Source organism: Melospiza georgiana, chromosome 17 (genome assembly GCF_028018845.1).
Source record: "Melospiza georgiana isolate bMelGeo1 chromosome 17, bMelGeo1.pri, whole genome shotgun sequence".
NCBI lineage: Eukaryota > Metazoa > Chordata > Aves > Passeriformes > Passerellidae > Melospiza > Melospiza georgiana.
In genome coordinates, this window is record NC_080446.1 from 883,828 (window position 1) to 1,024,579 (window position 140,752).

Here is a 140,752-nt window from a genome sequence, read left to right on the forward strand (position 1 = left end):
ACTAATCCAGAAGAAAACTCCTTTTTTTTGTGGGGTGTGGTTTTTGGTGGTGGTGTTTTTTGGGGGATTTTGGTATTTTTTAAAGTAGCATTGTTCCCACCTCCATTCCCCAGTGCAGCTGCATAAACCCGGGGGCTGGCAGAGCTGCAGGGCTGGGATACCACAGAAACCAGCAGCAGGTGGCAGAGGAGGTGAGGCTCGGTCAGCCTTGCTGCCACACACTGCCTTGGGTACCCAGCCTCAAAGCAGCCAGCAAATCACAAATAAAGCTCACTTTGCTCCAAGCCAAGGCTGCTGGCAGCCAGGGATTGGGGGCAGACTGCAAACCCTGCAGGAATCCCAGGTAAAGCCGCAGCAGCTGCTTGCCCTGCCTGCCATGCTGCGCTCACAGTGCCACCAAGGACACCCCGTCTCAGTAAAACCCTGTGCTGTGACAGTAACCACAGAGCTAATGCTCCCCTGCATTTGTGAAACCAGCAGTCACAACTTTGAATGAAATGCAGACAGTGAACATTCGTATCTTCAGTGTGAGGGGGAGAATATTTCTGCTTGCCAGACTAGAGATGTGCAGAGGGGAGCACTCACCGTTCTGCAGCCCTGGAAGCGGAGGTGAAATTGATTCCAGACTCAGGGATGCTGCATCTGCTGCAAGGAAAAGGATCATTTAAGGAAAGGGCTGCTGAAAACAATCTCTCACTAATCTAAAACACTGCATAAAGCACAAAACAGTGGCTGAAAGCCCGGGGATAAATTACCTTACAATCAAACACACACTCATCTCTCCTGACACCAGAGAGTCCATCACACCTGAGTCCCTCATGACAGAACCAGCTGCATTTGGAAATCTTTATTTAGAAAACTAAACAATCTAGCAAGATTTCAACACAGACCCCCTAAAGCATAATGCTGTGAAACCAAAGCCAGCTCTGCAAGTGTAATTGTACTCCATTATCACATTAGCCATAAAAAAGTCTTCCCAATCGTTACTACTTGACTTTAAAATCCTGTGTACGAGTGAAATCCAAGCTGTGCTCACCACGAGCAGTAAGGACTGGAGTGCCACCCAACGGTGAGACAGTCATTAACAGCTCTGATTAAAGATTTCTGCCTCTACCTGCTCCTACCACAGCAGGGAACGAACCACCCTGCAAACCCATGGGGGCTCTGAAAGATCCGAACAGCAGGAGCTGCCCAGGCACACACACAAGTTATTTTCTTTTAACAGAGGCAGTAGCAGAGTTTTTGGTGTCCTAGTCCTGTTTACAGCGTTTAAGTTCCATTTCATCCCAGCCCATGCAGAACTTGTTTCCCCAAAGCCAAAGCCTGAGAGCTGGCAGAGCAGCGAGCCCTGGGCAGTCACACACCCTGCCACTCCACAGTGATTCTGTGCATTTGTGTATTCACAACTTTCTCCATAAGTTACTTGGAGCTGCAGAGGATGAAGAGAGGCTATGAAATGTAGGATTGTGCTGGGACAAGCACCTGCCTTTTCCATGAAGTAGAAATAACACAATCCTACCCTTTCCCCTGGATTCTCACTGACATTTCAAGGGCCAGACTCTAGTGGACAATTTGAAAACCAAAACCTCTGAATCAGACTATTCTGGGATGAAAAAACAGTGTGCCTTAAGTTGCACAGGTTGGAATTATTTTGGGAAGGGACTGCCTTCTTCTGTGCAAAGTGCAAGAAGGGTTGTGTCCTGAGACCACAGATCATTTTTATTTACCTAATCCTCCATTATTATATGGATCTAAGTCACCAGTAATACTTTTAATCTCTTCTGTGTTTTTTTTCCCTGCAATACTTAGCAGATTTTGCAACTTTTAGTATTTTGTAAGGTAGATCATAAATTTCATAAAGGCTGTTAGGAAATTTTTTCTGCTGTGCATTTGTGTGTGGAGGCACAATTTGAGGATTAAATATGTATTAAAGGGTGAACATGTTTGTAGGGCACAGATGTCTGATCCAAGTGGCTGTTTCCAGCCCATATTCTTGGCTGGAATATATTTCAGACCTTCAACTCTACTGGGACAGGTATCCAAAACCGTGGAGCCAGTTGTGCTCAATTCAGCACCGGGTTAAACCCCCCTTGGCTTCAGGTGAAGCTATAAATCCAGAGCTTAATTTACCCTTTTCCCATTGCAAGCCAGGACTGGAAATGTCATGAAAGCAGATGTAAGAATTCCAATCCACACATTCCTATTACCTTGCCTATTCTATCCCAACCATCAATAAATTGTATTGTAAGATGTTTAGGGGTTTTGTTTTTTGGGGGTTTTTTTTTGTTTTTTTGGTTTTTGTTTTTTTTTTTTTTTTTTGTTTTTTTTTTTTTTTTTTTTAAATTTGTACTACTTCCTACTAAGAAGGGAGTAGTTCAGAAGCCACCAAAGAAACCTTACAAAACAAGCCAAGGTATGCCAGGGCCAATTTTGCCTATAGAAGCATTTCAGGCTGAAATATTTGGCCACTGGCAAAGTACATATTCACAATGAGGAATGGAAAGGAGCAGTGTAAAAGCTGGCACGAGGAGGAGCCGTGCCGTTCCCGCCTGGCCCCGGCGCTGGGCAGGGCTGGATTCCAGCTCGCCGCGTTCCCGCAGCACAGCGATGGAGCAGTGACACCCAGCGGCTCCTGCCATCGCTGCGGGACTGCGGGATAAGGGATTGCGGGATCGGGGAATTGCGGGATGCGGGACTGCGGGATTGCGGGACTGCGGCATGCGGGATTGCGGGATCGGGGAATTGCGGGATGCGGGATTGCGGGATTGCGGCTCTGCCGGGACAGCAGCCCGGCTGCGGGCTGGGGAGGGGCCCGGACCGCGCACACCTGATGGAGCTGGGACCGCACAAAACTGAAGGACCTGGGGCAGCACACGCCTGAGGGATCCAGACTCGCGCACACCTGAGAAACCCCGGACCGCGCATACCTGAGGGGCCCGGGCCCGCGCACATCTGTGTAACCCCTCAGCCCTCACATACCTCTGTAACCCCCGTCCGCGCACACCTGATGGAGCCGGCCTCGCGCTCACCTGAGGGAGCCGGGCCCGCGCACATCTGTGTAACCCCTCAGCCCTCACATACCTCTGAAACCCCCGTCCGCGCTCACCTGATGGAGCCGGGCCCGCGCACACCTGATGGAGCCGGGCTCGAGCACACCTGATGGAGCCGGGCTCGTGAACACCTGAGAAAGCCGGGCTCGTGAACACCTGATGGAGCCGGGCTCGCGCTCACCTGAGGGAGCCGGGCCCGCGCACACCTGATGGAGCCGGGCCCGCGCACACCTGAGGGAGCCGGGCCCGCGCACACCTGTGTAACCCCCGTCCGCGCTCACCTGATGGAGCCGGGCTCGCGCACACCTGAGGGAGCCGGGCCCGCGCTCACCTGAGAAAGCCGGGCTCGCGCTCACCTGATGGAGCCGGGCCCGCGCACACCTGAGGGAGCCGGGCTCGCGCTCACCTGAGGGAGCCGGGCTCGCGCTCACCTGAGAAAGCCGGGCTCGCGCTCACCTGAGGGAGCCGGGCTCGCGCTCACCTGAGAAAGCCGGGCTCGCGCTCACCTGATGGAGCCGGGCCCGCGCACACCTGAGAAAGCCGGGCTCGCGCACACCTGTGTAACCCCCGTCTGCGCACACCTGATGGACCCCAGCCCGCACACACCTGTGTAACTCCCAACCCTCACGTACCTGAGGGTCCCCCGCCGCCCCAATCCTCATACACACCTGAGGGCCCCCCCCAGCTCTCACACACCTGAGGGGCCCCTCCAGCTCTCACACACCTGAGGTACCACGGGCCCGACGTGGCTCGCCGATCGACTCCCGGCCCGGCGTTGAGTCCCAGCCCGGTCTCTGATGTCGCATCTCTTTGTCCTCACTCTCATCTCTGCTCACCTGCCCCTGGCAGGTCTGTCCCAGCCACATCCCGCTGCCCAGCTGTCCCCGCTGCCAAGGCACGCTGTTCCGCTGCCCTCATTGCCGAGGGACGCTGCCCGGCTGTCCCCGCTGCCGTGTGGCACTGGCACTGGCACTGCCCCGCTGTCCCTGCTGCCCGCTCCTGTCCCGCTCCCCACACGGACACTGAGGCCACACGGGCCCCTCACAGCTGCTGCTGCTCCCACGCTGATCAGGCACAAAGGGTGCAGCTGACCAGGCTGACCAACCCTGAACATGCCAGCGTCCCCTCCAGAACTGGGTACCCGAACAGTGTGGGCACGAGGTGCCAAGGAGATAAAGCTTTCGTGCCAGAGCATATCCACAAAGCTGGGGAAGGGTCCGGAGTGTCCTGTGAGGGGGCTGAGGGAGCTGGAAAGGGTCTGGAGCCCCAGGAGGGGCTGAGGGAGCTGGGCAGGGCCTGAACCTGGACCAAAGGAGGCTCGGGGGGAATTTCTGGTTTTGCACAGCTCCTGCCAGGAGGGCACAGCCGGGGGGTCGGGCTGTGCTCCAGGGAACAGGGACAGGAGCAGAGGGAACGGCCTCAGACTGGGCCAGGGCAGCTCAGGGTGGGCACAGCAGGAATTTCCCCATGGAAAGGGGGCTCAGGCACTGGAACTGCCCAGGGAGGGTTGGAGTGCCCATCCTGGAGGTGTCCCAGGAATTCCTGGAGGTGGCACTCAGAGCTCTGGGCTGGGAACAAGGTGGGGATGGGCACAGCTTACATTTGATGGTCTTGGAGGGATTTTCCAACACAAACAGAATGATTTGGCATAAATTTGTATCTGCATATTGTCTCAGTTTTCTAGTCCTGGATATCGTTGCGTGTAAAAGGAAAGCCAGAATTCCATAGCACATCCATCAATTTGCTGTGTTTCGCCAAAATGAGAGTCACAACGTGTGCCACTCTGGAAATTGCTTCTTACTTCTTTTATATGGGCATACACAGATAAAAGCAAATATTTATTAAGTAGTCCATCTGCTCAAAAATTTCCAATTATTTAGTAAAATCATTTCTTGAACCAGATGGACCCATTTAAAATGTTACTTGCCAGACATATTGCCACTGTAATGGACAGAGATTTATGAAGAAATGTGATACACTAATTTTCTAGGTTACTCTGTGAAATTTCCAACCGAGTATCAATTTGTTTGTGATACATGACTTGGGATATCTATGTCTGTCTGGTTGGAATATCTGCATTTCAAATTCAGCCCTATGGATGAGGGCTCTCTGAGACGCGTAGGCTACAATTCCATTTGGAAATGAATGGCCTTATGGAAAAGCTGAGGTAGACCGGCAGGTTTGCCTCCTCGGACAGGGCTATAGCACCTGGGCAGCAGTGGCCATTCCGGAGCAGGAATGCAAGAGAACAGATGATCAAATACCGTGCGGAGCTTGTCCATTTCCTTACATCAAACGGAGAAACTGACAGGACTGATTTCATTCTGCAGACCGCGTTAGGAGCGGAAGCCCTCTCCATCTGTCTGCAGCAGGAGCAATGTGCTGCCGGAGGCTCCCGAGCCCGCGGAGCCGCATCCCAGCCGGGTGCCCGGCCAGACCCGGCCCGCGGTCCCCCCGCGGTCCCCCCGCGGTGCCCTCGGTGCCCGTGCCCGCAGGAGCGTGCCAGCCCCGCGGGCCGTCCTGCCGCGACAGCGCGTGACCCGAGCCGACCCGAGCCGACCCGAGCCGCTGCTGGCGGCCGGCGCAGCCCGGCCCGGGGACAGAATGGCCCCGCTCCGCCGCGTCCTCGCCATCGCCGCCGCCCCGCGGCCCCTCCGCCGGGCCGGGGCCGCCGTTCCCGGGGCCGGGCCGGGGCCGCGGGGGCCGAGGGGCGCCCCGGGCCCGCCCCGCTCGCAGCCGGCGGCGGCCTCGGGCCCGCGGGCTCGGGGAAGGCCCGGGCGGAGCGCGCTGCCCCCGGCGCGGCCCCCGCAGCCCCCCGGGCCGTGGGGCGGGCCCGGCCCCGCTCCCGCCGCCCCGGACGTCGCGTCGCCGGGGCGGGTGCGCAGTTCCGGCGGCAGCGGGAGGGCGGGGGCCGGGCAGAGCCGCCGCGGCCTCGGCAGCAGCTGCAGCCGGAGCGGCGCGGGGGGCCGGGCCCCCGCCATGGAGATCGAGAAGGAGTTCCAGCGGCTGGACCAGGCCGCCAGCTGGCCCGCCATCTACCAGGTGAGGGGCAGCGCCCGCCGGCTGTGCCCGGCCCGGCGGCAGCGCTCCCTCCCTCCCTGCCGTGCCGCCCTCCCTCCCTCCCGCTGCCCGCGATGCCGCCGCTGCTGCCCGGCCCCGGGGCCAGCCCTGCCCTGCCCTGCCCTGCCCTGCCCTGCCCGGGCACCGCCGCCCCGCTCGCTCCCCGCTCGTTCCCCGCTCCAGGGGCACCGGGAGCTGCCCCCGCTCCCCGGGCAGGGGCAGCCCCGCTCGGCAGTGCCCGCCCGGAGCACGGGCAGCCCCGCTCGGGCACATCTCGGCCCTGGAGCCCCGCGGGGCCATCGGGCCGCAGCGCTGCCCGAGCTGCCCCTCCCGGACCGGGGCAGCCCCTCCGCCAGATTTGTCTTTGGGTTCGAACAGAGGAGCAGCGAGGGGGGCATCAGATGCGTTTGGCTTTTCGGTCACCTTAATCATAGAACAGCGCCTGAAGCAGCGAATTAGCAATGCTTGTGCAGCTAGCTGGTACTGGGTATTTATTGTGTCATCTACTGCATTTAGATTTTTTTGCGATATTTAAAACAACCCTGTTGCAAACGTGAATGCTTGCAACAGTGTTTGCCTTCTGGATCCAGCTTCACGTACAAGCCACAGAAGTTAGTGCTTTTATCTTTAAAAGTTCTTCACACCTTTATCTAAAATGAAGTTTAAGAGAAGCTGAAATACATGAATGACTGGGCGGATGTGTTCAGTCAGATCAGGCAGCGTTGCTGTAACATCCATTTGAATGTTTAAGCTGGTATATTGCATAAATGAATGACTTGAAGTTCACGTTTGCAACACAGACGTTGAGCTTCGCTTCTTTCATTGTGAATTTCTCTGGCAATAGACCATTGAGAGAAAGAGGTGTGTAAAAGTGAAATAAATGGACTTCAGTTTCAGAATCGCAGCAGGCAAGTATAAACATCAGTAGCTTGCCGGGTGAAAATCTTCAGTTGTCTGGCATTTAGAGAATAAGCACGACATGTTGAGCCTGCTTTTGGGAAGGTCCATTTCCTACATTTCCCTTCCCTGCCGAGTGTCAGTGCTTGCTGACTGTATCAGTTGAAAGTCATGTGGATATATGACGTTATGTTTTTGCTGAACTGTTCTGGATGATTTGGTGTGTTGCGGGCTTAGTGCTCAGGAAATGATTTTGAGTAATAGAGCTTTGTAATTGAAGCGGTACATTTCTACAGGTACAATTTAATTACAGAAGTGAAATATCTAAGTAGAATGAGAGAATGGCCCATTTTCAATGACGGATCAGCATTCAGTAATATTTTTGTCCTGCTCTCTTTGAATGATATGACTCAGTGGCCTGCTCAAACTGTGGCACAGCATGAGCTTTGAGCACTAAAATTCAATTTAAAAAAGGACTAAAGTGATTCTTTGATTTGCATCCAACTATTGACAAGCACAGGGGGTGGGTTTTTCACTTGGTTTTTTTCCCCTGATTGATTAGTAAATATGTGCATCTATGTCATGAAATTCAGTTTCTCAACTGCATCCTGCTTTTAAATAAGCTGTTGGAAATGGCATCTTGGCAGGTCAGGTACATCTGGAAGGACAAGGTAAGCTGTGCTTTTGTTGTCTGAGCTGTGACATTAACAAAGCAGTTTTCCTACAAGGCTGATTTTTGCTTGAACGATGCAGTAGGCAGAGCAGTGCATGTGGTTGGTGCAGAAAAACATCTTCCCCCAGGGTAATTGTACCACAGTTCTGGTACCTCAGTGTCATGACTGTACCTGCTGAAATGCAGAGACGTTCCTCAGTGCTGCAGGTGAAGCATCCTGCAGCCAGCCCGTGTTCCTTGTCCCAGTCTGTTATCTCCAGATACAGCCCAGCATCTCCAGGAGGAACCAACAGCACACAGGGAGGAGTGACCACGGGAGACGTGTCTGGGTGCCCCATGACTTGCAAGGGTTAAAATTGTCCACGCTGCTTTTTTTTGGATGAGCGGAAGCTGTGCTCAGCTATGATAGTACAGTTGTGAAGGAATAGAATTTAGATTGCCTTCTTTTTTCAGCAGAAGTAATCACAGGATGGGGACACAAACATTTCAAAATGCAGACCTTGTTTAGGTGATTTTGTGATGATCATGTCTTGGGCACTGCACAATATGGAGCCATTCTCTGTACCGCTGGTCAGAACAGGATGAACAGTGATGGACTTCTTTGTGTTTTCTTACTCTGTTTTGTTTTTTTTTATGTTTATTTAGTTTTTAATACCTATTTCTATCCCTTACTTTCCTGTAGATTTACTTGTTACAAGAACTGTGAGCTGTGAGATCCTGTGGAGGTTGTTCAGGGACCCAAGTGAGAAAAATCGCTGAGGTTCTGGCTGTTGCTTGTATTTTAGAGAAACATAAGCATAAGAAAGGCACATTCAAATCAAAATCATCTTCCATGAAACAGTGAGTTAGAGGAATGTGAGCTTTACCATGTACTAACTGTGGTAAAGGTGTGCAACAGAAAACAAATGCTTAAGGGTAAGTGAATTATATGCACCCTACAGAAATATCATTAGAAGTATCTATTGGAATGAGAAGCATTCACTCTGGAGATGTCACAACAAAAACCCATACCCCAAAGCTAAGGAAAGCGCAGGTTAGGCTTTTAAAGCAGGGAAGAAAAGTAAATATTTGTCCAGAATATCAAAACAACTCTGGGTTGTCATTTGCTCACAGTGAGTGCAGTGTCAGATTTTCATAGTTATTTTACATGCAGAAGTCTTTCAGAACTTTAGGAGATATTTTAGTTTCTAACTTCTTACACAGGGTGATAGAACGAGATTTTATCTTAAAAACACATCCCTCAAGTACAGGTAGAGTTGCTTCTTGTGTTTATATAAACCAGATATGTTGACTTTAGCATGTTGGCCAATGATGTTAACTTTGATGTGCTTATCAGGAGCAGTAAAAATACCTCTGAATTATTTACTGATGTGCCATTCAACTGGGGGATCAGTTCACTATGGATGGAGGCAGAGCTGTCATTTGGGGACAGCTCATGCAGAGTTTTCCATGTGAAGGTAGCAGAATGAAACTAAAATGAGCATTATTTTCTAGTTTTTATAGTTAGTGGAATCTATAATAAGAACTGGATATAGTTGAGATTTTCCAGCATGTTTGGAAGTGAGTATCCTGAAAACAGAACTACCTATCTCTGGAAAGCTGAAGTGTAGTTGGAGTTGGGTTTTGGGCCTGTAAATAACTGTTCTCAGTTTCTTTATTAATTTTTGAGGGTCTTTTAACCAAATATTAACATGAACATTCATTTTTCAAACCTCTCTGAGCTAAACTAAAATACTGCAAATTATGAAAATTAATGAACTTCATTCAGATTGTGGGAGGAAGATAGAAAGATATCATGGATATTTTGGATATTCCTCTGTCAAGACAGAAAAGGCATGGGAAGTTTTTTAGGTATTCACTGTCTCTGGAAAAATATTTGTAGAATATTTTCTTATGTGGATGGGTTTTGATGATGAAAGTAAACTGTGAAATGGTTGACCCTGAAGAATTGTAACAGTGTGGCTGTGTTGTGTATTTAAAGTCGGTGGACAGGAAGCTCTACAAGGGCTGTTGGTTTATAAGCTGCAGCAAGAGTGCAGGCTGCAGTCTGAGAGCATTTGGGTTACTCCTGTGCTTGGGTGCTAAGCAGCAGATAGATTGTGGCACGAACATGACTTCTTATAAATGCATCTTTGTGCTTTATTCTGCCAGTTCTAGCTGCAGGTCTCTGCATGCAGCGCCTTGCCACTGCTTAATTTGTGCTCTGTTGATTCATTTGAGGCTGAGCATAATTGGCTCTGGTTGTGGAAAGCTGGTTTTAGACTGGGGCTGCAGGGAGTCTCTGTTCCTTCAATCAGCTGAAGATATCCCATGTTTTCCTGTGCTGTACAGAGTCTTCCTACACGTGGGCAGGGTTGGTGATGGAGAAACAAAGTGTCTGTGGCTCACAGAGTCAGGATCCTGCCTGGAAAGCAGAGCTGCTGTTCAGCTGCAGGGGCTGGCACCTCTGTGCCCCTGGGGCTGGCGCCTCTGTGCCCCTGGGGCTGGCGCCTCTGTGCCCCTGGGAATGGCGCCTCTGTGTCCCTGGGGATGGCACCTCTGTGCCCGTGGGGCTGGCACCTCTGTGCCCCTGGGGCTGGCGCCTCTGTGCCCCTGGGGCTGGCGCCTCTGTGCCCCTGGGAATGGCGCCTCTGTGTCCCTGGGGATGGCACCTCTGTGCCCGTGGGGCTGGCACCTCTGTGCCCGTGGGGCTGGCACCTCTGTGCCCCTGGGGCTGGCACCTCTGTGCCCCTGGGGCTGGCGCCTGTGTGCCCCTGGGGATGGCGCCTCTGTGCCCCTGGGGATGGCACCTCTGTGCCCCTGGGGCTGGCACCTCTGTGCCCCTGGGGCTGGCGCCTCTGTGCCCCTGGGGATGGCGCCTCTGTGCCCCTGGGGCTGGCACCTCTGTGTCCCTGGGGCTGGCACCTCTGTGCCCTGGGGGTGGCGCCTCTGTGCCCCTGGGGCTGGCACCTCTGTGCCCCTGGGGATGGCACCTCTGTGCCCCTGGGGCTGGCACCTCTGTGTCCCTGGGGCTGGCACCTCTGTGCCCTGGGGGTGGCGCCTCTGTGCCCCTGGGGCTGGCACCTCTGTGCCCCTGGGGATGGCGCCTCTGTGCCCCTGGGGCTGGCACCTCTGTGCCCCTGGGGCTGGCTCAGGGCACTCTGCTGCCTGGCCTGGCTGTTACTGCTGCCTCTTTCAGAGCAGCACCAGTTGTGTCTGCTGCTGGCAGATCTGAGGTTGGCTAAGTCCCCTTATATAAAGCCACCTGAGCCACTTACTCTTGCTTTTTCTACACAGTTTAAAATCTAAATACTTGAACTCAGAGCTTCTGTGATAGTCTTGCTTGTAACAGAGCATGGAGAAATGGAGCTTGTTATGGTTATCATTTGCTAAAAATTTAGAAATCGTACTCACCTGCTTCTGAGCATTTTTGGTGTTAGTGTGTTCTTCCACACGGTCCTGTTGCCTTTTCTGTGTGCTGGAAGCACAGATGAATGGAAGAAAACTGTTAAGGAGAAAGCAGTGTTGGTCACATGCCAAATGATGGTAAATTTCAAATAGAACTAGCCCTTGTAAGCAGAGAATAAAATATGGTAGTGGTAGACCAAATAGTTTTCAAACTAAAATAACTTTCTAAATGTACTGGGTAGGTTTGAAATAACAGTTCATCCTGTAGTTAACTCAACATTAAAATGAAATGTTTTCCTGTAATACTTGCTTTGCAAATGGACTTTGTCCAAAGGTTCTCTTTAGTTGAGTCTTCAAAAGATGTGGCTTCCACTGAAATATCACTGCTACTTTCTTGTAGACTTGAGAATTACCAGGTTTTAGATCAGCGTCCCTTGCATGACCCAGGTATCCGTTTGGGTTGTGATTTAGCCTCATTAAACACCTGGGGATACTCAGTGACTCCTGACCAGTGATTGCTTCTCTGCACGGTTCATAGTGAGCACAGACTTGGTCTGATCCCTTTGCTGGCGTGTTTGCAGTGCTTACCACTGAGGTTTTCTGGGGTTTTCTAGTCATTGGTCAGCTTGTTTGACGGTGATTTGCAGAAGAGGTGGTTTTTCCTCCCTGCTGCCAGGAGACATGCCCTTGCTGGTTTGACTGGGAGAGGCACTTTGATAGAGCATCCAAACGCCTTTGTGTGCTCACTTTGTAGATGGTGTACTACAAATGCCAGTTCATTTTCTACCGTGCTCTGTGAGTTCAGATGTGCTTTTTCTCTCACCCACGCAGAATATAGCAAAGATTCAACAGCTTGCCTGTCATATTATACCAAGAAAAACTGGTAAAAGCGATTCTTGGAAATGCATGTGATTCTGCTAATAGTGATAGCTGATCTACTTTCAAATTGGGTTGCATTTTCTGCGTTTGAGAAAGCAAGTTCATAGAACAGTAGAAAAAATTACATCCTGGTTGGGAAGGAAGATGAGCAGGCATAATATGAAACTTCTAGAAATCTTTTTCTATTTTTTCTTACTTTTAATTCTGTATACTTTCCATGTGAACAGTTATCTCTGCTCTTGGTTGTTGTGGATGCTTTAGGAAGTTGTAGTTCAGGGGTCAAAAGTCACCTTCAGCACTGAGGGGGTCAAGAGATCAGTGATGAAGATTTACCTGTTTCACTAATGATGAAGAGATCATTTAATCAGATTTACACTGTTCTATGCAGACTTTTTCTTCTCCTTAGAGGGTTAAAACAGTTTCTACATCAATAGAAATAGAAAATAAAGCAAGAATACAGCAGGTTTTGCATTCTGCCAGTTTAGGCAGTTACAGAAAAACTTCTGTGGAGCACAGGGGTGAGTGTGGAGCTGGGCAGACCTTGCTGCAGGCAGAGGAAACCCTCCCCTCTGGGCTGACAGCTCGCTGTAGTTCATGGACTAAAATAATTCTAGTTCAAAATGCTACTCCATAGTACTATTCTGAACCTCAAGCAGCTATTGTATTTGTGATCTGTCAGGTCCTTTTGCTCGTATCTGAAGTTCTCAGAATTTTATGCTGCTTCTGTCAAGTACTTGATTCTGTCAAGTACTTGATGCTGAGAGCCATCCTACAAAAGACACTCTGTTTCTCAGATTCTTTAGATTTATATGGAACAAGTGTTCTGCACATGAAGAGGAATGTTCTCATAACCTTCTTCCCCTGTGCACAGTTCAATGAGAATTGCTTGTTTATACCATCCCTGATCCCACAGTAACAGGTTACAGTAACATAAACAGCGTGACCTTTTAATGCGATGGCAGGAAGTAAAATGTGAAATCTATTTTAAAAATGCATCTTTGACTAAGGAAGAGTATACTTCCTTTTTCTGACAGGAAAAATAACCCATGTTCGTTCAGAAGATCTCAATTCCATTTTGCTGTGTGTGGCCTATTTTTTCCAGTCTTCTGTACAGTCATTGCAGCTGCTGGAAGTAGGACTAAACCTCTGCCATCCTCACGTGGAATTATATCTCCTTTGTTAACATTTGCACAACCATCAGTGGCTAAAGATGGGGCTACAGGAAAAACACAACTCTGACACAAGCAAGAGGTTTTAGTAAGAGGAACTTCTTTTGGAAAGAAGGAAAGGGTGGGTCATAGGAGCAAGAACTGGAAAAATACTACATAGCTTCTTCAACAGCTAAAATACATATTGACACATTAGACAGAATTTCCCCATATTTCTGGAAGTGGAAGAGATATGGGGAATTCTACCCAGTAATGGAATGGGGGTGCACAGCTACCCAGCTCTGGAAAATGGTTTTGTTTTCTTCCTTAAGAGTTTAATTAAATTGGAAATTAACAGTCACTTCTTTCTCAAACTTCTGCCAGTGGAGGATTTTCACAGTAAATCGCAGTTGCTACCTAGAACTTTGTGGTCTGCGGGGTGTCATGAGCAAGAATCGTGTTTCAGCCTGTACTTTTTTTCATTCCCAGTATTGAAACCTTCTCAGAACTGGCCTCAGGTGTTTCATGAGCAGAGCAGATGTGCCCTGGTGCTGTTTCATAGGGAGTGTGTGCAGGACAGTGTGTGCTGGGAAGCAAGAAACCCCTTCCTCTGATCCCTGCCCATCCCCTGAGCTGGGGTGGCATCAGCAGGGCACTAAAGTGGCAGGGCTGGGCTTGGTGTGAGCGCTGGGGCAGTGCTCTTTGGCACTGAGCAGCCTTACCTGCCTGCCTCATTAATGATTTCCCTTTGGAAATCACTCCCTTTGCCTTCTGCTCTCCAGCAGTCCCTGATAAGTGACACAGCTTGAGAGATAAACCAGGGAGCGTGTGGCACCCAGGGAGCAGCAGGGCACAGCAGCTGCTGGCTGGGCAGTGCTGGTGGGGACAGGGGAGCTCTGATCACCTGGAGGGGCAAAGCCCACGGTGCCCAGCCCTGCTCTGGAGCAGGGCTCAGGAGCAGGGCTGCTTTCAGGGGGCCTCGGCTTCTGCAGCTTCTCTGCCCTGTGTCCATCAGACTCGTCTGGTGCTCAGCAGAGGCAAGGGATTGGAGCAGGGGGTTGAAAATATGTGAAATCTTTAGAGCTGTGAGTTGCTGGATTTATTAGCCCACGTGAGAGCATTAGTAGAGAGTCTAATCTTACCAGTCTTTTTAGAGCCTGTCAGGAAGCAGACGGAGCAGAAAGGTTTCATGGAAACGACTGACTTACGTCTTATCTGTCATTGATTTTGTGTTTTAATTTGTGTAAAGCTGACCGTCAGGAGTCTCCACTGGGAGCCAAGCCCGTCAGACAAGGCTTTGCTTGGTCGCCCACACAGTGCAGTGTGCAGGATACTGCTCTGTGGCTGACTGGCTGACAGCAGGAAATTCCTTGTGTGCTGCTCTGCCTGCTGAGTTCTGTACCACATGGAATTTGGGGTGCTAAAACTGTTATGTGCTTCTCATCTTGTAAAAATAGCTAAATAAGTTAATATTGCTACCCAGTTAGGAACAAGCATTCAAACATTTATTGGATTAGTGCTCAGAAGCCTTTGGTGTAGATGGCTTTTGGACGTGGGGAGTGGAAAGAGTTGTGATAGACGTGAAGGGTTTATTTAAAGATATTTACTGCATTTTTCAGTATTATTTTTTTCTGTAAGTGTTCCAGATCTGTTCTACAGTTGCAAATGAGGATTTGAGGTAGACATCAAGTGATAAAGCGTGTTTAGTCACAGCTGATAACTGGCTTTGGCTGGCAGGAAGTGGAACACGATGAGCAAGAGTCTGGTGGAGCCTGGGGTGTGGTGGGTTCAGTGCAGCCCTGTCTGGGCTGGCCGGGAGTGCTGGAAGCAATGGCAGTCATGTGTTTCCAGAGAGGACACTGCCACTACCAGAGGCACACGTGGTGACGGTTGCTTGGCTGTGCTAAATCAGCTGGTTTAGTTCTCAGAATTAATTCTTTTTAACTAGCACGATGAGTAGATGTATGAAGTGGCAAAACTGTTTATCTCATCTGATGCTCACAAGTGACTCTCACTGCAGTCTGTGGCATTAGCATGGGGAGCATTCAGCAGTCCTTTGAAGGCCTGGCTTGTCAAGTTTTGCCGTCTTTTTCATGTGCTAGAGTGCAGAGTGTAAATCTGTCCTGCATTAGGATGTCTGTGAGCATTTATCTTGATTATGTGATGTCCCTGTGTAACACTGACATTTGTTTTTATAAACTCGCAGTTGCTTTCAGATGAGATGTCCTGTACAGCTGGGCATGAAAGCTCTCTGTGCCTGTAGTGACAGTTAAAACATCCTCTAATAACACAGGATTGGTCCTGTCAGTGTCTTGAAGCATTGCTTGGAGAAATAAAAATACTGAATACATTTTAGCTTGTAAGGTCTGGCTGGTTTGGGGTGGTGATTGACCCCAGAATGTGTTTGGGCCATGGACTGGGAGCTGAGCAGCTCAGAATGCTCTAAGGTTTAATATTAACCTAGCTTACTTAGATTGCTTTCCTAAACACAAATTAGACAGTCATGTGGAAAAGCAGGAGTACCCTAATTCTGCTTTATCTAACATCTGTTTTCAGCAGTACTGTTTGTTCTCAGCAGGTTTTTGTGTGCATTGCAGTAGCTTGGCAACCTGTAGGTTGCACCATTCAGTGAATTCAGTATGGTTTTAATCATCACTACGATTTTCCTTTCCAGATTTGAATATTCTAAGTACAGTGGAGTGGGCATCTGTAATTATAACTGCAGCCCCATGTTAAACAGATCCCAGCTGAAAGAAGCTGTTTATGCAAATTTGTAATCCAACAAGTTCCTTCAATTGCTGTCCTAAAGTCTTTCTTAAGAAAAGATACTGAAAACTTCTTTCTGGAAACGGTAGTTAAGCAGTGCAGCTGCTTAGGGTTCCCAAAGAGGGGTTTGGGCCGTGTGCTGAGAACCAAAGCTGCTGGAAGCGGGGCTGCCTCTGCTGTAGGAGCAGAGCTCCAGTCTGACCTTTCCCTGCATGCAGAGGCACGAACCTGCATTGTGCAATCCTGGTAATCCTACGTTCTCTTTAAACTCTTGGAATCTTGTTAGGTTGGAAATGATAAAAAGCTTTTAGTAACAGTGTAATGAGCATGCTTTGGCAGAATGAATCCGTAGTTCCGTTGCCTGTCTGTTTACTAATGGCCAGCATGGTGAAACATTTTTGTGCCATAGATTAGAACTTGCTGGAGTTTGGTCTTATACCCTTAATTGTAGAGAACAGATAGAATGCAGACCCACTTACATCATGGATCTGGTGCCTGTGTAACATATGCTTCATAATTTTGAATGCATGGGGTTCCTTGATACTAAATAAATTCAGTTTTCCCCCTCATACATCTGACTTAAAGTCTGCCTCTCAAGAGTAGAGCAATGCATGGTACAAACAGCTTCAAGGAAATGAAGTTTGCCACTGAAGAAGATGTAGATAATGATATTTTTTTTAATAGGTAAGGCAGAGTTCACAATTTCCTATATAAAAATTCCTCCACTCTCTTTCTGGTGTGTTTTAGTACTTCTACATACGACCTTATATCTTGGAGAATTTTTATGGAATTAGTAGAAAGTTGGAAATATGGCTCTTGCTTGTCCCACAGCATTCTAAATAGAAAAATAACACTGACATGCTCTGAACATGTGCCCCACTGTAGTAATGCTGTGACTGTTTCATTAGCCTGTTCATATACATTAGAAAATCCAGTTTAGCTTTTAGATTCACATTGCAGTACCCAGTGGGAATGAAATTATTACTCAGAGGAACACCCCTTAGCCACGAGGGAAGAGAAATCTGCCTCATATTCTGACTTTGCTTTCTGTTTCAAAATAATGCAGGATTTATTTGTGTTAGAAGCTTTCTTTCTCATCTGAAGCAGCTGGGAACTGGAGCTTGTCTTGCCTTTCAAGGCAGGCTCTTCTGAATGCTCCAGGTGGAGGCGAGTTGGCCTTTACCTTATCAAATGAGAATATTTGCCTTTATAAATGAAACACTTCAGAAAGAGCAGTGGGAAGTCTATCAAGTCTGGATACCATGTAGCATCTGGTGTGGTAACAGCATTGTGCTGTGAAGGCCAATTTAGTAGGTTTTGGAGAGGGAAAAAATCTTTGGGGCTCTTACAATATGCAAACTAATTAGAGGTTACAGTGAACACAGCTGTTTCTGGCCAAGCTGACGAAGCTAGGAATTCAAATTACTATTTTTAGCCATCTTACAAGGTCTCTAGTTTTCAATGATTCCCATGTTATTACTTCTAAAAATTATATTGTTGTGCGTTTATCACCCTGACAATAAGCATTTTTAGTGAAACCAATCCCTTACTTTTTAAATCAAACAAAGTGTTTGCAGTTCTGTGAGATATTGTGAAGATAGTGTCAAAATCACATTCTGAACTAGTTTCTCTTTTCTAATAAGCTTTGTTTGGAACTTTCTGCAAAGATTACTGGATAAGAAAAAGCATTCCTCAAAATCTGAATGTACTGAATAGACCTACTTCATGCATAAATTTGTTCCTTTAAAAAAAATCAGTCTAACATAGCATATGGCAAGCTGGTGTCTAAAACTGCTTCAACTGGCTGTTCTTTCTAAATGCATATATAACTCATTTAACTCCAGATAAGTATTAAAGAAAAACCATTGTAATTCCTGTTGTCTTCTGTGAACGCCAATAGCTTGCTTATTCTATCCTATAAATTACAATAGATAAAATCTGAGTTTAGTTTTAGTCAGTGTTAGGGGTAGAAAATGAGGCTTACAAATTTACTCTGTTTTCACAAAATCCTGTTTCCATGATGGAAAGAGACTCTCAAACCAAGAAAATAGAAATGAGGCAAACACCAGAAGTTCTGATTCCTAGGTAGGAATCCTTTTGTTTCTGGCTTTGTGTCATCATGGAAAATACAGAAATATGCCACTGAGAGTAAATCTAGAAGTGCTTTTGTATTTACAAGGAGTTTCTCGCCGGGAATACCAGAGGAATGCAGGATTCCCTGAATGGTGCTCCCTTCCAGGGCCAGTTCTTTTTTCCACAGTGCTCGTGATGGGGTAGGGGAGCTCATCTAAAGCTTTCTTCCCCTGCCTCCAGGAACCAGGGAAGCAAAAGCATTCCTGCAAAGAGCCTAAACAAATAGCCCAGAGAAATGCCCTCCCTGCTGAAAGGAGAGCTCCAGAGCTGGCCCAGCACAGCCAAGGCTGGGCTTCTGAAATGGAAGTGAGACACTAAGTTAGAAACTGGGAGTTGGGGCATCCCAGCTGGGAATGAACCCCCTGGGAGAGCACGAGCAGCATCCCTTGGAGCAGCCAAGAGTGCTGCCTGTCCTTGCTGGGGCTGCCTTGGGGCGCCACTCCTCAGGGAGGACACCAGGGCTGCTTGGGAGAGAGTGTGGAGATCAAAATCCCTGCTCTAGAATGAGGTCTCATTCTCACTGAAACCCTGTCGTGTTTCAGCAGTCCAAGAAGGCAGAGATGTTTATTTTGGAATGTAATGACAACAACAAACTTGACATTAGGGTTTTCAAAGGACAATGGCAGTGATGTGAAAAAATGTGTGGTATTTTGCTTTGTAAACTCTAGAAGTATGTTTTTGTAGCTCTGAGTCTCTGATGAGCAAAGGATTATGTGTGTGCACGTTCTCACAACCAGCCCATGTTTTCCCTCTGCAGCAAATGCTGATGGTGTGTTACCAGCATAACAAAAAGGAATTGATGATAAGTCTTGGAGTGTAACAAAGTCTCCTGCTTCCCCTATTACTCACTGCCTTGCCTGTGGTTTTGGGAGGTGTTGTAAGGTGCCAAGTCAAGCTGTTGAATTTGTAAAGAGCTTGATAAGTAAATATGGGAAGTGTGGAGCTCTTTGACAACTCAGATTTTTTGTTTTGAGGCACGTGTGGTTCTGTAAGGCCTCTCTGACACTGGTGAAGGTTTTCCTCTGACTCTGTGTAGACATCTCTGATTCCACCTAGTTTGTAATACTTATTTTGAGCACCCACCAGAATTTCTGAGCCCAGATTATTTCCTGTTTTCAAGTGGTAATGTAAACTTTGGTCTTCATTACTGGTAACCCCTTTAATGTAGTCAGTGGCGCCTTTCAGGAGAGGTGTGTGTTTTCTTGTTGGAGCCCCCTCACCTCTCTGTGACAGAAACACTGCTGCAGAACGGGCTGAGAAGTGTCAGAGGCATTGTCCTAAATGTTTGCTAAATCCAGGGTTAGAAATCCTTGTGATCTTATTCAGGGAATCACATGCCTTCCAGGGAATTGTCCCGGTGCTAAAGTATGGGTATAAAACCAAACTGAAAAAAAACCCAACATCACCACTAGGAGACCATTTAAAAACCTTCTCTTTTTCTGACTTGTTAGGATTGCCTTGAGAATTAGAACTGCAGAATGTCCCAAAGCTTGACAAGTAATTTATCTCTGCTGGATAAGCAAAAATGATGGATTTAGGAGAGATAATAACTGTAGTAGCTGGAAGTTTTAGACACACCACAGGTGCTGCTCAGGTCTTGTGTATTTGTAGGTGCTGTACCTGTCCCTGAGGGAGTCACATCCTTACTCCTGACTAAACTCCCTGGTGCTTCGTGGCTGCTCCCTAATTAGTTTCAATTAGGGACGAAAGGGAAAGCGGATGAGTTGGTGAGGCTGTGTTCCCAGGAAGGTGTGGCTGGTGTTTGGGAGTGCTTTGGGAACACTTGTGTTCTCCTCAGCTCTGTCCCAGCAGAGGCAGTGCGGGTTCAGCAGTGGGCTCTGTGTGGCAGCCCGGGCAGGGAGCAGGATCGTGTGGCAGCTGCAGTGTCTGGGGATCACCCTGTGCTGGGACCTGTTCTGGTATTTTAGCAAATTCTGCAAGTCACAGATGAGCAGATGTCACTACTGGACTTGTCTCGTTATCTGTTACTGTGACCAGTATTTTTAAGATACCAGTTGGTAAGCTAGACGTGTTAAAGTTGTGTAATCTCCAAAAGGATTAAAAATAATGCTGTGGTGGTTCTGTATCTATGTGAGTTTAAACTGCTGATGAGACAACTACACAAATGTTGCCATTTCTTTTTTGAAAAATAAAGTGAGCATTGGCAATCTTATTCTGTTTCTTTAAAATATTTGTCCTGAGTGAAATGACTGCGGTGTTTGTTGAGCAGCTAAAGTGCTGTGCTGTTTGTTTGGCTTTTAGTCAACACACTTTCCAGGAAAAGGTGAAAGGACACAAACACCACAGACCAGTTTCGTTTGTAGCTCGGTGCATGTGAAGTGCACGTCTTAATCTAAACTGAAGGCTTTTTTTAAAAACCTTCATTGAGGCTTAGTAAGAAGAGTGGAACATCTAGGGCTGGTTGCTTTCAAACTCACTTGTGATATTACTCATGGAGTGCACAGAGCTTGTTCTGAGTGTGTGCTTCTGCTCGTCACAGTGGGGCTGGCACAGGTCATTAGATGAGTGTGTTAATGATCTTCCCAACTGATTTAGGGGCCTTCAGCTGTGGCAGTAGATCCAGTCCTAAGCAATGTCCTGGAATCTCTTGAGGCAGAAGGTGATAATGTCCTTCTCTGCTGGGACAGTACCTGGTTCTGCAGAGGCCTTTCAGGTTCCTCCTCAGCTGCAGGTGACACCAGATAATTCTGCAAATCTGTGTTCTTTCAGTGGGCAGTGTGCAGCATGCCCAACTGAATAGAAGAGCAGGATATGTTCAGAGCCAGGAGTCTTGGAGCAGATGCATACACTGGGATCAAAAATGGGAGAAAAGGAGAAAGAATCTGTAAAAATCTGTTCCGCTTTTAACTGGTAAGACCTTGAATGTGTTACCTGGTGAGGAAGCAAGAATTGCATTTGATTATCTTATTTACTTATTAATCAAATTAGTTCATTTATCTTAAGATTACATGGTGGTAATGGATTACACAAGATTTGGGGAATGGTGATAATGGATGATGCAAGTTTTGGGGGAGATAGTACAGTCTTGTTTTCTTAACATTAGCTGAGGTTATCAGCACAGTATCTCTGAAAGAGAGTAGAGGGCTCTGAGTGAGTATGGGTAAAAATTCCATGGTAAATCATTCCATGGTTCCTATTTCATGAAGCCAGAAATCCCCTTGAGAAACTGTAAGCTATCTGCAGCGGGGGCATTTCTTATCCTTTTGTTTCCAATTTGAAACGTGCTATTTGCAGCTTGTCTAAGTTCTAGGAAATGCCTTGGTTATGCAGCACATGGAAAGGTGTGAGAAGTGTTTCTTATCCCTCCCTTAGTTCTAGCATTTGCTGGGTTCATGTCTTTTTTTTTCTCCTCTGAAGCCTCCAAAGCCTTGGGTTTTGTTTGTGTTTTTTTGGTGGTAGCTCTGTAAAAGCTATAATGCTCTTAGATGGCTTGGGAGATGTCAGAATGAAAATATTAGGTATCTAGGAAAGCAGGACTGTTTATAACCACAGTTGTCAGTCTGTGAAGCCTGGAATGCCCTATGGGCCAGCAATGATACATTTTTAAACTCACACAAAACCATACTGCAAACAAATTAAGGTCTGGATTTGCTAGGCAGACTAAATTCCTTTAGGAGTTATGTGGATATCTGGTCTGTGGGATGCACCAGTCTATTTGAGATGAGGTTAAACCAGAACTCTCTGTAGAAACCCCTGATGTTTGGGCAAATGAAGGTGTGGATCTCATTGCAGTGGTTACTTTTCTTACAGAAGAAGAGCAACTGAGTTAGAACCTCTTGACACTTTAATGAGAGTGTGGTTTATTTCCTGGCACTGACTTCGTTTGATGATACAGACAGCAAAGCTTTGCTTTTGCACAGCAGCTGTCAAGAAAAAGCCATTTCACATTCTCAAACGTCTCTATCCTTCCAGTAATGTCCAAGATGCACTTCTGGAGCAGATTGAGTATCTGGGAGGAAAAATAGAGATGGATGTGGAGAAGAAGAGGGGAACTTGAGTTGTTTTCTTACGCTGACACTCCATTCAGTTGTTTCCTGTTTTGGCAGTGAGTACATGGCTACAAAACAGCAGAAGTAGAATGTTCCTGCCAGCAGCTCTGAACTTCTTCTGTTATGGGTCATAAATTTCAAGGACAAACTATATTTTGAACTTACTGAAATTTGAGAAGTCTCATGTAATTCTTTAAACTGATACTAGAGTTTAGCTCTTTGATTTCCCTGTGTGTGTTGCAACGCTCATAAGAACCAGAACTGAAAAATCAGTTTTTACCCATTGGAGATGACACTGAGGCAATCTGAGAATCTGAGCAGCTGGGCTGTGCAGTGTTGCTGTGGTTTACTGACAGTGCCCTCCTTCTGGGAACATGCAAGATAAATGCCCTGGTAAAGTGTGGAAGTGGCACAAATCCGTGGCTTTGTCCCTTCTGGAAGCGCTGCCAGGCCCTGAGAGGCACTCAGGTGTCAGAGTGAGCACCCACAGTGTGCAGCTATCTCCCTGGGGAAGTGGCTGCAGTGAGGGACTGCAGGGTTTGCTCTCAGGAGCCTCTCCAGCGAGGCGTGTTGAGGCAGAGAGACAGTCTGGAATACCTGCTAGCTGTGATAAATACGGCCCTGGGAAAAATGAGCCCACTTTGCCACGTGTTGATATGATTTAATGTGGCAGCCGTGGCCAGTTTACATTCTGCTGGGGGTTATTTCCGTGCTGCCAGCAGCTGACTGGTGTCAAACCCTCTGATGGTCACGGCCGGCTCGTGGTGCCTGGGCACTGCTGAACTAGCAGGGGCCTTTCTAGGAAACCGTGTTGCAAGTGTGGGATTTCTTATTTATTTCTTTATTCTGACCTCCTGTAAAAGTGGTGTTGAACTTTAAACAAGCCTGTCCTTTCCTCTCTGTGCTGCTCAACCTCAGGAAGAAGCTTCACATAGCAGGCAATTGGTTTCTTTTTATTTTTGAGGGAGATTAGTAAGCAAATCAACACTACCATATCTTAGTTGAAAGCAAAATTAGGAGACTGGATAAAATGTTTTTAAAGGGTATTAAAATCCACATTTATTTGACTTATCTGGCTAAAGTTCTGCAGGTGCTTGTTAAGATTTATGTTGTGTGATGCAGCTGTCTGTTCATTTATCTGATCTTTAGATGACGTTCCTCTTATCTACGAGTTACATCCTCATTTCTTGTTCTTGCCCAAATACCCTGATGTAAAGCTTAATATAGGATAAGAAATCAAGTCTTCCTTGTCAAGGTGGACTACCTGAGCAGTTGTGTGCTTTATATCTTCATGAAGTTCTTTTGTTGGGGAGTGAGTTCAGGGCCTCAGGTTGCCCTCTCCCATCTGAATCTGAAGACCTTTTCCCATTTGTGTAAAGTAGGTGTTTGTTGTGAATCTCTTGGTACTTGCTGGTTTTCTTGTGCTCTTCTCTCCAGCTCTTTGCAACCTCATTGGATTGTAAGGGTATTTCCATTCTGAAACCAGCCTGAGTGACATCATGGGGAAAGAGCACCTTCCACTTTATTGTAACTTTTACTCTTCCACCTTTTCCAGCAGTATCATGTCATTGTTTTCTTCAGTGGCAGCTTCAAGAGGAAACCTGTATTTTAGCTAAGATTACTTTTTTATGTGAGTCTTTATATATAATTTTTGTGAAGTGCTGTCCTTAGTGTGAGTGCCTCAGTAGATGGATTAGGAGCAATTGTGTAGCCCCTGATAAGATCTTGGCATTTGCTGCTTCCCGTAGGAGCAGAACTGCTAAAATGACAGTAAATTGTTATCTCTGAGTGTGATCTGCTCCAGGCTTTATGGTGCAATTAGATAGTGTGATCAAATTGAGCCCTGCTGCAAGGCTTCCTGGGAGTGGGTCTGGTGAAGCTGAAGACATTGAGACTGCACCTTTAGTGTTGTTCTAAACACTGATACACAAATCTGCACAGTGTGCTTGAATGGCTGATGGCATGGCCACTCTTCCTGTGGTCTTACAGAATATTTACTTGGAGATTTTGAGGTGCATCTTCTCTTTCTGAATCTCCTGCTGGCATCTGAGCAGGATGGGGAAAGTGAAGCCCGATGTGCTGCTGTGCATAGAGCTCAGGAAGTTCCCGTTTGCAGAACAGGGCTTCAGCAGACTTCCCCTTTCCACCCCAAAGTATTGGGGAACAGGGCTTAAAACCAGGAGATGAGTGCCGTGAGGTGACTCATGCTCCAAAGCCAAAGCATTTGACTTGGGAAAACTGACTTCAGTTCTAGCCCTTCCTCTTTAAAGTTTTATATTGCACGACCTTTTAAATGAAATGTCAAGCTTCCTTTTCGACAGGCAGGATCTCTGCAGTGTGACTGGGTGTGATTCAAGAAGGTGTTTTGTAACTTCATGAATCCCTGCCTTCATCTGCTACCTTCAGTTCTCGTGACATCTTGTGGCCTCAAGTTCCTCAGAGCACAAGAATTCCCTGCTGTGAATGAGTCTGATTTCTCCAGCGTGGGGACCTTGTGGTACTGTTTGAGCATGTTCTGAGCCCACCCTACCAGCAGTTGGGTGGTGTCAGTAGTGATGTGGCTCCAGCAGTGTGTCACAAGGCCCCTGACGTGGCCACACAGCTCCTGTGGGCGCTGGGCTGTTTCTCTCCAGCCATGTTCTCTGTTGAAGGCAATTGCATTTCCACCGCAGTCAGCTTCATATCCTGGAAGTGACCTTGGATCATAAATTTTCCTTGGTCACTTTAGATGTTCTAGCAACTTCCACATCCAAAAAAAAACCCCAACCAAAACTCCAAACCACTTTCCCCCCGCTGCTGAGGAGACTGTGCCCTGTGTGATGTGCAGGCATGCCTGCTCTCCAGGATTTTCCATTTTCCCATGTTCCTCGCGCTCAGCAGTGGAGTGCTGGCTGCCTTTCCACACCAGGCAGAGCTTGCCTGTTGCCATGCTTCCATCCCTCTTTTGTTACCATCCCACCCCCAGCCCGTGGTTTTTCCTGTTTCTTGAAACATGCTCCAGAAATACACGGCTGGTTTTAAATAGTCTGTGACTTGTTTCTTTCCATTTTCTCTGTGCCTGTGGGAGTTCATCTCTAGAACTCCGTTATTCTCCAAGTACCTTTAGGCACTGTGGCATCTTGAAAAAGATCTGATATTTTCTGGTGAGGTAATAGCCAGCTCTCTATTCCCTGCACAATTAATTGCCACTTTCAGTTCCTGATGTTGGTATTGGAATCTGTGGAACTCCTGGGGACTGGCAGTAGTTTGTGTGTGCACATACATGTGGATGCTTCAGTGTAGAATCTTTGTATTAGAGTTCCTTTGTATAATTCCAATTTGTAAAGAAGCATTTGATTTATTTAGTTTTAAGAGAGGGGACAGGTTTTTTTCAAATCTGTTAATACTGTGAAATGAAACTGTGTATTAGTGCTGCTGCTAAAATAGCCCAGTATTTACAGGAAAACTCCTTAGGGATCTTGGCTTGGTTTGCATTTTGATGCTTTTATAATATGAATCCTGTGGGGGGAAGTTGTGTTGGTTTTGGGTGTTGGGGATTTTCAGCACACATTTGGGAAATGTGGTTAGTGATCTAGAAAACCATTTTTCCTAGTTCCCTGGTTTTTTTCTCTTGTTAATCCTGTACAGTCAGTATGGAAGAATAAATCCCTGTAAAGCACAAAGTCACTAACCTAGTGTCAGAGACAAATTTGTGAAAACACCCATTTTAGCTGCCTCATGTTTGAGATATTAGACTGTGGCAGTCCAGATCATGTTCTCCAGACTGCATTCTTCATAAGCAGAAATACTGGCAGCCATGTGTTCAGTTATAAAAAGCTGGCAGCTGATGTCAGCCCTTATTTCAGGTTTGGAATACTGTGCTAATTTTGGGCAGGTTTATGTAAATCAGAACTCTTCTTCTGACTTGTAGCATTCAGGGTAAATTGGTACATACCTGAATAATGCAGCACAAGAGATAAACAGGTAATGTGCTGCAGCAGATGGCCCACTTGAAAAAGTCTTGATTCTTTGTAATCAGAACTGTGCTTACACAGTATTTATTTACAATGTGAAATTCTGTTTCAGCAAATTGGGACTAATGTCCAAGGATAGCAGAATTCTTTTTATTTTAACTTCTGAGATGGTCTCGGATAGCTGAGCTATTATATGCACCTGAAGAAACCTGTCTGAGAGAGTCCTGGTGATCTGTTTGAGGCGCTGCATCTGTTTTAGCTGAGCACAGCTGACTTCTGCCCCTGCAGCTCTGTGACCTGGTGCTGATAACTCAGGATATTGGTGAAAGGGGTCTTAGACAAATCACTCTGTGTGTGTGTGATGCCAAGGGGGGCAGACAAGTTCTTTTCTATCACAGTGAATGTTTTCACTGTGCTGAGTCAGAAGCAGGGTTGATATTTCCACTGATGCTGCAAAGAAGGGCTTAAAGCAGTTTATGTGGGATTGCTTTGGGGCAGAGACCCTGCTCCTTCAGGAGCTGAAAGGCATCATGTCTGGTGAATGCTGTGCTGCTTTATTATGCAAACTAATAGTATTTTAATAAATAATGTTAGTGTTGCATTCTGAGAAATTTAAACTCGATTCCTAATTGGAGGCCCAAAGTGCTTTCTGTCCAGAATTCCCTCACATGAAGATGTGAAGTCAGATGGTATTGGCCTTAAAATGTCCAATGGTATGAAATTAGATGGATTCATACGTAACAGGGTTTGCTTGTTGTTTTTTTTTGTTGTTGCAGGACATCAGGCATGAAGCCAGTGATTTTCCATGTAAAGTGGCCAAACATCCCAGAAACAAAAATAGAAATAGGTACAGAGATGTCAGCCCCTGTAAGTACACTTTCTTTTCCATTGTTTGTAAGACTGTTGACTTCTAATGACTTTTCACAGCTGAATGTTCATTGTAAGGACAAGATTCTGTTAGGTGGATAAGCACCAGGACAACTCTTTGTTATTATATTTATTTATTGGTGAGACTGGTGTCACAGGATGCTTTTATATCCACAGGGTTATACAAGAGCAGCGCACAGCAGAGTCTGAATTTGTGGGCAGAAATCTGAAGAGGGGAACTTGCTTTACCATTGAGAATGGTGGCTGCAGTAGCATTTCTGAGGCTGCAGGGGTGGTTCCTGTGCAGCTCCCACCCAGCAGAGCTCCTGCCAGGCAGCACAGGTAGCAGCAGTGCCTCTCTGGGAGCTGGGTGGCACAGAACTCTGCCAGAGACAGGGCTGAGCTCCTTGGAGCAGAGCAGGAGCTCAGGTGATGGGCAGGTGCCCAGCTGCTGTGCCCGGGCAGGTGCCCATCTGCTGTGCCACGCCAGCTGCCCAGCTGTGCCAGGCCAGGTGCCCAGCTGTGCCAGGGCAGGTGCCCAGCTGCTGTGCCAGGGCAGATCCCCAGCTGTGCCAGGGCAGGTGCCCAGCTGTGTCCCAGGCCAGGTGCCCAGCTGCTGTGCCAGGGCAGATCCCCAGCTGTGCCAGGGCAGGTGCCCAGCTGTGTCCCAGGCCAGAGTGCTGCTCTGGGGCACAGAACTTCTGCCTTGGTGCTTAAAGCTCCTGAAGCCTTTGGGGCAGTTAACCAGAACAGTAATGCTTTACTGTAATTGCTTTACTAAGCAGTTCTAATGTTTGAGGTTGTGAGTAACAAATTCCTTCTTGCCTTTAGATAATACTGTTATCAGTCTGTTTGCTTTCTTGCAAAATGTGGGAACTCGTGTGTGTATTGAGTTTTTTTAGTTGGTGGTTTGGTTTCTTTAGTCCCAAGTTGAGCAAGTGACTAACAAAAGAGCAAATAATTTACATTTGCTGTATTTCTTGAATTTTGATCATTTTTTCTGTACATGAAAGAGTGGTCAGGTTGGGAACAGTAGCTAAATACCTATAAGAATAAAAGGTCTCTGTCCTGTTTGCCCAATATATGTTTGGACAAACCTTTAACAACCTTGAACAAGCTGTATTTGAATGTTTAAGCTGGGAAGATAAGCAGTTGTGTAATTAGATTTATTTAAAAGCAGCAAGTTGCTGCCTGAATGGACAGGTCAGTGTGCTCTGGTTTGCAGATTGCAGTGGGGATGCTTTCAGGTGCCTCACCTTGCAGTGTGCCCCTGGGAGTGAAGTGGGAGCTGCTCCCTGCTCCGAGGGCTGTTCCAGTGGGCACTGCCCAGCCCAGCTCAGTGTGTGACCCCCCTCTGATGAGGATGTGCCTGCACTGTTCCATGCTCATTAACCTGTGTTTTCTAATTGTGCTGCAGTTGATCACAGTCGAATTAAGCTAAACCAAGGTGACAATGACTATATCAATGCTAGTTTGATAAAAATGGAAGAGGCCCAAAGGAGCTACATCCTTACCCAGGTAATTGCTAGCAGTGCGTAATAAAAATATTATGGTGGCTGGAGTTGTTTTTCATGGATTTTCTGTTTGTTTTCTTTATTGTAAAGCTACTTAAGTGCATACAAACAAACATTTGTGTGTGTATAAAAGTGACTGCTTTTCCCTGAATCTGTCAATTGCCCACCTACCTGTATAACAAATTTAAAAGTACCCACATGCCCTGTTGTCTTATTCTGAGAGCCAGCAACTGTGCCAGGCTTCTTGTTTGTGCTAAATGTTCATTTCCCTGGAGACTGTCCTGATCTCTAATCTTGGCTCTTTTTTTACCCCTTCCTCCCATGCTTTAGATAAAGGTAGGCTGGGATTAATATTTTCAAGTGACAGCTCTTCCTTCCTGTTTCTAAAGAACAGAGATAAATCTTCTCAGGAAGAAATGGGCAGAGCAGTGTGCAGTGTGAAAATGTTCCTTTGAGCACAGCTCCCATGCCCTGCCTCAGGATGGGGGTGGATCACAGGGGTGAGCTCTGGGGGGAATAGTCAGAGGTGCTGTGGCTGATCCTGGTTACTGGTAACTGTCCTGATGCACATTTAATGGCTTTATTGAAATCCAGTCATTCTTTCTGAGGAGCTGCTGTTCTGTTTGAGCACAGTAGTGGATCAAACCCAAGCTTCAGAGCAATAGCTTCAGAGTAGAAAATAGCCAAGGAACATAGCAGAAGTAGGAAGTTATAAAGAAATCTACTTTGGGAATAGATAGTCTTTAAAAGGAGTCACTGTTTCATTCAGTCGCAAGGCAGATCTGTGAAGATTGTGGAAAACCATATAATTTGTTACTGATTTTGCATCTTTTCAGTCTTTTGGAAGTTTTAGTCAAGTAATTTTCAAGTATCATGCATAAGGATGAGGGATTGCAGAGTAGTTTGACACAGATGTTATTTTTGCTTTCAGTCAATGGGGTTTATTTCCCCATGACCTTTGTATATCTTTCCTAAGAAAATGCAGCACTTTTCACTCCCAGTTCTGTTCTCACAATGAGACTGTCTCTCTTCCTCTTATGTATGGGGGGAAAAGATTAACCATGTTTTCATGGGTAAATTCATAACATGGAACTTCAAGCTGTCTCACTGCATTTTTTTACAGTTTTAAATGAGAAGTTGCTTGTTACTTGTTTGAATCTATTGCCTTGTGCAGGGACTGTTACTGGGGAAGAATGCCCTGACATTTACAGAAAATAATGCTTATTTCTGGTGATTCTGTCTCTGCAGGGACCTTTGCCAAATACTTGTGGTCACTTTTGGGAGATGGTTTGGGAACAGAAAAGCCGTGGTGTTGTCATGTTGAACAGAGTGATGGAAAAGGGATCCGTAAGTACTCACCCAGTTCTAGCTATGTGTTCAGCACATTTACGGTTTTCTGTAATAAAAAACCCAAGTAAAACCAACCCAAGGAATGGGATGGGATGACTGCAAGTAGTTTTGTCTAAGAAATTTTACCTGGAATTGAATACGTGGTGAACTGATCCTGCTGCAGTAAGAAAATCGCTGGGTTTGTAATTGTGGGGCTTAATTTCTTGTGAATTTGGCTAAAATGAAACACAAACACACCGTGACTCCACACAAATGGAAGTCTCTGCTGCTCACCAGGGGCTCTGCAGTTGTTCTCGGTGTGCACAGACTGCACCTCTCAGGGCTCTGCAGTGTGCAGTGGCTTTGCAGTAGAGAAAGCTCTGGGGCTCCAGGTCTCCATCACACACTGTCCCCTCCATGTCACTGTTGTACACAATGAGGTATAATCCTGTGCAAAGACGTTTTGGAGGAGGGCGGTGAGGGTGTTGGGTATCCACCAGTGATAACTGGGTGGTACATGCTTTTGCATCATCAGGAAAACATTCCCAATAATCAGGAAAATTCTTGGGCAGTGAGCTGTGCTTTAATAAACTGCAGTCTGGAATTTTCAGTGTTTTGCTGGGTTTTGTACTACAAGTGAAATTTAATCTTCAAAAGAGATGCGGTAACCAAATTTTACAATAGTTTCTTCCTTTCCAACCATTCCTGCTCTGTCTCTGCACTGCTCTAGTTTTGAACAAAACAAATTACTGTGATCCCTTAGGGCAGTGCTTACACTCCTCAGCAAACAGCAGTGGGAGACTTAGAGTGGAGCACGACAAAATATTGTTTGCAGACACACTGTAGAGAAATTAGACACTAAGGCAATTGCTATAACTTTTATAAATCCAGACAGAAAGTGCAGAGAATTATAGCTGCATCCTATACCATGATAAACAAGAGGATGTATTTTCAAAATAAATTAGGATTAGTTTGAGCAAAAGCACTCTGAGTCTGCCTATGAAGAAAATGCTGCAGGGGTTTTCTGTTTATTGAAATGCTGTCTGAAATCACCTTAGTCTTGAGCCTGCTGTTGGTTTAGTGTCGTTCTACCACTTTTGGTTTGGCCACATTGTTTGCCCTTTAACAAAAGAGGCCTGAGCCACGTGCAGAGACTGGGAGAGGGGAGGGGAGGGTCAGGGGTGATCCTGATCCCAGGGCAGAGGATGCGCCAGTTCTCCCAGGCACAGGATCCCACATTTCAGTATCAGGAGCTTGGGTGCAGACTTTCCTTTTCGTGCTGCTGATGAGTATTTTAGTCCCAGGTTTTTCCTGCACACTTGAAAATGTGCTGCTTTCCCGTTTGGTTGGCTCATTAAAGTCCCTGGCATGCAGCAGTCTCTGCAGAGCTCTCTGGGAAACCTTAATAAGAAAATTGCAATTCAGTCAGGAGTGGGTAATGACATTTATATGTCTCCTACTTGTTTTAGGTAAAGTGTGCACAGTACTGGCCACGGAAGGAAGAGAAAGAAATGTTTTTTGAAGATACAAACTTGAAACTAACCTTGATATCTGAAGATATCAAATCCTACTACACAGTACGACAGCTGGAATTGGAAAACCTGACCGTGAGTACCAGCTCTCATCCAGTCCTTGTTCTCCTTGGGGTGAGATTCACATCCTCACCAACAAGGGCTGGAAATTGGTGGTCATGAATTGTCCCGGAGTGATGATCCTGCATGAGATGGTGTGGAAATGGAACTCTTGGGTATTTATGAGACGTTCCTGGGGACCCTCCAGGCAGTTTCATGTGTCAGCCATACCCAGAGTGACACAAGCTTTTGAACTGTACTGAAATAATTAAACCTGAAACAAGTAAATTCCCTTTGCTCCCAGTGGAGCCCTTCCCAACAACAGACCATTACCTGTAATGAGTTTCTTGGCCGTGCAGTTATAAGAGCACCCTCAGACTGGTGAGACTTTGGAATTCAGTCAGCTGTTCCCAGTCCTGACTGGTGTACCCAACCCCTGTTTCTGCAGAGCCAGGAAACTCGAGAGATTCTGCACTTTCACTACACCACCTGGCCCGACTTTGGGGTGCCGGAGTCGCCGGCGTCGTTCCTGAATTTCCTGTTCAAGGTGCGGGAGTCGGGCTCGCTGAGCCCCGGGCACGGCCCCGTCGTGGTGCACTGCAGCGCGGGCATCGGCAGGTCGGGCACCTTCTGCCTGGTGGACACCTGCCTGCTGCTGGTAAGGCACTCTGCAGGGCCTCTGCTCTCTCTGCTCTGCTCTCTCTGCTCTGCTCTCTCTGCTCTGCTCTCTCTGCTCTGCTCTCTGCTCTGCTCTCTCTGCTCTGCTCTCTCTGCTCTGCTCTCTCTGCTCTGCTCTGCTCTCTCTGCTCTCTCTGCTCTCTCTGCTCTGCTCTCTGCTCTGCTCTCTGCTCTGCTCTCTGCTCTGCTCTCTGCTCTGCTCTCTCTGCTCTCTCTGCTCTCTCTGCTCTGCTCTCTCTGCTCTGCTCTCTGCTCTGCTCTCTCTGCTCTCTCTGCTCTGCTCTCTCTGCTCTGCTCTCTCTGCTCTGCTCTCTCTGCTCTGCTCTCTGCTCTCTCTGCTCTCTCTGCTCTGCTCTCTCTGCTCTGCTCTGCTCTCTCTGCTCTGCTCTGCTCTGCTCTCTCTGCTCTCTCTGCTCTCTCTGCTCTCTCTGCTCTCTCTGCTCTGCTCTCTCTGCTCTGCTCTCTCTGCTCTGCTCTCTCTGCTCTCTCTGCTCTGTTCTGCTCTGCTCTGCTCTGCTCTCTCTGCTCTGCTCTCTCTGCTCTGCTCTGCTCTGCTCTCTCTGCTCTCTCTGCTCTGTTCTGCTCTGCTCTGCTCTGCTCTCTCTGCTCTGCTCTCTCTGCTCTGCTCTGCTCTGCTCTCTCTGCTCTCTCTGCTCTGCTCTCTCTGCTCTGCTCTGCTCTGCTCTCTCTGCTCTGCTCTGCTCTCTCTGCTCTGTTCTGCTCTGCTCTGCTCTGCTCTGCTCTCTCTGCTCTGCTCTCTCTGCTCTGCTCTCTCTGCTCTGCTCTCTCTGCTCTCTCTGCTCTGCTCTCTCTGCTCTCTCTGCTCTCTCTGCTCTCTCTGCTCTCTCTGCTCTCTCTGCTCTCTCTGCTCTCTCTGCTCTCTCTGCTCTGCTCTCTCTGCTCTCTCTGCTCTCTCTGCTCTGCTCTGCTCTGCTCTCTCTGCTCTGCTCTCTCTGCTCTCTCTGCTCTCTCTGCTCTGCTCTCTCTGCTCTGCTCTGCTCTCTCTGCTCTGCTTTGCTCTCTGCTCTCTCTGCTCTGCTCTCTCTGCTCTCTCTGCTCTGCTCGCTGCACAGGGCAGCCCAGGGGTGGCTGAAAAGGAGCTGGGGAGGATTCCTGTCATCTGCCATTGCTTTACTCCGCTATTCCATGAGTGCATTCCAAGGCAGGTCTGGTTCCTGAGTGCCCATTCTGAGTCTGGGGAAGGGAGGTCTCCAGTTTTCAGAGTGATTCACAAAGACAGGCTTTGCCTTCAGGGAAAGCAGCATATTTGAGGCCCGGTGTTTTCCCCTCAGTGTTTTTGGAGACCCAGTAATGAGCTGCTGATAGCAGTTGTGTGTGAGTTTGTTCATTCTGTAGTGTGGAGGGTGGTATGAAGGCCCTACCACAGAATGAGTCACTAGTGACCCTCCTCAGAGCAGAAAACGTTTCACATTTCTATCTGCAGATGGACAAACGGAAAGATCCTTCTTCCGTGGACGTCAAGCAGGTTCTCCTGGAGATGAGGAAGTACAGGATGGGGCTCATCCAGACTGCAGACCAGCTCCGCTTCTCCTACCTAGCTGTTATTGAAGGGGCAAAATTCATCATGGGAGATGCTTCAGTGCAAGTGAGTGCTCCTGGCAGCTCCAGAGAACTGCAGCAAGTGGGTGGGAGGAACAGGATGGGAAGAAGCCTCAAATTTGGTGCTTGCTTCAGCTTCAGTACATGGTTATATTATGGGGTTTTTAGGTACAGTGCTTTACAATCTGTCACGACCTAAAGTGCTGTATTTTATTTATTTCCAAAAGTACCTCTTATGTAGCAGGTGTCTCCTGTGCTTTCCTGCACAGTGACTGGGGTGGAGCTGCTGCATCAGCCTCCCCTGGAATTTCAGACAGTACAAGTTTTCTAACATGCCTGAAGTTTAAGTGCCATGATTAAATTCATCAGGGTTTTTTATGGTAAGCAGAGCTCTAGAAAAATAGATTTTATTTTGTGCTTGAGTTTTTTAGAAGCAGATTCGAATTTCTTGCTTTTGTGGCCAATATGTTTTGTGTAGTGGATGTAGCTTGGATTTGGAGTTTTTGCGTCTGGTTTTTCTTTCTTTTTCTGCAATGCAAATGAAGAACCATTGTAAGAATTAATTAAAAGGTAGAGTGTAAAGATTCTGCCATGGCAAAGTTTAAAGTTAGAGCAGCTTGGAAGAGAAAAGCTTACCAGGTTTGTCCTTCCCTGAAGGAGCAGTGGAAGGAGCTCTCCAACGAGGACCTGGAGCCACCCCCTGAGCACACCCCCCCACCTCCCAGGCCCCCGAAGAGAACCTCAGAGATGCACAACGGGAGGATGCACGAGCACCCCGAGCTCCTGGGCAAGCCCCAGGCAGTGGAGGAGGAGATCAGGAGCTCGCTCAGCAGCGTGGAGGAGGCAGCTCCAGACAGCAGGGCCCGCTCGGCTGCGGCCCCCAGCACAGACAGGTAAAGCACAAAGCACCCACTGCCCCTGACAGCTCTGCACACAGAGCCACAGGCAGCGAGTGGCAGAGGGGAGGAGATGCTCACTTCCACCCTGAGATGCACTTTGGGGGTTAGGGCTGAGCGAGCAGCCACATTCTGTCCCTTTCTGGCTTTCTGGGCTGGTGCTCAAGTTTAGAACTTTGGTGTTCCCCTGACCCGGCTGGGGGTGTGACCTGGGTTCCTGCACTGCCTGAATTGGTGCAGATTTGTGATGAGCAGTGAAAGCAGGTGGTGGTTAAAGCTTATTCTTTAAAGGGCACAGAGTCCTCCCAAGCTCTTCCTAACCCTCTGTGGAGCAGCCAGATGTGTCCTAACCGGAGACAGGCTGTGCTTTGGTGGCTGCTGCAGCTCCAGGAGCTTTCCAGCTCTGTGGTGTTCCCTGCCCTTGGAGCACCTGCACGGCTTCTCTCCTGCAGCACGGACTGTTCATTGCCAGCCAGCCCTGAGTGTCCCTCCCTCTGTCCTCAGCACTAGTCACGACACTGAAGCCCGGAGGAGAGCGGTGGGGGACAACCCGCGGCTCGCGCCCCGCAAGGAGGAGTCGGTGAAGGAGAGCTCGGAGGAGGAGGATGAGAGCGTGGTGGCCACTTGGAAGCCCTTCCTCGTGAATATCTGCATGTTCACGTTCCTGACGGCGGGAGCTTACCTGTGCTACAGGGTGTGTTTCCACTGAGGCGGCAGGAGCGCCGCTCGCGCCCGGCTCCGCGGGGCCCCGCCAGGCAGGGCAGCCTCGGCTCAGAGCAGGTAGATTTAGGGGAAAGGCCAGAACTTTGGCTAGGGCTTCATGAGAGAATCGATGCACTAGGGTTTTATCCAGCCCTGTGGTCCCAAGAACATAATATTGTAATCTCAGGGCCTTGAAATATTCAGGAGTAAGCAGAGAAAATGCCAAATAGTCTATTTTCCTTTTTTGTTTTCTTTTTTTTTTTTTAACTAAATAATAGAATTACAACACATTGTTGTTTTTAGACTTTTTAAAAAAGCCAGTTCATTTTCTTTTGTTTCAAAAAAACTAGGCACAAGTGAAACTTGCTTGTACTCTCCAAGTGTTGTAACCAAATACATGACTTACATTGACAAGTTCCCAAAAAAAAGAAAAAGAAACCCACATACCTGAAGAATGTAAACTTTTGGAAGGGGAGGTGTGTTTGTGGTTGGTTTTTGGCTTGTTTTTTGTCTTTTTTAAAATTTGCTTCATCTTTAAAGACTGAGTTGTGGGCAGTGCCTGTGGTATTGATATATTTAATCTTGCCATAACTGTTCTTAAAGAGCTGATTGTTTTATTTGTGTTGATAGAACCAGGCTTCTGCATTTGCTCAGGGTATCCCAACACGTCCAGCTCTTTGATTTTTTTTCTTTTTTTTTTTTCCTTTACTAAGTGTATCTCCTCATTGACTTTTGTTGCACTCTACTTGCACATATGCCTCTTTACATTGCACCATCCTTTCTAAAGCTGTTTTTACTTTTATATTCTGGGTTGGGAGAGGTCGAGGGGAGGGAGAGAAACAGGAAAGGGAAATTCAACCAAACCATGTCCACCAGCAGTGGGGCCATGCCCGTGGCCCGTGGAAGGACCAGTCCTTAAACCTCAGCATTTGGAATGTAAAATGCAGTTTCACTCTGCAGCTGCCCCTGGGGCCCAGCGTGGCTCTGGGCAGAGCCAGAGCAGTCCCTGCTGGGGCAGCCTCCCCTGGGCAGGAGCAGCCAGCAGAGCCGTGCTGGGCTCTGGGCAGCCCCTGGGCTGTGCTGGCAGTGCTGGTGTGTCCTGCTTTGCTGCCAGCAGGCTCCTGGCCCTGGCAGCCCCGTGGGCTCCCACAGCAGCCAGGCTCAGGGGCTGAGTGCTGCTGGGGAGGCTTGCTGTGTGGGGAGGCAGCATTGCTCCAGTGCTGTTCCTCGGGGCAATACCAAATTATTCATAGTTTCAACAGTAATAGCAAAGGTTTCTTTGCTTGTGTCATGGTGCAGAGGACAGGAGCAAAGTCACTCCTGGGAGCTGCAGTGATTGAACTGCCCCATGACAGCTGATGTGCAGCAGTGTTACTGATTTGTTTTATTTCTAAAGTCGTTCTAGCTCTATAGCACTTAACCACCCTGAGTGCAGCCCTCGCTGTGGAGGAGCCCAGGGGAGCCCCTCCACTCCCTATTTATTTTGGCCAAGCTGGCTGTAGGTGTAGCTCTTCCTTCAGTGGGTGAGTAGGTCAGGGGTGGGTGGGGTGGGAGTTACTCTAGTCTGTGTTTTGTTAAGCTTGCATCAAGGGCTTTTCAAGAGTACAATAATAAATCCTCAGGTAGTACTGGGACTCAATCCTTTACCTGTGAGACTGTTGGTCAGACCAGTACTTGAAAGGAGGAATGTTGTAATCAGTCAATATTTAGTTATATTATTGGAAACAGGAAAAATGAGTATAGAAAAATGGTAATATATAATGGCTCATCTGTGTATTTAAGATACATTCTGTGATTGCTTTGTCCCCACTGTTCTCTGCAGCGTGGGCAGGCCCCTGCCCTGAGGCACCATTTGTACCCCTTTGTACTCAAGTGCATGTGAAGTCTGCGGTGTCCCGATGAAACACCACCTGCTTGAAAGGTGACAGAACTTATATTCCTGCTTCCTGATGTGCCCAAATGATATTTGCATGACCTGATCCTTAGTGGCTGTGGTTCAGAGGGTGTTGCTGAGTGTCTGTTCAGCACTGGACCGTTGGTGTTTATCAGAGCCCGTGTACTCGCCTAATCCTTGGCATGACTTCCCGTGGGATCCCGTGTGCTCCGTGTGCCCGGTGGTAGCATGTTCCTTTCAGCTGAGTGAGTGTAGTACAGACATTCCAGAGAGCTCAGGCAGCCCTTCCACACCTCCCCTGGGCCTGGGGCACCTGGGCAAAGAAACAAACCCACCCCAGCTCTGGCCACCTTCCCAAGAGGGAATATTTTAAATGCTAGGTATGGCCAGGAAAGAAGGGATCCTTCCTTTGAATACAGAGTTATTCAATTGCAAATGATTCTACCCAAACAGTTCCTGCAGATGCCAGAGGAGCTTTGAGCATCCTGTTGGTGCCTGTTTCTTTCCTGTGTTCCAGGCCCAGCTCTGACCCTGGCTGGGACACAGTGAGTGTGCCCAGGGCCCAGGGAGGGGTGGGCAGGGCTGGCCATGCTGAGCTGTGCCCATTTTGTTTGCTGTCCTGTACTGTCTGTGGTAGTTGGGGGGTGTATATACCGTAGCACAGTGGGGTGTTGGGTAACCTGTTCTTGGAAATGGACAAACATCCATGTTAGACTTGTTAGAAAGTTAGTGAGCTGCTCTGCTATCTGCCTTAAGCAAATATTTACTCATCAGGTCTTTCTTTTTTACAGATTGCCATAGAATAAACTTTTATAAAAAAATATGTAAAAACTCAACAAAAAAGCTGAATGTTTTGGTATAATACAGTTTCAGGTATCTTGTCTTTTGTGTAAGCCGCTGCTGGGCCTCCCAGGTTAGAGTACAACTGTACAGTTTTTCAATCTCCCATACAAGTTTTCAGTTCTCATTTTAGTTGTAACAATAAAACTCTTTTTTTAAAGAACTCACTTGAATGTGTCCTTGCTTCAGGGCTGGATCCATGGGCTTCTGTCATGGGCACGTGCACATCAGGGGTTGGGGAGTAGGTTTGTAGAGTAAAGGGATTTAAATGTTGCTGTAAGAACTTTGTGGAGGCAGAGCTCCAGTAAAAGATTAGAGGATCCCCATCCCTCCCTGCCACCTCCATTCCCCTCTTCTGGTCTTTCACACTGAGCAGTTAAAGTTTAAGGGTAAGAAGTGCAGGAACTCAAGCACCCTGGTTGGTCTCTGCAGGAGCTGAAACGTTTGCAGCTGCAGCCTGCACATCCTGGTGTTTGAATTCCAGTACTTACCTTTGGTTTACATTTTTAGGGTTCACCAAAGTGGAGCAGGACAGGGCCCTGGCCCTTGGGGGTTTAGAGCCTCTTCCCTTCCCCAGGGCTGCAAACACAGCAGTAGGAAACACTCCCAGGAACTTGTCTCAAATGGTTTATTAGAACTTTAGAAAACAGTATGAAATCCAACAAATAAATACCAAATAGAAAAGTTTCATGTGTATATATATATATATATAAAAACATGTACACACAATCCCAACCCCCTTTCAAGTATTGCACCTGAAGCCAGGCTGCTCCCCATGGGCACCCTGCCAGCCAGGGCTGGGGGATGAGCAGGAGAGCTCTCGGTCTGTGACTGAGCCCAGAGTTTCACAAGAGCAAACCTGTCTGTCCCTCAGTGAGAGCTGCCCGTGCCAAATGCAGGGGGCACACACAGCTCCCACAGAGCCTGCCCGGCCCTGCTGGCCTGGCTGAGCTGCAGCAATTGCACACTGACTCAGGGCTGCCAGGTTCTCCTTCTGCAGCTGAATGGCCCCAGCAGTGGTGCTGGATTTGTGCTACTGACAGGGCAGCTGGTCTGGGACAGTGATCATTTCTCTCCTTGGAGAATGCCAAATCAATAAAGCACTTCCTGGGAAAATGGATCATATTGGACAGAGTTGGAGCAGGGGCAGCTAATTCCAGCAAGATGGAGATTTGAACTCCAGTGAAGATCTGGATCCACATTCTGAGAGATCCCAGTTTTCATTTGTCCAGCACTTGGTATTTCCTCATGTGCAGAGAGACTGAGAAAATGCATTCCAGGCTGCATCACAAACTGCACCCTCTGGAAATAAACCAGTGCTGGGGCAGGAGATGGCAGGGACAGGACAGAACAGAAGGAAACCAGACAGAACCAAAGCCTCAGTACCCGTGGGGCTGTGAGGACAGAGGGATCCAGCTCTCTAAAACACGGTGATTTCAATCTCGGCCTCCTGAGCAGTTTCTCTCAGCTCACAGCAGATCCTGTCCATCTTCTCAAAGGCTTGTCGGCCCCGTTCCCCTGGGGAGAGAAAACAGCTGAGGGACAGGCAGGGCACCTGAGGAACCTCTGGGGACACTCCTGTCATTCAGCCTTGCTTGGAAGGAAGGAAGGACTCAAGGGTGACAAACATCCCTCAGGGAATAGTTCTCCAAAACCTGCTGGAGCCACCATGGAAAATCAGGCCTCCTGCAATGGCTTCCATGAGTAACAGTTTGGGGTGTCACAGCTGGAAAACCTGTCTCACGTGGGCCTGAGTGTTCTGTGGGGCAGGGGTGGAGATGCCAGAACTGAGCCTGGCTCAAAGTGGGCTCTGGAAGAGCACAAGAGGGAAGTGGGTGTCTCTGCATGGCCTGGCCATGCTCTGGCAGCTTTCCAGCTGTTGGGCCCCCAGGAAAAGCACAAATGCTGGGTAGGAGGAGGTGGGGAGCACCAACATTTTATTGGGTCCCCTCCACTGCCAATCGCTTGTCACTTGGATTCCAGTGAAGGAACAGGTAATGAACCAGCATCACACTGTCAGTCCTTATCCATGACCTTTCCAAAAGGTTCAGTGGTTCCCAGAGCACCTAATCCTTCAGGATCTCCTCGGTCTGGTTCTATAAATTTCATCAGGGGCCCTTGGCTGTTATGTGTGATGTAAAGTTTATCTTCATGGTATGAAACAGCTGTTCATGAAATATTCCTGTTGTCCTGGATGTGTTTAAGCTGAACTTGAGGCCCCTCCTGGTCCTGCACTATTTCACATCCCTCTTTGAGACCATTTTAAAGCTGTACAAAAGCCTTACCAAAGGACAGCGTGGTTTCCCTGGCTGCATTCCTGACTTCCTCTGTTTCAGACTGGCACAGGTGGGCAACCTGCTCAATGCTCTCCACAGCCTGTTGGAAGAAAGCAGAATTTGCCTAAGCAGCTTTTCAGCAGGTTGGTGGACATTTCTACAAAGCAAACACAGACACAAACTCCCATCTCCTCTGACATCCAAATTCCACCAGGACCTTTCTCTTCCCCAGCATACTGGCTTGCAGTTACACTTCCTGATGAGATCTCACCTTTGTTACCTTCTCTCCTGTTTTAGGGCATCAGAAAGTGTCAAAGTTCCAGGGTACAGGTCATGGTTGTGGGACCATTAAATCAGTACCAGCCAACAAGGACCTTCACTGAAAGGGTTAAATCGACCCTGATTTGCTGTTGTGTGGGTACCTGTTTGCAGGCATTGGTTCCCTGTTTGTGTGCAAACCTATTACAGCAGCTTAGGGCTCTTGGAAAGGTTTAAATCTGTGCTGTTTCTTATAATAGCAATGCAAATATTCGTTTTGTTTTCTGACTTTAGTGAGCTGTTAAAAATATCCCCTGATTTAACTTCAGGTTTCTACAGTTAAGTGTTCAGAACTGACTGATACAGAAATGTTGCTGGTTTATGCCCGTGCTGGATGTCCCCAGTGGGACACTGCCCTTCAGCTCGGAGCATCCCAGGAGCTCCCACATCCCGTGCTGTGCCTGGCAGGTCGGGCACTGCCACCGCTCCCTGTCCTGGCAATGAAGGCGTTCACAGCCGGAGCCGTGGCAGGCAGAGCTGCTGGTTCCCGGCTGCAGTGAGCCCTCCCCGCTAAACCCAGCCCCGGGTTTGAGCCCGGCCTTGGGCAGGGCCCGAGCGCTCACCCTGAGGTTCTTGAGAGCCAGACACGCAGCCTGCTGCAGCCTGGAGTCACAGCCGGACAGAGCGTCGGTGTAAAACAGCACGGCCTGGGGCACAGCGCAGCAAATAAAACAGAGCCAATTTAATACCCACACAGCAAATAAAACACAGAGTCCATCTGATACCCAACCCAATGGCAGGAGAGGGGTTACCCGTGAAATGAACCAAGGCAGAGACACTGGAGCGCCGCTGCCTTGGGGGCTCGGTCCCGGCCAAAACACGGCCAGGAAAGGGGGGCGGGCCTGGGGAAGCTCCCACCGGCCCCAAAGTCTTCACTGTGTCCCCGTTCCCCGCTGTCCCCACCGTTCCTCACTGTCTCCCCCCGTTCCCCGGTGTCCCCACCGTTCCTCACTGTCTCCCCGTTCCCCGCTGGCCCCAAAGTCTTCGCTGTCTCCCCATTCCCCGCTGGCCCCCCAGTCCCCGGCGCCCCGCATTCCTCTCGGTGCCCCCGCATTCCCCGCACTCACCCGGGCCCGGAGGCTGCCGCTGCCGCCGGCCCGGGCCAGGCAGGCCGTGGCCGCTTTGCCCACCCGGTGGTTCTCGTCCAGCTGCAGCAGCCCCAGCAGGCGCAGCGTCCGCGGCAGCGGCTGCAGCCGGCTCAGCCTCTTCCCCTTCAGCCTCTTCAGCGTCTTCAGCCGGCCGGGGCACTGCAGCTCCTCGATCAGCATCACTGCCGGAGAGAGCCGAGAGAGCGGCACTCGCTGGGGAAACGCCTCCGCCAGGGACACACACAGACCCCGGGACACACACATAAACACTGGCTGGACCCGGGACACACACAGACCCCAGGACACAAAGCCCTCCACGAGTCCTCTGCATCAGCACATGCCTGAAGATGCAGCCAATACCAGGACTATTTTTAAATAATTCTTTCCTAGTACAGAGAAAGCTGTGGAGTACTTTCACGTGTTGGACAACACTCCAGCGAGGCACTGGCTACCTCAGGCTACGAAATGCAGGTCAGAAGCCTCTGCAATTTTATTGTTCTTTTCTGTGTCTGAGTCCAGCTACAGCAGTGACCCAAGCCACAGACCGCGCTCAGTCCTGGGTGCAGCTGGAGGCTGCTCCTGACTCTGTGCCTGCTATGGCTTTGGAATATCCCAGAACTATTTTCAGGGCACTCGAGATAAGCCCATCCTTCACAGGGGGTTCGTTTGCACATGCTCACATGCGGGAGTCAAGCACGCTTTTCCTGTCCTGATTAAACTACACGGTCATAAGGGCAGTAAGAACGGAAACAAGCTGTCAGTGCAGGGGCTGGGCAGTTTCCTGCTCCGGAGCTGCATCGGGAGCCTGCCCTGCAGGAGGAGCCAAGCGCTCCCTTTATTTACCTTCCTTGGCCAGCTTGGCCAGGTGCTTCTCCAGGCTGCCGATGCGGTGCCGCTCCAGGTACCGATAGAACTGGAACAGAGTCACCGGCTCCGCTTGCAGAGGGCAGGGGGGCAGCAGCCCATCGCAGGTGAGGATCTGCTCCAGCAGCCTCTGCAGCACTGCGGGGAGAAGGGAGCAGGACAGACACAAAACAGCAGGTGGGTTACCTGGCAGCTGCTGGAAGCAAGTGAGAGCTTTGGGGTTGGGGTTTTTAAATGCACAGGGACAATTTCCAGCACTGCACTGCACTGAAATGAAGGCCCACGGGGTACCTGTCTCCAGGTGGCTGGGGTACTTCTCCTTCACTTTGAGCATCATTGTGTATTTCAGAGCGTGACGGAACCTTTCTGCCGAGGTCACCAAGATGCTGCTGCCAGGCTCTGCAAGATCACTCCAGATTTTCAGATATTGCTTCTTCTTTTTAGCCTTCTGAATAACTGAAACCCAACATTTTAAAAAGTCAGCGAGCTCTAGCAGCTTTGGGATTTTACATGAGGAATTCGGCAGCAGATGGCCTATCTGGATTGGGGTAGCACTAACTTGTATTTGTATTAGAGATGATTTTGTTAAAAATTAGACATTTGCTGCCCAGATGTTCACAGCTGCAAGCACTGAGCTCCTGAACTGCCATCAGCAGCTCCTCTGTCTCCTATTGCTCCCTTTATCTCTGAGTCAGTTCCAGAAGAACATTCTAGAAGTTTGAGTGGCTGCCCTTCTGTCAGCCAAGGAGGTGCCACTGCCAAGGGATTTTGGGATGCTGCCTCTGTTCCTTGCCCAGGGCAGAGCTCTGCCCTTGGGGCTCTCAGGCTCTTCACAAGAGCACGTGCAGCTCTTCAGGAGCCCTGTGGCTCCTCACGTGGACCCTCATTTGGTGGCTCCTCACTCGGACCCTCCATCCCTCCCTTTCACCTCCAGGCACAGAGCTCCTGCCCGTCAGCCCCCCTCACTCTGCACCAGCCCTGCTCAGGAACAGCTCATTCTCACAGCTCCAGGATAAAATCTGGCACCAAATGCTTCCAACTAAAATTTGCATTCTTGCTGCTGCATTTACCAAGATGAGAACAAAAGTCTCCCAAGCCTCTCATTGTGCTTTAGCATTTTGTCATGTCCAACAGCCAATGGAAGAGTTTAGTAGTGGGAAGACCTGAGACAAAATTCTGTGCCCACCAAACTGTTCTGGCAAGTGGGCACAGAATTTGGGCTGTTTGCTTACCCAAAGGAAAAGCACAGATGTAAAAGGGGATTTTATTAAGGCTGCTCTGCTGCTGTTTGACCATCTACAACAGCCCTGTTTAAAACATACCAGTTCAGCTACTCTGAGACCAACTTTTCCAAATTTTTTCCTTCTGTGTAGAAGAAAGAATGAGCCAAAGAATGAGCCCTGGTTTAATGATGAGCTGGTTTAACGATGCCCATGTTTGCATGGAATTTAGAAGGAAAGCCCTGGGCCTGGGGAGGCTCCAGCAGAACCCCAGGAGTGCAGCTCTCCCATCTCTGCATGCCTGGGGAAGGGCAGGCACTCACTTTTCTCTGCAGACAGATCCACGACATCCCCCAGGACTCGTGTCTGCTCTGACACCTCTTCCAAAATGCTCTCCTGGACCACCTGGGCTACGTTTGGGGTCCTCAGTTTCTGAAAGGCAATAGACATAACTCGGGAGCTGAAACAAGGGCAGGAGGAAGCTCCAGATAAATGAGGATTTATTCCTCAGAATCCAGCTTTTAAGACAAGTGAGAAACCCCCTCTGCTCTCAGAAGGCCCCTTGCCCACCAGACACCCGCTCCCTGTTGCAGCAGTCTTCATTCATTAAACACGGCCCAAGCCAAGCCAAGCCTGTGTGTTTGCAGCCTGCTTTGGCACAGAGCTGCTGCTCAGAGCTTCAGCAAAACACAGAGGCTGAGAGGAGCAGCAGAGTTTTGCGTGGCCCTTTCTGTGTGAACACATGTGTACCCAGCATTAATGCACCCAATTTCCATTCTGAGTCTCTCTGTTATCAAACATCCAATTCTGCTGTAATCAGAACCAGCAGTGGCAGTGGGAGCCCAGGCTGCTCTGTACCTGCAGGAGAGCTTTGCACAGCCTCAGGTGTGTTAGCAGCAGCACGTCCAGGTTCTCATCCCCCGTGGTTACATCCTGGGCTTCTGGCCTGGTGTCACAGCCCAGGGGCTGCAGCACGTTGTCAGTGTATGTGCTGCTGAGAGCAGGGGGAGAGAGAGTTACAGATCTCATCACAACAGAACTGAAACGGACAGCCTCAACAGGAGCTGTGAAAGAAACCAGGTGGCACTGAACAGAAACCAGCACTTTCTTTAACTATTTCTATTTATTACTCTCTCCAAACCAGGGTCAGGCATTTCTGTGCTGGCTCTGACACCACAGCTGTTTCCCAGCCCTGTGAGGCTGCTGTGGGACCCTTTGGCTGTCCCACGAGGAGCAGCACGTACCTGACACTGCCTGTCCTCACACTCCCAAACAGGGAGAGCTCGTCTGCACTGCAGTCGTTGTTCAGGAAATCAAAACTCTCCAGCACTGTCTCCACCATCAAACTCTCCATGGAGGAATGTTTGTGAGGTGTCTTCAGCTGTTGATGAAACGGAAAAAGAAATACTGTTATTTGTAGTTGGCCAGCCATTTTGCAGTTGTTCTTTGCTGGTTTGGAAATGATTCCTAATAGTAAATCACTTTGCTTTTCTGATTTCATCCTTGACACATCAGGGAAGTCTGCTCTTGGTGCACCTCTCTGACCCCAAAATAATGTGCTAGTTAAAGCCAAAACATGTTTCAATATTTTAATCTCTGTGGATTCTTTATCTCCATGCCTGCCAAGGCTGGTGAGAGCTGATATTCTCTGCATCCTCAGTCACTTACAGAGTTTTCACTCGTTCCTTGTTTCTGAGCTCAAAGCAGCAGCCTTGGGGGCCGTTACATCCCAGCACGGCACCCAAGAGCTCCATATCAACACTGAATTTCATGGAGCCTCTACCTTTGTCCCCCTTGGAAAGGCTGCTCTGAGGGTGCTTGGTCTGGGTTTAAATGCTGTTTTTCCAGGGGTTTCACTGGAGCAAGAGGCCAGGGCAGTTGTGCTATCATCAGTTCTGACTCCAGCCTGGATCCCTCCCCAGCCCAGCTCCAAACACGCAGTTCAGCCCCTGCCAGCCGGGCAGGAGAGGAGAAGGGGCATGTACTGGGCAGGAGAAGGGGCACGGGCACGTACTGGCCTTTCTGAGCTGTTGCCGTCACCTTGGGCCACGCTGAGCTCGAAAAGCACCAAGTTCCAAGGCAGCCCAAACGCCAAGAGTCGGACACCAGCCCGGGCTCTGCCCAGCCCAGGGCTGTCACCGGGGCTGCCTTTGCTCGGCCGCTCCGCGCCCGCTGCTCTCCCCTGTGCTCCCCCGGTCCCTCCCGCTCCGCGCCCGCCGCTCTCCCCTGTGCTCCCCCGGTCCCTCCCGCTCCGTGCCCGCTGCTCTCCCCTTTGCTCCCCCGGTCCCCGCAGTGCCCCGGCTCTCCCCTGTGCTCCCCCGGTCCCCGCAGTGCCCCGGCTCTGCCCGGCCCCAGCGCCCGTACCTTGAGGCGGTCCCGCAGGGCGCACACCTGTCCCTGCAGCCTGGCCAGCGGCGCTCGGCCCTCCTCCTCCTCCTCCTCCTCCTGCCGCCGCAGCAGGGCCAGCAGCTCCTGCAGGCTCCTGTCCATGGCCCTCGCTCGGGGCTCGCTCGCCGCGCTCCAGCTCCTCTGGCTGAGGTTCTCCTGCTCTGCCAGGCGGCCCCGGCCCGGCCCGAAGCAATCTGCCCTGCCCTTGTGACGGGGGGGAAAACTGGAGGGGCTCCTGGGGAATCCATCCCCGCACGGAGTCTTCCTCAGGATGTCCAGAGTGCTGTGGTCCGGGAGGGGATGCTGCAGCTCTTCTGCTCCAGCCTCTCGGATGATCGCCGGCGGCAGCACCCTGTGGTCCAGGGCTGGCGTTGTGCTTCTGGATTCTGCCCCTTTCTGATCCTCAGAGCTGAACGAGTCCCCCTCGCTCGTCTCCGCGGGGTTGTGGGGCTTGTTCCTCCCAGGGACATCGAAATCGCAGGCAGCCAAGTAGCTCAGGATGCTGGGAGGCCGGGCTTCCTCCCCGCCATCCCCCGGGCTCTGCCTCTGCTGCAAAAGAGACTGCAAGGAGATGCCCAGGTGAGCCTGGAGATGCTGCAAAGCCCGAGGCCAAGCCTGGGAGAGGGGACTCTGCTCTCCTGGCTCCCAGCTGCATTCCCAGCACAGAGTACTGCAGCAGACAGCCCACCCCTGCCACCCCAGCTGCTGAGCAGAGTCCTGGTGAGGGCTTTCAAAACTGTTTTACAGGATCTAAACTAGAGCTCCAAAGAATAGGGGTCAAAAGAAAAAATTAACAAAGCCCCAAAATAAACTGCAAAGGTGGCAGAGTGCTGTTTTCACATTTGTGAGTGTGCCCCTGGACACCCTGATCCAGCCCAAAGCCCAAGCTGTGCTGTGCCCTTTGCCCTGTGTGCCCCTGGACAGCCTGATCCAGCCCAAAGTCCCAAGTCTGTGCTGAGCCCTTTGCCCTGTGTGCCCCTGGACAGCCCAAAGTCCAGGTCAGTGCTGAGCCCTTTGCCCTGTGTGCCCCTGGACAGTCTGATCCAGCCCAAAGCCCCAGGTCTGTGCTGAGCCCTTTGCCCTGTGTGCCCCTGCACAGTCTGATCCAGCCCAAAGCCCAAGTTGTCCTGAGCCCTTTGCTCTCCCCATGCACTCACCAGGTAATACCTCTCTCTGAAGCTGGGGGTGTTTGGGGGGGTCCAGTTGTACAAGGAGCTCTTCCTGCTGCCCACAGAAAACTTGGCAGTGCTTCCAGGGGACAGAAACAGGTTCTCTGTGTCGAAGGGGCTGCAGCAGAGACAAAGGCCCGAGTGTCAGTGAGAGCAAGCACAGAGGTGTTGGTAGGATTCGAACAGGGATGTTCAGTCAGCAACACACAGAATAAAATGAAACAGAAACTGCCTCTCTAGCCAGAACCTTTGATTGCTCCAGCAGAGAAAGACACAGGCAAAAGGGCTGTGGTTTGTACACGGATTTCTCAACACCCCTTGGACAGGAACCCGAGCCAGAGCCTTTGGAAGAGGAGCCCAAAGCAGGAGAGCTGTGCCCTCCTGACACCAGGGCTGGGCAGTGACAGCCACAGGGGAAGGAAACCCAGCACATGTAATAAAGGAGAGCTGCCAGCTCCCTCCTGAGAGCACACACCACCTGGAAAAACCAATAAAAGCCCTCGTTGTCCTGCAGCTATTAATAAGCAATTCCTTGGCTGGCAGAGACCTGTGCAGTGCTGCTGGGCAGGGTCTGTGCCTCACACAGGCAGGGATGAGCCACTGACAGCCCCAGAGCAATCTGCCTGTGCGCTGTAGGGTTTGTCTAGGGCTGCTCCAAAGGCTCCTAATTACCCACTGCACCTCAGCCATTGCTGTCTCAGCTCCTTCCCAAAGCAGTCCGAGGAAACTCACAGGAATGATCCCCTGGGACGCAGCTCAGCCAACCAGGAGACAGAAAACACATTTCAAGTTAAGTAAAGTTTGGTTTCTATACGTGTTACTTTTTGCTGCCTACCAAGATGCCTTGTGGCACCAAAAGAAAGTCTGCTTTCCCACTTGAGTACTGGCATTCTGAAAGCAGTGAACTGTTTGCAGCAAACCTGCAGCCTCAGTGACTGAGTACAACAACCAAAGAGCAGCATAAAATCAGCTGAATTCAGCTGTTCATTGCAGGACATGCAAGTGATAACGAGGGCTAATTGCTTGCAGGGAAATGAATTCCTGCTCTCTAGCAGAAGCTGAAAGCAGAGCCCCAGCCCTGTCTGGCTCCTCGAGCTGCACAGGGACAGAGCATCCTGCAGGCAGCACTGCTCCCTGAGCACAGGGAGTGCCTGGAGCTCCAAGGCACTGTCCCCAAGCTGGGCTCCTTCCAGGCACTGTCCCCAAGCTGGGCTCCATCCAGGCACTGTCCCCAAGCTCATCCAGGCACTGTCCCCCAGCTGGGCTCCATCACCCCACTCCCAGAGCTCAGGAACAGCATCTGCACTGACTCATGGGCAGAAATAAATCGGGTTTCTGACAGCAAGAGCCTTTTAGCCAAGGCCTGCTGTGTTTACTAATGAAAGCAAATTACTCCTACCCATGGCATTCTCAACAAAAGTCACAGGGATCCATTCCTCAGATTCTTCATTTTCAGCTTTTAATACAGTGATGCAGTAATGCAAAATGACACTTCTGGGAGAGGAACGAGAACAAACAAAATCTGCTCTGCCCCTTTGACATTTCCTAAAAGCCTCCAGCCAAATGCAGCCCCTCAGCTGGCTCCAGACCAGCAGCAGCCCCTGGTCCTGCAGGAGGGACTGAGAGCAGAGCAGAGGGATGGACAGCAGCAATGGGCTCTGCTCTGGAGCTTCTCTTATCTCTGGGCTCCCTGGGCACGATCCATCATCCCCTCCACATTTCCCCAGCAAACGAGCCCTCTCACAGGGACAGCTCCATGGCTCCATCCCCCTCTCGCAGGGACAGCTCCATGGCTCCATCTGTGCCAGCCTGTGACACACAGAGCCAGCAGGGATGCTCCAGGGCCATCAGAGCAGGCAGGGATGCAGGGGGCTCTCCCCAGACCCAGACTGCACCCTGAGGCAGCCCAGGGCTGGGGGCTGTCACACTGCAGACTCTGCCAGCAGACCATTGTCTTTAATTGTCACTGGCTCTTCCTCAGTTTGTTTAGTCACTTCCTGCAATCACCGACACAAAACCTCTGCATAGGTAGAGCTATGCAGGAATGTCGTTGTTTAACCTTAAATTTGGAGCGAGGACTTTGATGGGGTGGGGGTGGCTGTGGCTGGGCTGAGAGGGAGAGTGGCTCCACGTTTCCTGTCCACATTTCCCAGCCAACATCCACAAGCCTGCACAGGATTATCCAGTAACAGCTTTGCAGGACTGAAAAACTCTATAAAGAAAAAAAGTAAAAATCTAAAGTGACCCACAAGTCTGGTCACCTTTGCTGACCCCATTCTGTGCCCCAATCATTCCCTCCTGTGCAGCCCCTCCATGGACTCAATGCCCCCAGAGCAGAAGTGTGGACAGAATTCCCTGCCTGAACCCCACTGCTCAGCCTGAACCCAGGTTTGCATTCACACCCCAAAAAGGCCAATTCCAGTCAAGTGGACTGAACTTGCTGCTGATAATGAGATTTTTCTTTCCCCCATCAATCCTTGGGGAAATGCCCCGGGCATTCAGCAGGGAGGGGCTGTTGGGCCTCACCCACCCTTCCCAGCCCAACAAGAACCATCTCCAGGCTGCCCAGCTCAGCCCCAATGAGGGCAGAGATGCTCCAAGGGATCACTGCCTGAAGGTCCTGCAGGAGGAACTGGAACTGCCTCCCCACCTAAATCTGCATCTGTGAGAGCAGCGCTGGCAGTGGGAATCCATCCCAAAATCAAAGCCAGACCTTCCTCTTTACTCTCCCTTTATTTTTTGTCCCCTGCTCCAGGAGCCCCTGTGAGCCAGCCCTGCTCAGGGCAGAGCCCCAGGGTGCCCCTGGATCCCAGAGCAGGGCACTGCTGGGGCTCTGAAAGGAGAATACAGCTCTCTTTATCCTGCATGTGAGACACAGAGCTCAGACTGCTGTTTGGGTTGGCAAAGAACCCAAAGCCTTTTGCCAAACTGGCCAACAAAGGCGTTCTGCAAGGGCCCAGGCTCATTCACACTCCTCATGGCACCATCTATAAAGGAGCTGAAGGCACTTTTGTTTGAGCCCAGAAGACCAGAGGCCTATTTAAAGAAAATGTACATTTAGAAGCAGAAGAGAGAGCTACATTTGGATCCCTCACAAAGCAGGTCTAGACTGAAAAATTGCCTCTCAGGGAACTTTGGGCAAATCAGATGGATTTGTTTAGTTATTCTTAAATCAGAGGGAAAAGCAGCTGTTGTTATGAGTGCTCTATCTCTGAAACAGAAACACCCTGAGTTATCACACACAGCCTCTCTTCTGTAAACAGCCCCAGCAGCAGACTGCCAGAGGAGAGGCAGCTCTGCACTGGAGAGTGCCCTTGGTGGGACCCCAGCACATGCACAGATCAGACACAGCAGAGACAGAGCCGGGCCCTCAGGCTCTGAGAGGTGCCAGGGGATTAATCCCAAGGACAATTAATTGGCTCCCAGGGACAGTGGGTCACCAGCAGCCCTCCCAGCTCAGCTGCCCCAGCCCCGTGGGATGCTGTGGGAGGCTGTCCCACATCCCAGGGACTGCTCCTGCCAGCCCCAAGCTGCACCCTGAGCTGGGCACTGCGAACAGGGAGAGCCAGCAGCACTGCATGGGAGCTCTGCCCCAAATTCAATGTGCTGAGGAGATCCAGGCTGGGAGGAGCTGTGCCACAGCCCAGAACAGGAGGGGATTCTCCCATCCAGCCCTTTGTAAGGACAGCTTGTGGGCATGGTGAATTCTGGAGTTCTGGACAGGAAAGGGGGCACGTTCTGCAGTGTGAATGAGGGACTCTGCCCGTCAGTGCCACTGCTGGGGCCACAAGGAGAGAGCAGAAGGGATTCCTTCCAGACTACGAACCCCATATACTGCCAGATTTCGGGAGGGAAAAGCACCATAAACAGGGGCAGGCAAAGCCCTGCCAGGAGAGCTGAGGTGGCACAAAGGAAGAGCTGGGAGCCCATGGGAGCAGCTCCTGTGCCCTGCCCTGCCCAGGGCTGGCTGTGAGGGGCAGGGGCTCAGACAGAAAGGGGAGCACGGTGCTGAATGCAGCAGGGACACCCCTGGGGCCCTGCCCCGCTCCCCAGGGAGGGGCTGCACTCACTTCCAGAGCACCTCCAGGCGCAGCTTGATGGTGCCCAGCTCCGTGATGTCCACCACGATGGCCTGGGGCTTGGGGCTGAAGAAGCTGCTGCTGTCACACGTCACCACCCCCACCAGGATGGTGGCCAGGCCCCGCAGCTCTGTCACCTGCAGGGACACAAACACAGCCAGCTCCAGCTCAGCAGGCAGCCCTGAGCCACAGCACGGAGAGGAGAGCAGCCCAGGTACCCCTGCTGTGGGCACTGCAACCCACCTGGCACAGCCCTGTGCCAAAGCTGAGCGCCACTGTCCCCACAGCAACCCAACCTGGCACAGCCCTGTGCCACTGTCCCCACTGCAACCCAACCTGGCACAGCCCTGTGCCACTGTCCCCATTGCAAACCCACCTGGCACAGCCCTGTGCCACTGTCCCCACTGCAAACCCACCTGGCACAGCCCTCTGCCACTGTCCCCACTGCAACCCAACCTGGCACAGCCCTGTGCCACTGTCCCCACCAGGGACACCGACAGGAGCTGGGGACACACACAGGAGCTGTGCAGCTTTTACTGATTTCAAACCTGCTCTTTGAATCATGGAGCACTGAGTGGCAAGAGCAGGAGGTGAGGAGGACATTTGTCGGTGACTTCCATCAGCAAACAAAAATCCCTGAACACAACCACGTATCCCAGAGCACGGAAAAGCAGATGGACTGATACAGGTGCTAGTGCCAAAGGAAAGTCAGAATTAATGGCCCTTCAGCATGGATTAAGTGCCATTTTTTACATAGATAGAAAAAGAAAACTATGTAAGAATGTTGAGAAGCCCTTGGCAGCCTAGGAGGGAAGTAGCAGAAGACCTGTTAACCCACAGCTTCCAATCCAACCATTATACACCACACCTTGATTTCAAACTTCTCGTGCAGATTGGGGATAAAAATCTTCTCTTCCTCGTCCCATGTCTGGCTGTCATCAGTCTCAATTTTGCCTCTGAGCCTCCATTTCTGGCGCCCCAGTCTCACAAACACCTGGAAACCAGAGAGGAGATAGGATCAGCACATTCCAGAGCATGCCTTCAGCCCCCAGGAGCAGAGCCATCCCTGGCCCACTGCACAGAGCAGAAAATGGAGCCAGGAATGGGGCAGCAGATTTAACCCTGAAAAGCACCCAAGGCACTGGGGAAGAGCCCAGGGAGACGCTGGCTGCATTCACCTTGTGCCAAGCTCCAGGCAGCCCCTGGGGGCTGATCCCAGGGCAGCTCTGAGGCCAAGCCCTGGCGCTGGGGTTTGGTGGGCGATCCCTGGCATCGTTTAAAGGCTCCCACAGCACCCAGATCACACCGTTTAAAGGCTCCCACAGCACCCAGATCACACCGTTTAAAGGCTCCCACAGCACCCAGATCACACCCAGCCCCTCTGTGCCTGCCCAGGGCACAGTGAGTGGTGTGCCAACGCTCTGCTCTCCTCGCAGCAGAGCCTGGCCTCTCACAGCCTGCTCCTGCTCTCCCTCCACCCCTCCCAGTCCTGCCCCTGCCTCTCCCTGCAGGGAAAAGCACAAAAAGCACAAAAGCTGTGTACTGCACCTCGTACTGGTCTCCTGGGCAGAGTCGAGCAAAGCCCACCAGCCCTGGAAAGAGAAGGAGAATCCCAGAGTTTGCAGAGCTCTACCAAGCCCCCAGCAGCTCTGCAATAATCCAAGTGACCCTCTGGGGAACAGCCCCTCTTGTCCCCAGCCCTGTGCAGGAGCTGCACCACCAGCCCAGCACACTCTTAAAAGGGGAAAAAAAGCATTTAATTGAGCTGGAACAGAAAGCCTGTCAGCTTTGTATTCCAATGTAAGACACCATGGCAGAGGTGTTCGATGGCACTGGAGCAACACCAGAATCCTATCCAAGGTTTCTCAGCGAGTCAGACTGCTGCCCAGAAACCCCAAGCAATGAATCAGTGCAATCCCAAATCAGTGAAAGAGGGAAGGAGAAGGGACCCCACCTTTCATCTTCACATGGAACTCCCCCAGGTGCACCTCCAGAGCGCCCTCGATGAAGCACATGTCCTGCAAGAGAGGCTGCAGTCACCAGCTCTGCAGGGCAGCTGCTGCCCCACACGTGCTATTGCTTCTAAAGGACTTCATTTCTCTTTTTTTTTTTTCAAAGGACACACAAACATTTTCACCAGTAAAGGCAGATAAAAATTAAGTGAATGGATTGGTACAACAGAAAATCTTCCACAGAAGAGTGGAACTCAGCACTGTCAGCTACCCTCCATTACTGGTTTTGTAAAACTAGCACAGCTTATTCCTTCAGTTCTCATCCCACACTTCCATGGAAGCCATAAGAGACCCCAGCACCAAGTGGCTTTCACACAATGCCCAATGTATTTTCCACACAATGTATTTCATTCCCACCCACTGGGTTTTTAACCCCCACCATTATCAAAAGGCAGCAGCAGCCCCCAGCACGGGTCTGAGGAGGAGCAGGCAGGTCCTGGCTGTGGGTGGGAAGGATCTCCTACCTCTGTGCACTCCTGCACGTTCCTGTAGAGCTCCACCAGGCTCTCCCTGGAGGCTTTGGTGGCAGGGGACAGCGAGAAGGCCTGTTTCATGTTGGTGGCCCCGTCCCGCAGCCTGCACTGGATGCAGTAAGCTTCATAGAGCTCCTCTACCTTTGGGACAGGGGAGAGAAGGCACTGGAGTTACCCTGGCACGGCTTTGGGAAGGAACTTCAGCAGTGTTTATGGCAAAAAAACCCAACAACCAATGCCAACCCCTCTGTCAGAGCTCTGCCACAACCATCCCAACCATCAACCCCAACGACCAACCCAACCCCAACAACCAACCATCAACCATCAACCCCAGCAACCAACCCAACCATCAACCCAAACTCCTCTGTCAGAGCTCTGCCAAAATCAACCCAACCCCAACAACCAACGCCAACCCCTCTGTCAGAGCTCTGCCACAACCATCCCAACCCCAACAACCCCATCAACCAACCCAACCCCAACAACCAACCCCAACAACCAACCCCAACCCCTCTGTCAGAGCTCTGCCAACAACCAACCCAACCATCAACCACCCCACCCCATCAACCCCAACTCCTCTGTCAGAGCTCTGCCAAAACCAACCCAACCCAACCCCAACAACCAACCCAACCCCTCTGTCAGAGCTCTGCAGGATGCTGCAGCTCCTGCATTTTAGTTTGCTCCTCGATATCCTGTGCTCTTTCCAGAACACAACCAGCCCTGCTTTTTCCAGAGCAGAAGACAAGAAGCAGAGTAACCCTTTGCTGACAGGAATCCCAGAGCAGAGCCCAGGTCCCTGCAGTGCTGCCTGTGCCACAGGGGAGTCTCTGGCAGCCCTGGCAGGCAGCACCCACAGAAATGCCCCTGGGAAGGGGGAGAACATGCCAGGCTTCCCAGAGCAGCATTTGCTGAACAAACTGGCAGAAAATGCACACTGGTTTCACAGGAAAACTCAGGTTGGGCCGTGCCCAACATTCAGCCTGAATAGAGCCATTCAGGAAAATAAATAAATAAATATAAATCCCCTCCTGCTGCAAAGAGAGTGGCTACAGCCCTCAGCAAGCCCCCAGCACTCTCCCCTTCAGCTGAACTGCAATCAGAGCGTTTTCCACGTGGATAAATCCCTTACAAAGCAGGGGGAGCCCTACAGCACACTGCATAAACCCTCACCTTGCTGATGTGAAACTCCAATTTCCTGATGTATCTCTCCACAGAGCGGATTTGCTTTTCAGGAGGGCAGAGAGAGAAAGATGTAAGAAGTTATTTCCCAAATGAGACATTAGGTAACACAGCAAACAAAAATCAGAGAGAAAATCACCCATTTCTCCTCTACAGCATTCCATCTCATTCCCAACAGCCTTACCTTGTCCAGGTCGTAGTAGAAAGCCTGAAAGAGAAATGGCACAGGCTGAGGAGGAGAGCACTGGATTTGTGCCACTACTGAGACTCTCAAAGGTACTGCAAGAGTCACCAGGAGCATCCTAATTGACATTAAATTAATATTACAAGCACTGATCAGGGAGCAGAAACAAGCAGATACAGCCCAGTAAAGAAACACAACCTGAAGGGCACTGCTGGGCACTGAAACTGAGAAATTTCAAGGTAAATTCTCACAGCTGGGACTGCCTTGCTTGGGACATTTCTGATCGTGCTGCTTTGAGGATCCCACCACAGTGCTTTAACTGGACAGCCCTGGGACTCCCAGCTGGGCGAAAACACCTACTCTGTGCTCTTTGTTTCAGTATTTAACATTGAAAGCACCTTACCAATCTAGAGTTCCTTTTTGTGTCCTTGTGCCGCCCAGAGAGATAATCCAGCTCAGCCTGGTGTGCCTCCAGGTATTCACTGGGGAGAGAGGAAGCCACGTCAGACCCTGGGCATTCATTGGGGATTCTCTGGGGAGCTGCTGCAGCAGATGGAGGAGGAGAATACCAAATTCCAACACACAGATCACACATGTCCCTCTCAGCTTTCCCTGACTGCCCCTGCCTGATCCTTCCCTGTGGGGCAGCAGAAAAGTTCATCTGCTCATGGGTCCAGCAGCAGAAAGGTCCATCTGCTCATGGGTCCAGCAGCAGAAAGGTCCATCTGCTCACAGGTTATCAGCAGAAAGGTTCACCTGCTCATGGTCCATCAGCACAAAGGTTCATCTGCTCACAGGTTATCAGCAGAAAGGTTCACCTGCCTTTCTGTGCCTGAAGAGGATGAGGAGGAGCCCCCAGGCAGCCCCAGCTCAGAGGCAGAGCCTCTCCACACAGAGCCCTCCAAGCCCAGCTCACAAACCCTGCCCAGGTGAGGGGGCAGATGCTGCCCAGGGCTCCAGCAAACAGAGCTGAGGGCTGTGTTAAGGCAATTCCTTAATCCCTTTTCCAGGATGAGGTGCATTTTGCAAGGTGTGAAGCCCTGGGTGCCAGCTGGCCTCTCCAGAGCTGCTTGCATGCAAGGTTTGTGCCTTTGGACTCTCCACAGGGCCTGAAACCTTTTCAGCTGGGGCTCCTCCAACTCTGCTTTTAATGCAGAGCAGACTTGGGTAACTTTTTCCTCCAGTGCTTAAAAGGGACCACAATCACCTGGTAAACACTGCATTCTTAGACACAGTCTCTGAGCAGTCCAAATAACTTCATTTGAGACAGCTCCACTTCCTCACACTCGCTTTGATGCATTTCACTTTCTCCCTGTTCCAAATCCAGGTCCCCCAGGACATCCCACACCTCAGCACTCAGCTGAGCTCCCAACACCTGCCCAGAACAGCCCAGGGCAGGAGCCAAGGCTGGAGGCACAAAAGCACAAACTCACCTTTCAGAAAAGCTTCATCACTTTTAGCTTTAGCATGTTAGAATTAGCAGCTTGCTGGAATGGCAGCCAGATGGTTAACAGAATAAAGAGGTATTTTCTAGAGCTATAAAGAAGCAGGCACGTAAAATATGCTCTGCACTAAAGCTCCAGTCCCTCCAGCACCGAATGGACTCAGCCTGCATTTGCTTAAAGCTTGGCCCCTGCTCTGCTATTTGATCCAGTTGTTTTCTGTGGGTTCCTCCAGTCAATTAGTCACCAGTCCTGCTGGCAGCACTGAGCATGTGGCACTCGCTGCAGGACTGGGAACACATCCTGACCCACTTTATAGCCTCTCCTCCCCAGGCTCAGATAAATTCTCAGCTCTGCAAAAACATTTGGTTCCTTGTTCCTTTTAAATCTAAATCCTCTATAAGACATTGGTGGGTATTTTTAGGGGGAAGACTTCATAGCCTTTTATTGGACCCAAAACGTGACACATCTGACTTTATAAAGTGTTACTACATGCATTTGATGTTCTCTGCTTAAGAAAACAAACCATGGCCAAAATGAGCACAGTAGCAGAATGTGGAGGACAGCAGCACCACACTGCAGGGCTGCCAGGAGCTCCAGGGCTCACAAACCAGGGCAAGGTGTTTTATCTTCTGATAGCAGCTGCGGGCTGGATGTGAAGTTCCTGTGGTAACCGACCCAGAACATTCTGGGCAATCAAAAATCTGAAGTTTGCACGTGAACCTGCTTAGACCTTTGCCTTACGAGGCACCCAGACATCACAGAGTTATTTTGAACTTCAGAGTTTAATTCTATTAAGAGGCAGAAGAAAAAATAAAGAAAAGACCAAAAGACCCATCCTGACACCCTGCTAGAAGAGCTGACTCTGTAATCAGTTCAGCAATTAGCACCAGGAGAACAGAAGTGCTTGGTGAGCCAGCCTCCCTCCCCACTCTGCCTTTGCAGGGCACACCCTCACTTCCAGACTGGGTTTTAAATCAGCTTTTTGAGCTAAAGCAAGCTGCCCACGGTTCCCCTGCAGAAGCTTTGTGCCATCACTGCCCAGCTCTGGCTGTCCCGTGCCCACCCTCAGCTGCTCCCAGGGGATGGGCAGCGTCACCGTCCCCACAATAACCAGGGGCTGACCCAGCACAGAGCCCTGGGCTTGCCAGGGGATGGAGAGGGAGTGAAATCCATTTCCCAGGGCCCCAGGAGCGGGGCAGTGACCACAGGGGAGCCCCAGGGGACAGAGCACAGAGCCACGCACACTTCAGCAGGGAGGGCAAAGCACAATATTGAAAAAGTCCTTACTTAAGTCCTTTCTTCAAAGCTTCAAAAATTTTCTTCACCTGCAGTGGCTTTGGGTCCCAGACGAGTGCCCCCTTCTGCAGGGAGCTGTAGGCCTTGGGGGGCTTCAGGGACACCCTGGACCTCACGGAGCTCCTGCTCAGGGACTTGCTGTGGGGGAGAAGGAAATCAGGAGAGGGGCAGAGCCCAGAGACGCTGAGGCACACAGTGCAGGTGCAGCTCTACAATCCCAAACACGCTCAGAACCTGCCCGCTCCTGGGCACTGGGAGCCCCTGGCAGGAAGGAAACCCCCAGAGCTGGCTGTGTGTGCCCACCAGGGCAGGGCTGGGCACAGCCTGGCCCACCCAGGGCAGCCCTGCCGAGCAGTGCAGCCCCTGACCCCCTGTGCAGGCCAGGAAACAAACCTGGGGCTGCTCAAGGTCTGGGCACAGCTCCCCTAAGGAGCCTCCAGCAGCTGCTGCTCCCTGCCCTGCACTCACCATCCCTCCACACCACGGCCCAGAGCACACTCAGCTTCCAAAAGCCAGGCCCACACTGCACACAAGATATAATTATCAAGGGTTTTTTTCAGCATCTAACACCTAAGCTAATTACTTTTAATAGCAACTGCAAAATCAAAATTCAATATTGTTTCTACGAGAAGTCCCCCACTTTTTTATTACAGACTTTTTTGTGCCACTCTAAGGAGTTGGAACACCTTGAATCATCAGTAAGAAACACCTTTAAAGCAGAAAATGAGCTCTCTGCAAATAATTCTGTCTGGCTTCCCTCTCTCTAAATCCTCCCCTAAGTCTGGGCTATTTTTACATTGGTTTGTTAATAATCCCTGTAAGTAAAGCCTCTAAAATAACATTACCTGCAGAGGTTTCCCATCTCCCAGGGCAGGCCACACCAGCCAGTGGCTCTCTGAAAAGCTTTCTACCTTCTCTGCAATTTCCACCCCAAATTCCACTCACCTGGGGGAATGATGAACCCATCAGGCTCAGCAGTTACCCCCGGCTGGTTTCAGTTCAGGCAGATTATTGTGCTGCTGATTAAAGCCAGGCCCAGCACACCTGAGAGCTGTCTCCACCCCTATTAGAGAAACCCCTGAGTACCTGCTTTAATTATCCTTGTCCTAAATTTCCACTTAACTCCAGTTTTTAACAGCTGTTCTGCCAAAGATCTGATAAACCAGGGGTTGCCAAGCATTGCTGGATGCTTCATTTCTTCACACCACTGATTATCTTGGTTTTTTATAATGCCTTAATGGAAAGTATTAATTAACCAAACCATTTGGAGCTCAGGTTACCTACAACAAGGAACATAACTGCTAAATGAGAACCTTACATTAATATCACTTCTCTTTACTATGATAATGTGTCTTTAGGAATTCCATGCAAAGTGAGACTGTTTGAACAGGAATAACACTGGAAAGGGCAGTCTGACCAATAAGAGCAGCTGAGAGTCTCCTAGAATGCTCATTGCTTAAGATTCTTTCATGCTAAGAAGAAATAGCATCTAATTCCAAGCTCTAGAGTACTCCAATTAGCAAGATACCAAATAGAAGAGACAAGACAACTCTGTTTTGAAATTAAAAGCCCAAATTAAAATTAATTTTGAAATTAAAAACCCAAATACTCCTGGGTTTTGTTTCTTTGTGGGGTTTGCCTGCAGATTTTTGGAGTGCAGCCCCTAAGCTCTGGGGGTGGCTTCCCTGGTACAGCAGCTCAGTCCTGCACTCAGGGCTGGGATTTCCCTCTCCCCCTTCCCTCAGCATCCCCCAGTCCCTGCAGCCCAGCTGAGCACTGATGTTAATCCCATTTCCAAGCATTTCACACAAAAGTGGAGGAGCTGACATGGCCTGGAGGGCCAGTAGCTCAAGGCTGGATGTTCCCATGCTGCTTTCCCTTGTGAACCTGGTAATTTCAGGATCAGATTTCCCACTTTACAGATAACAGCAATAACATTTACTTCCTGTGGAGACCATGGTGGGGAAACACAAAATCGAGTCTGGCTGGGAGACCCAAGGGGAAGCTGCTGAAGGGAAGCAGAAGCACATTCAGGATGTGCAGAGGAATGTCCATGTGGGGCTGATTTGTGCTCACCCTCGGGCAGACCTTGCTCAGGGCCCTGCCAGCTCCTGCTTTTCTGTACAGTCTGACATTGTATAGTCTGACAGAGCTTTGCTATACAGTCTGACAGAGCTTTTCTATTTTCTGTACAGTCTGACATTGTACAGTCTGACAGAGCTTTGCTATACAGTCTGACAGAGCTTTCTCCAGCTCTTAGCTGTTGGTGTGATTTTAGATATCCAATCTTTGCTAGGGGTAACAGTAATTTTCACTTTCACCAACAAATTCATTTATTCAAATTGAAGACTCCCCAGATGCATCACAATCACACAGGGATTTCAATTTTTTGCTGATATTTTACCATGCTGTGTTTACCCAAAAGTTGAATTCAGTCATGTGGTTCTCTGAAAGGATATTTCATTACCTGAGTCAGGTATTTTACTGACACACAACAGGATGGTTTTTGAGCACAGTACACTTCCCACTACTTCTGTATGGTGCTGCTACATGACTTCCTTTGTTGTTACTCTAGCATGCACTGGCACTCAGAGATTGTATTAATTTTCCATTTCTAGGTCACATCTTCTAAAAGCACTCAGGATCTACAGGGATTTACAGGGATTGCTAAACTCACAAAGAGCACAGGATTTTTAGTGGAAAGGCTGCATTACTCCTGCCCGAGGAGTTATGGAAAGCAGAGTGGGACCATCGGTGCGGGATGGTGCAGCAGCTCCAGGTGTCCCCGTGTCCCTCAGCCCAGTGGGTGCAGTGCCACAGCAGGGCTCCGGCTCTGTCCCCGTGTCCCAGCTCTGTCCCCGTGTCCCAGCTCTGTCCCTGTGTCCCGGCTCTGTCCCCGTGTCCCTCAGCCCAGGGGTGCAGTGCCAGCAGCAGGGCTCTGTCCCGGCTCTGTCCCCGTGTCCCAGCTCTGTCCCCGTGTCCCAGCTCTGTCCCCGTGTCCCTCAGCCCAGGGGTGCAGTGCCACAGCAGGGCTCTGGCTCTGTCCCCGTGTCCCAGCTCTGTCCCCGTGTCCCTCAGCCCAGGGGTGCAGTGCCACAGCAGGGCTCTGGCTCTGTCCCCGTGTCCCAGCTCTGTCCCCGTGTCCCTCAGCCCAGGGGTGCAGTGCCACAGCAGGGCTCTGGCTCTGTCCCTGTGTCACTCACCCCAGTTTCCTGCTCTGCACGGTGCTGAAGCCGGTGAAGGAGCAGCTCCTGCTGATGCCACCCCCATCCCCAGGGGACACGAAGGTGAGCTTCACTGACATGGCTCCCACTCAGCGAGCCTGCTGCCTCCTGCAACAAAACACAAAAACACAAAAACGCATCAGGCCCAAGCCCCTTGCCTTGGCTCTCGTGCTGCTGCAAGCGCCGAGCTGCAGGGAAGTGGAAAGTCAAAACAACACACGGCAGAATAAATTGGAAAGAAAGGCTTGTCTGCAATTCACGTTTCCTGTGTTGCCATCCACGGTACAATTAATAAAGGATTGAATGGTCTAAAATGAAATCTCTCGTGCCCTCTTCAATTTCTGATTGATTTTACAAACTCACTGTGCAAAAGCCAGAATAGCCTCCATTCAGAGGCTCTCTGAATTTCTGACTCTTTAAAACCCCTGTAATTGTCCCGGTGCTGCAGGAGTGGGGCCAGCCCGTGCATTTCCAAACCAGGGTGGATGCCAGAACCACACTTAGGCTGCAGACCCAGCTGGGTCCCCAAAGCAGCTCCCTGCCTCTGTGCAGAGCCCCCTGCACTCAGGGCTGGGATTGGCTGCGTGGTGCTTCAGCCCAAGGCACAAGTCTGGTTCCAACAGTAAATTCCAGGTTCATGCTCCTCCTCTGGCAGGGCTTCCCTTGGATTGCTCTCTTGTTTTCCATCAGTCAAACTCCTCTGCTTTGTGGAGAATTGTGTTTTCTGCCATATGTCTCCAGAATCCAAGGCCCAATATAAGTAACAGACACATCCTTCAAAGCAGCTGTAGAAAATCACCCAGACAGTTCATATACAGAAAATTTCCCTTCCTTTCCCCCTCAGGCTGGTGTAATGTAAACACCCCGAGTGAGTAAATCTGGGTATAACAAAAAGCTGGAGGATGTGTTTGGAGGGAGAAGGACAAACTCCAAGGAGGACTCTGAATGCTGCACGCAGAGGTTTGTCCCATGTCACAGGATGTGCTCTGGAGGGATCAGGATCCATCACTCATCATCCAACACTGGATCCATCAGAGAGGGTTGTGGGGAGCAGCTCTTCCCTTGTGTGCCCTGATCCCTGTGCCATGGCCAGGATCCATCACTCACCATCCAACATTGAGTGCATCAGGGTTGTGGGGAGCAGCTCTGCCCTTGCGTGCCCTGATCCCTGTGCCATGGCCAGGATCCATCACTCATCATCCAACACTGGATCCGTCAGAGAGGGTTGTGGGGAGCAGCTCTGCCCTTGCGTGCCCTGATCCCTGTGCCATGGCTGCATCAGGCTCCATCACTCACCATCCAACACTGAGTTCTGGGGAGCAGCTCTGCCCTTGCGTGCCTCAGAGCCTCAGGAGGATCCACAGAAATCTGTCACACGGAATTCAGGTGCCTCTCCCCACCCTGAATCAAACCACACAGCTCTTCTGTTGCCTTGCTTTGAGAAGATCCTCCTTACACCCTCCATCAGAGCTCAGACTTGCATCAGATCCCAGCTGAAGTTTCACAACATTTTCCGTGCTTCCCTCTGGATCTGAGATGTTTGTAAGCCTGTGAACTGTCACCCCATCAAAAGGATCATTAGCCTGAAGAAAGCATGCAACTTACTGAAAAATGGAATTGCATAACAAGCTGCTAAAGGAAGAAATAAAGGGAATAGCCTTGTGGTTATTGACCACATCCCTCATCAAGGCTAAGCCAGATTCCCAGGATCTATGAACTAAACTCAGTTCATGGCTGTAAGGGAGGAGGAAAGTGCAGGAGCAGCTGCTCTGGAGCCACCATGGCTCTGAAAGCCTTTGGAGCACAGAGATATGGAGCAAACACAACCAGGCAGACCCCTGGCAGGGAACAGAATGGGGACAATCATGAGAAAACTCCTGAAGTAAAATCTGTGGCACTGAGCTCTGGATGTGAAGGACTGTGGGAAATGTAGAGACCCCAAAACTCTGAAATTGCCCAAATTGCCCAAATTGCCCGGAGCTGACCACGTGTGTGTATATCCCAGCGCCACTCTGCACTCCCAGGAGCTGCACTGTGCAATGCAGCACTGGCCAGAGGTGCCCTGGCCCCCACCTGGCACGGCCAAGGTCCTGTCAGCCCCTCTGGGGTCATTCTGTGACTGCCCAAAGCTCAGTCCCCACTGCCTGCCCTGCTCTAAGGCACTGCCCCTCCCAGCAGAGCCCTCCAGCACAGCTCCCACTCCTGAGAATGAGGAGAATTAAATAAAACACCATTCAAGGGTTATCACCTCAAAACCATGCCAGCAAAGCCAGTGCCTCTCAACACACACTTACACACGGATTTTTTGTGGTCACCTAGAAATCTCACAGCTCATTTCACACTCCTGAGCAGAGCACCATAAGGTGGATGTCAATAAAAGATTTTATTTGTAAGGAACACTTATAAATGCAGTTGTTTAAACAGAGGCTTTGCTAGCTGGAGTGTCTGTATAAAAGTGCTGAGCTACACAAGTGCCCCTGAGAAGAAGCATCTGGACCCATCTCAGACCGTGCCCTCCCTTTAGGGCAGAAATAAATCAGAAAAGGGCCCTGACAAAGCTCAGCTCAAATCTGCCTCCAACCTGGAACCTCTGCGGTGCAGGCCAGAGGGTCCAGGTCCCATAGAACAGAGGCACTTCCTCCCTTTCATGCTCCCCAGGAGCAGAGGGTGGATGGGGCAGAGAGCCAGGGATGCACAGCAGGGCTCAGGACAGGAGGTATGCCAGGGACAGCTGGAGCCCAAACTGCTGCAGAGGCCACGGGGTCTGGGCAAGGTGAGCTGGGAGCCCTGGGCACCCTCCCACTGCCAGGGACTCTGACTGGGGGCTGTCATTCATGGCATCTGTGCAATTCGGGGCTCAGCAATGGATCTCTCAGCCAAAACTGGATTTTCCAGATTCAATGGGCAGGTTTGTTTGGGCCTGGCTCAGCGCTCTGTTTGCCATGGCAGATCCTGGTGTGCCAGCTCTGGGGTGACCCAGGCAGGCTGGGGCTCCCTGGGCAGCCAGGACACACAGACAGGACACACAGGACACACAGGACACACACACAGGACACACAGCCAGGACACACAGACAGGACACAGAGGACACACAGACAGGACACACAGGACACACAGGACACACAGACAGGACACACAGACAGGACACACAGGACACACAGCCAGGACACACACACAGGACACACAGGACACACAGACAGGACACACAGCCAGGACACACAGACAGGACACACAGGACACACAGGACACACACACAGGACACACAGACAGGACACACAGACAGGACACAGAGGACACACAGACAGGACACACAGACAGGACACAGAGGACACACAGGACACACAGCCAGGACACACACACAGGACACACAGACAGGGCACACAGACAGGACACAGAGGACACACAGGACACACAGACAGGACACACAGACGGGACACACAGGACACACAGACTGCACCTCCTGCTCCTCCCTCGAGCCCAACGACCCTCACCTTCCACAAACTGCATCATGCTGTCTGTTTGTGCTTATGGATAAACTTTTCCAGCCCTACTCTCATCTTTAATTGTTTCTCGGCACAATGGTTTAACAATTGCATGAGGAAAATATGAGTCACCACTTGCAAAACGTTTCTGCTCATGTTTTGGGCTTTAAGTGAGCGGCCATGATTCGGTGTCAGCCTCTCAGAGAGTGCCCTGGGTGAGCTCCAGTCTGTGATGCTCCAGCTGGCAGTGGGCAGTGGGCAGGGGACACTTTCTCCTGGCCCTTTCTGCACAAACTGCCCCAGCTCTGCTGCCCTGGCAGCCTGGGCAGCCTCCAGAGCTCCCCATGGGCACCCTGCTCTTCCCTGGCACGACAAAAGCCAGGCTGAAATCAAATTATTGTCTCTGTAGAAAATAACAATATCAATATACAATAACACTATCGATATACAATAACACTATTGATATACAATAACCATATCAATGTACAATAACAATATCAATATACAATAACACTATCGATATACAATAACAATATCAATGTACAATAACAATATCAATGTACAATAACAATATCAATATACAATAACAATATCAATGTACAATAACAATATCAATGTACAATAACACTATTGATATACAATAACAATATCAATGTACAATAACAATATCAATATACAATAACAATATCAATATAAAATAACACTATTGATATACAATAACAATATCAATGTACAATAACACTATCGATATACAATAACACTATCAATATACAATAACAATATCAATGTGCAATAACAATATCAATGTACAATAACAATATCAATGTACAATAACCATATCAATAACAATTCCTACAGACACCAGCTGTTCCTGGCTCCAGAGGCTGAGGCTCACCTGTGTGCCTGGGGACACCTTTTGTGATTGTGACAATTTGCCTCCCACTGCCTGCTCAAACCTTCTCCTCCTGCTTTTAGGCCCCTGTTATTGTTGTGCATAATTTCATTTGTAAATATTGCACTCGCTTTGCTTGGAAGGACAAGAGAGCAATTTTATCTTTGAGCTGTGGGAAGCAAACAGAGTTGATTTCATTCTGTACTATCACAACATGATGGTTAATTCAGAATGTGGGGAGCCCAACAGTTTATTGGAGGGGCTGGAGCCTTCCTGCTGCAATCTGGGCTCACATTGGTGCCCATCAGGAGAGCACAGCAGAGCACATGGGTTTGTTGCAGAGCTGCCACCTGGAACTGATGCCTTTTACATCATGGTTTTATGAAATTCACTCCATGGCAGCCACACAAAGGGGACACTGGGCTGTGCTGGTTCTGCACCACCTCTGCTGGAACCCAGCTTGGAGTGCCCAGAGCCAAAATCAGCAGAGACTGAGTGCATGGACATTGAGGGCCTTCAGAGACCTTCCCTGACTCCAGGGATGGGCTGTGATTCCAAATAACCCTCAGCTGTTTCAAAAAAGGCCACTCAAAGCTGCTAGGTTCCCATTCTGCTCCCCTGAATTTGTTATAAATCCTAACAGAAGAACAGCTTTGCTGCTGGAATTGCATCAGGATCAGGGTTTAGCTGGAAGGAACACACACTGCAGTGGGTGAAAACACAGCCCCAGCATGATTACACCAAAAGCTTGAGCTCTGAGACTGACTTTGCAAGCTGGGCTGTGCTTGCCTGCATCACACTGATGTAATCACAGTTATTTCCCGTCTTGCTTGTTTCAAACCACAGGGACAGAGCATTTACCTGCCCCTCCTGGGTGCTATCACAGCTGACAATGGCGTTTCTCTTTTGTGATTCTGACAAAGGGAAAATCAGATTTCCAGCCTGGAACAGAACCCTGTGAGAGCCTCAGGGTGCTCCAGGCCTGACCCCCGAGGGTTCTGTGGTTCCAGTGCTGCCTTGGACGTGGCACTGCTGGGCATGTGAGGAGCCCAGGGCAGGGGTGGGAGGCGAGAGGGGCTGAGCAGCCCCGGGGTGTGATGGAGCAGCACTCAGTGACCCCTGGGCTGAATCCCCTGGGAAAATACGCCCAGAGTTCAGCCCCTGCTCCCCAGCATTCCTCAGCAGAACCACTGACCCCGGGAGCAATATCTGCTGTGCTGCATAAACATTCCACATTTATCACTCAGACCCCTTACACTTCAAGTGGTTTTGTTCAGCTGTTGGACAAACATTCTATTTATACCGCTATGGGCAGAACTAAGAAAAAGTTATCCTTCAAAAGAAGCAAAATCATTTGAATTGGGGAGACACACAGCACCCTTGGGACAGGAGGGAACCAGCAGCTTCCACCCATTCAGCAGGATCTCTGCTGGGTTGAGACTGAGCAATCTGAGCAATTACAGAACAGTTTTGCCCCAGATGGAAGCTTTTGTTCCCCTGTGTAGCTGCTCATGTTCCACAGAACTTCTTGACCTGAGCCTGTTTAACTCAGACCATGAGTTGGGCCCTTCAGTCTGCACCAAACTTACATCTGTCAGGTCCTGTTTGGAAAATATCAAATGATTCAGGAGCACAATCCCCACTCTCATGGGCACTTCAGGCTCTTGAGAGCCTGTTCAATTGATTTTTAATAAGAGCTTATTTAACCCAGAGCTTGCATTGTTTAGAAAGACAGGACTTCACTGTGTAACAAGTTCTGGTACTTCTGCAAATTTCACCTATGCAGATCCAGCTCTTGAATATCCATTTAAATACTTGTTTAAATACTTTCCTCCTAGCCATACTTGAGCCATTGAAAGAGATCAGATAAAGAGCTTTGATCCAAGTTATTGCTTTGCTCATCAGGCCCTCCCACAGCTCCCTGCCAGCTGCTGGAAATGGCATTCTGGAGCCCAGCAATGAATTTCAATATCACAGGCAGAGCTCTCAGACAGCTCGTCCCATGCTGGAGGTCAGGTCCATGGCCCCATTTTGGGGGCTCTTTGAACACAGGACTCAAATTTCAAGTGCAGGGCGAGCAGCTTTTCAGGGCTGCACCCCAAATGTTCCTGTGTTTGCAATCACTTTCCATCCCAGCCCTCAGCTCCAGGTTCTGCTCTCAGTGTGCACATCCAGAGGAATTAATCAGCCATTTGTTCCAGATTCCCAGCAGAATGCAGCAGCAGGACTTGGCCTGCCCCAGGTACTGACCTGGCAATGGTTTTCCAAGGCACGGTGGCCTCTGGGTGCCTCCAGCAGCAGCTGCCAGGGAGCCCTGGGGCAGCTCAGCATGGCTCACCCATGGGCAGTGCCTTTTCCTCATGGAAATGGGGTCCTGGGGGTCCCAGCTGGCAGGGAGCCCCAGTGTGGGGCTCAGGAAAGCTGCAGGGAGTGCTCAAACCCCAGAGCTGTGAATCACAGCATCTGGTGCTTCTGAAATCACAGCATCTGGTGCTTCTGGGTGGGCCAAGCCCGGTGTCATTCACCTGTCTGACCAGGAGCACTGTCCCTTTACAGGAACTGAACCACCCAGCCCATTCCTGTGGCTAACACGGTTTACTCCCATAAATGTTACCAAGATCATCTTGTGCCACAGAAATAAAGAAGTTGCTAAGTTAGGATCAGCATCCCAAAGAACACTGGAAACAGAGGAATAGTATATAAAATTTCGTAGAAGAGATAAATAGAAGGGACAAAAGGTTTATGCTTTAAAGCCAAATATTTACTGGTGGGAAAACTCAAGAGTCTGAATGGATGTGGGTATATCTGTATTTTCCCTTCACTTCTTACCAGTTCCTAACACACATGCTCTGACATTCATGGCCCACATTTCTTACACTGTTGCTCTCTGCTTTTATTTGGTTTGGGCTTGTTTTTAATGAGGTGAACTTTGCACAGCCCAGCTCTAGCTCCTATAAAATCTGAAATGGCCAGATTTGGTGGTTTTTCTGTGGAGAGAAAAAGCCCCCATGCTAACCACAGTGCTGTGCTTGGAACCAGATGTTCACCCCTTAAACTGAGCTAATGAGGACAGAGGATGGTCAGGAAAACTGTCTGGGTCCTGCCCGGGGAGTTATGGAAAGAGTGCTGCAAAGGCTGATGGTTCAACAGATGGGAAAGGGAGGAGGATGGGAATTCCAGGAGGGAAATCTGCAGTGCTGCACTTGCACACACAGCCCTGCTCAGCCCAAAACCATTTCCACACCCCTTAGCCCACACAAGACCCCAGGTGGAGCGGGATCCCCAGGGATGGATGGGAGCTGCTCTGACCCTGCTGGATCCAGCACAGACCCCAGGGATGGATTGGAGCTGCTCTGACCCTGCTGGATCCATCACAGACCCCAGGGCTGGATTGGAGCTGCTCTGACCCTGCTGGATCCATCACAGACCCCAGGGATGGGGCTGCTCTGACCCTGCTGGATCCAGCACAGACCCCAGGGATGGGGCTGCTCTGACCCTGCTGAGCCCAGCACAGACCCCAGGGATGGATTGGAGCTGCTCTGACCCTGCTGGATCCATCACAGACCCCAGGGCTGGATTGGAGCTGCTCTGACCCTGCTGGATCCATCACAGACCCCAGGGCTGGATTGGAGCTGCTCTGACCCTGCTGGATCCAGCACAGACCCCAGGGATGGATTGGAGCTGCTCTGACCCTGCTGGATCCAGCACAGACCCCAGGGATGGGGCTGCTCTGACCCTGCTGAGCCCAGCACAGACCCCAGGGATGGATTGGAGCTGCTCTGACCCTGCTGGATCCAGCACAGACCCCAGGGATGGATGGAGCTGCTCTGATCCTGCTGGATCCAGCACAGACCCCAGGGATGGATTGGGGCTGCTCTGACCCTGCTGAGCCCAGCACAGACCCCAGGGATGGATTGGAGCTGCTCTGACCCTGCTGAGCCCAGCACAGACCCCAGGGATGGATTGGAGCTGCTCTGACCCTGCTGAGCCCAGCACAGACCCCAGGGATGGATTGGAGCTGCTCTGACCCTGCTGGATCCATCACAGACCCCAGGGCTGGATTGGAGCTGCTCTGACCCTGCTGGATCCATCACAGACCCCAGGGATGGGGCTGCTCTGACCCTGCTGGATCCAGCACAGACCCCAGGGATGGGGCTGCTCTGACCCTGCTGAGCCCAGCACAGACCCCAGGGATGGATTGGAGCTGCTCTGACCCTGCTGGATCCATCACAGACCCCAGGGCTGGATTGGAGCTGCTCTGACCCTGCTGGATCCAGCACAGACCCCAGGGATGGATTGGAGCTGCTCTGACCCTGCTGGATCCAGCACAGACCCCAGGGATGGGGCTGCTCTGACCCTGCTGAGCCCAGCACAGACCCCAGGGATGGATTGGAGCTGCTCTGACCCTGCTGGATCCAGCACAGACCCCAGGGATGGATGGAGCTGCTCTGATCCTGCTGGATCCAGCACAGACCCCAGGGATGGATTGGGGCTGCTCTGACCCTGCTGAGCCCAGCACAGACCCCAGGGATGGATTGGAGCTGCTCTGACCCTGCTGAGCCCAGCACAGACCCCAGGGATGGATTGGAGCTGCTCTGACCCTGCTGAGCCCAGCACAGACCCCAGGGATGGATTGGAGCTGCTCTGATCCTGCTGGATCCAGCACAGACCCCAGGGATGGATGGAGCTGCTCTGACCCTGCTGGATCCAGCACAGACCCCAGGGATGGATTGGAGCTGCTCTGATCCTGCTGGATCCAGCACAGACCCCAGGGATGGATTGGAGCTGCTCTGACCCTGCTGGATCCATCACAGACCCCAGGGATGGAGCTGCTCTGACCCCGCTGGATCCATCACAGACCCCAGGGATGGATGGAGCTGCTCTGACCCTGCTGGATCCAGCACAGACCCCAGGGATGGATTGGAGCTGCTCTGATCCTGCTGGATCCAGCACAGACCCCAGGGATGGATTGGAGCTGCTCTGACCCTGCTGGATCCATCACAGACCCCAGGGATGGATGGAGCTGCTCTGACCCTGCTGGATCCAGCACAGACCCCAGGGTTTGCTCTGCTCCCCTTTGCCTTCAGCAGCTCCAAAGGGTCCCCAAACTGCTCCTCCCAAGACTTCTATAAAACCTAAAGCACACCAATTCTTGAGGATCAGACACTGTGAAAACCATAACTTCTGCTAGGAATCCGACTGAACAAGAGCATTTGTAAGCTAACTTTGCCCACCAGTGTGTGTTTGAAATATCCAGAGTCCCCTGCTGCTGGCTCAGAAAGAGATAAGGTTTTAGGGCCATCCCTTCTCTGCCCTCAGAAACACTGGGAGCATTGCCATCACTTCAGAGATGATCAACGAGACCTTGGAGGTCATGGCTTGGCACTCAGGCTGGAAAAATGCATAAGTGTGGCTTTTTTTCTCTTTTAGAAAAGCTGCATCAGATTCTCCCTCTGGTGCCAAGCCTAAGCTCCTTTAAAGCAATGATTCCTGATTTGTTTTCATGTGCTCCCCACCAGTCCTTTCCCTGCAGTGTGGAGCAGGTCCCTGGCACTAAAGGAATCTTCTGCTGAATAAAGTCTTGTGAGACACAGTCATTACATGCAGAGGAAACTGGGTTTAGTGGGGCCCTGGTTCCCCTGGGAACTCCCATAATATAAATTATTAATAATAAAAATAAATATTGGCTAGCTTGAACTTCTCTTCATTCCCTTGGAGCTTATTTTTGTGATGGAATTAGCTAAATAAAGCCCACTTGAAAGAATGTTTAATTGCAAACTATCCAAGGAAAACAAAATGGAACTAATTGGTTCTTAGATATTAAACATTCAAAAGGAGATGGCTTTGGAAACAGCTGAAAGGCTGATGTGCATTAGGATACAAATGGTGCAGAAGGCAGCTGAGGAAAATGCAGTCTAAACTGGACTACATTTACTTTTAAACCAGATATTCAAGTTTAGTCAGTCTGGCCCTGCCTAGAAGAAAGCTTTGGATTGTTTCAAGCCTAAACAGAATCACAGCAGCACTCTCTGGAAAGTCATAAAATCAGAGGGGGCAAACTTGTGTACTGACTTCTGGGCATCGTTTGCCCAGGAAACCCTAAAGAACCCTAAAAACCCTAAAGAACCCTAGAGAACCCTAAAAACCCTAAAAACCCAGACCTCCAGGGCTTGCTGCTTCCTGCAGTGCCCCTGAGAGCTGCTCCAGCCTGAGGACATCTAGCAGGGGCAGTTCCATGGGGCTTTTCTAAAGCAGCTGTTTCCTGCTGGGGGGCTCCAAAGCCCTCTGACAGCCCATCTCCAAGGCAGGGTGGCTGTGCCTCCACCTGGCTGAGACCTTCCCTGGCCTCCCCACACCCTGCCCCAGCCCTTGTGCCACCGCGTTTAGTTCAGGTGTTCCAGCACGTGGGAAATGGGAGAACTCCCTCCTCAGGCTCATCAGAAGTCAAAGAGCTGCCACTCTTATTTCAGAGGCGTTTCCAGCAGGACTAGGAAGCGATGGCTCAAACGTGACTGGAATTTGCAAACAACAAAAATCCCTCAGCATTGAAAGGGAGCAAGAGCAGGTAAGTCATAACAAGAATCATACAGTAAAGGCAATTTTAAGCACCAACGAGTGGCAGAAGAACATTTCTCTGGAGGAGCAGTGTGCAGTGGATCGGGCTGGCGCTCCGCCTCTGAAGGGACGCTGTCTCACCAGAACATGTTTACCCTCCCACTTATCAATGGGTGACAGTGGGGAGGCCTCTGCCAGAGATAACAAATTCCTGGAAATGTCAGGGCCCCCAGAACACCCAGCCCAGGCACGCAGAGCTGCTCCTGGAAGAAAAGGGCACACACAACTGGAAGTGCTAAGCAGGAGCTGCTCAGCAGGATCAGCCAAGATCAAACCACTTCAACATTTAGGCCAAAAGCTAATGCAGTTTAAGGTCCCTTGAAATGTTATGAATACCATCAACAAACACGGCCAGAGTCACTCATGAAAATGCATTTCAGCTTCATGCACAAAAATCACTCAGCTCTGTCTCATACTTCTTCAAAGACTGTGAACCCGATTGTTTGTTCCCTGAGGACCCAGGGCTTTCACTGCAGCTACACATCTGCTCAGTGTTTCCTATTCTTCAGCACCACAAGGAGTTTTTCTTAGACCTTGGATGGTTCACTCAGCATCTGTGGGCCAGGGATCTCCTGCAGCCCACTGGAGATGCTCTGCAGAGCTGAGGGCAGTGCCCGGGGCAGGGATCCTGCTGGCACCCTTGGGTTCTGTTCCAGATTCAGAAATGGCCATTGAGGTGGAGAGCACACTGACAGGAGATGCCAGCAATGCCCTAATGCAGAACCAGGGCTGAATCCAGCCCGACCCCATTACAGCTGCAGGGGCAGGCAGTGCTCTCCCTGTCCTGACAGAAACTAGAGCTCTGCTCTGTGTGGCTTGGCTTCCTCAGGACAGATACTTTACAGGAAGATACAGTTTTACTGTACTGTAAACATCATTTGACAATTACAGGTCAAAGTATCCTCACTTATTGCTTTAAGTGAAACTAAAAGTAGTCAAATTCATACACACACACACACAGGGAAAAGATTCATCATGTGTGAATCACCACAGCTCTGGGGAACACAGCACAGAAATCGTGTCTGGAGTGGAGACCTTACCAGAAGATGCAGTGTGTTTTCTCATCCAGAGCCTTCTCCTGCAGAGCATGCTCTCCTTACAATTGTGGTTTTTTTCTTGAAGAACCAGAGCTCAAGCAATTTTGAGATACTTTGCATTGCTACTTAAATGTTTTGCACTTCTGCTGTTTGTTTGCAGGCAGCTGGGACGCCCCAACTCATTTTCTAAGGCTATTTAAATTCTTCTTTATTTGTTAACAAATTATGTTGTTGCACAACACATTGGCATGTGAACCCTTCAGAAAAAGGGAGAGGCACAACTGGCCCCAGTGGAATTAGGAAGGAGCTCCAGTGACCTCAGCAGTGTTACACAAAGGGCAGCTCTATTATCCCCGTGCTGGCTGAATGAACATTTCTGTGTGTCACCTTCCAGGGCAGTGTCTGGGGCTCCATTTCACACAACAGGGACACCTTTCCATCCATCTGGGCGTTTGGTGCTGCGCTAACAGCCCTAAGAAATGCGCAGTTACATTTACAACAGACTTACTAACGCTGTGTGTTACTGCAGGACTCAAACCCAGGCATTTCCACACATGATCCACCCGATGAAAATGCTCCTCTCTTCTCTGCCATTCCAAAAAACCAGGTCACTAACTGTTATAAAACAATTGCCTTCAAAACTCCAGCAAAGGCCCTGAACTTTCTGTGCAGACCAAGTCTCAGCCACATGCCCTGGGCTGCATTGGGAATATCCCTTTGGAAAACCCCAGCCTGCTGTTTTAACTTTACAGAGCTCAGCAAACAAAATCCTTCCCTGCAATCTGGAGAAATCTTCTAAACTCTGTCTGTGAAATTTCAGTTACACAATGGAAACATCTCAGAAATCCAGTGCCCAGGGAAAGGGGAGGTTATGGAGGTGGTGTTTGTTCTGCACCACTAAAAGTACAAACCTATTCACACCAACAGTAAAGCAGAAACATTCAGATTTTAAAGCACACTGAGGCCTTGGAATTGCCTCCTTGTTTATCTGTTCAGGCCCAGTATTGGAAAATTATATTTCCCTCTTCAAGTCTGTAGCCATTTCAATAATAAAACAGAGGTTATGTAAGTGCAGAGAATTATGGAACAGTGTAAGTGGAAAGTACATAGTTTTAAATTTATTTGAATAGCTCAAATACAGCTGAACTGACATTATTCACACTTTCCAGTCTTAGTCAATACTGGATTGAAACCAAGCACAAGACATTTCAGGCCCAAAGGAGGTTTTTAAGAAAATTACAAGTACCTATATTTCCAGTTTACAATGCCTGTCTGGGAAAGCTCTGCTGCCTAAGGGAACAGCAAGCTGCCTTCTCATGGGATCAAACAGCAGAGATGTGAACTCATTAAGGGCACCTTTGGATCAGCCTGTAAACACAGGGCAGGTTCCACCCCAAAGAGCAGAAACTGGATGCAAATAGCTGAGGTGTCCCAGGCAAGCAGGGCTGCAGAGCCACATTTCCCTCTGCAAACTCATTTCTAACCTGGGCAGACACCAGCTGCAGGCCCAGCTCTGCATTCCTCCCACACCCAGGGCTGGAGCTGTGCCTGCACAAGGAATGCAGCACAGAAATGAGTTCCTTATCGGCCTGGCAGATCTTGTTGGGTGATGTGATGTGATGCCTGTGGGGCTGCCAGGGCTCCAGTGTGGGACATGGCATGCAGCCTAGCTCCAGAGCTCCAGACTGCAGTCCAGGGCACTTGGAATAAGGCTAAACTGCCTTCTAAAGCATAAGGAACTGCTCCTGATTCAGGGATACCTGGATATATCTCTGTTACAAAGAATTTTCATCAAAGGAAAAGTGAAGATCCCAGCTTTGTACAGGAATGAGTAAAAATGGGAATAAATTGTGCATGTCCAGACTCAGGGGCATTTGAAAGTCTGGCTATAAGAAAATAGATTTAATAATCATAACTCTTCCAGAGGAGAATACTAAACACAGAAATAAGGACAGGAGGTTTCTCAGGACAGCCCTCTGTGTCCATTCCCTCCAAATCAAGGGCAGCACCATGCACACAACTGCATGTAGCAAATCTTTCCATCCCTCCAAAGAGAGCCAAACTCCACCTTGGCTGTGGGTGAGATAAACCAGTTATGGCTCTTTCAGCTCCACACCAGCAGTATTTCACACTGTGCAGGGACAAAGACCTCCCAAATGCATGAAGCACAAAGAGCTGTGGAAACAAGCTCTTGATGTCTGCATTGTGGCTTTTGGAAATGTCGCCAGGGCTGGGACCCTCCTGGATGTTCCTCTCATTACTGTCCCCAAACAGAATGCAAACCTGCAGGATAAGGATGCTGTGCTGTGGTCAGGAATGGCAAAAGGACATGTTAAGGTAATTCACACTGCATTTTGTTCAGAGAAATATTTTCATGACAGCTGAGAAAAGAGTGTGTTGAATAGAGCATCTGCTGGTTTGAGAAAAAGAAATGCTAGCTAAAATCAAGGCCTTTGGCTACTTTAAGGCTTCCTAGGCAAGATTAAATCAAAATATTTCCTGTAAACATTCCGTCTTTTCATCAGCATGTCAGTTGTAGTAAGGAGAATGTGATCCTAATTCTCAGCATCCAAATCTGAGACAACTATAAAGTCAAATGTTTTCTTACTTTCACAGAAACAACTGTGACTGGAAACATTTTCCAAAGCATGTTGCAAGTGGAGGTAAGTAAATCAGCTAGCAAACAGCACATTTTTAAAGGAAAAACTTTCTAAAAATGAATCAGGATTTAATAAAAAATGTCTCTGAGGTACGTAAGTCATGCCCACAATAGAATATTTTTCAATTTTCAACCCTGTACAGAGAATTTTAAACCAAGAGCAGATGTAGGAAACAAAAGCAAAATTGTCCCTTATTCTCTGCTGTGCACACACACACAGATAGAAACAGGGAAACCGAGGAGAGGCTCTCAAACATTTTCCACAAGAAAGACAATTTGCTCACAATTCCTTCTCCCTTTAAATTGTTTCTGTGGCAACACATCTGGTGCTGCAGTTCTGGGCCAGAACATGAACTCCACTGCAAGAAGAAAGTGATGTTGTTGTTCTGCCTGCAGGACGTGAGCAGAGAGGGGTCCGTGAGCAGAGAGGGGTCTGTGGAGGTTTATGCACAGCTCCAAACTGCAAGTCTTAAAGCCTTTCAACAATGGTCAGAGGAAGCTCTCATGGTAAACACAGTCTACAAGCCAGGGTTTTTTTAAATAAAATGATGAGTGCTTTGCTGCTGCTGTTCCTGCTGTGTGAATAAATCAATTATCCAGCCGAGAGGAAAAGGTTCATTCCCTAATCATAAACATAACTCTCCCTATGCAATGGAGCAAGGCTGACGTTGATCTCTTATCTCCAGCCCTGCACAAACACTGCTGGATCATCACCACCATTCACACCTGACCTGTCAGCGCCCAAAACTCCTCAAGTGACTGTAAAACTCAGCTGCCCAGGATGAGCAGCTACTCCTCACAGAATCACAGAATCACTAAAATTGGAGATCCCTCCCAGAACACCAAATCCAGGCTGTGCCCTGTCCCCAGCCAGAGCACTGAGTGCCACCCCCAGGAATTCCTGGGACACCTCCAGGGATGGGCACTGCAACCCTCCCTGGGCAGTTCCAGTGCCTGAGCCCCCTTCCACTGAAAAAACTCTTCCCAAAACATGCAGTCCTGAGCTCTTCAAGCTCTTGAGGACCAATAGACTTTACATTATGGAAATAAGGGAAGGGGATTTTTGCTACTTCATCAAGCAGATCAGGGATGGATTCACGGAAAGAACATGAGCAATAAAATGTCACTGACACAGTTACTGTCCCAATAATAGTTGCATATGTTCTCCATAAAATAGTTTTTATTATTTAATTTGAAACAGCTAAATTCACATCTAGAGCAGTTACATATAAATTGTTTGCTAACTACACTTAGGGTATTTCTGTATTAATGACAAGATCATCTCAGCCTTCTGATCTTCTCAATTACTGGTGATTAAATGCCTTGTCTGTCTGAAAACCAAGTTTTTGCCCTGAAAAGTTGAACTGAATAGAAACGATAGTTTTCAGGCATTCTGTCTTTGAAGACATACTGGTTTAAAGCAGTCTGTCCTCAGGGAGAATAAACTGGCAGCAGAAATGGAAAAGTTGAAAAAAGTGGATAAGACCTGGTATTTCACAAATGTGTATGTCCCTGTTGTGCTTCTGCAGGCAGCATCCAGGGCTGGAACTGCAGCCAGGCCCCGAGCACCTGTAGCCATTAAAGGCTGGCTGGTGTCCTCTGCACAACTGGCTGTCCATAATTCTGGATTGTCACCAGCAATCACCTCCCAAAACCCAGTGCTGGCCAGCAACAGCCTGGATAATTCAGCCTGCTCCCTCAGCCTTTTGGCTAAGATCAAGTGTGCTGATTCAAATAATACTAAACCTACTATTTTACACAAATGATCTCCTTCTATTCCAGTCTTTCTATTTATTTCATCCAAATGGAACAGATTAATAACCCTTCAGGGTCAGTTCCCCCTCCCTTCCCTTATCTTGGATAACTTTCTGTACCCAAACCTCTGCCTTGTCCTGGTGCTCTGTGACCCCACATTGTCACTCCTCAGAGCCCTGAGGGACACATGAGGATCACAACTTTCCCCTCTGCTCAGACTGAGCCTGGTTTCCCTCTCTAGAGTGGCTCTGGTCCATCTCTCAGACTCTTTATGAGACATTGCAAAGGAGTATTTGTGCAGGAATCAATCAGCCTGGAAGGGAATAAAGTGGCACTGGTGGATGTGTGCTGCAGGATCCCAGCTCTCTGCCTGAGTGCTCCACAGGAACCCAGGGCTGGGGAGAACACTGGGGAGCAGCTGCTCCTTGTCCTGGCAGAAGGAAACCACCCCATCTTCCCCCGTCCCTTGGGGAATCCATTACACAGCTCCATCCTGGGCTCCCTCCCCGCAGCCAGAGCACCCTGCAGCTCCTCCAGCACGGAGCCCCGGCCCAGGATGAGCCCTGCCAGCTCGGGGGAGCCCTGCCACTGCCCCAGAGGGATCCAGGCTCGGACTGAAGGGGAATGCTGCCAGGTTAATGTGCACACCAGTCACGCGTGTTCATCTCACACGTTTCTCTCCAGACCTGGGGCACAAAGAGGCTGGGCTGCCCCTCCACGACAGCTCCAGCCCATTCTGGCAGGGTTTGTGCAGCTTGTCCTGTGTGCTGCACGTGGTGCTTGTGTCAGTCACTGTGCAGGAGCCAGAGCAGCAGCAGGGAAGGGATGAACTGAGTGACACAGGAATAAACAGGGAGGAGCTCCTCACTGCACTCCTTCAGCCACAGCATCTTTGCTGAGCCTCTCCATCCAACATGCAATATTCCCTCAGACATATATTGCACTGTTTACTACTCTTGCAAATGATCTTCCTCTGCTTTTATTGGTTTTAATTAAGGGCTCTCAAAAAATAAAAGTAAAGCACCTCATCAATAGGTGTAGCTCCCATTTTGCAGCTGTGAAAACACAGGTAAGGACAGATTAACTCTTGATCCCAGCAAAGGAAATGACTGAATCAGGAGTTTGAGTACTGGTGCTGGTTCAATACTCAAGAAATGGCTCCAGAAACATACAACCTTATTTTTCAAACTCCTTCAAGTTTCTTTGGTTGATTAACAACTCTACTCCATATGGCCCAACTTATTTAAAACACTTTTTAACAGGGGAAATTAAACTCTGTCTGAATCAAAATGCAACTGGGCTGTGACCCAAAACCTCAACTTGTATTTACACGAATAAGCAATAAAAAAAAAAAAAAAAAAAAAAAAAAAAAAAAAAAAAAAGAAGGCAAATAAAATGTAAGTCGTTGCACAGACAAAGAAAGTTAAGTAAAATACAGCCAGAAAATATACCCAGCTCATGCAACAACACCTCCAAAAGGCAAGCTCTATGGGATGGCATGAACCTCATCCTGCTCCTCGCAGAGTCCCACCTGCCCCGGCCAGGTGCTGTCCTGCCGGGAGTTCCTTCACCCGGATAAAAAACTACCGAGCCTCTGTGCGCGGCGGCAGCTCTGCAGGAACGCGGGCATCCTCTGGGGCTCGCCCACTGACAGCCCAGGTGAGCGCATCCCCCCAGAGGTGACCGTGTCCCCGCAGGTGACCGCATCCCTGTTCAGGTGACCCATCCCCGCAGGTGACCGTGTCCCCGCAGGTGACCGCATCCCTGTTCAGGTGACCGCATCCCCCCAGAGGTGACCGTGTCCCCGCAGGTGACCCATCCCTGTTCAGGTGACCCGTCCCGGCTCCGGTGTCCGTGTCCCCCCCAGCCGGTGTCCCCTTCACCGCACTCTCCCCCGCGCCCCCCGCGCCCTCTCCGTGTCCAGCTGTGCCCAGCTGTGCCCTACCTGTGTGCCCCCTGCGCTGGGGCGGCGGGCGCGCAGCGCGGCTCGGCTCCGCTGCCGTGGCGGCTGTCGCGGCTGTCGCGGCTGTCGCAGCCGGTGCGGAGGGCCCGGACAGCCGCCCTTATCGCCGCTTATCGCCCTTATCGCCGCCAGCCGGGCTGCGCTTCCAGGAAGCCGCGGCTCCGGAGGCTCGCTGGCCGCTGGATGCCGAGCGCTCCGCTCCGCGCCGCTCGCTGCTCCCCTTCGCTCCCCTTCGCTCCCCTCCCTCCGTCCCTCCCCCGCTCCCCCTCCGACCCCCCTGGCGCTGGCAGGGGGGCTGGGAACGCGCCCGCGGCTCCGGCTCATGCCGAGCGGGCGGTCACGGCCCGGACCCTCTGCTGCTCATTGGGAGCATCCCGGGCGCCCTCTCGCTCCTGGAGCTGCGGCTGCCGAGAACAGCCCGGACCGGGACCCTCCCTGCGGCCCGGTGACAGCCCCGGTCCCGTTCCCCAGCGGGACACCCTCCCTGCGGCCCGGTAACGCCCCCTGCCCGGACCGGGACCCTCCCTGCGGCCCGGTGACACCCCCTGCCCCCGGACCGGGACCCTCCCTGCGGCCCGGTGACAGCCCCGGTCCCCTTCCCCAGCGGGACACCCTCCCTGCGGCCTGATAACACCCCCTGCCCCCGGACCGGGACCCTCCCTGCGGCCCGGTGACACCCCCTGCCCCCGGCCGGACACCCTCCCTGCAGCCCGGTAACGCCCCCGCTCCCCAGCCCCAGCTCTCACCCCCTCTGCTCGGGCCGCTTCTGCCGTGCCCGGATCCCGCCTGTCCCACCTTCCTCTGCCATTGCTCCCTCCTCCTCTGCCTCACCCCACACTGCCTCCTCACCGTCCTCTAAAGGTTCCCTCCTCTTCCAGCCCTCGGTCATACAACGCTTATCATCATCATCATCATCATCACCATCATCATCATCATCACCATCATCATCATCTTAATCTTTCTCTCATTGCCTCCTGCCTTCCCCATCCCGCCCTTCCACAGCTTTGCTGTACTGGGAGATGTCATTTGCTCCCTTTGATTCTCTGCTGAGCAATCCTGCTCGAGTCCTTCCTGCTGCACCCACTGCTGACCTCCTCCTGCTCAGGTGCTGCTCCTCGGGCACGATCTCCCCTCTGCCGGCCCTCGAGAGCCCTTCCAGGCAGTCCTAGCATGAGGAGGTGAAGCTGCCATGTGGAAGCAGCCTGGGATCTCCCTGCTCCCCGTCTCACCCCACGAGACTCACGCCTCTCCCCTGAACAATGCCTGGCCAGGCCTTTAGCAAACACCCCACACAAACCTGTCCCTGCCTGGGCACAGCTCCTTGGCTGCCTCTGTGCCTCATCCATTTTCCATTTTCCATTTTCCCCTGGTTCCTAGCAGCACTTCCCCGTGCTGACTGACGGACAGCACAGGCAGCCAGACACTCCCCATGGGCAAAATGAGCTGAGTGCACGGAATTTGGCCATGCCCTTACCGTAACTTCATTAGTAATGGTGTTTTCTTCCCTTTGCACCATCCAGCACACACATCCTGAAACTCACCCCACTGCAGGAGGCTGAAACACAAAGTGAAGCTCCCAAAGCTCCAGCTGATCAGAGATCCCATAGCAGAGCCTCTCAGGGCAGGGTTACTGCTTCCCTTCCCAGTTCTTTATGCAGTTGGTCAGGATTTGTATTTTCCTGTGCACATGTTTAAAGGAAAGTCTGGAAGGGGGCAGCTTGCACAGCTGAACATGCTTGTGAGGAGAGGCATGAGGGAACTGGCACACATGAAAGTGAGAGCAAAACCAGATGGAATTGCCTGAGCCAACGATTCGAGCACCCTGGGTTTTATTTGTGTCAGAAAGAACTGTGCTGGGATGCAAGCAAAAGTGGGTTTCACACCAGGTCTTCAAAATGCTTGGGGCTTGGAGCCCTGCAAAGGGCAGTGATGGAACACCACGGGTGTCACAGCTGGGGCAAAGCAAGGAGATGCAATCCATGGCTCTGTACAGGTGAGTACCTGACAGTACAGTCATCATAACTCCATGAACTCTGGGCTTGATTTTCCTGGCATTTGGGGGGTTATGGTCACACCCACGGAGTGCCTGGAGAACCCTGCCCAGCAAATGCCACTGAGCTGTCCTGGAGAACCCTGCCCAGCAAATGCCACTGCAGCTGTCCTGGTGCCCGTGGGGCGTTCCAGGCTGCCGAGGCACACAGGCACTGCTGGGGCTGGGGCACACAGGCACTGCTGGGGCTGTCCTGCAGCTCAGGACAGTGCTGGAACACTGCTGGCCCTGCAGCAGGGCCCTTTCCCCAGTGCTGGCCCCACAGCAGGGCAGAGCACACTGGGACAAGCTGAAATCAGCTGGATTTGTGGGAGGACATTTGTCACAACACCAAATCTCTGCAGGAGCCCTGTGCAACCAGTTGCCCAAAGAGCCATTGCTGTTAATGTCATTTGCTCCTAACCATGAGCCTCTGAACAAAATCCACAGAGCAGCCCCTCAGCAAGCACCAAGGACTACGGTTTCCTCACTCCTGGTGCAGATGTCCCCGTTTACTTCAGCTGAGGAATGGCTTTATGTGTTTTTATTCCAGTTTACTTTTTATGATCTTCATTTGCTGTGTCTTCATCTGGTGTGTTTATGTGCCTGGTGCTTGGTTTTCATTATTTTTAACTGCATTTCAGATCATTTGCTCTATGGTTTTGTTCACATTCTCCTTTTCCACGAAATTCTAATAAAACACTTGGCTACAGATTTCCCAAATTGAATACTGATGTTTAGTGCAGCTAATTATGCAGCAGGGTTCAAAGTGAGTTCTATAATGTAACAATTTACATATTCCTGAAAACAATGGACACAAACCTACAAATTATTGCTACAAGCTAGTTTCACATTCTTCTGGAATTTCCTTTAGAAATACATATGTTTAGTATTCTCACGCATATGAAAAGCAGTAAATACGGCATTGCTGGCACCATTATGATATTTACAGTGAGAAAATAAAACACACTCTGATGTGTCTCAGACCTAAAGGGACATTAAAAAATGCCAGTATGTTTCCTCAGAGATCTCAGCGTGCTTCAGAAAACTGCTTCCCAAATTCAGCCACTCAACATCCATCACTGTAAGCCAACAATATACAAAGATAATTTTACAGCAAAGCATTCACCGTGGCTTCAACAACACTAAACATTCAGTGCTTCAGCATCACCCGTGTTCTGGCATAACCAGATTAATCATAACTTTATTGTTTAAATCCTGAATAAAGTCAGTTTTGTTTGTTTTCTAAATGGACAGATTACAGGCAGCCAACCAGCAGACCAGCCCAGCCTCCTCAAGAAGATCCAGACTAAACTGACTTTTAGAAAGGCTGCTGTAAACCAGAGCTCTGTTTATAAAAGCAAGACCTAAAACTCAGTAGCTGGGCCCGTTGCTGTGATCCTTTGCACCAGGCTGACTTGCAGGGACAATAATTCTTGCTGCTTCTAATGCAAGCAATATGTATGCCAACATTTGCCTGTGGCTCCACCCCACCCCTTTGTAGTTTGTATTTTTTTAAATTTTAGAATGTTACTTACATCTTCATAATGATCTGCACAGAAGTGGATTCTCTCTCAGCCCACTGATGCATTGACCAGGCACTTTCATTGCTGTAGCACAACAAACTGCAGAGCACGTTCCAGCAAACCATCCCTGCACAGAGCATTTGCTCTGAGCCTCTGAGGGGGGGTTATTGTGAGCTGGAACTGTAAATACACATCCCAGCTCCAAGCACATGATTATTTTTCCCTCTTTGTGCATCTATCACTACTGGAGTTTTTAGTTCCTGGTATTATAGCTCAGGAGGGAAGCTAACAGAGCTGCCAACAGAAGCAAAGAGCATCTTCTAAAACCTCAACACAACTGGGACAGTGGCTGAACTCACAGGATTCAGTATTTCCAAATGTGACATGCATGGAAAATTGGAATTACTTTTCAAGTCTCCTTGGCTTGTACTTTTGTAGTTTTACTTAAGACCACTGCCCCAGCACTACCTGGTTAATAAACAGGGGCGAGTGTGTTGCACTAATGTGTATATATCTGACTGTTTTCTCTCTGGGGTCTCACAGGGATGTTGGCTTGTTTGTGTATGGACACATAAAACACTGAGACAAAAAAGCCTAAATTAATCTGATCATCTAATTACAGTAAAAGTCTCATATTTCTCTAAAAAAATTGTTCCTTATAGTTGTTTTACATTTTTCCAAAGCGTTGATAACTTCATCATATGATTACAACAAGAAGTCTCTGACAAATCAAAGAAATCAAACGGGTGTGCAGCATCCCTGGGAACGCTGTCCCATCCCTGAAGTGTCCCGGGCCAGCTGGGATGGGGCTTGGAGCAGCCTGGGATAGCAGAATTTCTCCGTGGCACGGGGTGGAATGGGATGAGCTTTAAGGTCCCTTGCAGCTCGAGCATTCTGTGATTTTGTGAGTCACATTTTAAAGCACGCTGACAGTAATGTGACACGGCCAATACAAACACAGGTAAGGCTGTGGGAGCGGTTAATGTCCTGGGCAGTCTGGTGCACCAAGGCCGCTGCTGTAATTAATTAACGGTGTAAATAATTAACGGTGTAATTAATGGTGTAATTAATGGTGCGATTAACGGCCGCCGCTCCGGCGGCAGCAGCCCCGGTGACGGGCACAGCGCGGGCACGGCGCCCTCTGGCGGCGGCGGCTCCCGCTGCACCGCGGGGCGGACAGTGGCGACAGTCGCGACAGTCGCGACAGCGGCGACCCCGCGCCACGGACACGGCCAGGCCGCAGCGATTCCCTTCCCAAGTGTCCGATGCTCTTGTCAAGCACTGCGGCGCTGCCAGCTCCTGCTCTGTGAGCGCTCCTGCCTGACTCCTGTGCCATCCGATAACAATTCAGCCTCAACAAACAATGCCTCGTTACTTCATAAAAGTTATCATTATTTCTGCTACCATTATATATGCAGGAATCATTGGCAAAATGCATTCACTGTCTCAGTGAGGCACAGCAGCAGCCCAAACTCACAAAGGGAGGCCAGAATATCACCCCGTGCTCACCCAGCACACCTGGGGGACAGGGACACCTCACAGCGGGGACACCAGGCACTAGAACAGGAGCTGGTGCTCATAAAACTGGGGAGTCTACAAAGCCTGCTTCACTGTAATTCTGAGGTCTATCAATCCCCATTCATGTAAAAATGTTCCTTTGTGGCAAAAGGTACAAGTGTTCCTTATTCAGTGCTGGCACAGAAGTGTCACTTATGTCACATTTACTGGGTGACAGTCACTGGCAGAGGGCAGAGCTTTCTTCGCAAGTAGCCATAATATGTTTTCCAGATAAGCATAACAGCAAAGGCTTTATTCCAAAAGGCTTTTTAAGCAGAGCTTTTTATCTAAGAATATGACAAAATTTAAATCCCAATCCCAAACTTCCCGAACGAAGTTTAAAGTAAATTTTACAACAATTATTCCTTTGATTTGCCCTTCCTCCCCCCCCCCAAAATTCTTGACCAGGAATGCCCAGTGAATAGTGGAAAACCAAGCAGGAAATGTTCACGAATTCTTCTGTGTAAAGAACCCCTGAAGTGTCACCCATGGAGCTGGACAGCTCAGCACCAGCGTGGCTCCTCTGAGCTCTCCGGGCAGGGGAGTTAAATCATTAAACCCCACACGAGAATTAAGTCATTAAACCCCACATGAGAATTAAATCATTAAACCCCACACGAGTGCAAGTGTGAGGTGTCAGCTGGGCTCAAACTGCCCTGTTTAAATAAGGGGGAATTCCAGAGGAATTCAGAGTCATTGGACACAAATGGATTACCAGATGGAGGGGAAGAAAAAGCTTTAAAAGTTTTTCATTATTTTAGTTAGAAACCTCAGAGAATTTAAATTAATGTATCAGTATCGGCTTTTGACTTGCTAGGAAAGTATTTTCAAGAAAACCTCATGAGTTTATTGCTGGACCTAGTTTATAACTGGATTTATAACACACCTGAAACAAATGTTTCTTTCACAGGCAGCATGGCATGAAAACAACCTTTCCCATAAAGGCAGACAAAACAAAAGTACAAAACTAAAGAAAACTCCCCAACACCAGGAAACTAAAATATTTTATTGGAAAAGATCTCATACATGAGCTTTAAAAACAATCAATTCATTTTGTCACAGACAGGTAAGTAAATATTGCATCAAAGTAACAATTAAAGGTTCCTGGAAGAGGAGTGGGGAAGAAAAAACTGCTGCTAGTTGTCCTGACAGGAAAGAAGAAAGCAAAGGCAGAAACAGAGCAGAAAAACTCGTTACTAACCCAACTATTGTTCCCCCCCTCAATAAAATCAAATTTTAAAATCTCAAACAAATAAACTAAAAACCCACCACAAAATAAAATCCTATAGCTGTCACAATTTCAGGGTAAGCAATAAGTTTTTTATTACACGAGTGCTATTTAAAAACTCCTGTTATTATAAATGAGCTGCGTTGCCATGCCCTGAGCCTTGCTCCTGCGTTTGTGTGGAGCTGTTGGTACGGAGGGTGCTCCATGGAGATCAGTCGTACAAAGCTCCCCTGCTCAGATTCTCCCTCTCTGGGGCAGCATCTGTGAACTCACAGCTTCTGCCTCAGGATCAGCCCCACCAGCAGAAAGGTATTCAGTGGATTTCCCTGCATTCATGGGCACTTCTGCAATATTTCTGCATTTGTGAATCTCAGATGCCTTCATGGCAGCACTGGTTTATCTGCATCCTTCACTTACCAAGGAGAGGGCAAAAGCAATTTGAGGTCATGCTGGGCCCTAATTTTCTGAAAACGGAGTATCCAAGTGTATACACTGCTGTTGAAAATGCTTCTTTGTAGGGAAATGTAACTGGGACACAAGATTAAAGTATCAAAATTGCAGAAGGTATCAGAGCCTGTAAGTACAGAATTTATTTTTTAAAGAAAGCAGGATCTTATTGTCATTTTAAAAATAAAGCTTCTCTTTTTCCCTTTTAGTTTTCTCTCCCCATCAGAAAAACTCTCCAGTCTCTCATCAACTCCAAGACAAGATCAGATTACAATCTCGTACATCTAACAATCGCTCCTGTGAGCTGGCATTGACAGTGTAAATAAAGACTACTTTATGTTAAATATGAAGTCAGCATAAGCCCTGAACTATGCAATAAAAGATTAGGTGGATCATCAATAACAGTCAATCTATGCTGACAGAAATTTCCTGTGCTTTGTACTTGGAAGTACCCTCTGAACTCCCAGCAGGGCTGTATGGAATACAACAATTAAAATGTGGGAAATCTGGGACAGGGAAGCAGCATGACGGCACAATCTCAGTATACTGCATGGTGGACCTAAGTGATGGAATTTCTACACCAAAACAAACAAAGAAAAAATAAAGGCCTCCCAAAAAAGTTCCCCCAGCTGCTCAGAGATCAGGAAACCCAACCTGTCTTTCAACTTCACAGAAACAGAATGTGCCATGAATAGCTTGATCAGGTCTGAATCACAGGTTGTACAGAACTTGTGACTAAAATAGCTCTTTAAGCTTACCTTGCAGCAGGCACAGAGAGCCTGCCTCCCTCCCCACCTTTATCTGAGATCAAATTGTTTATCACATTCCTTCCCCATACGTCAGCTCCTTGTGATGAAAGCCAGCCAGTGATTAATACATTTTATGAGGTTGGTTCCAGTGACTTGAAATGAATTAGCCCTGACTCCTCAGGCTCGCTCCCACACCCACTGCCTGGCACTCCAGCCACGCTAGGAATGCACAATAGAAAACAAATTATCTTAGGCGATACCTCATAAATCTATAGCAGTAAAATTAACTGCACAGCGGCTCCAAGCAGAAATCAGCTTCAGGAGGTTCTTCCTCCCTTTCTCCAGGAGAAAAGAGCCAACCCAACAGCTTTAAAGCCCCAGACAAATCACTGTTCCCTTGTCTCTTGCACTCTTCTCCGTGCTCAGTTCGTTAAACAGAGCTGTAGAAGACAGATATGGAAAGCAGTCCAAACTCTTTTCAATGTTATAATTACAAAGTGGCAGAATAAGAGGTTTTATCCTGGTCTTGCTCTCATAGCTGTAATCTGCCTTCTACTGCACCAGGATCACAGATTCTATCAGAACTTACAGGCTGAATTTTCCATGTGTCCTTCTGCAGTGTAAAACCAAAACACGCTGGATAAAGGATGAGAAGACTTGAATCAGCCTAGACACCGTCTGGCAGCAAACTATACTTAACTATTAACAATATCCTCTGTGCTAATTACAGCTTGTCTTGGCTCGAGTGAGAGCTGCAATTCCTTTGCCTTTGGCGTGATGGGAGGAAGATCAACTGTACAAAAATCAGCACCGACTTAGGAGTGATTCAGCACTGGATGCTTTTTATTTAATTACTGATTACCAAGTGAGCCTTGAGAAGTGACTAGACACCCGCGGCGTGCCTCAGGTGCGAGGCATTGTTTGAGCTCCCATCACCGCCATCCGCACAGATCTGCATGATGAAACCTCACACTGCGTTCTCCTCTACCAGATTTATGGATGATGGAGAGACCTGTAATTCAAAGGTCTGTTGACATAATGAGATTAATGTACATGCTTTCTTCTTGTCCATACACGTGACAAGTCTTTTTCTTTCAGACAGTTTACAATCTCTGGGGTTTGTACCTTTGTCAGGGTAGCTTAACTGGCCTTTAAATGAAATTGATCTGTCTCAGAATTAATACAATAAGGAAGGTTAGCTCTGACGTTAGCAGATCCCACAATTTTATTTGTGACTAAAATGGAAACAAGCTCCATGAACACCTTTACAGGTGGACACAGAGCCACATCCTGAGAGGAAGACTTCCACTTTTGGCCTGACCAAGGTTTATTTATGCAATGTGCAAACATCAACTAACACTGGTGTGCTCTGTGTGTTACATCCGTGAGACCCCGAGACCCCTGAATCACAGAACGGGCTGGAAGGGATCTTTGTCCGGAGATGCTCAGCCCAGCCCCAAGCTCGGTGTCTGAGGGGTCGGAGCCTCCAGGGCAGCCCGATCGGGGGCTGCGGCGCTGTGAGGGGCGGAGGGCCGGGGGATGGCGGCTCCTCAGGGCTGTGGGGTTAGGGTTAGGGCTAGGGCTGGCTCCGCGGGGCTGTGGGAAGGACAGGGTTCTGGACTGTGGAGGACCCGGAGCTCGGCATGGAGGCTCCTGCGGGCCGCGGGACAATGCGGGGCCGCGGGATGGCTGCTCCCCGGGGCGGGAGGTGCCTGAGGAGGCAGCGGGAGCCGATCTCCGCTCCAGCCCCGTGCGGTACACGGGCTGCGGAGGCAGGGCCCGCACCGGCTGCAGGACAGAAGCAGAAAGCCCGCACAATGCCCGCACAATGCCCGCACCGCTCCCACGCCGCCGCCTCCATCTTGCGCAGCGGCCGCAGGTGCGCGGCCCCGCCCGTGCGCGGCCCCGCGGAGGCGGCGCAGGCGCGCGAGGGCCCCGCCCCGGTCCCGGCAGGTGCCGGAGCCGCGCGGCCCCGCCCCGGCCCGGGCGCGCTGAGGGCGGAGGCGGCGGAGCGGCCGCGGGTGCCGGGGCTCTTGGCTGGGCCGCGCCGCTGCCCGTCCCGCCGCGCTCCGGCGGACACAGGAGCCAGAGCGGCGGACGCAGCGACCGCGCGAGGCATGAACCGGGCTCAGCGCGGGGCCGCGGGCAGCCGCGGCCTGGGCACCATGGAGGTGAAGAGCAAGGTGGGAGCCGCCGCCGCCGCCTGAGGGCCGCGGGCGCGGGGGAAGGAGCGGGCCGGCCCTGCGGGGCCGTCGGGCCGCGGTGTCGCTGCGGGGACAGGACGGGGCCAGGGACGGCGTCAGCTGCTGACTCACCTGCCCAGGGGCCGCCGGGGCACGGCCCGCGGGGCCTGAGCGCTCCGCAGGCTCCCGGGCTCGGGCGGGCGGGCCCCGGCGCTCCCTCCCCACCTGTCCCCGCGGCCGCCCCGCCGGAGGTGGTGGGATCGCTTGCTGGGTGCGCTGTCTGCGGGGAAAAAATATAAATGGTTTTTATGTGGTTTAAAAGAAAACAGGTAAGTGGAGTTGGCCCCTGAGTTTCTGGAGGGACTAAAAGACCTACCGACAAATTTGTGCTGTGGGGAGTGTGGGATCACTGGGCCAAGGAGGTGCTTAGAGACATACTTGGGGAGTGGACTACATGATCTCCAGAGGTCCCTTCCAGCCCTAAAAGTTCTGTGATAATTGGCAAGCCTCAAGACCCTCGCTTTGTCCGAATTGCGGTGAGTGCGTTTGTTAGTGACTGTTTCTGTAGTTACCTTTTTTCCCCAATGATTATGTCTTTCTGTAACTTTTTGTGCGGTACAGCGTAGGCTCACAGTAGAGGTAGAGGTGAGCCCTGGCTAGCTTATCCGAAAGTGGAGTTTGCCTTCTCTTGGAGGCCCCGGGAGACTTTTACCCTGGCAGTGCTGCAGGAGTGTGTACCTGTGTGTTCCCGCAGGGATCACCCGTGTCAGGTGCTCACAGCGTTGCCCAGCTCTGTCAATTCTCCCATGCGTGTATCCACTTCTCTTCTATTTTTAATTTTCTTTTTTTTTTTTTTTTTTTTTTTTTTTTTTGATGATTAGACAAAGTTTTTCTGGTAAAACTTAGATATTCTGAGAGAAATTAGATTTTTTTTTTTTATTCTGCTTTATGTTTGTAATCATTTCCAATTGTAAAACTGCTGGATGTACAGTATGAGGTGGAATGTCTCTATTAGTCAAAGAAGTGTTGAGTTAAAGTCCGTTTTTCATTGCCTAGGCAGATTGTAAGTGCATCCACGTGGGAATGTGTTTTCCATTGGTGGCCACATGGCTTTCTTGGGTTGTTTTTGAAGTGGGGAGCAGCCTGTGTTCTGTCCCCTCCTTTGCTGCTAGTGAGGTGTTATAGCAGCAGTCAGGACTCATTAAGGATAAAGCATCATAGTGCTGTAACTTGTGGAGAGTGTGGTGGGTGTGTCTATAGCCTCAATGAGGATGATTTCTTTTAAAGTGTTCAATTTCCATGTGCCCTAAATCAGCAAGATACAGAAGTATCTGGTAGCTGTTATTTCAAATACCAGTTAAGTTAGTGCTGTGATGGTGAAGTCTTTTATTTATGCTCTTACAATGTTGAGAATGATCAGTATGATGTGCTTACAAACCCAAAACACTTGTTTCCTCAGCCCTACTGTTTCCCCGCTGTGTGTTTTCCTTGATTTAAAATCTATCTAGGGAATCAGCCGTGTTCTGTGTTCCTGGTGTTTGTGCAGAGAAATGTAGCCCTAATGAATAGGGATTGTCCCTCAAGTGCATATTATGGAGCAGGATTCAAGGCATTCCTAGAACTGCTTGTTACTAATGCATTATTTAACAGCACCTCAATTTAATATCGCAGAGGAGTCATCTTCCTTCTATGAAAATGAGCAGTTCTGGAGAGAAAGAAGAAACGCCTGTGTGGGAGGTGGAGGAGCCATTCCTGCGGAGTGGCCTGGGCTGTGAAGGCTGCTCCATGATGTACAGCTCTTTATTTAGATATTCCAAATCAATAATTGTGCCTCAGCTGACGAGGCTGGGCCAGCACAGCCCAACTGTGGTTGCAGTTACATGAGCACAATCCTTTTGTTAGTTTAGTTTATTCAGTTTGGGTAACTGCTCTGAGCTCGCCCTGCCGATTCCCCATAGTACTTGAATTCCAGTCAGCCCGTTTTCTTGTCGGGCAAAATAAAACTTTATTCCCCAGACTAGAGTTCCTAGTGATGGAATGGAAACCCTAAAATAAGCTTCTAGTTGTCTATATGTTAAAATTCAAGTTTCCCCCATTTCATGACTTGGAATAACATTTATTTCTGAGTAAAATCTTAATAACTGGTAAGCCAGAGAAGGTCACTGCAGCTCGTGTTCTGTCAGTGATGGGGACTTGCACAGAGCAGCTCTGTGCTGTGTTTCAGAGGACTTTAAAAAGGTGACCCATCAATGTTAGGTGAGCATCCCGGGAGCCTTCCTGGTGAGCTGCCATGGCTCCCCTGCCTTCTCCCGGGGGAGTTACCGCGAGCAGCACGGGCTTGTCAAGAGCTCAGGTGGCAAGGAGCCTTCTCTGCTTGGGTTACTCCTCTAGAACACCAAGCGCAGCCGTGTTTCACGGGATGGAGGGCAGCATCTGATGGAAAATACAGACATTTCGGGCATTCAAATAATGGAATTGCGCAGTTGGACTTGTCTTTTACCTGCTTTCTAATAGTATTGAGCAAACTGTGTTAGGACATACGAGTGGGTTAGGAGTATTTTGGTATTTGCACCAAATATCTATAAAATAACATGGAAAAAATAAAAATCACACGTTTGAAAATCTGGCCCTTTGCTTGCTGTGGTCAGATTCAGCATTTCTTCCAACCTGAGGGTGAGGTTGTTGGCTTTTCAAAACTTCCATTACTGAATTCTGTTTGAGGTATGTAACCCTTGAAAGCCAAGCAGTGCCGATGGCTGCCGTGCACGGGCAGCTCCTGCGGGGCTCACGCCTCGCAGCTGGGGCAGGAGCGAGTGCTGCGCTGATGTCACGGCTGGGCCCTGCTGCTCTGACGTGCTGGGAGTTCCTCCTGTGGGCTGGGCTTTTGTTTGTAAGCAGGTACGAATCATCCCTTCTGCCTCATTAGTCAATGGCAGGCTAATTGCAGGTTTTTTAGAGCAGGAATGTTCCCAGATAGTTCCTTTATTTGAAGCTTTTGGAGGAAGGTGGGGTGTTGAAGGTGTAGCTTGTTTTGAGTTAGCATGGTGTTAACGTGCTAACAACGAGGTCCTTGTCTCCTGGTTTTCAGTGCTTTGTTTGTATGTGAGAGCTCCAAGGCTTTTATTCTCCAAAAGATTGTAATCGGGTGTGAGGTGAAGTGCACCTCCACCTCTCCTGTGTGTGAGATACACCAAAGTATGTGACACTGAGGCTCAAACGTGCACTCAGAGCATTTTGTTCCTGTGTGTTTCTGTTCTACTTAAAACTCAACTTGCTAAAGGAATTTAAAGTCTTTATTTTCACTGTAGGTCAGCAATAGTATTCATACAAAAAAAACAGCCAACTGAGTTTTTTTGAATTATTAGCTTATTATCCTTTTAATTCGTATACAAGCTGTTCTGTTTTTTGTAACCTGGCTGCTGCTATCTCTGAATTCCTTTTGACATCTCTGGTATGTTGTGTATGTGCCTGATACGGAGGATTTAGAGTAATTTTTATCTAATATTCTGTTTGCTTTGGGTCCTGCCCTTATTAGGCAGAACACCAACATTTTGCTAGCTATGTGTGGTAAAAATCACAATTTGTCTAGTCTACATCAAATGCTCATCCTTTTCTTGGCACCCAGTTGAGTCTCCGCCTGCCCCCACTGTATCATTGCCTTAATAAGCAACGTGTTTTAATAAGTGTTTGCTTTAGAGCTGATGTAGGAGACTGAGCCTCAGTGGATTTGTGAGCTGGGTTTTTTGTTGAATGATTATGTTGACTACAAGCAAATGCTACCCCTTAAAGTAATGTCAGTGATTAATTTTTTTTCCCTATATTTTCTGAACCTTACCAGACTTGGAAAATCCAGGTTCTATATCCTGGATAGAACCCTGATTTAAAAGACTGTTGCAATCAAGATTTGAGCCTTGCTCATGCACACAAATCTTCTGAATGCTCTTAAGGCAGTGGCTGTTGCCCCTGTTCTCTCTCTTTAGGCAGGAGCAGAGTGGAGCTGAGATCGCTCCCCAGAGCTGGGCTGCACAGCCAAGGGGCATTTTCACTTCCTGCCCAAACAGCCGGGGGTGTGAGGGCTGCTCACCTTGCGTGGGTGACCCACGCTTGTGTAACAATCTCTGCACGCTGTTCTCGAGGGCACTGGTAGTTCTCGAACCGAATTCCAGGTGGGCACATACCACAGGGTGTTAATCACAGCCCTGCCTGGAGTGCCACAGCCTCTGCTCTGTCCCTTGCCCAGCGTGGTTTCTCCATGAGTGTGTGAGAACCTGCAGCCATCCCTGCACTGGTTTGTCACTGAGTGCCACAGCAGTGCAGCCTCTGCTCTGTCCTTGCCCAGCGTGGTTTCTCCATGAGTGTGTGAGAACCTGCAGCCATCCCTGCACTGGTTTGTCACTGAGTGCCACAGCAGTGCAGCCTCTGCTCTGTCCTTGCCCAGCGTGGTTTCTCCATGAGCCTGTGAGAACCTGCAGCCATCCCTGCACTGGTTTGTCACCCGAGTGCTCCCGTTAAATGGAGCAGTGAAACAGCCTTGGCATGCTCAAAGGTACATGTTTCACCTGGTACAAAACTAGTTATTACTTTGGGGAAAAAACCAGCTGTTTTCACTGACTGTTTTACACCATGTCAAAATTGTTTGTTGTAGTTTTTAGTGCACTTTTAATTCCATAATGTTTCTGGTTTAGCATAAAATAATTGTTGCTTCCATATTAATGATGTAAGATATGTTTTGTCGTAGTTTGGGGCTGAATTTCGACGATTTTCTCTGGAGAGATCCAAACCTGGCAAGTTTGAGGAGTTCTATGGATTACTGCAGCACGTGCACAAGATCCCAAATGTTGATGTTCTGGTGGGATACACGGACATTCACGGAGACCTGCTGCCTATCAATAACGATGACAATTATCACAAAGCAGTTTCTACAGCCAACCCTCTCCTCAGGATTTTCATTCAGAGAAAAGGTAAGAGCACTGGAAGAATGTGAATCATCTGTTCATCCAGATGCAGTGTGATGTATGGAGGAAAAAACCCTTCAGTCCTATTTCTTCATGTCAAATTCCGTAATAATTATGAGTCATGAAAAGTATTCACAACTTGTCTCTCTTGCAAGAGCTTCCTCAGGCAACCTATTTATACTTTGTGATGTTTTGCTTCTATTTAGTTGAGTTAAAGTCAAGTTAAATCTCCAGCAAATGCTTCTTTCTAGTTTTATGTATGCAAATGAAAATAAACTTTTAACCTCTAAGCTTTTCTGCTCTGTATGTTGGATACTTTTCACTTAAAATTCCAATCTTGATCAGACAAGAAGACAGACCATTACAGGATGGAAAGTAATATTAAAAATGTTATTACATGAAGTATTAAATGCAGTATTAAAATATAAATTCAAGACTAACTTTGTAATATGCTACTCTTATCAAACTTTCCTGATAAAACATGAAGTTTTCAGTTGACAAGTTTATATCAGTTAGCAAACCTCAGGAGTGAGGGCTGCTTGCTTTGATGGTTTGCCTTTAAAAATACTGTGTCTGCTCTGGTTGTGTGTTCCTGCTGTCTGCTCTTGTTCATGAAGGGAAGAAAATCCAATCAGAAGTTTGTATTTGTTCATGTGGTGTTGTTCCTCGTTGTTGTGAAGACAGGCATTTTTTCCCTAGAAAATGCTTGGGCATCAGAACCTGCTCTCCACTCCCACTCCAAAAAGTGAACAACTCCTCAAGGGCCTGACACAAACCCAATATTCATAACCAGTGTGGCTGCTTGGCAGCTGCTGAGTGCTGGCAAAGTGTTTGTGTTGAGAGTACAGACTGGTAAGGCCTGTGTTCTCAGTGCTGAAGTGCCAGAGGCATGAAGCATTTGCTCTAGCAGAACCTGGAGAGAGACAAGGCCTATGACTCCATCTAATCCCCTACAGTAGCCATATGACAGGAAGGGATAAGCCACTTGTCAGCCTGGGATTATTGAGTTTATATTTTAACACCATATGGTTTTAGATTGTTCCTACTGTTGCCTGTTCCTGGTGTTGCATTTATCATGAATCTTTAGTTTCCTACAATCCTTTACCTTGATTTGATCCAGGTGGATTATTTGTTACTACTCTGGTGCCAGGAGTTGATATAATGCACAAAAGTAGAAGATGACGATTCCGTTTTAGTTTATCAGAACAAGAATTGATGAGTAGGAAAAGCTGTGTAGGAATACCAGGTGTCACTGCCTTCCCTTGGACACGAGAGCCTTCTGGCCCTGGAGTTTCAGGGAATGAGGAGCCCAGGCTGGCACCCCAGTCCCCACTGCACTGTGCTGGGAGTTAGTTGTGATCACACTGATCACATCTGCTGATGAAATTGAGGCTTTGCCTTCGCTGACATCTTTGCATACAGGGTAGGTGTTTGTTTGATGGAAAATACAGAACAACTTTATTCTGTATTTTATTTGTGATGGTTTACCTGTTACCAAGGCTGGATTGGTGGAGTTAGGGGTGGTTCATATTTTGTGCAGTGTGATTTAAGTGTCCTTAATTCACAGATTGCAGCAGCCTTACTGGCTCTGCCTATGGAATGGAAAAGAAATGCCTTAGCAAATACCTGCAATTGATGGGGCTGCTTTGATCTGGGCTGGTTTGGAACTATAATGAGTGACACAAGTTACTTTTCCACCTGCAAGGCTACTTGTGGCTTTCATGCATTCTCTTAAATCAGCCGAAAAGTTTTTGTGGGTTTTGTAATGGAACTTTGACTTCTTTTCTATTTCCAGCAGCAGTAGTTGGGAATTTGGGATCTTTGAAAAAAAGCCACTGTGGGGAAAGAGAGAAAGTGTTTTGATTCTTTATAATGTATTTTTATCATACTGTCTTAACTATTTAGAAACTTCAAGTAATTTGTGCAAAGCCAACTTGAGGTATGAGCAGACTGCAGTGAAATGTAATGTAAATAGTATTAACTTCTTAGTATATTGCATCCCAGGAACACCTTGAGGGGTTGAAATGGGAGCTGCAGGACGGTTTTGCTTCTACTAATAAGCAATGGTTGTGGTAATGGGACTCCAAAATTTGGGAAGCGTTATGCCAGAGTAGCAGCTCTTCTCTCTCCTGTTTGATTTTGATTCCTCATTTCTGAAAGCTTTGTTTGTCCTGAACATTTATGTGGCTTGGTTGATGTGGTAAAAAACTTAGAGATCCTGTAATGAAATCACAAATTATTCCTCTTAGGTTCCTCTAATTGTATTTCACAAAATTCCTTTAAAATACTTTATAAACTGCTCCAGTGCTAAAATCCAAACTGGGGCTTGATGTTGCACAAGTCAGGATTGGCTATCAGTTTGCAGAAAACATTCCTCTCTGGAATTTCATTCTGCAGTTTAACAGATTAACAGGTACTGTTGACATCTGGTATTTAAAGGTTAAACTGATGTATTGTGATTAAATCCAGATGTATGGGAGTCACTCTGTCTGTGAGAAGAACCCTTCTGAAGAGAAAATGGAGGGGAACAGTCTGCATAGGCTGAAGGGCAGCTTGATGTGGGGAGCTTTGCATTGTAAATACGAGAACAGCAGAGATAACAGGAGATACATTTCATTATAATGTCCTTAACAGTCCCTGGAAGGATTCTAAATTACAATATCCAACTCCTGCAAGTTGTGCACGGATGTGGCTGTATTTAGAGAGAAGTGGATTCTTTGGTTAATCCACTTGTGCCTCTCGAGAGACACTTGGTCACTGAGAAGCTTTACTTTGCTGAGAAGTAACAGCAGTTGGCTTTTTAAACAGCTCTTTCTGGACTGGCCTAGCTGTTCTGAGGCCTCTTCCTAAAAACACAGCTTGGTTTCCTAAAACCATATTTTGTTCTGTTTCGTGACTAAATAGGAGGAGATTTGTTGGGTCATATTTAAAGAATGCTAAATTGCATTTCTGTTCAAATACACTAACTACTTGGGGGCTTTGAAAATTTAATTCTTAATGGGTAACTCTACATTGATTTGCAAACGGGTCAGAAAATATTTCAAAAATCTGTCTTCAATAACATTAAATTGAAACCAGATTTGGCATTTGTGGGCTTTTGTTTTCAATTTCATGTAATAAGTCTGTACAGATTGGTGCCACCTTGAGCTTGAAACTGCTGGGGGGAGAAATCCTTCCTGCCCTGTGTGGACCTTCTCCTTCACACTATCTGTAGTTAACACCTTGTCCTTTGGCTTTAGGCCAAAATATTTTTGCCGGGGCTTTAAACTGATTAGTGAGGTGCCAGAACAAAGATGCCTTTGTACTTGAGAGTATTGCTTTAGAAAACTTGTTTAGCAGTGAAGAGAGGTTACCCAGAGTGTGCTGTTCTGCTCAGATTTGGGGAGATGAGTTTATTAACCTTCCACTATTTTTTTCCTCACAAATTCTCTAACCTTAACTGTTTATCTTAAGATTCATGCTAGTTCTGAATTATTTAACTATCAAGAGCAGTTATAATGAAAAAAACCTTTCCCTCTGGTTTGTCAGAGTTTCTTAAATGTTTTGACATCTGGCTTGCAGTTTTGGGATGCTTTTACTTCAGCCATGTGTCCTGTAACTTAAGAAAGTTACTAAAAACAAAACCACCAGCTCAATTTAAGACTTCTGATTTGTCTTCTGAAAGGACTTTTTAAAGTTCCATTCTTTTCTAAGAAATGTTTTTCTACTCTAAGTTTTTGCTTAAAAAGTCCTTTGGAATCTGTTATTTGCATACAGAGATTTACATAATATTTCTTTCAAAACCAGTCCTGTTGCAGCTGATCTTTGTGCTTCTCTGCTAACTGGAACAATTTGATTTGGACAGAAGTTACCAGCTGATAGTTGTGGAAGGCAGGCTGGGAGGTGGTTTCTGTGAAGGAAGTTGGGAACAGTTCTAAATCCAACTTGAGTAAAGAGCACAAACAGTCTTTGATCATTTACAGGACATGATAGACCTACTTGGATGTAATAAATTTGTTTGTATATCTAGCTCATGCCAGACTTCCTGCAGGGTGTGTGTCCTGCCATGAAGGTGAAGCCTTCTAGCCACTGTGGCAAGCTGGGATCATTGAATGCTTTACATATTTGATATGATAGAATAGGTGAAATACCACAGAGTGAGTCTGGTTCTCTGACTTTGTGCACTTTGACATTAAGGAGAAAGCCCCATCAATTGCACACCTTTCAATGTTGCAGTGACATGGGAGAACACTCGTGGCAGAATCAGTCCTGACAGAGCTTTGCTGTCCTGTTTTCTCGTGCCTTTTTCTAAACCAGCAGCTGTACTAAGAGCAGCAGGAGCCGAGTGCTTGGGGGGCACCAGTGTGCCGGGCCCTGTGTCCTGGAGCTGCCATCAGCAGCCTGCACTTAGCACCAGTGAGTGCAAGCAGTACCTGGTATTTAAAGTAAGACCTGTCTGGGATGGCATTTCACAATTGTCCTTTCCAGCTTGTTTTGTAAACAATTGTAGTTCTAAATAAAAAAAAAGAGAAGTTATTGCACCTCATTGAATTGCAAAAATCCTGTCAATGAAACACCAGATGCCTAACTGGGAACTGGTTGGATGGGTTGTCAGGGGAGATAAGGGCAAAACCTCTCTCACTTTTCCCTTTGATCATAATTTTTTAGCGAGCATAAAAAGAATTGTTCCCTGTTGTCTGAAAAGGCAGTATGTTGTCAGCAGTGGATGGAGTGCAGGGTGTAACCAGCTGATCATAGTCAGTCAGACATTCCAAAGGGCCTTCTACAGGGAAAAGGCTGAGTTTGCATTTCTGTAGGTGTTTCACTGCAGACACTGCTCACCTGTTAAAATGCTTTGCCTGGAGAGATTGAATTGTTTTTTAATGCACCAGCTCTTCACCACAGCTGACCTAACACCCTTGGACATGTGACTATCAGATTTTAGGCTGTTTCTAAAGCCTTTGTGCTTGATGTTAAGATCTAATGTTATATTAATTAAACCTTGAATTATCAAGTAGCTGAGATTGCTACAGGAGTGCCTTCAGGCTATAGTAGAGCTGTGTGAATTAGGTATCTTCAAAAATAACTCCTGATTGTGTGAGTTAAATTGTTGAACAACTTTATCTATAAACATCAGTGCAAAAGATGCTCTGTGTTTAGCAAACAGCTAAGCAAGAGCTTTGCCTTCCTTATGGTGTAATTATTTTTTTTAAACAAGGGAAATAAAAAAGAAATGTAAATGAGGCCATCATCTGGACACATTTTTCTAAAACATGTTGATGAACTATTGTGTACACACAAGCCAGGAGTTGACAGTAAATCCCTTTGAGGTTTTTTTTTGTGGGCTAATTTAAATTTGTTTCTTTTCTTCTTGTCCTTTATCTTTTAGAGTACCAGGTCCAAGACTGCCTTCCTAGAGCAGCCAAAGCACTGTTGTTGTTTTCAGCAGCCCCAAAGGCTGGGAAGGGAAGGGAGGAGTTGGTGTTACATGCTGCAGTAGTGTTAGCCTGTTGCTCTAGGTGTACTTTCTCTGGTCTATTTTGACCATCTGAGGAGTCCAAATGGAGCTGGTTCATGTCTGTATGTCCCAGCCTCAGAAGCAAATGCACTCATTGATTTCCTCAGCAGCTGGCAGCTGTCCTGAAATGCCACCAGGGCAGCATTGCCACAGTCAGCCAGTCCACAGACTGAATGTATAACCATTCTTCCACTTTCTTGGCTGTACCAATGACATCTGAATGGGATAATACAAAGAAATCCCAAATTCTCTGGGTCCTGGGGTTAGTGCAGTCCAGTTCTGCATGATTATTGGGGTTTTCCCCTGCAGAACAAAGATGTGTGTAGTCTGAGTGATTACACTCAATTTACGAGCATAAATCAGAGGAAGTTCAGATCGGAATGTACTTAGGTTGATTCTTTTTGGTGACTTATTGCATATTAAAAAGAAAAATGGACCCTTTGGTAAATAAGCATTTCAGAAATCAGTATTGCTTCTGCAGAACACGTTTTCTTGTCCCTTACAAGTAGTTGTGGGACTAATATGTTTTCTTTTGGTTTTTTTTTAAGCTCTAAGCCATTTGCCTATTCCTGTATAAAGTTGTGGCAGTTACAGCATTGCTTGCATGAACAGTTTTGCTTGAAGTATTTGTGTGCGAGGTCTCTTTGTTTCTGCTCCACAGCCATTTTACCTACATGGCGTGGGGGCAGGGAAGAGTGCAGAATGGAATAAGCTTTCTGGAGTTTGAATCCAGGTCACTTGGCTGGCTCCCAGTAACTAGGCAATAATAGGCACGCTGGCTGCTTTCCCTTTTTCATTCTTTCTTTTCCAATGATCTGAAACCTGAGGAGAGAAAACTAGCAAGTGGAATTACTCTGAATAAAATTAAAATGTTTCTAGGAATGTACTCACTCTTTCCATTCTACCCTTTCTCAGGCAGCTGTAGTTCTTTGTGTCTGCTGCTGCTAACTGGTTTTAATTTCTTTTGTGCACACTCTTTCCTTCAGTAGTAGAAAACCAAAAGTGTTCCAAACTTTGTGTTTCATAACATTAAAGCTTTTGTTTCCTGAGCTGAGAGGAATTCTTCTGCGATAGTAAGGCTGACACCTTGTAGATGAGCTGTCTGCCTGTGCTGAGCTAACATGGGAGCAGTGTGACCTGGCTGTCTGCAGGCTCTAATCCCCGTGTGCTCTGTCTTACAGAGGATGCCGACTACAGTGCCTTTGGGACGGATACCATGACGAGGAAGAAGAACGTCTTATCCAACGTGCTACGTCCAGACAACCACAAGAAGAAGCCCCACATTGTGATCAGCATGCCCCAGGACTTCAGGCCCGTGTCCTCCATCATAGACGTGGATATCCTGCCCGAGACCCACCGCAGGGTGCGGCTCTACAAGTACGGCACCGACAAACCGCTGGGCTTCTACATCCGCGACGGCTCCAGCGTCAGGGTCACCCCGCACGGGCTGGAGAAGGTGCCCGGCATTTTCATATCCAGGCTGGTGCCCGGGGGGCTGGCGCAGAGCACGGGCCTGCTGGCTGTCAACGATGAGGTGCTGGAGGTCAATGGCATAGAGGTGTCGGGAAAAAGCCTCGATCAAGTTACAGACATGATGATTGCCAACAGCCGCAACCTGATCATCACGGTCAGGCCCGCCAACCAGAGGAACAACGTCGTGAGGAACAGTCGGACTTCGGGCAGCTCCGGCCAGTCCACCGAGTCCAGCCTCCCCAGCAGCACTCCAAACATCCTGGGCAGTCTGCTGCAAGGAGAAGAGGAGAGCGATGAGGAGGACATTATTATTGAAGACAGTGGCGAGCCGCAGCAGATCCCAAAAGCTACGCCTGCCAGCGAAAGCATAGAATCCTTATCACAAATTGAACTCCTCCACGAGTCCACACAAAATGGATTCCTTCCTTCCAGTGAGATGAACTTGAATCACTCGACAGGCAGCATTAGCATGGAGTACGAGGCCCCAGAGCCAGGGCCTAAGTCCTTAGAAGAAGATGGAACTATAATAACACTATGAAATGACATCGGTGTACTTTGTATAAGTAAGGATGCCATACATGTTTTAATTGGGCTTAATATGTAACACACTTTATACCTCTCCATCTACCAAGCACTGCAGTTAGATTAAAAGGAAGGAAAAATGTAAAATCAAGAAATTCAAAATTACATAAGTTAACTAACTTCATTAATTCTGCACTTCAATGTAAATAATTCACAAAGCTGGACAATAATTGATAAATAGCTGAAATTGAATGATGAAAATTTAAATTGAAAATGAAGGATAGCTAAGAGATGGCTGTGAGCTTTCTTTTAAAGGTACTTGATTTTTATTATTTTTTTTTATGCTGTATACTACTGGTTCCATAGAAGTAAACTTCCTTACGTGTGTAGCTGACTGTCTCACGGGCTGTGGTTTCACATTCCTCTGAAGGGCTGCTTACCTGTGATTGAGCTGCCCCAGCCACCTCACTCCTGTCCTGGCTGCTGCTCCCCTGGCAGCTGTGCATGGCTCTGGGCAAGAGGGAGCTGGTAGGGGGACTAGAAGTGGACTGGGAAGAGGTGGGGTGACTGGTCTGGCCCTGGTGACACAGGGACAGCAGGGCTCTGTGGGCAGTGGGGCTTTGGAGGTCACTGTTCCTTTATGAGTGAATGTGCAACCACAGGCGTGTTAGTCAGGCACCATTACTGGTTTTAATGGCCAGGCTTACTTTTAATGACTGATTTTGAAATTCAGATGTGAAAGTCTTAACACTAATGCGTCACAGACCTGTTCTCATTCTAGTTTGCAATATTTAAGGATACCATTGGATTTAGTTATTAATCCCAGTAAATTACAAACAAATCAAATGTAAACTTAATGCTATGGAAATAGCATAATGCAATTTCTGTTACACTTGCGGTCCTAGTAGAAACTGTAATGATTTCTACTAGCAAAGGTTTGTTGGAATGAGTCTGGATTATATACAAGTGACTTTCTTCAAACCTGAACAAGTTAGATCAGTCTTGTTAAATCCCTGAATTTAAAAAAGTTTTAAATCAGAATGAGGCTTTAGTACACCTTGTTTGAGCCATGTGATATTAACTTATTCATTCCTAGGAACTGCTCTGTAAATGCAGATTGTTGTGTGCCCCTGGCTGAGTGTTGTGGATATTAGTGTTGCTCTGTGTGAAAACACTGATGACAAGTCCTGATGCTGCAAAGCAAAGGTGTGTGTGTGTGTAACCACTGCACTCACTGGGACAGCTGCAGGAGAGGCTTCCAGCATTGCTTTTATCCTTCCCCTTTTTGTATCTCCCGCTTTACCCCTTTGGCCCTTGGTTCCCAGCCTGGCCCCCCTCTGGGAACAGAAGCTGTGGCAGGAAAATGAGCTGGGACCAGTAGGACTGGGGAGAAGGATCTCTCTCCCCAGGGATGCCATGGCCTCTGGCAGGAGGAGGAGGGTGCTGCCAGTTGTGTCCTTGGTCCTGTGCTCTCCAGAGCAGCAGTCAGGTGCTTGGGAGTGTGTTCCACCCTCTGCGAAGGTGTGATGAGTGGGAAGGGAGACTGACCCTTTTCTTTTTTTCCCCTCAGTCTATTTGAGGAAAATCTACCTCTGGTAACTTTACTAACAGGAGACCAACTCAACTGTAAGTTTAATGGTAGGGCATCTGTAGAAGTCGTCACAGACTGTCAGAGCCTAAACCTGTGTTTGTTTCAGGTTTTTGTGATGATGCAAACACTGCTGCAGAAGCAAATCCCTGCTGAGTGATGTTACAAAGTGCACATTGGAAATGAGTATCTGATGAGCAGTTTTCTCAAACCTCCAATGCCATTGGAGTCCAAGATGGCAAGAGAGGCATTCATCCCCCTTAGGATTTATGGAGAATAGGCACAGCAGGCAGTGGTACTCTGCAGGTGAGGGGCTCTTTGTTACACTTATTTATGGTTTCTTGGTGTGTGTGGAGAGCCCTGGAATCTCTTACAAGAGCAAGATCTTTCAAGTATTTCACTTGTTTTGCTAATAATTATTGAAAATGAAGTAACTACATCCCCCTAGTGTGAAATGAGAAAAAGGAATGTTCATTCTGCAACATGGAGACTTTACCTGTGCATGTTTTCTCTCAGTGCTGCTCTACACTTCCTTTCTTTACGGAAGATTGTTTACTTTGAAAATATCTTCATTTTCCTTTGTCAAAAGACTTTCCTTCCTGTATGAAATCACCAGTGGAGGGTGAGACTCATTATTCTGCTAGTTTGCACTTCTGTGCCTTTGGTTTACTTGAATGTATTGTGAATAATCAAAGGAATAAAGGCACTTGGATGGGGGAGAAGAGAGGTCCAGAGGTACGGAGAATGAACTGGTAGTGCACTTCATGCAGGTGTGACGTTTTCATTCCATGCAAATCCCCTCTGGGGCTGATGTGGCCCGTGAGGATTTTGGAGCTCAGACACAGCTGGAAGGATGGAGTTGCCTGGGAGGGCTGGGTCTGGCCAGGAGCCTGGGCAGCTGCCAGCCCCGAGGCACGTGCGTGGGCAGTCTGAGTAATATTGATGCCAGTATTAAGGACTTGTGGACATTTAACGGAGGTCCTGCTCTAAACTGCATGAGACTTCATGTCTTGGGACCTTTCCTGCAAACTGAGTAATCTAAACATGAGATAATGTTCTTTTTGACGTAGATTGTGCTCTGTTTCACAGAAATTTGGTGACATGTAGTAAAACTAAGCATTTGGGACTTGATAAAAAAAGAATAAAACTGAAGAATGTGTATTTACAGTTATAATGACAGACTGCACAGCATGTAGTTGCTTAACGCTGCAGTTACCATAAAGTTTCTAAAGTTCTTCCATATCTTACTAATACCTACACTGTTAATTACAAAAGATTTTTAAATTGCTACTTTGGGATGATCAATGGTTGATTATGAGTGGCTAAATTTAATTTTATATATAAATGATACTGGGCTTCAGTATAGGGTTTTTTAAAATATGCTGATATTGTTAGCCTTTCATTCACTACCTCCTAAATTTTTAACATCTATACTGTTTTCTCCCTGGAAGACAATACTTAGAGGCTTGACTGTTTTATATAGATTTTATCTATAGCTAAGAAAAGGAGAAAGAATTCCAGAAGTGATAGTGAGGATGCTGCGCATGATTGACAATATTACGCTGCTATTGATGTAATCTGTGTATTAAGTATCCTGTGTGTGTAAATTGTATTTTCAATCCAGATTTTATAAATTAATTTATGAAATACCCAAATTATTTCACAATGGAATGAAAAACTAAAATTCCTTTGACTAGTGTTATATGTTGTGTACATGCATGGAGGGGGACAAGTGATTCCTCCCTGGTGGTTGGGAGATCCAAGTGCACCTTAATAGGAAGAACAAATTCTTAATAGAATTAAGATGCATTTACTTTAAAGTTCTGCTGTGGTACTGGAGAAGTCAAGCCTAACTGTGAATCATATGTTTTTTTCCACACCTGAATTAAATTTAGGACAGTGTTCTCACAAGCTGTCTTTAACATGTGTATTTTTGTGAATATTATGTATTTTCTAATTAAATTTTACTTGCAATGTGATTTTTACATGAATGAACTTGTTTAAAATGTCAAATATCAGTATTTTTCTTACAACTTTAATGTATAATGTACATTGGTATCTCACCGAATGAAGATTGATTTTACAAAAATCAAGCTAGATGTAGTTGTATATTAGTCTTATATTTTTACAGACCAAAATAATAAATGGATATAGAAATGAAATGCTTTTTTCTCAGTTACTTTGTCAGATAAAATGAGGAAGAATGTATCCTTTTTCTCAAGTGTGACAATAGCTGGGCTTGCTATTTCTCTTGTGGCCAGGGGAGCAGGCCGTGTTTTCCTGGCAGTGCTCTCTGTGTGTCTGTCCCTCCCGTGAATCAGAGTTTGTGCCCCTGGGCAGTGCCAGCCGTGTGCCCCTCGGTGCTGCTGCTCTCTGTGCTGTGCCTGCTCCTGCAGCAGGGAGCCCGGGGAGCAGGCAGTGTTTCCCTGGCAGTGCTCTCCGTGTGTCTGTCCCTCCCGTGAATCAGAGTTTGTGCCCCTGGGCAGTGCCAGCCGTGTGCCCCTCGGTGCTGCTGCTCTCTGTGCTGTGCCTGCTCCTGCAGCAGGGACCCTTCCTCGAGGGCTGCTCCTGGCACAGCCTCAGGTCCCTGCTGCTGCTGCTGGGGATGCTGTCCCTGCTGCTGTGAGTATCTCTGCTAGTGTCCATGGGACAGCTTGAGCTCAAACCCACTTCACTTACAGCTGTTTGCTCCTGCCCTGGCAGCCCTGGTAAACATTTACCCAGGGAGGAGAGACTGGGGCTGTGCTCAGCCCTCTGCCTGTGCCTTTTGTTCCTGCTGCTTTGGGGCTGAGCACAGAGTTCTGCCTGCACCTCCCTGTGCCTGTGGGACTGGATTGTTTGTGTGCTCAGGGCTCTCCATCGCTGCAGACGGAGCCCTGGCAGGGCTGGGATCAGCACAGACTCAGTGCAGCCCAGAGAACCCAGGCTGCTGCCCGGGGCATGAGCACGAGGGGCTGGGAGCTGGGGCAGGGCTGCTCTCTGCACAGGAGCCTGGGAGGAATGCTGGAGCAGAGTGCCATTGCTGGCATGGCGTGAGCTCTGCAGCGCATCCTGTGCCCCGTTCCCTGGCTCGGCAGGGCCTGGGCTCACCCTCGGAGGAGCTGTCCTCGGGAGTGGCTGTCAGAGGATGGAGCGAGCCCGGTGGGGCTGGGAGTGAGGCTCAGTGCGCTCTCACAGCTCAGCAGTGCTGCTTCTGCAGAGCACTCGTTTTCTTAAACTTACTTCCAGGAAGACTAACTTTCCCCACTGCTGCCTCCTTGAGGAAGGAATGCAGCTGTTGACTGCATCTGTCCTTTAAACCCAGGAGCATTTCGCTTTTCTCAAGGTGATGAGCTCTTAAGGCATTAGGACTTGGGTTATTTTATGGAATTGAAAATTCATGTATGCTTACAGATACTGTATTTTCATAAGTAATCAAGAGGAAGTCCTACTCTCCCTAGTATACCAAGAGGAGAAAGATTTAGACTAGTGCTAAATACTCCTTTGAAGTTTTTTGTTATCCTCAAATTACCTGTGGCATTCTACAGACTTTCCAAAAGTCTTCTGACTATGTGTTTCCTTGCAGTACAAGTGTCACACTCAGATACTGGCATGTAGTTGGACATGGTAATGCTAGAGAGGAAAAATCAGCTTTAAGGTGGCTTCATAAATGGCTTCCAGTGCTAACACCAGGCAAGATGTGCTGGATGGTAACAATATTCTTGGATGCTGTAGAAGAATGCAATAAATGGATGTGCTGGATGGTAACAATATTCTTGGATGCTGTAGAAGCATGCAATAAATGGCACGGCTGGTCCTTGGGGAGGCGAGACTGCAGCTGAGATGTAGGAATTCAGACTCCTTGTGCAGCTCTGACAGATCACTTGTGTACTTTTCCTCTCACACACGAGACAAATCTGTCTCTGGGGACTTGATGTCGTGTGCTTGATTTAAAAGTGCTTTAGGGCCATGAAGCACAAAGCGATTAAAGAAGTGCTGTGCTATTAAACCTGCAGTTCTACACCCAGTTCAGAAGTGTTGCTAATATCATTTCCTCTCTTTCCAATTAACATTCCTTTCTATTGAATACTATTTTATTACCTGATAGCATAAGGAAATACCTTGCATTTCATCAGCGAGAGACTTGTTTCAGGCTCTGGGATGCTATGAATAAGTAGGTATAAGAGTGTATTTACTGTCCCCACATCAGACCGTGGTTCTTGTCCTGTGAGCACCTGGCAGTGCCCAGGTACTGATAATGGCTTTTTTGTAATCACCAATGGAATGGCAGCGCTCAGAGCTGAGGAACAGAGAGCAGCAGCTGATGTGGAAGGAGCCAGAGAAGGAAGGGACACCACGCAGTGCAGGGCTCATGCTTACAGCACACAAAGCTGGTGTGCATCACAGTCTGCCCTGTCTAAACCAGGGCTGGAAGTGGCCTAATAGCCACAGCTGCAAGAGAAAATGGAGAAAAAAATAAAGAGCAGGGAGCAAATAAATTAACCAATAAAGGAGGTGAGTCCCAAACACTGCAGAAAGGAATAGATAATTCTGCAATGGCCACAAGTTTGTGTGCTCCATGAAGCTGTATGAGCTGGTCAAAGATCCTATCTCTAACTGCAAGCCTGGGCCCTTTCGACCCTCAGAGCTGTAGCAGTAAATTCTAGACATGAGAAGAGTATTCTTGTGAGACACTGGAATTTCTCAAGACTTTTTGCTTTTTTTGCCTTTTGTTTCTTGGCTATTGTTCTGGATATTGTGTACCCAATAAATATTTTTTTTTTTTAAGTGAGATTCTCTTTTCTGTTGGAGGGCAGAAATGATTTGAAATTCTGAAAAAGCTGGGGAGAATGAGTTGAATATAGAAACATAGATTTCTCTGACTATGAACGCTGCATGTCATTACATAAAATGCTTGGTGTTGTATTTCTGAAATTTAAAAACCTAATTGCTTAAATCTTGTGTGAAAACCTTGTTACTTAGTCTGCTATTCATACTTTCTGTCCTGTGCAGCAAAATGAGAAGAGTAGATATATTTTTGCAAACTCATGAGATTATAAGTGAGCTAAAACTTTAAAAAACGACTTGCAAAAAAACCCATTTGAGTTTTATTAAACATTGAGATGCTGTTAACTGTCTTTCAGATATGCTTTGGGTGTCAATACGTGGATCTCTGTGGTGTAGAAAGGGAGGGGGCCAGGACAGGACCTGGTGGTGAGCCGGGCACGTCCCTGACCCCAAATCCTCTCCATACCCACAGACGGGGACGGAGAAACTCCGAGCGCCCTGGGGCTCCCTGTTCCCCTGCACCCCTTTAATTTCCCGGCGACTGAAGCCGGAGCCGGGCCCGCCCCGCTCCCGCTCCCGCCCGCTCCGCCGGGGCCGAGCTCGGCGCGCTGGGCTCAGCCGGGCCCGGAGCGCACCGGGAGCGCTCGGGGGGTACCGGGAGCGCTCGGGATGGACCGGGAGCGCTGGGGGGGCACCGGGAGCGCGCGGGATGGACCGGGAGCGCTCGGGATGCACCGGGAGCGCTCGGGAGGCACCGGGAGCGCTCGGGATGGACCGGGAGCGCGCGGGAGGCACCGGGAGCGCGCGGGAGGCACCGGGAGCGCTCGGGGGGCACCGGGAGCGCGCGGGGGGCACCGGGAGCGCTCGGGATGCACCGGGAGCGCTCGGGGGGCACCGGGAGCGCTCGGGTGCACCGGGAGAGCTCGGGATGGACCGGGAGCGCTCGGGAGGCACCGGGAGCGCTCGGGTGCACCGGGAGCGCTCGGGATGGACCGGGAGCGCTCGGGATGCACCGGGAGCGCTCGGGATGGACCGGGAGCGCGCGGGGGGCACCGGGAGCGCTCGGGATGCACCGGGAGCGCTCGGGATGGACCGGGAGCGCGCGGGAGGCACCGGGAGCGCTCGGGATGGACCGAGAACGCTCGGGAGGCACCGGGAGCGCTCGGGAGGCACCGGGAGCGCTCGGGGGGCACCGGGAGCGCGCGGGAGGCACCGGGAGCGCTCGGGATGGACCGGGAGCGCGCGGGATGGACCGGGAGCGCTCGGGATGGACCAGGAGCGCTCGGGATGCACCGGGAGCGCTCGGGATGGACCGGGAGCGCGCGGGAGGCACCGGGAGCGCTCGGGATGGACCGGGAGCGCTCGGGATGCACCGGGAGCGCTCGGGATGGACCGGGAGCGCTCGGGTGCACCGGGAGAGCTCGGGATGCACCGGGAGCGCTCGGGAGGCACCGGGAGCGCTCGGGGGGCACCGGGAGCGCTCGGGGGGCACCGGGAGCGCTCGGGAGGCACCGGGAGCGCGCGGGATGGACCGGGAGCGCTCGGGGGGCACCGGTAAGGAACAGGGACCCCCGAGGGCACAGACCGAGGTTCTGAAGTTGCCCTCTGTAGGCTGAGACGCTTCCCCACCACCACCGAAGGACAGAGGAAGGCTCCAAAGCCCAGGTGGGAGCGCTTGGGAGCGCTCCCTTTGTGACCTGCAGGAAGCTGATATCCCATCTGAGCCTGGTGGTGATGTACAGTTGGTAATGTTCTTTTGGGGCAGTTTATTTAAAATTTTCTCTTGTCGTGACAAAAGGTGTTTCTAAACCAACCTTTTAAATAGCTTCCCCTCACACCCTTCCTTCCTTTTGACAGTAAAAGTTGAAGTGATTTATTTCTGTCTCCAAGGAAAGAAAAAATGGAAACTTGTTCAGTTTCATTATTCAGAGAATTTTTTCCCATGCCTCTTCCTTGATATCGTCTTTGCATGTGTTTGTCAATGATTTGCGATAATCAGACCACTTACACATATCCACATCTTGGGATCTTTGTTTTGGTTTTGTGTTCAGTGTTTTCAGGGTGATGACACAATGCTTGGTCCAGGATACCCACATCATTTTCATGTGGTTGAACCACGGGCAGTGTTTGTCTTACTTCTGTCAACTACACATCTGCAGTGGGCAAGACACAAATCTCATTAATGCTGTTTACATTTGCAAAAAATGAATACTGAATTTTCAAGCTTGATTAAGATGATGTTGCAAAGTGAACTACTTAGTAGGGAACAAGTTTCATTCAAGTATTAGTTCATGTCAGCTGGAGTCCATTGGTTTAGACAAGCACCACTTGTACTGGTGTTAAATAAGAAATAAAGAAGACACAAACAGCTTTCTAGTTTCTAGTGCTGTACAAGTGAGTGCCTGTTAGTTCTGGTGAGAAATACCGAAATAATTTATGTTCTTTGCTCCTTGGAAGTCCTTCTGCTCCCTTCAGACTCTTCAGCTGAAATTAAACACCTGCTTTACTGCTGACCTCTCTTGATCCTCGCACATCTCAGTAGCCTGCCCCAAGCAGCCGTGGAATTTGAGTGTTTTCCTGCTTGAGAATTGATCACAGCTTTTGTGGCTGCATCTTCTTGAGTGTCTCTTTGGTCCTACGCCTTAGAAATGGGAATTTCGGCTCCTTTTCACAGAGAGTTGCCTTACGGTTGTTTTTTTCACATTTTCGGTTGGGAGTGGCACTTTCCCCTAGCGCACGGCTTCTGCCGCCCATGCCAATGTTTAATTTCGTGCAGCAGTCGGATGCAGGATGTTTAATGAGCAGCTGTGGCAGGTGAAGCCGCGCTCCGATGAGCTCTGTACGGTGCAAGCCTTGACCTGGCAGAAGTTCTCGCGCCTGTGCCGCAGGACACGGCTGTGCCTGATGTGAGTGTCCCTGGGCAGGGCTGGCACAGGCTCTGTGGGGGTGTCCCCGCCGTTCCCCTCGCTCTGTCCCCTCTGTTTGTCCCCTCGCTCTGTCCCCTCGCTCTGTCCCGCTTTGGCCGGGCCAGGCCCCGCTCTGGGCCCGGGCCGGGCCCTCAGGGCCCTCAGGCGCCATCTCGGCCGCGGGCGGCGCTGCGGGGCCGCCACCGCCAGGGGGCGCCGGGGCGCTCGCGGGGCCGCCTGAGGGCCGAGGGCAGCGGGCGGGCCGGGCCCGAGCAAACACCGGCAAAAAGCCCTGAAAACACCCTGAAACACGGCTAAAACAGCCCTGCAAACCCCTAAAACACCCCTAAAACAGCCCTAACGCACCCCGGCACAGCTGTTTGATTTGCTACTGCAGAGCACTTAGAGCACTAAAAAAGCACTTGATCTGCGTCGATCTACTCCTTCTGGTAAGAAAAATACCATAAAATCTTACTAGGAGTAATTATATATTATGTTGTTCTGTTTATACTCAACTGTTAAAAACACAGCTACCTAAAACAAGCAAAGACACAAATGAGTCACGTTTTTCACAAAATGTGGCTCATTTGTGTCTTTGTTTGTTTTTTAGGAGGTGAAAAGGTACAAGTACCTGTTGGAGTAAAATGTAAATGTACAAGTAAATCAGTGAAATGTACAAGTAAATCAGTGAAATGTACAAGTACTGATGGAGTTCATAAAGCTTGATCCATGGATCAAATGACCTTCAGCAGTCATTTAAGCTTTATTTGAGATTCTAGATTAAATACCTGAAAATGCCAAAAAAATTCCCTGCACTATTAGCCCAGTCCAGGGCAAAGAGGGGCTCTCAGGACAATAATGACTGTTCAGTGTGGCTGGTGCACACTGATTTCATCCTCAGCTGTCGGGCTCCAGTGAATCTTCAGGAAAACACAGTTTATATAGAGTAAAGAATTCAGTAAAGAATTGTAACCTGGCCAAATTCGGTCATATTTTCCTGGAAATGGGAAAATATGTCCCAGATGAGGGTAGTTTTCTGCCAATTTGAAATCCCTGCTGTAGCTTATGAAGGCATCAGGGCTTTTCAAAAGAGCTAAACAACACGTACTTTTCCTTAATTTCATTATCTGAATTGATTTGGTTTTATTGCCTAAAACTTTCCAAAGTTGTTAAACCTGCAGCAAATACCCCATCTGGAAAAAGGATCCAAGCTGGAGGTTCTGCAGGGCTGGGCTGCCCATGCAAACACTGTTGTGTAACTGGGACACCAGTACACCAGTAAGAACACGAAGGCCAGGCTGGAAACACAGAAACTTCCTTGAGTTGGGCTTGAACAAGCTTTTTTTTTTTTTTTTTTTTTTTTTGAAGAAAAATGTTGAAATTTTGCATAATGGTGTATTCGTGCTTGCAAGCACCTTGGAATGATGACATTGGTGAGGAAAAGAGAAAGGGATCTAATCCATGGGAGAAAACTGATTTATCAGGATTTACTCTCTGTGTCTGGAACATCCAAGGTGGGCTGAACAGAAGGGACCTTGTACTAAATATAAATTACAAACATGGCTGGGTAAGGCTGCTGGGTTGTAGGAATAAAACACCTCCAGGGGGAGCAGAACAGGGGAAGGAGCCTTCTCTTGAGAAGTTTGCGGCTCTGTGGCAGAAAAGCTTTTCTGCTGTAAAGCTTGAACTTCCTATTGCAGAAACTGTAATTTCAGACATGTCTCTTCAAAGATGTTATCTGTGCCCTGGCTGAATGGGCTGCAGCAGCCTTAGAGAAAGGACAGTAAATCTGTTTTAGAGAACTTCAGCATGTGGAGTTTAGAGAAACCACTCGTACCTGCTGATGGAAGAAAGCTGGACATCAGCAACTCTTGCTGTTTTCAGCTTGTAATAGCTGCTGTGTTCTTAGAGCTGGAAATGTTCTTTCAATGGCATTGGCTGAGAATCTTGTCAAATATTTATTTAAAGAGTATTTTTTAACCCTTGTATACTTGCAGACTTGTAAAACATAACTTCAAAAATAAAATCTCAGGCTATTGGTATGAAGAAAAAGTGCACGTTTATTAGATTATTTTTTTAGAGGCAATTTACTGTCTTTTTTGCCATATAAATATTATAATCAGTAGACCAGCAGCTGCTCCTCTGAGGTTTGCTCTCTGGTCCTGGCTGAGGTGCTGGCTGATGGTTTTTCCTGGCCCCTGGAGCTGATTCTCAGAAATGGCAGTGGGAAACTGAGGGTGGGATATGGAACATTCTCCTCTCCGTGCTCCTCTGCTGGCTCAGCTGAGCCCAGGAAGGAGCAGGAGCTGTTGCTGGGTCTGACTGGAGCACCTGGGGCAGAGACCAGGGCTCAGCTGGGTCCCCTGGGCTGGTGACATCCCACACTGCTGCTGCATCTCCATAGAGTGACCTGAGACCCCTTCTCTGGCAGGACAGAGCTCAGGAGCTCGGGTTCTGCTTCAGGTAGAGGACAGGCAGCTGTGTCTTATCAGCAGTAAATCACTGGGGTAAGAAATCTTTCCTATTGGAGACTTGGCACTTTTTAACTTCTGCAGATCACCCTTCAAACGGAACTCGAGGGAGGTGTCAGCCTCACTCTTTGCTGTATATTAACAGTTTCTCTTCTTGAAGACTCCGGAGCAGCACATATTGCAATTTCTGTGATTCTTTGCCACTGACAATGTGTGATCACATGTATGTCACACTACTTTTTGTGTCCTAATTTACCTCACAAGACAATATTTGGTGTTTTCAAAGTGCTGTGAGATTTTTCTGACAGTCTTGAAGAAAAATATTTGTTAAATTATTACTAAACCATACCAGATGGGAAAGATGAGAGGAGGGAAAATAGAGCAGAATATTTCAAAACTGGGGGTGTACTATGTTCATATTTTAAACTCATTAATTTTCAAGTGCTGAGTACTACAGGCCATTTTTTTAGTAATGGGGAACACAAAAAAAAAAAAAATCTAGCACATGCTTAAATATGTAATGATAAGAATTTTAGGGGGATGTTTATTTTATTTTACCTGCTTGATGTTCATCCAGTTCCATTGTGACCTGGACTGGTGCATTAACTGGTTTGAGAGCCCTCCTTGCTGGGCATTGAGAAATAAAACAGTTTAAGGTGGGAACATTCAAGGGAAGATGCAGAAGGCCCAGCAGTGACTGCAGCTGTCACAGTGCTGGACAGTGACAATCTGCACTTTCCAAGTGGACAAGAACATAAAATACAGAAGTACTGCCCGTCCCACCTGAGTGGGTTGTGTTGGGCTGCACTCCCAGCAGTGTAAAAAGGCTTTGCAGCAGATGTGTCCTTGTCACCCTGTCACCCTGCCAGGCAGGACAGCACGGGCACAGCCATCAGCGTTTGTGCAGCTCAGGAGTTACACAGGGGACACTGCAGAGCCACTGCTCCAGAGACAGCACCTGGGGCACAGCTCCTGGGTAAACAGGTGCCGCTTGTTGGGGACAATCAGCTTTTAATTGAGCCATCATGCTGTTATGGCACCAGGGAAAAATGGTCTCATTTATGTGCAACAAAGACGTTTAAATAACAATCCAGATTCTTTTCTTTAGTCAGTGCTAAGATTGGCTTCTGACTTCCTGTTCTCTAATGGGAGGGATTAGGCCCTTTATGTTTTGAAAGATACGGAGCCAATTCTTGTTACAAAATTCCAGTACTGAGATCAAATGAATGAGCAAAAACAACCAGAAAAAACTTGATTTGTCAGAGAGGCACCTTCATTAGTGCTCTGTCTCTTTTCTGTCATAGGAGTTGTTTTTAAGCTATAATTGGATCGCACTGACAAAAGCTTCTGGCTACATATGTAAAGATTTGTAAAATGCTGCCTTTCTGTAAGCCGGGCTGATCTGTGCCAGAAAATAGGAACCAGAGCTCCTCCCCCGTGTCAGTGCCAGGGACTATTGGTTAGTTCAGCTTGAAATGCACTCTGCAGCACACGGGTGTTGGCTCTGATGCTTGCTCTTGAAAAGCAGGAAAAATCTTCCTTGGGCAGCGTTTTACATAACACTGCCCTGTGCAGAGTTAAAGAGAATTCCTTACAGAGCAGGTACTGCTGGTGCCAGTCACTGGCAGGAATTGTCTCCTCACCCCAGACCCTGTGCTGCTGTCAGGGATGCAGGAACAGAGTGGAAGTGTTTGTGTGTTCCTGCAGCAGAGCTGCTCACACCGATGGAAGTGTTTGTGTGTCCCTGCAGCAGAGCTGCTCACACCCATGGAAGTGTTTGTGTGTCCCTGCAGCAGAGCTGCTCACATCGATGGAAGTGTTTGCGTGTCCCTGCAGCAGAGCTGCTCACACCCATGGAAGTGTTTGTGTGTCCCTGCAGCAGAACTGCTGCTCACACCAATGGAAGTGTTTGCGTGTCCCTGCAGCAGAGCTGCTCACACCCATGGAAGTGTTTGTGTGTTCCTGCAGCAGAGCTGCTGCTCACACTGCTGAAAGTGTTTGCATGTTCCTGCAGCAGAGCTGCTCACACTGCTGAAAGTGTTTGCATGTTCCACTGCAGCAGAGCTGCTCACACCGATGGAAGTGTTTGCGTGTCCCTGCAGCAGAGCTGCTCACACCAATGGAAGTGTTTGTGTGTTCCTGCAGCAGAGCTGCTCACACCAATGGAAGTGTTTGTGTGTTCCTGCAGCAGAGCTGCTGCTCACACCAATGGAAGTGTTTGTGTGTCCCTGCAGCAGAGCTGCTGCTCACACTGCTGGAAGTGTTTGCATGTCCCTGCAGCAGAGCTGCTCACACTGCTGGAAGTGTTTGCATGTTCCTGCAGCAGAGCTGCTCACACTGCTGGAAGTGTTTGCATGTTCCACTGCAGCAGAGCTGCTCACACTGATGGAAGTGTTTGCGTGTTCCACTGCAGCTCTGCAGGCCTGGCTGCTGGGCCAGGGGGTGGCTGCAGCTGCAGCAGCAGCAGCTTTGCTGTCTGTATTTGCATTTCTGCCTGCAGTGCAGGCTCAGTGCCACATTTACACCGTCAGACAGGGCTGGGTGTTCTCAGTGTTACACAACAGCGTGTGTGAAACACTTATGGCTCAGGGCTCCTCTTCACAAACCTGGGCTGGAACTTTGTTACAGGTGTGCCATTTATGCATCTGCTGTTAAGAGAAAATAACCACATTTCCCAAATATTAGAATTGGCTTACCAGGGAAGGCTGACTGTTTCCTGTTTCAGGGTTTCTTTGGTTATACTGTGCTCTTCCAGCCACACATTCTATTCCAGCTGAGATGAGGAAACATCCTGCAGATTGGATGTTGTTAGGGTTAAACATTTCAAATGGATTTTAGTACACTGAGAATTTCTGTTCTTGCCAGCCATAGTTGTGGTGAGCGTGTTGGGAACTTTGTTTTGCCATATTTCTGTGGATTATTGACTCCAAGCACGTTATGCTCCTCTCCTCACTGCTGTAACCATGTAATAGATACTTTTGGAACGGCGTCCCATCAGAGGAATGTCTGAGGAAATTGTGGTCTCAGTGTGACAAAAGCAAAAATCTCTGTGTTTATTCTGTTCCTATTTTTATTTCTGCACAGAAAAAAAAAAGCTATAAATTTATTATCTGTTTACAAACATTTTATTTTATAAAAACAATTTCATAATTTATACTCAGGATTCAATTGGGGTTGAAAATCACTGCAGCTGTCTTCATGCAAGCTGTTCTGTCTATGAGCTTCCAGTTTAATATATGCAGTCTGCCACATTAATTCTTGAAGTGGCTCTTAAGTGGAAAGCTGTAAAAGGGGTGATCTTGGACAAAGATGCTTTTGAAAATAGGAGACACTCATCTTTGGTTCCTGGTGTCTCAAGTAAATAAGCCATTTTATAGTAGCCTTCAGAATCATGAAAGGTGCTCATAAAACCTCTGCAACTTTTTGTAGTACAGGGAAAGCTAGTCATAAAGTGGATTCAAGTCTCTGGAAAAGGGCCTTGAGGAAGACAGGGAGTAATACTCAGCCATATGGGTTTCATTAACAGGGGAATGAGTGAAGCGTTGGAAAGGCAAAGTGGATTCAAGAAACACCTGGGCTCCTTCGTGCAGAGGACAGAGCTGAACTGGCAGTAAAAGGGTGAAGGGTCTGGAACCAGGTGTTTGTGGCATGAGTATGTCCTGCTAAAACCCTTTTTTCCATCTGTGACTTTTGGGGCACAGAATTGATCTTTCTTAGTTTCCCAGGGAATCAGAAGGGGTTTGTACTGTAAATCTCATTTTTGAAAAGAACGAATTTAACCCATGCCTGTTTCCCAAAATGGAGCACATTCCACCACTGCTCCCGTGGCTTTGGGCGCTCTGGGCTGATGTCGCGGTGTTCCGGGGAAGGGGCTTTGCTGCGCAGCAGTGGCAGAAGAATGTGCATCCCTCCGCGCATCCCCGTGCTCACCCGCGCCTCCCTCTGCGTGCCTGAGCATCCCTGAGCATTCCCCGCGCATCCATGCGCTCACCCGAGCATCCCTGAACATCCCTGAACATTCCCGCGCCTCCCCGTGCATCCCGGAGCATCCCCGTGCATCCCGGAGCATCCCCGTGCATTCCTGAGCATCCCCGCCCGCCGCCCGTCCCCCCCGGTCCCTCGCTGTCCGCTCCCGGCCGGGCTCCGGCTGCTTCTCCCGGTTCCCCCGTGGCCATTGCCAGGCAGCAGCGCTGGGTTCTATGGCACCGCTTGACTCCGGTGCGCTGAGCGGTGACAGAGCGAGGGCTGGAAGGAAAATCCAAACGAGCCCGAGCTGATGGCTCGGTGAGCTCGGGTTATCCCCTCGCGCTCCGAGCAGCCTTTGCCCAGCAGTCCCGTTTTGTCTCGGGTTATCCCCTCGCTCTCTCAGCAGCCTTTGCCCAGCAGTCCCATTTTGTCTCGGGTTATCCCCTCGCTCTCTGAGCAGCCTTTGCCCAGCAGTCCCATTTTGTCTCGGGTTATCCCCTCGCGCTCCGAGCAGCCTTTGCCCAGCAGTCCCATTTTGTCTCGGGTTATCTCCTCGCTCTCTCAGCAGCCTTTGCCCAGCAGTCCCATTTTGTCTCGGGTTATCTCCTCGCTCTCTCAGCAGCCTTTGCCCAGCAGTCCCATTCTGTCTCGGGTTATCTCCTCGCTCTCTCAGCAGCCTTTGCCCAGCAGTCCCATTCTGTCTCGGGTTATCCCCTCGCTCTCTCAGCAGCCTTTGCCCAGCAGTCCCATTTTGTCCTGCGCTACAGACGCAGCCGAGCAGATGGCGAGTGTGAGCGCACGGACTGCGGCGCTGCCGGAGCGGGAGCAGGAGCGGGCTGGCGCTGCCTCCCGGTTTCCAGGAGTGTTTACAAGTTAATGGACTTGGTCCACTCGAAATAACCCATGGTATGTGCTGGGTTCAGCGGTCAAGAGGTCCTTTAGGAGTAATCGAGGAAAGCGGGAGGTTTTTAGACACTCAGCTTGTGGGGGCTTTTTCCTATCGCTGATTTTAGCACACTTGTCTTTAATAGGAAACTGCAAAGAAAGGCAGAAGGAAAAGCAGTGGATAACAATATGCAGCCTTCACCTGAAGGCACCAACAAGAAAGATGGAAAGGGATGTTTAAAAGGGCCTGGAGTGACAGGACAAGGAGCAATGGCTGGAGAGCAGTGTTAGATGGGATGTTGGGAAAAAAATCTTTGCTGTGAGTGTGGTGATGCCCTGGCACAGGTTGCCCATAGAAGCTGTGGCTGCCCCTGGGTCCCTGGAAGTGTCCAAGGCCAGGCTGGACAGGGCTTGGAGCAGCCTGGGACAGTGGTAATGTTAGGGTTTGTGTGAAATGTTCCTCACTTCCATAGCAGTTTATTCAAACAGGACTGGAGGCCAGGTGCGTGGGGAAAGGGAAGGGCAGAGTACTAACCCAGCTTTGATTAGAAATGTAAGCTCACAACTGCTGGGAAAGGCCTAAGGACTTGCTCTGAATGTGCACAAGTGTGTCTTTAATACCCAAACGCTGATTTCTGTACCTTGTAGGAAGGCTTTTGTCCGAGTAAAGCCTGGTCCTTGGGATGGGGCTGTGAGCACAGCAGGGCCTGGGGGCACGGCGGCTCCTGGGGAAAGCTGTGGGTCTGTGGTGTGGTTATGGGGCAGTGAGCGCAGGGCTACACGGTGTAGTAACACTGTGGTTACAATAGGGTTACACTGTGTGGTTACACCGTGGTTGCACTCTGGTTACACCCTGATTACACTGCGGTTACACCATGCAGTTACACCGCAGTTACACGGTGCGGTTACACTGCGGTTACACTCTGGTTACATGGTGAAGTCACACCGTGGTTACACTGGTTGCACTCTGGTTACACGGTGTGGTTACAATGTGCTTCCACCCTGGTTCCACTGTGGTTACACTCTGGTTGCACTCTGGTTATACGGTGCAGTTACACCGTGGTTCCACTGTGGTTACACTCTGGTTAACACTGCGGTTCCACGGTGTGGTTACACGGTGTGGTTACACTCTGGTTACACGGTGTGGTTGCACTCTGGTTACACTCTGGTTCCACGGTGTGGTTACACTGCGCTTCCCCCCCGGTTCCCCCCCGTTCCCCCGCTCCCTCGGCCGCGCTCGGCCCCGCGGTGCGCGCTCCCGCTGCCGGCAGCTCGGAGCGGAGCCTCCCCAGCCCGGCCCCGGCTGGGCTCCGGGGCTGGGTGACATCACTGGCAGCCAATCGGGAGCTGCCCCAGGGCACAGTTTAAAGCTCTTTCATCATATATTTATAGTCAGTGCGGATATTTCGGGCTCCGGCAGCGCTCGCTCTGTCGCAGGCTCCGTGTGTCGGAGTGGCTGGGGAAGGGAGGGACAGCCGGGTGCGAGCGAGGGCTGTGCCCGGCTGGGCACCGAGCGCCGCGGGTCCGGCTCTGCCGGGACGGGTTTCACACTTGGGGCGGGCGGGGTCTCCCTGCTGGGCTGTGCCTGCCCGGGAACACTGCAGCGATTGCCCGGTGTGTGCCAGGACGTGTGTGTGTCTGTCCGTGTGTCCCTGTGTCCGTGTGTCCGTGTGTCCGAGTGCAGCCGGCCCGGGCTGGCCGGGGCTCCCTCCCCTCGCTCCCCGGCCGGGTTTGGGGGCGCCAAAGGCCCCCCAGCCCTGCTGTGCCCTGCTGTGCCCTGCTGTGCCCGCTGACACAGCTGAGGGAGAGCTGTTCCCTGTGAGTGTCTCTCCCAGGAAAGTCTGGGTAACCCGTGCAGAGCCCCCAGCATTCCTGCTGAACTCTTTCCTTTCCTGAGTGCCCTCTGCCGCAGGACTTTGTGGGACTGCAAAACTGTTCTCATTTCCAGCCCATAAGAGATAACATTATTTCTTTTTACAAAAGAAACAGGCTTGTATCAGGGGAGGGACCGTCTGGGATGTTCTCCCCCCACCTGAGCACTGTGGCTGTGCTCTTGTCAGGTGCTAAAAGTCACATATTCAAATGTGTTCCATGATGGGCCTGCAAAGTGCAAAGTGGCCCCTTCATCCTCTTGGGATCTCAAATATTTCACATGCTCCTGAGCTAAGAGGCTTGGGAAGAAACCTTTCAGGTGCTGTCCGTATCTCTAGCAGGCTCCTCAGCCTTCACTAAGGATTTAGAAAATGAGGCAAACCATGAGGTGAGAAAGGCTGCTGGCATGGCTATTTCGAGATCACAAAAGGGAATGGCTGCAGAGAGACCTTGCAACATGGAGAGACTGAGAGGAAAACCGGCCGAAACGAGGTGTCAATGAATTGTGATGCAGCTGGGGCTGATAAGAGGGAGCCGCACCTGAGTGAGGTGTTGGTCTGTAAACCAGCATTTTTCATTAAAGAAAGGGATCGTGTAATTCAGATGGCCTCAGGAAAACCTTCAGCTCACAGGTCAGTTACAGGCAAGAAAGAATTGAAAGTTAGGAGCTATTAGGAAAAATATGAAGACAGAAAATCAAAACCATCTTCTGTCCCTCTCTGCATCTGTGGTTCCATCTTTGAGTCCTGATCCTGTTGCAGCAGGACTGGAAAAGGCATCTGGAGCAGGAGTTGGGATCCACATCCCTTTGGGAAACAGCTGAGCAGATTTTGGTCTTCGCTTTTCCACACGAACAGGAATCTGGTAGAGTTTATGGAATCTGAAATTGCACGAGACAGTAAGTAGGAATTGTCAAGGAATGATCTCCAAATAAACTAAGGGAGGGTTTTGGACATGCGATGCATCACTGAGGTTTGGAACTCACCGTTGCAGTTGTAACTGAAAGAAGATTTATAGATGTTAAAAATCATCAAAGTTGTTGAGCAAAGCTATTTTCTATTTCAAGGAACTCCTATGCTGCAGATTCCTACAGGTTAGGGCAGTATTTCAGGCAGGAGTGCTGCATACTTGCCCTGTTTCTGTACTCTGAGCATCAGCTGCTGGTCTCAGCTGGAAACAAGCTCCTCAGCTTTGTTGGACAGTGAAGCCATGCTGGCTATTCTTGTATTTGTGGGCAAATTTCTGCTGTACCACCACAGAACAGCATCCCAGCTGCTCACTAGAGTTGTCATACCAGCCAGCCCTCACTGATCTTTATTTCCTGCTGTATTACTCTTGGAAAATGAGAATGATTTTCCATCTCCTGTGACTCGTGGGTGGGTCAGTCTCTGTTTCTCTGAATGCCTTCCCAATGAGCATGAGAATATTGAGGATTTTGCCAGGCTAAATCTGGCACTTGCAGTTTTGCCACACTTGCAGGATGTGCTGGAGGGTCCAAGGTGCTTTCCATGCCCATTCCTTCTCCTCCTGAGGCTGAGGAGCAGCTGCTCAGCCTCTGTGGTGGCTGGTGTGCCCAGGCTGGCTGTGCTGGTGCCATGCCCGCTGCGCCCCCTCTCCCCTGCCAGGGGCTGCTGCTCTCTGGGGGCTCTGCCCCAGAGCTGCCTCCTGCCAGCTGGGAATCAGGGGCACTGACCCCTGCTCGCCCTCAGCAGGGCTGTGCTGACCCTTTCTGACATCCCCCCTCCTTTGGAGTGCTGGGAATGGGCTCCACAAGGGTTTGCTCCATGTTGGGACTGAGCTTAGGCTGAACATCCTGTAGTTCTTCCTCCTCAGCCCTCTGGAAGCTGAACATGACGTTTGGCTTTTTTCCAGCCATCAAGAGCCTGCTCTGATTGCCCTGGCATTTCAGCTGATTGGCAGCAGCCTCACAGTGCTGGGAACCAGCAGCTTTAGCATCCCCAAATGCATCGCCTGGTCCCAAAGGTTTTGTTAGTGTTTGTGGGTTTTTCCTTTTTTCACCAGGTTGCTGCAATAGTCCCTCTCTGGCTCTGCCTGTCCTGGTCCCTCCCTTAGATTGTCCCACTGGGCAGGGACTGGGAACCTGAGGGCAGGGCTGGCAGTAAAAGCCAGGGCAAAGAGTGCATGGAGTTACCTCACTGATAAAATGGGAGTATTTGTGCTAGAAGGGTCTGTGAAGGTCTCTGCCTGTGCTGCTCTGGAGCCTGATGTGCTCAGTGTTGTTTTTTTTTGGTTTGTCTCATTCCCTGTTTCACTCCAGCTCCCTCCTGGCTCCCCTGAAGCTGAGCAGGAGGCACTTGGGAGTCTGGGCATGGCACAGGCAGGGCTGGCTGCCGAGGAAGCCTCTCAGACACAGATTGTCACAGCACCACAAACGGCACCAAAACACACCCAGACCTTCTCTTGCTCCTCCGGGGAATGATTCTGTCAGTGAGGAGCTGCATCCTGGGAATGATTCTGTCAGTGAGGAGCCGCACCCATCACCTGGTGAGCAACAGACCCAACAGCACACCTGGGGCTGGACACTCAGGACCCAGCCTGTGCTGAGCTCCTGTCCCACACTGCTGTGTGCAGCCACCTCTGAGCAAGCAGCCAGTGAGCTGAGCTCCCAAGGCTCCTGCAGGGCTATTGATCTGTGCAGGTCATTATTGCAGCTGTTGAACGGATCTGAAGAGGCTGAGGGAGGAAAAGTGGGACATGGTTGTTGCTTATTTCTCCTGTGTTTTTTCTAAATTCTCTTGACTTCATGTATCTCATTATTATTTATGAAATACAAATAACTCTCTGGCAGATTTTTTTGTGTTGTCAGGGTATTGTACTTCACAAGGGAAGCCTGGTTTATCCTTGCCTTGAGGAAATTGTATGTTGTAAGTGAAAGGTTGTCATTAATGACCAGTTTCAGTCAACAAGATCTATGTGATGCTTTCTGGAGCTTGCATGGGATTGACTTTGCTCCAGAGCGCTTGCACAGAAGTGTTTGGAACAACAGGAAGGAAAGGACTTTTGTGTTTCTCCAGGAAGAAAATCCTGCAGCTTGTGCTCCTCATTCAGTCATTTTGGGCTTACAGAGCAGTACTGTGATTCCTTTACCTGTCTGTGATAGTAAAGGTGCTCCATATGGAGAATGGAATCCAAGGAATGCTGAGTACAGGATATGTATTGTGGGAGGAAAGCAAAAACTGGGCTCCAGGGCTTGTGCTCTGAAAGTGATTTGACATTGCTGTGTTTGCCCTAGGACAGAAACTACTCCTGTCCTGAAGAGAATTTCACCTGGATGTGATGTACCCTGGAATGACCAGCTCTAGGCCCAGCTTTGCTGTTCTGACACTGGGCTGAGTTGTCAGTGACCACTCTGCCCTTAAATGGGTCATTTTCTTTCTGCTCCCTGTGTTTGCTGTGCCATCTGGGGCCTGGGGGCTTCCAGCTGCATTTCTCCAGGGTGCTTTCAGTGCCTTCCGCACTGTGTCACACAATTTGTCTCCCTGGATAACCTGCTGCCTGTTAAAATGCAGCTGACTGAAGTCTCTAAAGCTGCCACCAGAAGTTTTAATCTTCCAGGCATGATTCTACATGCCAGTGCTTTTATTTGCCTGCAAGTGCAGAGTGGCGTGTGCTTGATTTTTCAAAAGCTCTGGTAAATGTTTTAATCCTTTCGTTACTATTATTTGATCAGGCCTCATCTGAACATGCTACACTGCCTTCCAAATGCTAAATTCCTCTGTAATTCCTTTAATCTTTATTTTCTCAGCTTATTCCCTCACTGTTGGATCTTTGAGTTAATAGAAAACAGGGGCAGATCAAGAGAGATCTGCCTTTATGATCCGGGGACACAGAGGAATCCAGTGATCTGGAGGCAAAAAGCTCTTTGCTCCTGCTTAAACCTTTCTCTTTTGATCACTTCAGGAGCCTTTGGAATTTCAGACATTTTCTCCCTCTTCCCCTCACCCCCCTCCTGCTTAGCAGGCAACCACATCACTTCTCCTTTGAGTTTCCCTGACCACAAAGGAATGATTTCCTCTCAGGCTGTGAGCTGTGCACAGCACAGGTTCCTCCTGCCCTGGGGGACACCTGTCCCACTGTGGAAAAGCTTTCCTGGGCCCTCTCTGGGAAGCCCTGTGTGGAATGGGAGCTTGGCCTCTCCTTTCCCAGGGATTCAGCAGCTGAACCTCAGATAAGGGTGAAGGGGTTCCTTTGACTCTGGCTGCTAACAAGAGTTCCTCCCTGAGTCTGGGGGATGCAGCCAAAGGAGGAGAGGTGTTGGAAGTGGTTATGGCACAGCTCTGGGAGTCACCCCCAAAATGCCCCATGGGGGTACAGAGAACGTGGCACCTGCAGGTCAGAGGGGAAGGTGTGAGTCAAAAGAGCTGCAATGTTAGAGGTATTAGACATCAAAGCATCACATTTACTATCATAGGGATCTAAAAAAAAATACTAAACTCTCATTGCAACTGTAGCATCATCTTTTGGAGGAGTTCTGGGTAGTAAGTGCTCTCACTCTCTCAAGTAACAGGTTACAAAGCAGAGTGGGACCGAGGTTTCACCAGCTTGGGAAAGGCAGAGGCTGCTTTTGGGGCTGTGGGAGAGGCTGTGCCCCAGGGAAGCTGGCTTGCTCTGGCCAGAGCTTTCTGCAAACAGACTGGCACCCAGCTCGTTAACCTTAATTACTGTCATTCACAGCCCAATTTCTGCCCCTCGATCCCGGGGTGACCACTGGCAGTGCTGCCCTAAAAATGAGGGACAGATTATTTTACTCAGAAAACTGGAGTGGTCTGTAACTTTTCCTTCTCTCTACTTTTACTTTGGGGAAGACAGTGACAGTGTTCATATCCCACCATGAATTATTACAGCTGGATATTCTCACAGCTTTTTGCTTCAGGCTTTTTGTCCTTTCTGTTTCACAGGGGTGCAGGTCATGACTAGCAGCACTTCCATGATCAGTTCAGATTCCCCAGCTTGTTTTACCAGTGCTTGTGAAGGCTGAGAGTCAGAGAAGGAAAACTTGGGTTTGGGTTCCACTGAAAGTTGTGCCCAAGGGAAGGAGGTGATGAAACACAGGGAGGAGAATTGCACACAAATACATGGGAAGATTTAATCTAAATAGCAAACTGGCCTCTGGAAATAGGTGAAGTTTAGAGCCTGGAGAGCATCAACCCCAGGGGAAAGACAGGCTCCTTTTCCATTGAGACTGGGATTTAAGCTGGAGGTTTGCATTGCTGCACTACAGAAAGAAATTACTTATCTCCTCAATTCGGGATTAATCAATTATTTGAATTCTTAAAAACCCCAGAAGCAAACCCAAATCCCTCTCTGTATTTCTTCTGTAGTCAGTATTTTCAAGTGGTACTAATTCATTTGCATTTCTCTGTGCTTTAAAACTAATTTCCCCAGTGTTCTACTCTATTTTTATCTGTTCAATATTAAACCAGCTAAGATGATTTCAAAGTCTGTAGAATCAGGTGTGAGAGTAAACAACTTCACATTTTCAGCACTGCTTACAAAGTCAGTTATTATTACTGGAGAGCAACTTCAGTTCTGAGATGATGATTCCACCCCCCTGGTCTCTTTCAGCAGACAATTCCCTCAAGTATTATTTCCTGTTCTTGAGCAAGAAGCTGAATTTCTGCCCTGTTTCTGTTTCAGAGCCATGTCCTGCCTGGCCTCGCCCCTCTGGCCTGCAGAGCCTCCCCAGCTAAGGCTTTCTCCTGGGACAGTGTTGGTACCAAAAGTCAGAGTAAGTCATTCTTGATAACCAAGAGGCTCCTGGGAAAGGTGCCTGAGTTATTCTGAAGGGTTCATCCTTCAGGACACCCTGGCTCTGTTACACCTCAGGTCTTTGGCTGGCAGCTCTCAGGGGAAGCACAGATTCCTGACCCTGCTGTAGCTCTGTGGAGAGGGAAGATTTATTCCAAGATTTGATCCCAGGAGTCTGTACCTGGTTGAGCTTCCAAATTCAGTGAAGACAATATCCAAAAATCTCACTTTGTTGACCTTCATGTTTAATATTTGAAATGATCAGGGGTTGGAGAGCGCTCTAGTGCAAACCTGCCAGTCCTGTGCCAACTCTGCCAGCTCCACAAACACTGATTTTGCAGGAGAATTTGAAGTCAGTGGCAGAATTTTAAAATGCCATAAACACCAGCTGGCTAAAGCCTCCAGCACACTCTGCACCAGGAGCAGTGTTTTACAAACTGCTGTGTGATATAACCTCAATGATAGAAATAAACTTTCTGTGCAGCTGTTCTGGGCCTTTGCAGGTTCCATTTTGCAGTTAGGTATGATTCAGCCAGGACCACCAGCAGCACAGCCCATCCCTGCACCTGTAGCATTTTAAAGGTTTTTACTTCAGAAGAGCCCCAGGAACATTAAACACCCCTAGTTCTTTGAATAGGGAAGAGAGGAGGGGATGTTTCTTTTAGATTATTGGCTTTGCATCAAGTACAATGTGGAGAAATGGAAAAAATGCTTGTTTTAAAAATGCATGTGGAAAAGCTCAAGATGGAGAACCCACTGCAAAGTCTGTAAAGGGAAAAAAAGCACCAAGCTTATGGTGAAAGTAAAGCTGCATGGCTGTAACCATGGAGACCAAAGCTCTTCTGATGCAGAAATAAATGAACACAACCTTTTCATATTTATTAGTGGGACTGATGATGAAAGATAAAGTCAAATTAAAATATAAAGCAATAGAGACAAGAGCGAGTGACTGCCTCTGCCCCTGCAATGCAGGTTCTTGTAATGGATCATCACAAACGAGCTGGGGTTACAGAGAGACAAATCACTTATAAAAGGAACAAAATACTCCCAGTTCTACCAACCTGCTTATGCAAATATCAGCTTCTTTATTAACAAAACTGGAGAGACAAAGCACATGACATATTCCTGAAATCTTTTGGTTCTGACTAAAATGGAAATTGTTTTCCTACCACAGGTGTGTGAAATATGTTCTACACAATGGGAAACTTTCCTATAACTGTACTAGGGAGTATTTGAAACCTGCTTATTTCTTAGTGGCAAGAATAAGAGAATTTTCCTATAAAATTTTCCTATTTTCCTGGGTGAATATTCAGGTTTGCCATGAAAGTACGTGTCAAAGGTCCAAGTCCTGACTGGTGAGTTGCCGTTGGGGAGCTGTCACTGCGGGACAGAGGGACAGCAGCAGCAGATGGCACTGGAGCTGATTTCAGCGAGGGTCAGAGCTGGAGCAATGAACCCGCACTGCACAGCTGACAGCAGACATGGTTCGATTGAGCAGCAGTCCCAGAGGAGGGGAAGGATGCAGCCACGGCCCTGCAGGAGGGTGCTGAGGGGAAGGGCGCCTTTGGGGCGTGATTCAGGGACAGAGCAGGAGCTCACAGAGCTGCCTGCGTGCCCCTGCCTGCCGGGACATCCCTGCTCGGCGGCCGTGCCTCGGGAACAGGGCCGGCAAGGAGGGAGGAGCAGCAGGAAAAGGCAGCAAAGAGCCCGGGCTGGAGCACGGCAGCTCAGGGCGGGAGCAGGGCTCCAGCACCTCGGCTCTGCCTGAGCCTGCAGCCGCAGCACCAACCCCGGGGGCTCCCCAAGGCAGTGCAGGGCCGGGGGCAGCTGGAGCTGCTCCTGCGAGCCCGGGATGGGCTGGGAAAGGCTGGGATCTGCCCCAGGAGGGGCTGGGAAAGGCTGGGATCTGCCCCGGGACTGCAGAGGGGCTCTCTGTGAAAGGCTGGGGATCTGCCCCAGGAGGAGCTGGGAAAGGCTGGGATCTGCCCTGGGACTGCAGAGGGGCTGGGAAAGGCTGGGATCTGCCCCGGGAGGGGCTGGGAAACACGGGGAACTTCCAGCCCATCCAGCTCATGGTACCACATCCTACATTACACACATCGGGTTAAGGTCCTTCCAGTTTTACTGAACTATTTTCTTCCCCTTTCTGACTTCCTCAAAAGTGTGGTTAGCCTCAAATCTGGAGAGGAATCAGTGAACAGCCTCAAAGCCAGATTTGAAGAGTAACTGGTTTGAAATACTAGAAAGTTTATGCCAAGACTTTAAATAACCACCCTCCATCCTTCTTGATATCCTGGTAAGAGAATGGTTGTGTACAAGACCTTTAATTTAATCACTGTATAAAATAGTACTTCCTGGAATTTTCTGGCAAATGAAACACTATTAAAGAGTTCATATTTCAGTCTTACATTTCACTGACTACACCCAGGACTTCAGAACACTGCAATCTGATTTTTAACTATAAAGTTTGCTAACACTAACATTGCCTTAGCAGGTACTGAGACAAGTGTGATGCACATTGATAAAAGGATAAAAAGTTGTTTGAGTCATTGCTAAACAGATAAAGGCTGCTGCACTTCCCCACTGCACAGAGTTCTTATCTCATCACAGCAGCATCTCAGTGAATCCCCTCAGGTCCCTGCCCAGAGCCCACACTGCAGGCCTGGCCTGGCCAAACCAGGCACAGCTTTTAACAAACTCCAGTTCAGTTTTTCTGGTGTCCAGTTTACTTTACCTTCCAGGCTTGTGCTCCCCTTGTGAAGGGTCAGTATTCCAAAGCACTGCCCTCCTGCCCCCAGGCCCAGAGCTCTGCACACTCAGGGGAGGATTTTCCAGGTGAAATCAGATCTCCGTTCATTGAGGAATCCACAGATCTCCTTTCCCCAGGATGCAGAACAAGCAAACCAGTACAATGCTATTTATAACTGTGTTCTACAGCACTGAACAGGAACAACACATTTCAGCCCAAGTTACTCTGCACATTCTCAGTAACCTTGAAGGAGATAAGTACTCAGTAAGTACTAAACAGAGAGGCCCCAGCAGGGCTGGGGAGCACTTGGAAAAACAGAGGCAAAAAAGGAGGAATGAATATAGTGAGGTTGGATTTACCAACCAGGAATGGAGCACTTGCATGTAATAAAGCAAATATTTACATTAAGCACAATACAGCAATTTATTTAGATGCTTAAATGAAGAATACAAAGGGAAATAAAGATCACAAAATTATACATACTACAACAGTGTGTCATATATTAGATGGTATAAATGAATACAACACCTTGTTGGTGTTAACTAAAGATAAAACTAAATATCCAAATCCAGCACTTTGTCTCAGTGTGCTGCTTCAACACAATACACTTTTATACAGATCTAAAAGGTGTCAAAATTAGTAGCTGCAAACTTGTTTCTTGCATGTGATTTTTCTTTTTTAGCTTAAAAGATTTCAGAAAATGGCTCTGAAATATGTTTGTCATCAGTTGTCATGTCAAGGATATTCAGAACAAGAAAATTCTATAATACAACAGAGCCCAGATATATTTTTATGTTGCTGGCCTCTGGTTGGAGATTGTACAAGGTTATGTGCAAAAACTAAGTCTGTCAAAATTCATACTAGAGCAGTCTCAAGCTTTGCTAGGGAAACTAGATACAGCATTTATTACACAGCAGGGCAACACTAAAAAAGAGAAACAGATCTATGATGGGTACACAAGAACAGTTCCATAAGCTTCACTTGAATAGGTCTAAAAGACTGTACAAATATACATTTCAACTATTCAGAATGATACATGAAAACTCCATTTGCCCAGAGTCTGCTATACAGGGCACCGGGTCGCTGGCACGGCGCTACCGGAGAGGGGCCCTTGGAAAGACACAACTCAACATGGACGAGGTGAAGGGAGGGCTGGAAATGCAGATAAAATAATCCTCTGCTTTTCTCTGTGTGCATTCTGGAGCCACCAGCGTATCCATTTTCACATGAAGTTACTGTGCTCGTGCCAGCAGGAGCCCCCAGCCCCTGGGCCAGCAGATCTGTACACGAGCCCGGGCAGCAGGAGCAGCTGGCAGGGCAGCGGCGCCCGGGCAGTGCCAGGCCCAGGGCTGCTCACGCCTGCTGGCTGCTGAGCTCCACCCCGGGCAGGCTGCCGTGCATGGGCTCGGCCCCCACGGCCCCGAAGGCCTCGCCGTCCTCGCTGTCCATTGTGCTGCTCTGCCACTCCATCTGCTCGCTGGCCAGGCTCTCCTCCAGCTCGGAGGCGTTTTTCCATTGCGACTGGTCCTTGGACCAAAACCCTTCTACTTTTCCATAGGAACGATTCTTCCACTTTGACTGTTCTTCATCGCTTTCAGATCCACCCCCCTTGGCCTCCACAGCGGGTTTACTGCCCCCGGCATCTTCGCTTTGGGAAGATTCATCTGTCCACACTTCTGGTTTTACCTCCAATGCGTTATCTTCAAAATCCGAAACCTGCTGGGAGCCAGGCCCGCTTTCAGACTGGGAAGCTCCATCCTTCCACTCCACTGCATCTTCCTGCTCATCCTGATCACCTTCACTATCTGAAACGTCACCCACCAGTTTTGTGGGCTCTTCAGCAGCAATTATCTCTTCGTATTTAGAGCATTCCTCTTGTTTTTGCTCAGCCTTCTCTGGAGACTGTAGTGTGTTTTCCTCCAGGATTTCCTTGGCTAAGCTGTCCTGGGGGTCCTGCACTGTGCTGTCTGTCGAGGGTTTCCCACCCATGTCAGAGACACGCTGGCCAAAGGGACTGCGGCTCTCGCTGTATTCCTCCTCTAGGTTTTCGTAGCTGTCTGAGGAACTGTCATTGTCTTTTTCTAAGTTGATTTTTTTATCAACAGTCTTACTGACATTGACCCTGGAACTCTTCTCGTCGTGGTTTTCAAACAGCCATTCAGCATCAAAATCCATCTCGTGTTTGACTTTGTTCAGCTCTTTCATGTTGAAGCCCAGCAGCACCCCAGGTTTGTACTTTTCACAATCCCTGACACATTTCTTCCTTTTGTTGCTGAAGTGAGACGCGATGTCAGATTTCCAGAGCCACAAACTGGCCGCCAGCTTCTCGATCTCTCTCCGAGTGGGGTAGGGCTGCTTATTGAAATATTTTGTAAGAAACGTTTTCCTGGCTTCGTACGAATCATCTTCGTGACCCTTGGGGTCCAGTGCTAGAACTACAGGTTCTTCAGGCTTCTCCTCAAAGGCAGAGGGGGAGTCATCGTCGTCCATCTTCCTCTTCTTCATCAGGGGGAACTCCATGTGCTCGTAGGCGCGTTTCAGCGGCGCGGCCGCGGGGGACTGGCCCAGCCGGGACGAGGTCCCTTTGTCCTGCCCGTTCTGGGTCTTGCCCACGCCCCTGCAGTGCACCAGGTGCAGCGTTATGGTGGAGGCCGTCATGTTGCTCGTGTACACGCCCAGGCAGTGGATGCACTTGTAGGTCAGCTTCTTCTCCACGGGGTGAACCGTCTGAATCACCTGGTGCCTCTCCCGGAGGTGATGTGCCAGTGCGTCGGAGATGGGGCCTTTTAGGATCGAAAAGCACAGAGGACACAGAGTTTTCCCTACATCTTTTTTGTAGGGCACTGCTGCTTGCGGAGAACTTTTGACGGGTACGTCAGATTTCTCCTGGATTTTGGGCTGCGGTTTTGGGGGGACCGGGGGGGTGTTCTGAGCGTGGTAAGCTACGGATTCGGCAGGAGCATCCCGCAGGTTGTAGGTGGTGACAAGGAGGTGTATGTTCGTGTGGCTGCCCTGCTGCAATGTCAAATCAAAGGTGAGGGTGGAGTCAGTTTTAGGTCCCATCTCCTCGTCCACGTGCACCATGCGCATGTGGGCAGCCATCTTCTCCACGTCGTTGAAGGTGGAGCGGCAGTAGGGGCAGGAGAGCCCGTGGATCAGCATGTGATTGAGCAGCGTGTCCGTGGGCAGGTAGCGGTTACAGTAGAGACATTTGCTCGTGAAGTTGTGGATCTTCATGATGTAGTTGGCCACCGCAGGCACCTTCTCGGCCTTGTGCTCCTTCTCAAAGTGGACGCTGTACACGTTTTCGGGGAACAGCTCATTGCAGATTGTACAGATTTTCCACTTCTGCGTGGATGAGGTGTTGACAGCGGAAGGACCTGTAGCAGCCACGGGGGATTTGGAGCCAGACTGCCCCAGAGCTCTGGATGCCTGGGACTGCGACAGCGACGCCTGTTTGAGCTGTGCCGACGACAGTGAGGAGGAGTTGGCAGACTGCAGCGAGTACCTGGCTGAGGCCTGGGACCTCTGCTCCCCTCCCAGCGTGTAAGGCCTTCCATTGCCACTCGCTGAAAACTGTTTCATGCTTTGTGATTGTTGGGAAAGAGAAACAGCTGCATTGCCACTGAGGCTGAGCCTCCCCCCCGGCTGACCAACATAACTGGGGGGAACTGATTTAACCCCGTAATTGTTCTGCTGTAGGTGAACGTTTGACATCATATTGACTCCTGCAGAGTTTAACGTGGGCTTTGGTATAGTGAGTCTGTTCATCATCTGCTGTGACGAGAGCGAGCGGACGCTGCCAGCAGACAGGGCACCCATCCTCTGAGGGAGTCCCATAGGCTTTTTATCCTGGGGTTTGGGAGCTATTAGCATCAAAGGTTTGGATCTGGGAACCACCACGTTGGTGTGACCTATCATTGCCGTGACCTGGTACCCGATCCGTTCGTGGTCTTCGATCACGTGCTGGACTAAAGCTTCGTAGGATTTCGGCATGAAAAGGCATCGTTTGCAGTGGATACCCCCCTCCTCTCGGGCACTGGAGCTCAACGGAACCGCACCGTTGAGGGACTTTTCGCCTCCCTTGGCTACGTAAGGAGCAGCAACGTGCTGAAAATGTTCCCTGTAAATGTGCTTTCGAACGATTTCGTAGAGCGGGTCACGGTAAGTGCACTTCTTACAGTAATAAACAGCTTGTTCCACACTGTCAGCCTGCTTGGGTTTAAGGCTCTCGTGTTTGTTTTTATCTTTGAAAGTGCTGATGCCTCCACTCGGTGTACTGGCATTGGGAGCATGGAATATTTTAATGTGCGTTTCCAAAGTCTTTTTGTCCGCGTTGAAGGTACAGTAGGGGCAGTTGAGCAGGATCCTGTTCTCAAAGTCTTCGCTGTGAACATTCCGGAAGTGGCTTTTGTAGGCTGAAAAGAACTTCGAGGAGAAGGGACATGCACTGCAGCAAAAGGGCTTTGTCCGATAGTCCTTGAACAGAGAACAGAGCACAGACTAAATATTCAACTGCACTTCTCAGCAAAATAACACCCATGGTATTCTCTACACAACCTTTCTGAACACACTCACGAGTCCCCTGCAACTGCCTCAAACCTTCAATTCACTTCTCTCCCACTTCTGGACTGCATCAGCCCCTAAAAAGCTGCTCACATGAACACACACATGATGTGTTGAGTGCCAAGGGGTCCCTCAGGGGTTTAGCCATGACCTCGGCAGGTGAGGCTGAGTCAGAAGTGTCTTTCCCTACTGCTCACAAAAAGCCTCCTCCCTGTAGCTGAGCTACAAGAAAAGGTTTCTGTGAGCTCCTCTCTGGGGGAAAGCCAAGCAGGACTGTTTGAGGAAATGAGACTGTAACCAGATGAGATACTGCCCACCTGAATCTGCCAAACTTGAGAGATGTAATATGGATCTATAACTTCAGCTATTTCAGTGTCTTTATCCATTACACACTTCAATAGCACAGGTTCCTCCTGAGTGTCAGAACAAGTCCTGTGCACCGAGCTACACACACGTCACAGGTGAGGGAGCTGGAGAGCTGCACTGCAGAAGGAAGCCGGAATATCTGCTCTGGCCACCTGCTGAAGCCTCACACACCTGGTGGAAACTGGCTCCAACAAAAAAAAACAACCAAGAGCTGTCTCCTCTTATATTACAATTTTTATTCTGGGTTACCTAGAAAAAGGGACATCAGTGTATTTTATGCAAGACAGTACTAAATGGTAATTTTCAGAGTCACACTAGGAATCCATGAGAGGATGGGTCCCAGTTTCCTCTACTTGAGCTCTGAGGTGCTCACACAGGGATTCCTTTTTAGAGAGGTTTCTGACCTCTCACTGCTGGGATGACTCTGTCCTGCAGCCCCAGCAGAGGATGCTGCAGCCCACATCACTTGCTTGAATCAACAGCATCATCTCCTCCCTCCAGTGCTGGCTCAACTCAAAATTCCTTTATTACTGGCTCAGAAACATCACAACAGCAGGACTTGCAGTGCCACTGAGCTGCTGAGCAGAACTAGAAATGCCCAAAGCAGATGTGGGACACAGCCTGTGGGACCCAGAGCTGCACTGACAGTGACCCTGCACTAAGCAGCACCATCCAGGGAAACAGCTTTGGAAGGGATGGAAACCAGGAATAAAACATCTAAGGAAAGGTGAAAGACCCATTGCCAATTGTATAAAGTTGTTGATCCTTTGGCCAGAGGGCTGGTGAAATTGTGCTAGGCTTGGGAACAGGTGGGAATGGGCTCCGAAGGTGCAGCTGTTTGACTTGAGCAAGGACCCACCAGCTCTGCAGCACTGGCCACCCAGGATCCTGAGACACACACCAGGAACAACTTCACAAAAGTAAGAAAAAAAGCACATAGCTTTTTGCTGCCCCTTGAGCTGCCAACACCTGAAAATCAGTGAGGAAAACTGCAGGAAAAGCTCTTGGCATGTCTGGGAAATGCCCTTCAGCATGACCTACTCCAGCCTCAGTGTCAAGTGAAACTCTTACCAACCTGGTTTTTTGTAAGCGATGGGTCCCACAGTCCCACATCCTCCCATGTAGTGTTTTTCAAATAAAAGTCATTAGGTTCAAACTGCTTAAAATCCTGGAGAAGGGAAGATGGGAAGAGAGGACAGAGAGTCAGAAGCAAGGCCCAAGGGCTCCCTTAAGCAATCCCTGAGCACCCCTGCACCCTCCCAGGTGCTGCTGGCCAAGGCAGAGAACATCACTCAGGGCAGGGGGGAGTTTGGAGAGCACCTCCTGGGAGGGGAAGAGCTCTGAATATTCTCCATATCACAAAACACCTGCAAAACATCTTCACCACTCATCCTCCTGACCAGCCTACACTGTAATTACAAACTCATCTCATTCCAAAAGCAATCCTGGAGAAAAGCATTCCCAAACTGATGTGTGGCTTTGGGGTTTTTTGGCTGCTTTTTCTGAGGGTGGTGGTGTGGTATTTATTTTGTTTGATTGGTTTTGTTTGGCTTTTAATTAATTTCACACAGGAAGCTTTTAAAGTTGGACATGGGTGATGTCCAAGACTCCTAATTCTTATTTTAAAAATTATCTTATGAAGCATTTCTTTGGCATTTCGCCGTTGGCATGAAGGCAGCCTGACCCAGGCACAGAGGTGATTCTGTAACTTCAGGACCTGCTGCAGCACAAACACTTCCTGAAAACCTCAGACCCATTTCTGCCCCAATATCCCACACCCATCCTGCTTCTTCCAGCATTCCTGGGTTTCAGTAGCCACTAATGTTTCTAGAAGTGTTTACAGGCACATTATATCTCAAGTTTCTAATTAACTCCTACTTTGTGTGGAACTTAAAACGAGTCTAAACAAAAATCACGGCATACACAAATATCTCCCTGTCCCCCTGACTCTGCAGCATTTTAGCTCTAACCCTTGGAGGTGCCATACTTACTTCTATATGTTCTTTACAATACTCCAAACCAATGTCACTAAGTATTTTTTTCACAGTTTTCCGGGCCTTTCTTAAACTGCCAAGGTTGTTGACAGGAAGTTGGAACATAGTTTCTATTGGAAAAGAAGAGCAAGAGAAAGGTTTAAGTCAAATGTGTTTTGTTTGATAATACTGCACTTTTAATTATCAGTAATTAACTGCCTTATTCCCCCACAGAACTGGTCCTAGAGCTGTGCCATTCCCTAACACACTTACATTCTCTGGCCTGTTCCTTGCTGAGGCTGCCCATGAGGCTGCACAGGGCAATGCTGAAAGGGCAGCACACTGATGGAACAGCTACTGCAGGAGCAATGGGCTGCCTCTGGAAATAACTTTAATTTCTTCAGTGTCTGTCTTTACCAGCCCTACACTGAAGTACTTCAGAACTCAATTCTCTCCTGTGCAATGTATCCCAACGGATCTGAAAACTGGCAAGCTGAGCTTCAAGGTTTGTGTCAGTCTTGCAAGAGATTTCAGTGTCTCTTCAGTGATAAAGATGCTTCTTCTATTCTGCTGTAGGTAGGGTAAGAAATTAATGCTGTTTCCTCCCTCCACTGTAGTCAGAGCTTTAACTGGCTGAAGCTGTTAGAGTGAAGCCCTGTGCTTGCAAAGAAAAGCATTTCTTGTCTCATGACACAGCCAGAGTCAGTGTAGAGCTTGTCTGCAGGCACTGATCACTTGTACACCTGAGTCAGGCACAAGTCTCACAGTACTACTTGGTACCTAACAGCTAATTTCAAAATTCCACTGAGCTTCTTCAGCAAAGGCATCAAATGCTTTCTCTTAATCCTGTATCTGATACAGCTGAACAGGCCACAGGTACCACGATGTACAGAAACTCAAAGAAACCAAATTATTTCCAACTGCCTGAAAACAACATCTCTGGTCTATCTGCAGCATCTTCTTGCCACTGCCCTTTGCCTGCCTCAGTCAAATTTTACAGACATGAAATTCCCTGGAACTACCTATCACCACCCACCATAGCAGAGGACACAGCTGGATCTTCACACCTGAAACCTGAACTTTCAAACTCCAGCTTTTTACATCAACCTTACTTTGCAAGTTCTGCCGGGCAGCTGAATCCAACTCACCTCATTGTAACAAAACCCCTCATCCTTAGGCATACACAGTTAATTTTATTTAGGAAATGTCTGACTATTTAATCTTAGTGAGTGGAGAGTCAGATACAGTCTGATATTATTACAGGCTGTGACTACAACAAAAGCTTTTAGCATCTCCATCCATTTCTATTTACAGCAAGTAACTGCAGCTGTAATGTAAACATCACTCTGCTGGCACCTCCTTGGATGGGGACATAAAAGCAGTTGGGATTAAGCAGCCTCTCAAATCATCATCTAGGCATTAATGCTGCCCTGGAAATGAGGCATCCTTTATCTGGCCAAAAGCTGATGTTTAAGGGAAGACACCTGGAGCATCTCTGACCACATCAACCTACACTGAAGTGCTGGGTGGAATGAATAAATGACTGCTTAAAACCAACCCCAGCAACACCCTGACTTGAAATCTCCAGGTAGGATCCTCAGGTGCCTCAGAAGGCATATCCCAAAGCTCTCTCTCATGTCCAGTGTGTGTGTACACAAACTGGCTGCACCAGCCACAAGGGAATGGCAAAGGAAGCACAGGGACTGTGAGCAGTATCTGGAACCTTCCTTTGCTCTGTCTGTGCAGTTTCCAGCATAAAGGTCCTGTCCACAACCAGGTACTGACTCCTAGAACGATTCAGTAGCCAAATGCAAGCAGAAAAGACAAGTTATGAAAGAGCAGAAGATAACTAACTTAGAAGCACCACACTCTAAGTTCTCACTTCACATTTGCAACAGTGAATGTTTTCTTGACTGCATTCCTGTGCCAGTGCACAGAGCCCTCCCTCTGATCTCAGCCCCAGCACTGCACTTGGTTGATGTCTCAGCTTTGGTACAGAACAACCAAGAACAATGGCTTTCTACTGTCACAGGCTGCAGAGTAAAACAATGCTTTGCAGCCAGAAATAAGCCTTTTATCTCGTTCAGGCACCCACCCCTGTACGAGGTGGCCAGGGCTCTTCAGGAGGCCACTCCAGCTACCCCTCCTGCACCTAAGGTAATTTCTTCATAGGATCACTGTGGGATGGCCTGGGTGGGAAGGGACATTAAAGTCCATCCAGCTCCCCCCTGCCATGGGCAGGGACACCTTCCACTATCCCAGGTTGCTCCAAGCCCCATCCAACCCGGCTCTGGACACTTCCAGGCACGGGGCAGCCACAGCTTCCCTGGGGTACCTCTGGCAGGGGCTCATAGGGAAGAATTTCTTCTTAATGTCTTCTAATTTCTTCATTTTATCTCTTGAGCTGAATGTTTCTTAAAAGCATTCCATGAAATTTACACTTCCATTCAATTTTCACTAAATAAGTGACCTCGGGATAAAACTGCAGATGTGATTTCAACCCTCTTGTACATGATTAAAAAGAATGAAATATAGCATCAGTTTTAATTTCTCTTATGAGCACACGAGGTTCACCCTTCCCTTCCTAATGTTCTCATTTATTCCTACTATGAAAACATGAACTTTTTGGTGATCTGTCTGACAACCAGAATTACCAACCACCCTGTTGAACAAAGCATTAGGTGTGAACAAGTGTGCAACACAGACATTTGTATTAGCAAGGTACAACCTCAGCCTGTTCTGTCCCATCGTGACTCAACTCAATCTTGTCTTTCTAAAATAATCAGCAGTGTAAGAGCTCTAGTTCATTAAAGCAGATTTTTAACCAATTTTGAACTAAACAATACTATTTGCTGTTATTTCTGTGCATGCTTATAAAACACAACTGCTCTTACTCTGTTTTCCCCTCTCCCCCTCATCATGCTCTGCTGCTTCACAAGGTCCAGCCTTTCCGAGCTCCTTCCCCCTCTCCTTTCTTGGCTGGTTCTTAGCCTCCTTGGTCCTTACCTCGCTCATTTTCCCATTTCTCCTCTTCCCTGTGCCAATTCATAGCGTCCACATTCTTTCGTCGTTCTCTCTCATCCTGTCTCCACCGCTTCTTGATATCTTTGTCCTTAACTTGCTCATTTTCTCTCCTCTTCTCATCATCCCTGTGCCATTTTATTGTTTCTGCATTTTTCTGCGGCTCCACGCTTCTTTTGAGATAGTCTTGTCGCCTCCTCCTCTTTTTTAACATATCTCTTTCCCTGGCACGAGCCTGCTTTTCTTTCTGGGAAAGAAAAGCTTTACGGGGCATCATGAGCTGCTGCTGTACCTGCAATAACATCGTATCCATGGAATGACGCACTCTGAACATGCACCCAGTCAGGCACAACAGCTCACCTGGAGCTCCACACTTCACACCCAGGCAATGCCCTGCTCCTCCTCTTCCCTCCTGAGCCGGGGCTCGCTCCGAGCCGGGCCAGGCCAGGCCCCGGGTGAGCCCAGGCCGGGCCAGCCCCAGGAGCCACCGCAGCAGCCCCTCAGTGACCCCAGGAGCCCCGGCTGGGCAGTGGCAGTGGCATTTCTGTCCCCTCCCTGCAGCTCCTCCTCCCCCAGAGCCTCTGGCAGCCCCTCGGCTTTGCTGCTCTCGCTGAGGAACAGGCTGTGGGTGGACAGAGGTGTGAACTTGGGGACCTTCAAACCAGTCCCCTCTCTTCCTGGAGGGATGCATTTAATCCAATTTAAAGGTGCTAATTTTTCTTTCCAGACCTCCATCTCCACCCAGTTTGGGTGAGAATGGCTCTCTTGTCTGGGAGGAGGGAAGGGGGATTAAGAGACAAGCCACAATCTGAAAAATTGTGTAAACTTTGTTTCCTGGGGAAACCTGGCCAAAACATTTAACTGCAGTTAATGAAATAAGTCCTGACTCATCTACCCAGACTTCCTCCAAGTGTGTTATGTCTTGCTATTCACAGGAACAAAGGGAAAAAAATGAGACTATTTACTTGGAGTTTCTGCTGACAGCATTCCTGAGGGGTGGGGCTTCTTGGGGCTGGTGTTTTGAGGCTTGGGGCATTTTGTTTCTAGAGAGGTGTCAATGGAGACTACATTTACCAAACTGTATTTACTTTTGGTCATTTCTCTGTAGTCACCCAACACATTCACATTTTCATATGTAAAAGTGTTAGTACCTGCAATTTTGAAATCATAGAAGAATTTATATCATTATTAATAACCTTTAAATATTTTTCTGTACACACTGAGCAATGTTTCAGAAAAGGAAAACTGCAGTTGTAGGCCAGGTTTGAGTTCTTTGGTTGGGTTTTTGTTAAGTTTTGAAGAAAGATTTGCAGAGGTCTAATCAGAATGAAAACTGCAGAAATGACAAAATTACTAGATTACAATACTTAAGCAAAGCCTAAAACAAAATGAAACAAATGTACTTTTAAAATTTAGCTACCTTATGGAAAGCACTTGTTCCCAGCATGCAATACTCCATCTTTTTCCTACAGAAAAAGCAATGTTTCAAACCCTTATTCTACAAGCTGTTCCTTTCCCCTACAATACATCCCACCCCACACACTTTAACCCTCTACTCTGGTCTATTGCCTTTGTTAGGTCTGTATCATGATCCCATGGCTTTCATTCCAATAATTCAACCCCAAATTTATGAATATCCATAATAATGCTAAAAGGGAAGGGCTGCAGCAGAGTCAAACACCATAATAAAAAAATTTCATGCAGTGTGGTAACACACTAGTACATGAAATTCAGATTATGCTAAAAATGACTTCATTAAAAGGGTGGGTAGCTCTCTACCAGACAGCCTGGGTTTGGGTATTAAATATTTCTCAGTAACAGTTGGCATTAAAATCAAAAAGCAACGGGAGCCCAGGATCACACCCTCAGTGCCACCCAGCCACTGCAAATCTGTACCACAGTTTCAGTTCTCTGTGGGCTGGGTGCCAGGACATTACTGCTGTTTACTAGAGCAAACTTAACTCATTATCTTTGTAAATGTACATTATCATTACAATTTTATCAGTAACCTGGTTCAATTTCAATAACAATAACATGAAACACATCATGCAAATGATTTTCCCTCCCCCACCCCAGGCAAGTAGCAACATTTCAATCTGTTATTGTTGTATTTTCTTTCATTTGTTTCTGCTGCTGGGAGCTTTTCCCCCTTTGGTTTTATCTTTTCACAGGATTCTCCCCTCCCCTCCGTTTATACAGCCCACTTTGACTGATCAGTTTATAGACAAATGATAGAAAATGCCTTAATAAAAAGCATTTCAGCTG

The 140,752-nt window shown here is 48.9% G+C and overlaps 5 protein-coding genes across 8 annotated transcripts in view; 2 read left to right on the forward strand and 3 right to left on the reverse strand.

Moving 5' to 3' along the window:
• The first annotated feature begins 5,965 nt into the window (after positions 1–5,965).
• Positions 5,966–36,059, forward strand: PTPN1 (protein tyrosine phosphatase non-receptor type 1). The gene is made up of 9 exons (XM_058036078.1): positions 5,966–6,092; positions 26,733–26,823; positions 28,241–28,341; positions 29,586–29,684; positions 31,136–31,273; positions 31,686–31,895; positions 33,360–33,521; positions 34,133–34,368; positions 34,876–36,059. Exons 1-9 carry the CDS (start codon positions 6,030–6,032, stop codon positions 35,078–35,080), a joined length of 1,305 nt encoding a protein of 434 aa, XP_057892061.1. The 5' UTR covers positions 5,966–6,029; the 3' UTR covers positions 35,081–36,059.
• Positions 36,060–39,098: 3,039 nt separating this feature from the next.
• Positions 39,099–79,419, reverse strand: RIPOR3 (RIPOR family member 3). Its single transcript, XM_058036290.1, has 22 exons — positions 79,405–79,419; positions 60,999–61,127; positions 57,787–57,933; positions 55,458–55,536; positions 55,055–55,078; positions 54,862–54,915; positions 53,686–53,835; positions 53,164–53,227; positions 52,758–52,801; positions 52,078–52,203; positions 51,201–51,346; positions 47,119–47,248; positions 45,938–46,522; positions 44,818–44,954; positions 44,432–44,567; positions 43,897–44,005; positions 42,645–42,809; positions 42,333–42,491; positions 41,469–41,671; positions 40,965–41,048; positions 40,093–40,183; positions 39,099–39,325 (listed from the first exon to the last, which is right to left on the reverse strand). The coding sequence occupies exons 2-22, from the start codon at positions 61,097–61,099 to the stop codon at positions 39,228–39,230; spliced, it is 2,832 nt and encodes a 943-aa protein (XP_057892273.1). The 5' UTR covers positions 61,100–61,127; positions 79,405–79,419; the 3' UTR covers positions 39,099–39,227.
• Positions 79,420–89,062: 9,643 nt separating this feature from the next.
• On the forward strand, positions 89,063–105,333 carry PARD6B (par-6 family cell polarity regulator beta). Of its 2 annotated transcripts, none has more exons than XM_058036086.1 (3): positions 89,063–89,141; positions 93,880–94,102; positions 100,775–105,333. In XM_058036086.1, the coding sequence occupies exons 1-3, from the start codon at positions 89,076–89,078 to the stop codon at positions 101,602–101,604; spliced, it is 1,119 nt and encodes a 372-aa protein (XP_057892069.1). In that variant the 5' UTR covers positions 89,063–89,075; the 3' UTR covers positions 101,605–105,333. The 2 variants fall into 2 exon arrangements, with proteins under 2 accessions (XP_057892069.1, XP_057892070.1); XM_058036087.1 differs by lacking the exon at positions 89,063–89,141 and adding an exon at positions 89,398–89,470.
• Positions 105,334–107,594: 2,261 nt separating this feature from the next.
• LOC131090877 (uncharacterized) lies at positions 107,595–109,662 on the reverse strand. Its single transcript, XM_058036527.1, has 2 exons — positions 108,410–109,662; positions 107,595–107,607 (listed from the first exon to the last, which is right to left on the reverse strand). Exons 1-2 carry the CDS (start codon positions 109,660–109,662, stop codon positions 107,595–107,597), a joined length of 1,266 nt encoding a protein of 421 aa, XP_057892510.1.
• Positions 109,663–128,959: 19,297 nt separating this feature from the next.
• The window catches only part of ADNP (activity dependent neuroprotector homeobox), a 22,095-nt gene continuing 10,302 nt past the window's right edge, over positions 128,960–140,752 (reverse strand). For all 3 annotated transcript variants that reach the window (XM_058035976.1, XM_058035977.1, XM_058035978.1), the window contains exons 3-6: positions 138,473–138,779; positions 135,485–135,597; positions 134,569–134,661; positions 128,960–133,040 (exon numbers count right to left, since the gene is read on the reverse strand). In XM_058035976.1, coding sequence (XP_057891959.1) covers positions 129,915–133,040; positions 134,569–134,661; positions 135,485–135,597; positions 138,473–138,764 — 3,624 coding nt within the window. In that variant the 5' untranslated portion in view covers positions 138,765–138,779 and the 3' untranslated portion in view covers positions 128,960–129,914. The remainder of the gene's footprint in view (positions 133,041–134,568; positions 134,662–135,484; positions 135,598–138,472; positions 138,780–140,752) is intronic.

Coding starts and splice junctions, on each gene's coding strand:
- PTPN1 (XM_058036078.1), top strand. CDS start 6,030: ATGGAGATCGAGAAGGAGTTCCAGCGGCTGGACCAGGCCGCCAGCTGG. Junction 6,093..26,732: donor GCTGGCCCGCCATCTACCAG/GTGAGGGGCAGC, acceptor TTGTTGTTGCAG/GACATCAGGCATGAAGCCAG. Junction 34,369..34,875: donor GCGGCCCCCAGCACAGACAG/GTAAAGCACAAA, acceptor CTCTGTCCTCAG/CACTAGTCACGACACTGAAG.
- RIPOR3 (XM_058036290.1), bottom strand. CDS start 61,099: ATGTCAGTGAAGCTCACCTTCGTGTCCCCTGGGGATGGGGGTGGCATC. Junction 55,079..55,457: donor CAAAAAGGAACTCTAGATTG/GTAAGGTGCTTT, acceptor TTTCTCTTTCAG/GCTTTCTACTACGACCTGGA. Junction 53,228..53,685: donor ACGTGCAGGAGTGCACAGAG/GTAGGAGATCCT, acceptor CCTCTCTTGCAG/GACATGTGCTTCATCGAGGG.
- PARD6B (XM_058036086.1), top strand. CDS start 89,076: ATGAACCGGGCTCAGCGCGGGGCCGCGGGCAGCCGCGGCCTGGGCACC. Junction 89,142..93,879: donor CCATGGAGGTGAAGAGCAAG/GTGGGAGCCGCC, acceptor GTTTTGTCGTAG/TTTGGGGCTGAATTTCGACG. Junction 94,103..100,774: donor GATTTTCATTCAGAGAAAAG/GTAAGAGCACTG, acceptor TCTGTCTTACAG/AGGATGCCGACTACAGTGCC.
- LOC131090877 (XM_058036527.1), bottom strand. CDS start 109,662: ATGGGATATCAGCTTCCTGCAGGTCACAAAGGGAGCGCTCCCAAGCGC.